At 38.6% G+C, this 125204-nt stretch overlaps 1 protein-coding gene and 1 pseudogene across 1 annotated transcript; one reads left to right on the forward strand and one right to left on the reverse strand.

Moving 5' to 3' along the window:
* Positions 1-65941: 65941 nt before the first annotated feature.
* Positions 65942-119294, forward strand: LOC149830463 (uncharacterized protein At2g24330-like). The gene is made up of 6 exons (XM_090016527.1): positions 65942-66029; positions 67979-68251; positions 69325-69469; positions 117164-117273; positions 117397-117814; positions 118535-119294. Exons 2-6 carry the CDS (start codon positions 67982-67984, stop codon positions 118864-118866), a joined length of 1275 nt encoding a protein of 424 aa, XP_089872653.1. The 5' UTR covers positions 65942-66029; positions 67979-67981; the 3' UTR covers positions 118867-119294.
* A 222-nt stretch (positions 119295-119516) lies between these two features.
* On the reverse strand, positions 119517-120984 carry LOC149830464 (pathogenesis-related thaumatin-like protein 3.5 pseudogene; annotated as a pseudogene).
* Positions 120985-125204: the final 4220 nt, after the last annotated feature.

The following is a 125204-nucleotide window of genomic DNA, read 5'->3' on the forward strand; positions in this document are numbered from 1 at the left end:
AGAATCAGAGATGGTGAGCTTCATATCATTCAGCTGAGACGCTATGTTTCTCATCTCCAAAATGTGCTGGCGAATGTTTTCCCCTTTAGTATATTTCATAGATATAAGTTTTGACATCAAGGTACTGGCTCTGGCCTTGTTTGAACTCACAAACTGTGCCTCAATGGCATTCATGAATTCCCTCACTGTTCTGCATTGTGGGATGGCACTACGAATATTCTTAGCCACTTTAGATTGCAAAAGCAATAGGCTAAGCCTATTCGAGTGCTCTCACTTCTCAAAAATAATCTTTTGATCAGCAATGCTCTGATCAGTGAGGGCAGTGGGTTCATCTATCCTTAGGGTCAGATCTAGATCCATATACCCTAATGCAAAAAGAACAGTTTTTTTTAATCACTAAAATTAGATCCATCTAGAAAATGTATAGAGATAGAGTCATCTAAAATCACAGAACTAGAAACTGCATACCAAAAGACACGTATCAGGAAGCATTCATACGAGACTAAAACTTTAGTGGAAAAAGCAAAATAATAAAGGCCCTTGATATGCTTCTTTCCAGGCAAGTGAAGGGGGTCATCAGAGTCTTACTTTGGTAAGAGCTCCGACATGCGAAACCACTTCGCCTACCGACTATATTCGATAAAACTAAGGTTCTTATGAAGATAGACCATCAACACAAGGTATCTTTGGATACACATGTGTGATGTATCTCGACACATTTACCTTATTCTACCCTACTTAAATTCCAAACACGATAAAACTACATTTGGATCGTCTATCGTTTCATGAATCTAAGTACAATGTTCTTATCGACTTACACTATATGATAGTATAAAATTCATCGATGACTTACGTGTATTCAGTCACTTTGGTTGTAACGACCCCAACTCATACCTTTGAAAAATGCAGATTTTTTTTTCTAAGAGTTGCGGAAAACTTCCCAGAGACCTGGGGTCCCTACAGTTCCAATTTCAGTTGGATAACCACACACCACAAACCAACTTACATTTATCATTCATAACCAACCAACTGAACTCTTTTATTAATGAATCAATAAGAGTCATATTCAATGTCAAAAGTGAAATAGCAAATTGCAGGAAATAAGAAGAACTAAAAGAAAACAAAAGTAGAGCCACTTTGTCCGTGAGTGAAGCCGTCTCAAGTAAACGTGACCCTCGTATCCTCTCAGAAGCGAGTCGATTTCACTGATCATTTGTGTCTAGGAAAAACCAATAAAATGAAAGGGTCAGAAATCCGAAGAATTCTGCGTATAGGTTACCCTAATGAATCAAATAAGAAAAAGAGCATAAATAAGATCCATGTAATATTTTGAAGGATATGGTTATAATCAATTCATAAGACAATTAACTATTCATGCAGAATTAAACATTGAATATGAGGGAACACGAAGTAAGTAACATTGATCACAACTTAATCAATAAGGCAATTAAATGCAAAAGCGATCAACATCATACAATGATCAACATAAACAACCAAGTGAACAGGTAAACATGCATGAACTAATGTATAGCAAGAATATGCATGATTTATGTGCAATGCATGAACCATTTATTATCTTTCATTTAAGCTTTCCTCTTTCCATATGCATGTCCTATTAAATGCACACAATCCATAAGTTCCTCTTTTTAATTTATCATTGCCCGCGGATACACCAAATGGGTACAGTCTCCGAGGTCAAGTTGGGTTCCCGAAGTAGCTTAACACACAATTTGTATTTTATTACCGGGTTCCATACTTAGCCCTCAACCGATATCAGGAAACAGCACCATCCATCGGAACCTTGGAAAACAACATCCAAAGTCGGGGACACCATGGAAAACAGCATCCACTGGCGCCACTTTATTGGTATACCAAACAACAGTAGCTGTGTCAAAACACACCACCCCCAGGAATAGTGACAGACTCTCCCTAAAACCGTGGTCAGGAGAAGAACCTCAATATCGGGTTCAAGGGCAACAACGCACACGGAGTTTTTGTATCCTCACGGTTTTCCCCAAATCGCAACATCCAAGATTCCCACGCCAAAAAAGGGACATCAAGGAGAAAGTGAATTACACTGTTCCTTATTTTCTTTTATCTGGTTATTAATTCATCTCTCTTACATTTGCAAATTTACATGCAGAATTAATAACATAAGCTTGCACATCAGCATGCTAAGCTTTTCAAGGGTCCACAGCCCGTGACAACATAGAACAGTGCGGTAAAACAATAATATCACATTTGATTTGTTGCAATGCATCAAAATAACTAAAACAGAGAACAACTGGTTCTCGAGGCTCACCCAGCCTCCTGATGATCCATTTGATTATCAATGCATTGACATACAAAAATCATGAATAACAGGCCATTATGAATTCTTTTCTATGCTTCTCAATGCATATTCATTTAGGATAATTTAAAGGTGTGCATGAAACAATAACATACATATACATGTGCATGAGATGAGTTCACAACTTTAATTTAAATTTCATGCTTTCATTCCATACACATGCTCATATCCCATGTATGATTTTATTTAGCTTATGCATTCATGTCAATGCATGCTTTAACATACATGTTCTTGTCACATACACACTTTGATGAAATTACACATCTTAATCAGCATGTGAACCTTCAAGTGGTGGTGCACATGTCAATACATCAAGTTAGTGTACGATATGCATAAGATGTAGCTTTCCAGCCAATACTTTGATTTTAGCTTAATGTGCGAAATGCAGGAAAACAAAACATATCATGCTCTTACACGCATAGGTCTGAATATCAAGTAAGCATAAATATGAAAATTTCAAGAAGAACTGAACCTTACACAAGCTAATTTAACTCAGCCTATAATATTTAGTTTAAGCCTTGAAAAACAGCCTGTACGATAACAACCGAAAACATTTACATGTTTAGCTAAATTATGATAACACCCATAACGTTTGTGTCATACAGATGGGTGTATGCCTAACAATCTTTGCACGTCCATATACCTCTTAATCACCTTGTAAATAGGTATGACAGGATGCATGACATTAATCAATTATGCTACTAAGAAATTTAACAATTATGAAGCAAATGACCACTTACACATGTGTATATAAAAAAACAATATAACCATGCAAAGCTGGACTAACACAGATATAATGTAGTCTTATTTGAGAAGCAATGACCCAGCCAACCCGATCAGCTGGGTTTGACACACAACCAACTCCACCCAGCCGACCCGGTCGGCTGGATCTGCTGATGCACACAGCTTAGCACACACCCATATTTTTGAACTAACATAACTTTTATTTTTTTATTTTTTTATTTTTTGTTGCTGAGAGCATACTAACAGAAATTCAAAAAATCCAGAACCACATGTATGCTCACATAACTCAAGTATACACATATTTGCAAAGTTCATAAACATGTCATGAAATACATATCAGTCATAAACATACGTTCAACCACGTTTTTGGCTTTATTTCCAGATTTACATGTCTTACTAATCCATAACATAGGTTCTTCAAAGAAAATTGACATCACCATGGGGCACACACATGACAATCCATATTTTTCATAGATAAAAATTATGTTTTACTATAAGAATGCATCCATACGTACGTTGTTTCAAATAACCTTAAAAAAAAGGACCATGAAACACATGGATTTCATCCATGGATTGTAGAGTAAATGCTTAAATTTACTCACCCACATGGTTTTACACTAAAATACTCCATGGAAATATGATCCATGTTCTTTTTCCTCACTTAAATCAAAAGAAAAACCCGTACCTTTTTTGAAGTTTTTCCGGCAGTCTTTCTGACGATCGGAGGCTGCAGTCGCGTGGGTAGGGTCGGCTGATGTTGCTCCACCCACTGCTGCCGTGACAGGATACCTATCGTGGCTGCGGGTGGCTGCGGCTTTCCGGCGACCTCCACCTCCCCACAGCACGCCCACACGAGAGAGAGAGAGAGAGAGAGAGAGAGAGAGAGAGAGACGAGGGAAGAGAGAAACAAGGGAGACGAGGGAAGAGGGTGAGACCCCCCTCTTCCACTTCCCTTTTATCGCCGACCCCCCCCCCCCTCTTGCCAAGAAGCGCGGGGTTTCGGTTACGCCTGCGTACCCCCCCCTGCCCCTTTCTTGTTTTGCTGCAGACCTAACGGGCAACCCTTATCGGGTTGCCCTTTTCTTTAAAAGGGCTTACACAGGGGCGCGGCTCGGGTCCGGACCCGAGGCCCGTAACCCGACCCCCAAACTATATGGATCCAACTATGGATCCTCGGATAAAAAAAAAAAATTTAATTTTATTTATTTCTTCTTCTTCTTATTATTATTATTAGTTTAATTATAGATATGGATATAACGACCACTTTATGGATCTTAGATCCACATGTTGGATCCATTTGGGTCCAAACACGGATCCAACCTTAAATACTTGGTTTTTTTATACTATTAATTATTTATTTAAATATTATAAGTATAGTTTTAATACCCCATTGTGTGTTATTTACGCATTCCTTTATGGATCCGGTAATGGATCCAAGGCCCAAATTTTGAAAAGTATCTGTATTTTCCAATAAATTTAAATAATTAGTTGTCAAAAATTGAGGTTATTACATCCCTACCCCCTTAAAAGAATTTCGTCCGCAAAATTAAAACGTACTAAATAGGTATCGGTAGTACCAAAATAAGATATCAGACGAGCCTAATGATTGACAACTAAGAGATACCTTAAACCAGATCAGTCTGATCGTCCTGTGTAGTAGTCGTAACGGCATAAACTCTCCCGTTGGTCTTTTGTTGGCCTTGTTGTTGTTGAGGTCTCTGTGGTTGTTGCTGTTGTAGCTGCTGCTGCTGATGTCCTCCCTGAGATGCTGGCGGGTTTGGACAGTAGGGAGCGATGTGCCCAGGCTGTTGGCACCGGTAGCAAACTCCCTTGAACATCGGACAAAAACCCTGAGGATGACTCTCATTACATCTGCGACACATTGATTGGGCTTTCCTTTGTTGCTGCCTCTGTTGCGGTTGTCCCTGATGCGCACCCTTCTGACATCCCTGCTTCTTGCCACCCTGAGCCTTTCCGCCTATCGGTGGGTCCTTCCTCTTTCCGCCTGAAGCATCCTCTCCATTCGTGCCTCCCTTTTGTGATACATTCCTAGACCTCTCCCAGTCCTTGGTCAGAACTGTGGCTAACTCGATCGCATCGGCCAAGGTAGGAGGTCAACCTGACAGTACGCGAGCTCGTAATCCATCCTTTAGTCCGTGCATGAACTTCGATGCTCTTGCCTTCTCATTCTTGAAGAGGTTCGGACAATACCTCTCGAGGTTCCAAAACTTGGTAGTGTAATCTACCAGACTCATGGTTCTCTGAGTCAAATTAAGGAACTCCCGTTGCATCTGTTCCTCAGCGTATGCGGAGAAATACGTGTCCAAAAACTCTTCCCTGAACGTCTCCCTGGGGATCTCGTCCCAATCGGCGAACTTCATCCTTCGCAGGGTGTCCCACCACTTCTTGGCATCGCCCTTCAGACGGTACGTGCCAAAAGATGTTTTTCTGTCCTCAGGAACAGATAGGACGTCGAACGCCCACTCTAACTACTCAACCCAGTTCTCCGTTGCCTCTGGGTTTGCCTCTTCTGAAAAAGTTGACGGATCCAACTTCAGGAACTTTTCGAAGGAAACGCCACTCGCGTTTGAAACAACATTGACAGGAGGGTCACGAGCTGCTGCTTGTGCGGCTGCCTGCGCAGCTGCCTGCGCAGCTGCCTGGGCAGCCTGTGCCGCTTGCGCAGCCTGAGCCGTCTGTATAACCTGAGCCGCTTGCACCGCCTGTGCTGTTTGGGCCGCCTGAGTTGTCATGGTCTCGGTCAGGGTATGAATGAATTTCATCATAAAGTCTCTTTGTTTCTGCCAGTTTGCGGGAGCAGCAGTAGAGGACGAAGCACCTCTACGGGTATAATGCAACATCTACAACGTACATCCCTTCTACAAATTAGACTCCTACTGATGCTACCCCCTAAGGGTTGATCACGAACAATAATCGTTCATGAAATCACACTAAGACTTTTAAAGTCACAACAAAGAATATTAAACTATAATTTCAATCAATCACACAAAATTCACATACTTTAAGTAAAAATATTAAATAGCCATACCAGTGAAGAAGACTGCTCTGGAGGACGAGTTACACTTGTCGACGCTTCAGGACAGGACTCATATACCAAAAATTAGAAATTTAACACAAGAAAGATGATAAAAGTGTAAGTCTTTGTGGTGGCTCTGATACCAAACCTGTAACGACCCCAACTCATACCTTTGAAAAATACGGAATTTTTTTTTTCTAAGAGTTGCGGAAAACTTCCCAGAGACCTGGGGTCCCTACAGTTCCAATTTCAGTTGGATAACCACACACCACAAACCAACTTACATTTATCATTCATAACCAACCAACTGAACTCTTTTATTAATGAATCAATAAGAGTCATATTCAATGTCAAAAGTGAAATAGCAAATTGCAGGAAATAAGAAGAACTAAAAGAAAACAAAAGTAGAGTCACTCTGTCCGTGAGTGAAGCCGTCTGAAGTAAACGTGACCCTCGTATCCCCTCAGAAGCGAGTCGATTTCACTGATCATTTGTGTCTGAGAAAAACCAATAAAATGAGAGGGTCAGAAATCCGAAGAATTCTGCGTATAGGTTCCCCTAATGAATCAAATAAGAAAAAAAGCATAAATAAGATCCATGTAACATTTTGAGGGATATGGTTATAATCAATTCATAAGACAATTAACTATTCATGCAGAATTAAATATTGAACATGAGGAAACACGAAGTAAGTAACATTGATCACAACTTAATCAATAAGGCAATTAAATGGAAAAGAGATCAACATCATACAATGATCAACATAAACAACCAAGTGAACAGGTAAACATGCATGAACTAATGTATAGCAAGAATATGCATGATTTATGTGCAATGCATGAACCATTTATTATCTTTCATTCAAGTTTTTCTCTTTCCATATGCATGTCCTATTAAATGCACACAATCCTTAAGTTCCTCTTTTTAATTTATCATTGCCCGCGGATACACCAAACAGGTACAGTCCCCAAGGTCAAGTAGGGTTCCCGGGGTAGCTTAACACACAATTTGTATTTTATTACTGGGTTCCACACTTAGCCCTCGACCGATATCAGGAAACAACATCATCCATCAGAACCTTGGAAAACAACATCCAAAGTCGGGGACACCATGAAAAACAGCATCCACTGGCGCCACTATATTGGTATACCAAACAACAACAGCTGTGTCAAAACACACCACCCCCAGAAATAGTGGCGGACTCTTCCTAAAACCGTGGCCAGGAGAAGAACCTCAATATCGAGTTCAGGGGCAACAACGCACACGAAGTTTTTGTATCCTCACGGTTTTCCCCAAACCGCAACATCCAAGATTCCCACGCCAAAGCAGGGACATCAAGGAGAAAGTGAATTACATTGTTCCTTATTTTCTTTTATCTGCTTATTAATTCATCTCTCTTACATTTGCAAATTTACATGCAGAATTAATAACATAAGCTTACACATCAGCATGCTAAGCTTTTCACGGGTCCACAGCCCGTGACAACATAGAACAGTGCGATAAAACAATAATATCACATTTAATTTGTTGCAATGCATCAAAATAACTAAAATAGAGAACAACTGGTTCTCGAGGCTCACCCAACCTCCTGATGATCCATTTGATTATCAATGCATTGACATGCGCAAAAATCATGAATAACAGGCCATTATGAATTCTTTTCTATGCTTCTCAATGCATATTCATTTAGGATAATTTAAAGGTGTGCATGAAACAATAACATACATATACATGTGCATGAGATGAGTTCACAACTTTAATTTAAATTTCATGCTTTCATTCCATACACATGCTCATATCCCATGTATGATTTTATTTAGCTTATGCATTCATGTCAATGCATGCTTTAACATACATGTTCTTGTCACATACACACTTTGATGAAATTACACATCTTAATCAGCATGTGAACCTTCAAGTGGTGGTGCATGTGTCAATACATCAAGTTAGTGTACGATATGCATAAGATGTAGCTTTGCAGCCGATACTTTGATTTTAGCTTAATGTGCGAAATGCAGGAAAACAAAACATATCATGCTCTTACACGCATAGGTCTGAATATCAGGTAAGCATAAATATGAAAATTTCAAGAAGAACTGAACCTTACACAAGCTAATTTAACTCAGCCTATAATATTTAGTTTAAGCCTTGAAAAACAGCCTGTACGATAACAACCGAAAACATTTACATGTTTAGCTAAATTATGATAACACCCATAACATTTGTGTCATACAGATGGGTGTATGCCTAACAATCTTTGCACGTCCATATGCCTCTTAATCACCTTGTAAATAAGTATGACAGGATGCATGACATTAATCAATTATGCTACTAAGAAATTTAACAATTATGAAGCAAATGACCACTTACACATGAGTATATAAAAAAACAATATAACCATGCAAAGCTGGACTAACACAAGTATAATGTAGTCTTATTTGAGAAGCAATGACCCAGCCAACCCGATCAGTTGGGTTTGACATACAACCAACCCCACCCAGCCGACCCGGTCGGCTGGATCTGCTGATGCACACAACTCAGCACACACCCATATTTTTGAACTAACATAACTTTTATTTATTTTTTTTGTTGCTGAGAGCTTACTAACAGAAATTCAAAAAATCCAGAACCACATGTATGCTCACATAACTCAAGTATACACATATTTACAAAGTTCATAACCATGTCATGAAATACATATCAGTCATAAACATACGTTCAACCACGTTTTTGGCTTTATTTCCAGATTTACATGTCTTACTAATCCATAACATGGGTTCTTTAAAGAAAATTTACATCACCATGGGGCACACACATGACAATCCATATTTTTCATAGATAAAAATTTTGTTTTACTATAAGAATGCATCCATACGTACGTTGTTTCAAATAACCTTAAAAAAAAAAAGGACCATGAAACACATGGATTTCATCCATGGATTGTAGAGTAAATGCTTAAATTTACTTACCCACATGGTTTTACACTAAAATACTCCATGGAAATATGATCCATGTTCTTGTTTCTCACTTAAATCAAAAGAAAAAACCGTACCTTTTTTGAAGTTTTTTCGGTGATCTTTCCAGCGATCGGTGGTTGCAGTCGCGTGGGTAGGGCCGGCTGATGTTGCTCCACCCACTACTGCCGTGACAGGGTACCTACCGTGGCTGCGGGTGGCTGCGGCTTTCCGACGACCTCCACCTCCCCACAGCACGCCCACACGAGAGAGAGAGAGAGAGAGAGAGAGAGAGAGAGAGAGAGAGAGAGAGAGACGAGGGTGAGACCCCCCTCTTCCACTTCTCTTTTATCGCCGACCCCCCCCCCCCCCCCCTCTTGCCGAGAGGCGCGGGGTTTCGGTTACGCCTGCGTAACCCCCCTTACCCCTTTCTTGTTTTGCTGCAGACCTAACGGGCAACCCTTATCGGGTTGCCCTTTTCTTTAAAAGGGCTTACACAGGGGCGCGGCTCGGGTCCGGACCCGAGGCTCGTAACCCGACCCCCAAACTATATGGATCCACCAGTTGGATCCGAATGGATCCAACTGTGGATCCTCGGATAAATAAAAAAAAATTTAAATTTTATTTATTTCTTCTTCTTCTTATTATTATTATTAGTTTTATTATAGATATGGATATAAAGACCACTTTATGGATCTTAGATCCACATGTTGGATCCATTTGGGTCCAAACACGGATCCAATCTTAAATACTTGGTTTTTTTTATACTATTAATTATTTATTTAAATATTATAAGTATAGTTTTAATACCCCATTGTGGGTTATTTACGCATTCCTTTATGGATCCGGTAATGGATCCAAGGCCCAAATTTAGAAAAGTACCAGTATTTTTCAATAAACTTAAATAATTAGTTGTCAAAAATTGAGGTTATTACATTTGTGACATGGAAACACTGAGTCATCTAACTATCCTTAATGCTAATATGCAAAATTATATCTTAAAATGGTCTGTAAACCGAATGAACCAGACATATGACCCTCGAAATGGTTCTAAAACTGAATGAACATGTCATATGTTTCACGAACCGGTCTTAAAACACTTTGAACCGGTCTGAAACGGCCTCGAACCGGACATCCAAGGGTCCAAACCGGTTCTGAACCTTATGAACCGGGTCAAATATGAGCAAAAGTTCATAAAAACCATATAACCATATGTTGAAATCCCTCTATTTTCTTATATTTAAGAAAACAGTGTCTTAGCATCTCGGAACCGGTGAGAAACGAGAAGGAACCAGCCAAAAGCGGTTCTGAACCGGTCCCGGAAGTGAGCCGAATCAGTGCATGATCCGGTTTAGGCCAAATAGTGCCTGGACCCTTCTGGATCCGGGTCAGACCCTACTGTAAACGAATCCGGGTCAGACCCGAAATTATCTGGATCCGGGCTGGACCCGTACAGGCCGGATCCGGGTCGGACCTGGTACTGGCCGGATCCGGGTCAGACCCGGTTAATACTTGGATCCGGGTCAGACCCGATACAAACCGGATCCGGGTCGGACCCGCTATTAACCAGATCCGGGTCGGACCCGGTATTAACCAGATCCGGTCGGACCCGGTATATACCTTATCCGGGTCGGACCCGGTACTTACCGGATCCGGGTCGGACCCGTGGTTCCTTTATCCGGGTCGGACTCGGTACATACCGGATCCAAAAAAATGGATCCCGTTAAAAACGTGAAATACGAAATAGGGTTTTCAAAACCTTATTTCGCAGTTTCACTCATCGCATTTGCAGAGGGCGATGGCCGCTGCCGCCTGCCGGCGACCAACGCTGCCGCCTGCCGGCGTCCAACGTCACCCGTCGGCGACCAACAACGTCCACCGACGATCCTCTATGCCTTCTGACGACCCTCACGAAGCCCAGACCCGGCGCAGTTGCTTTACCGGAAAACCCAAAGCGCCGCCGGCTGGATGCTTGCATCGCCGGACAGTGGCTAGCCAGAATGACGGCGACACTGCGCGGCAGTCTCCGGCGACGGCCAAAGAACCAGCAACCTAATGGCCTTAGGTAAGAGCCCTGAAACCCCTTAATATTTTTTTTTTGCTGTTTGTCACCCAACGGCGACAGTTGCCAGTGCCGGCGACAGGCGCTGATGGCAGCAGCAGCGTCACCCCACGGTGACCTGCTTTGCTGGTCGATTCAGAGCACACCCCGCAGCGGAAGCGGGGTGTGGGCCCATAACCCAATGTTGGATCGGTTGGGGGTTTTCCGGCGAAGCCACAATCGACATCGGGTTTTCCGGCGAAGCCACAATCGGCATCCCTGTGTGGCGGTGGCCCTGCATAAAACAAAACAGAAAAACAGAGCGTAACTGATCCGGCCATTGCTGAGCTGCGGTGGTTACCGGAAAAGGGAGGTCGCCAAAAAATTTCTCTGCTCAGCCGGACTGCTTCCCTCCACGAGCCCAGGCTTTCTGATGCAGTCGGTGAGTAGACCCGTATGTCCCTTTTCTCATTCACTTGACCTGGGTCGCTTATGATACCCAGTCTTTATAAAGCATACGGTGGGAACGGTTTGCGTAACCGTTCCCCCTTATCGTATGCACATTTATCGGATGGATCATCCCTGATGTGGGGATGTATCCTCATCGTGAATAACCACCACGTCAATCGTGGTGGTTAATCCAACATCAGCCTCTTCCATGATATGCTTCACGTAGGAGCCAAAGATCAGATCACGGTGGCGCTTGTGGAATGTGAGGATGTAGAACCGCTTCTCATCATGCGAGGGATACCAAGAAATGGTTTGAGAATGATTTAAGGCCTTGCGGAAAGTCCACCAAACGATTGTGCCGTAGAACTCGTCGGTGACCCCTTCGTTTCGTCCATGCTGAAGATGACTTTGCGAGAGTCTCTGTCAGCCTTGGCCTTCACTTTCCTCGCCCGCTTCAACGAGGTGGCAGTGAGGTACGTCTCTACCGCCTTGTAGGCATTGCTGTAGGAGAGCCACTCGCCGCTGCGCTCGTCGATCTGAATGTCGATGTATGGGTAGAAGAATTTTACCACCTTCTTCCATGGCTGCATCAGGTAGCTGTTTATGGTGTAGGGGAAGTAGTCCCTAGCGAGGGCCACTATGAAGGTCAAGGTGGCTAGCAGCGAACCCCAACTCGTCCATGCTTAAGTGTCCATGGTACTGTGCTGCTGTTTGAGTGAAGTTGGTGTGGATGAGGATGTTGGGTGTCCATGGTGATGTATTTATCTCGGGTGCAATAGGCCTGTCAACCGTTGGGAGTCCTTACAATTTTCAAGGCAATAACTCTTGGTGTCAAACTTTTCTGTCTGAACGCATCTAAATTAAAGCTGCTTGCTTTCTAAAGAATATCCATATTTACTTTGAATAGTGGTGTTATAAAAATATTGCACTACCGTGTGGGACAACTGATCACACTTCAGCAGACACGAAACTTCGCGGTGGCCGCAATACGAGCAGTAGCATGGTAGCCCACCCTAGAACAATTACACCTTGGGGGCCATTTGCATGTCATAGAAAAGAGAGTTTTTTCGCGAAAATGCATAGGTGTTTGTGTCATTTTCGCAGGCCTCGTATTGCAACACAAACATGGGAGCTGATTTTCCGCAGAAAGCAGCCTTCATTTTACACGCTGGACCCCCTTTCCACGGATTCAGTTCTGCAGGAGTCGGGGTCGGTAGCCTGCCGCGGCACCTTCTTCCGTGACAAGCAAACACCCAGGGTCAAACTTTTCTGTCTGAACTTCTGTAAATTAAAGCTGCTTGATTTGTAAAGAAGTGTTGTTATTATATAATAAGAGTAATGGGTCGGTGCTAAACCGCGTGCTAAATATGTTTTTTGGGCTTTTTTTCATTTTATTTTTAAATTCTGACCATACAGATGTGATCTATGTACTTTGATTTTATACCGATCAAGCGTTTGATGGGTGAGCTTTTATAAAGTTTGAAAAATCAACGGTCCAAAATCTTTGTAAATTTTTTAGGCTTCAAACATCATTTTTCATCGAAAACACATGATCCAGGTGTGAATTCTTAGTAAATCGATCATGCCCAACACATTTATATGGCTGAAACCACATAAAAAGCACCGGAGAAGCTGAAAACCCCGTTTAGCATGGGGTTTAGCACCAAATGAGCTTAAGCACGGACCAATTACTCTATATATATAACAACACTTAATATTGCACTAATAACAGTGTAAAGCAAGTGACCGTGTGGGACAATTGATCACACTTGAGGAGTCAGGAAAAGCCTAGAACGGCTCCAAAAGTGTGTCACATGGACACTTCAATTATGGCTATTAATTTTACCCCCATGTCTGATGACACGATACGATGGAATCAATGTTATCAAAACTGTTTTCGATCAAATTGGCCTCCCAACAAAACGAAAAAGGGTCTGGTCCGACTGTTTAGGAAAATCGACTGATTTTTGCTCGGGTCAATAGAATCGGCCCGGCTTGGGTGGAATCTACCCTGAATTGATTCACTTATGTGTTTTCCAAAAATATATTTGTAAAAAATAAATTAAATTCTTTGAAATGACCTGATTCAAAAACAATTTGATTGGTTTGATTCATACCGATTCTATTGTTTTTTTTAACCGAGTCATTTAGTGAATCATGTTAACAACATTGCTTGTAACCGGCCTGTACAAATAATATTTTCTTAATTTTAAATATTTTTAACAGTTTAAATAATATTTTCAATAATAAACATGCTTTTATATATTAAAATATCAACAAGTATTTTAAATCGATTAAATAATGAGAAAAATCCATGTCATTGTGTCTTTTTTTTAGAAAAATTTGCAAATTAGCTAGCATATATCGAGTCACTGTTCATGGCAGTGTCTTTGTGGCATAGCCTGAAAAGGGAATGCAGTGATCTTGAGTGGAGATTAGGATCTCCAATGCTCTCCCACAGTAAAGTGATTAGATTCAGCACCTGCATTAATTTTTAATATCCTATATATGTCACATAGGTATGGGTGTAGGGAGGGAAAATGGTTAAGAATTTTTAAAAATTATGGGTGCATCAACGGGTCGGTTTTGATTCTGACTCAAGTGGAACCAGACTCAGACCTGATTTGAGATGATGGTACCTAGTCCAAACTCGGTTTTTATCGGTTCCACCATAATGGATCGAATCTTGTACTTTTTGGCATAAAAACATGGGTCATTTTATAATATAGGCTCACCTTTTACCTGAAATTTCATGTTAGGTGTAATCTTTTCTAAAATTCTGGATATAGTCTTAGGTTTTAGTAGGGGTGGCAATTTCTGACACGACCCGCCAACCCTAACCGCCAACCCGCCTCTTAGGCGGGTTTGGGTTGGGCTTAAGCCAACCCGTTTAATAAACGGGTCGACCCGTGTAACCCGTTTATTAAACAGGTCGGGTTCGGGTTGGGGGTATGCCAACCCGCCAACCCGGCTGACCCGTTTAATAAACGGGTTAGGCGGGTGGGTCAACCCGCCAACCCGTCTGCCCGACCCGTCAATCCGCCAACCCGACCGTCAACCCATCAACCCGATCCGCCAACCTGCCTACCTGCCAACCCGATCCGCCAACCTGACCCGCGAACTTGAAAACCCGTTTACCCGACCCAACCCATTTATTAAATGGGTTGGCGGGTCGTGTCGGGTTACCCGTTTATTAAACGGGTCGGGTTCGTGTTTGCCACAGCTGACCCGTTTAATAAACGGGTCGGGTTCGGGTTGAGGTATGCTGACCCGCCAACCCGCCAACCCACCAACCCGATCCGATTGCCACCCCTAGGTTTTAGCGACGGGACAATAGTATTTACTAACCTCCTCCACAGACCAAGAGGTAAGCTCACGAAGTTTTACGCTGCCAGGACAATTATTGTAAATACAGCAGGCGGAGCCAGCATGGCTAGGTCTTTGATCCTAGAAGCGGTTTTTCTATGTAAATATGAAAAAACCTCTTCCTCGTGTTTTTAAATATTTTAAAATTAACATTTTGCCCTATTCACAACAATATGTGATTACCCTTCTTCACCCTCATGAACTTGCATTCACCCACCCATAAATGTTACAAACTTATAAATAGTCAAAACGGATCAGAGTTTTGACCTAGGTCCCAAATAGGGCTTACCCATATTTTTGGTTTAGTATAGCATACATCCAAAATTGTGGTAAGAACCAGGACAAATATATTTAAGTACTAATGCATTTAAAAATATTTAACTCAAGTTAACTACTTGAGCATGAATGAAGTAGAAGGATATTTATGACGTTTTAAAAAATTTAATTCAGTTTAACTTGGTGAGGATGTATGTTATATCTGGTTCTTATTTGACTAATGGTAAAAAAAGCTAGGTCAGTTTAAGGAATTTCAGAAAAAGTGGTACCTGACATGGAATTTCAGATAAAAGGTCGGCGTGCATTGGATGTGAGTCCCACACTATCTCAGCCCCTGATCAACCACATGAACCAACAATATGTATGAACAATACTTTGGTCATTTTAAAATGGAGGAGGTAAGGGATACCAAATTAAGTTGGTTGTAGTTAAACTTGTTGACATATCCCAAAGGGTCATCCTTGAGTCTATGAAGATGGAAGCAAATGAGGCGAAAAAAAGGTTCTTTGGTGATTATGACTTGCCCTAATTCAACCAAAACTTGCTTATGCTTATGGAGTAAAATTCAAGTTTTGATCAAGAGTTGGTCTCTGATTTTGGTGTTGAAGTTGGCTAGATTTCAATTTAGTAAAGTATAAAGGTGAAGGCTTAGGTGACATGGCCAGTCTTATTTTCACTGATTCCTTATTTTCGCGTTTGAATGGTTGAAAGTTGAAACTGATGTGAATATCGGATTCATACTGAAATCAATTTTCAAAAAGATTCAGAGAAACGGCACATTCAGGTTAAAAAATTCTAAATACAAAACATCATAAAACTGAAAAAAATATAAAAAGGACCGATTCAGTTAGAACCAGGCTGATTCAGCTCGGTTCTATCAATTCGTGGTTGAATTAGCTGATTGGGGCTGATTTAATTTGATTTTGATAACTGTGGTTGAAACTCAAAGTAATAGATTGGGTTACACGGCATGTGATGGGCCTTACCATAGAAAAAGTTTAGAATAAAATAAAACTATATATATATATATATATTGTTTGCATGAAACTCACATTTTGACCTAATCAATAAAGTAGAAGAAAAAGATACCACAACCTCGCTGGATTGCTAACAAAAAATGTTACAAGAATCGCCGTAAGGAGAAAAGAAAAATAATTGGGGTTTTTAAGAAAAAAGGGTTAGGATTCTAACTAGAAACAAACGAAAAAACAAAAAGATAGAATTGCAATGACTTTATATATGAATCAACAAGAATGCAAATGTATAGACATTTAGAGAAGAAATCTATGTAAGTTAGCAAACATTTGCGAAACTCTTTTCGCTGAAATAATTTCATCCAAGAATATTTGCAAGAACTCTACACAAATGTCATACATCATTTGCAAAGGTACGACACTGACATTAACAACAAGTATACCTGAATGTCACCGCACATTTGTGGACCTCCATAATAATCAGTTACTTAAATGAGATTTACATGGTATCTCATAAATGTCCTGCCATATATGTGAATGTTGTAGGTACTTGCGACATTAATAGGAGGTTCACATGGGGGTAATTGCGAAAAGGAGTAGATGCACACATTTAATGTGTGAGTATCTTTTGTTGGGTTGAAAACAACCCGGTTTGCAAATTTGGTTATGCAAAATTTGTGAGGTTTTTCTGATATCATCGTGCAAATTTACTTTTTTAGTGAACGGTTTTGAGATTTGGACAATGTACCAATATAACGCATGAACCTCAGGAGGTTCGCTTGTACGAAGGGTAAAAATATCTTAAAAAGTTAGTCATATGTGATTGCAGACCCTCGACAGATTTTTGCAAATTATGAGGCATTTCAAGAAACATCATTTTTTGACGACAATATGATCATTTTCGGGCGCGTGTACTTACTGTCACTGTTCCGGCAGCATAAAACTCTGTGGGTTTACTCCTTGCCCTCAGGGAATCGCTATGCATGGGGTTTGCAGAAGGGATGATGCCCCCAAAGGATTTGAACCTAGCGGTCTTAGCGGCCCAGGCCCCATCCCACTATGCCATGGTTGCTTTGAAAGTGTAAAAAACATACTTTTCTATGCGCTTCTCATGAAATTACATGAGAAGCTCGCTTCTTGTGAAATTAATGCAAAATTTACTTTTCTTGATATGGAACTGAAGGATTTTGGTGTTGAAAATACACTTTTCATGTTAAAAAATGTTTACTTTCGTTTGGAAATTATATTTTTATTATAAAATCTACGTTGGTGATGAACATTTTGTCTAAAAAAGAGTTTAAAAGATGTATTTAAATAAGATGGAAAAGCACAAGGTTTATACATGCTTTTATGTACTCTGGCTGGTTTTCATTGTTACTTCTTATTTCACTTTATGTTTCCTACATGCGTTACACTTGGCACGTAACAGTATATCTTCAACATTCACTTCATGCTTGTCCCATCACTTGTCATCAAGGCTGCAAACAAGGGAAAAGGAGACGAGAAACGTGTTGGAAAATGGAAATGAGAAACTATTCTTTTTAAAGTTAAAGTGAAAACGAAAACCATTATATATATATATATATATGTGTGTGAACTTAACATATTGGCCCCCATTTCTCGTTTTGCCCCATTCTTCCTCATAGGTTTTAAGTACTTTATGACAGATCTGAACCGTTAGATGTGTTTACCATGCTCTATTTAGTGAGAATCGACTCTTGGATCATGTTTTTTGATGTAAAAACATGTTTTTATGAGCTAGGAAAAAACTGGTACCTTCGTAGCCATCGATTTTGGATTACCGAAAAAAACTGTATACAAGTCAGATTCCGACGAACTAAAAGTCAGTTTCCACGAAAACCTACCTATCACATCTACTGTGTTAGACGTGAGAAAAAATACTTAAAACTGTGATTTTTGAAAGGGCCCAACGATACCTAACAAAAAAGAGGCCTAAAGAACAAATTATATATATAGTGCAACAAAAGTGTAAATGTTTATAATATAGACCAAGAATAGTATAAGTTTACATAAATTTTACCTTTACTAATATTTATTATGACAAATAGTAAGAATTAATAATTTTTTAGTAAAATATGCAATTATAATGATTACAAATAAAATAAGCAATTAATTTTTTGAATAATACATATATCTCATTTTCTCTTTAAAAAAAGAATTCCTATTTAATAAACCTTGCAAAAATGTATGGAAACTTGTTTCCCAAATAAAGAAGACAGGTTTCACAGGTTTCCCATGTTATATGAAACGGGTTTTCCCATGCGTGCTTTTTTAGAAGTTTTCCACAAGTTTCAGAAACACATGGTTTCTGGTTTCAAAAACAGCTTCTCAGGAAATGAGTTTTCCACAGGTGAGTGGAGTTTCTGGTAACCTTGTTTGTCATGCTCACTTCTTAATTACTCTGGTGGGTTGGGTCGTCACCCTGGATCCGGGTCCACTCATCCCTTGTCAACATACCATTTCTAGGATCTCATTAATGATACAAAATCTGATCCACATATGGATCCAACATTAGTTGATTTAATAGAATCAACCCTTGGGTTGTGTTTTTTGATGTCAAATATGATTTTTTAAATCACAAAATTTTGTGTTTTTTAGCAGTTGATTTTTGAATCACCAAAAAAGCCTGCACACAAGTCGGATTCTACTGATTGAAATGTTGTTCTTCACTAAATGGATTATGTAGATCACAAGTAGGGGGTCCCATTTTATCACAACTTGCATCAATAAGATCTCAGAAAGAAGTATGATGAAGGGATGACTAGAACTGAACTCGTCCAAGGTAGAGGGTTTGCAATATCATACAAAATTTACCCATGGACAAGTTCCAAAGTCTTTTATCAAGAGGCTTGCACGGTTTGAGTCCTTTTTTTTGTTCATGCAGATCTTGCTCATGTTTATTGAATCATGACAGTTGTATTTTGGCAAGTTTATTGAATCATGACAGTTTAATATAGCTCTATTAGAAAAGTTTTTAAATATAACTATAAAATCTTAGTGATTTATTGTTTCTCACCAAAAGTATTGAAAATGTTTAGTCTCATATCTAAGAGAGAGAAGTGTTTCAAGTGGTTTAAATAGAGTGTTTGTTCTTTATTCTTTACTTTGGCAATCCTTAAGTCTTTAGGTGGCTTGCGAACGTTGATGTGCATCGTACAGCAACAGACTCATCGTTCGCGCACACATGCACATATGCGCAATGAGACGCAATGTGGCATTTTAATGGCGTGCGCACTTTGCATTTTGCATGCTCGCAGCGGCGCGAGGTGCATATGAGGTGCAAATGTCCGTTTTGACTTTTTAGTTTTGAGATGTCTGGCCGTTTAAAAGGCTTTTAATTGCATTTATATAAAGTTTATGGTGCATTGTGGCTGTTGGACGGTTTTGAAGGCTTTTAATCAGCAATCAAAGGTGGGTGACCGTTCAGGAACCTTTTCATCCTAATTTCAAATTGTCAGATTTATGGTCATTAATCTCATTTATCGCAAAACATTTTAGCCTTTCTAAAAGTCTATAAATCTCTTCGTTTTTCATCTTTTGATGCATCCGAATTTTTGACTCTCTAGTTTTCTCTTTTCTTTCTTTTCGGTTTGGCTTGCAGAGTTCAAGTGTAGGAGAGGTCATATGTTCTTGCAAAGCAGTGACCCTCTTGAGGTTCAAGCCTAGTTGTATCCTAGAAACTCAGTCGTAACAAACCCCTTTTCGCATCTTCGAAATTCTCGGTGAGACAATTTAAGTTCTAAAAATAATGATCTTAAGAACGTGCCTCTAGGCTTGAGATCTTCATGTTTGCAGTAACAAGCTCAACGTGTTGAAAACCATATGCTAGATAATGTAATTTTGATATATGACAATGCAGGCACAATTCTGTCATTGAGACAATAGTTTCATGTAGTCCACCTTCGCTAAGACCAGATCGTCCTCCTAACTAGGGAATCAAATTTGAGGGTGGTGCCCTACCACACGTGCCGAGTTCAAAACCCCAGGAGTTGGTTCCTGTGCACAAGCCTAAGCAAGTATGGTCCTAGGGACGAGATAATGTCACAATATTTTTAGTAGATGAAGGAGTCGAATGCACAACCCAATGAGCCCATCAGTTTTAGGCCATCCACATCACACATTCAGATGCTAGAGAAAGGGATGTTGAAGACATCCTTTGAAGGCAGGCTGGTGCATATTGATCATGCGTCCATTAGGGAGAGAAATCAAATGTTGAATATATAAGGATTTTGAACACTCTTTGTGCTTGGGCTAGTATCATACTGGAATCATCTCCAAGGGATTTGGTGATTCATATTAATCAAAGTTTGGAAGGAAGACGAAGAGTGAATGGTTTCATGTAGCAGCTCACTCAATGTTTATATTGTTTTTATAGGGTTGTAGTTCGGTTTGTTCCCAAGGTGCGCATAATAGAGAAGCAAAATCTCTTGCTATCATGGCTACCACTAATGATGCTGGTCTCATTTGAATCCAGCATGGATTCTTCCATTGTAAGTATGTAATTCCTGTTATCATTTCAATAAACAGATAGATGTCTGCCTAACCCCAGCTTTTTATTTAGAAATAAAATTTTTTGTATGCACAGCCCATCAGTTTTAGGCCATCCACATCACTCATTCAATAATTTTTATGCACATTAGTATTGTTCCGGACCGCCATGTTTTTCACCTTTTTGCTTTAATGTATACACCTCTTTGGCACTCTAGAGTGCCCCACAAGGCCTTACGGCCTAAGCACCCCGTGTATTCGGACCCTCTCTTCCCCTTTTGATGTACTTTGCTTTTAAGTATCTATAAAGAAGCTTTTTGCATATCTCTCTCTTTGTGCTTGTGCATACGCGTACTCTTGCTTCCGCTCATGCGCGTGTGTTGTGCGTTGCTTGTGCGCTTAAAAGGCCTGCCTTCGATGTGTGTGATTGCCCGAAGCTACGTCACGGGGGCCTTCGCTTCCCAGCCCGTGACAAGTTGGTACCAGAGCCTTGTCGACATTGGGAGTGACAATGACGCCGAAGAAGATTGCCATGACTCCTTCAAGCAGTATGGTTCCTGCTGAAGAAGACTTCATGGCTGATGATCGGGTGCCAGCCATCTCGCGCGATGTGGCGGAGCTGACTGGGTCAGTGACCAACATGGAGAAGTTGGTTAATGGAACTTGTGTTGCTTTCAGAGATCTCAATGCAGAGATCAAGACAGCAGTAGAGGGAGTGGAAGACTCGGTGGAAAGTCTTGCCACTAAACTTAACTACTCGGTGGAGGACTTTTCCACCAGATTTGATGATTTGTTGGGTCGGTTCAACATCATGGCTGTTGAATTGGATGTTGTTCGACGAAAGAATGAACAGTTAGAGCGGCAGTTGAGAACTGCTCCGGCTGGCGGTGTTGCGACATATGTGGAGAGACCACGTTACAGGCTACCTGAGCCCGCCAAGTACAAAGACACGCAGGACTCAAAGGATCTCGAGAATTTTATCTACGAGATGGACCAATTTCTAGAAGCTGCGAGGATAGAAGAGGACGCAGATAGGCTGCGCACCGCAACAATGTACTTTGCGAATGAAGCGACCCTTTGGTGGAGACGTCGCTTAGGTGATGTTCGACGGGGATTGGTTGCTATAGTCTCGTGGGAAGACCTCCAGAAGGAAATGCGAGACTACTTTCTACCTAAAAATCAGGAAAAGATGACCCGTAAAAGGTTATTGGCATTGAAACAGACAGGGTCAGTACATGACTATGTCAAGGCATTCTCTTCGATAATGTTGGAAGTAGAGAGAATAGATGATGAGGATCGGTTGTTTTACTTTAGCAATGGGTTGCAAGGATGGGCAAACCAAGAACTTATCCGGCATGACCCCGCAATATTAGCTGAGGTGCTTGCGGTGGCAGAGAAACTTGCGGAACTGGATAGGAATGACCCTGCATTTCAAGGCAGACAACAGGAAAATGATCGCAACAACCGAAGGGACAATCGAAGAAACGACCAAGGTCAAAATGCTGGTCGGGGAAACCAGCAGAATCATGGCCGTCAAGATGGCCAAAACAATAATCAGAATTGGAATAACTTTCAAGGTGGTAATTATCGTCGCCGTGACTGCCGCATCTGCTATGGGGATCATTGGCAGAATACATGTCCCAATAGAAACCGCGGTCAAGGGAATGGAGATAACCGCGCACTCCGAGTTGCGAATGTTGTTCAGGGTAAGGAAGAGGATCAACTTGCAGAGGCGCCAACAGTTGGCGCAATGCATATGATGAATGCAGTAAAGGTCACAACCAGTGTGGAATCGACAATATGCAAAGAACTGATGTATTTGGAACTTTTGCTCAACGGAAGACTCACCAAGGCATTGGTAGACACAGGTGCCACACATAACTTCATCTCGCATGAAGAAGCAGAACGGTTGGGATTACAGTGGGTGAAAAAAGAGAGCCGCATGAAAGCGGTTAATTCAGAAGCTAGAGCCATCTATGGTGTCACTCGGGATGTACCAGTGCGGATCCACAACTGGTCAGGAAAGATCGCGCTATCAGTCGCACCCATGGATGATTTTAAAGTCATCCTCGGCATGGAATTCTTGAGAAGCAACAAAGCAGTGCCGATGCCCCACCTCAATGTTGTTAGCTTTGAGAGTGAGAGTCAGCCCTGCATGGTTACTGCGATGACAGGGAAGCCTTGTGAGCGTTTGGTGTCTGCGCTCCAGTTGAAGAGAGGCATGAAAAGTGGTGACGAGACTTTTCTTGTCATAATCCGTGCTACAGATGAGGTAGAAAAAGTTGCGGATGTCCCAGAGGCCTTAGCGTCAGTATTAAAGAAGTTCAGTGATGTTATGCCCGCCGAGATGCCGAAGAAGCTACATCTGAGACGTGAGGTAGATCATCAGATTGAATTAATACCGGGTGCACAGCCACCCGCAATGGCTCCTTATCGCATGGCAATTCTTGAGCTGCAGGAATTACACAGACAATTGGATGGTATGCTCGAAGCAGGAATCATCCAACCATCCAAAGCTCCTTTTGGAGCGCCCGTGCTCTTTCAAGCAAAGCACGATGGGTCGAAGCGGTTGTGCGTCGACTATAGGGCACTGAACAAAATGACGGTGAAGAACAAGTACCCGCTTCCTTTAATCGCAGACTTGTTTGATCAACTTGGAAAGGCGAAGGTCTTCTCTAAGTTGAATTTGAGATCGGGCTACTGGAAAATGAGAGTTGCAGAAGGGGATGAGGCAAAGACTACTTGTGTAACGCGATATGGGGCGTTCGAATTCCTTGTCATGCCCTTTGGCTTGACGAACGCGCCTGCTACCTTTTCGACTATAATAAATAAGATCTTCTATCCTCACCTCGACAAGTTTGTTGTCGTCTATTTGGATGACATAGTGGTGTATAGCGACTCGATGGAGCAGCATGTTCAGCACCTTCAGATTGTGTTTCAGACTTTGAAGGACCACGAATTGTATGTCAAGCGAGAGAAGTGCCTATTCGGCCAGAAGGAAGTCCATTTTCTGGGGCATATTGTTGGAGGAGGCATTCTCAAAATGGACCACAAGAAGATTGAAATTATTCAAGCATGGGACCCGCCCTCTAAGGTTCCTGAGTTGCGCTCTTTCTTGGGGCTTGCAAATTATTACCGACGCTTCATCAAAGGATACTCGCAGATTGCGGCTGCGCTCACAGATCTGTTGAAGAAAGACAAACCATGGCTTTGGTCTGATGCCTGCCAGAGGGCTTTTGATGGGTTAAAACAGGCCTTGACAGAGGAGCCAGTGCTGAAGTTGCCTGACTATCGGCAACCCTTTGAAGTGCAGACCGATGCGTCTGACTTTGCTATTGGTGGGGTGTTGCTCCAAGAAGGACATCCCATCGCATTTGAAAGCAGGAAGTTAAACGATGCAGAACGTCGATACACGGTGCACGAGCGTGAGATGTTGGCGGTCGTGCATTGTCTCCGCACATGGAGACACTATCTCTTGGGATCACAATTTGTTGTGCGCACTGACAATGTTGCGACAAGCTACTTCCAAACTCAGAAGAAGCTGAGTCCAAGGCAAGCACGTTGGCAGGATTTCTTGGCAAAATTCGATATGGTCCTCGAGTATAAGCCAGACAGGACCAATGTTGTGGTTGACGCCTTGAGTCGAAAGGCGGAACTTGCAGCTTTGCTCGCTGGGGAGGGCAGTGTGAGCCAACCGACGAGCGATCTTTTTGAACAAGTGCGAGAAGCTTCGAAAAGTGACCCAATGGCTCAACAACTGATTGCATTGGTGAAAGAAGGAAAGACACGGAGATTCTGGCTAGAGGACGGTTTGCTCCGCACTGCGGGCGATCGTCTATATATTCCGCGACAAGATACCTTGAAGAGGCGCTTGATGCACGAGTGCCATGATACTACTTGGGCGGGTCACCCAGGACAACAGAGGACCTTGGCATTATTAGAACGTGCATTCTACTGGCCGCAGATGCGCGATGACGTAGATGCCTATGTGCGGACTTGCTTGATTTGCCAACAAGACAAGTCCATCAATCAGAGACCCGGTGGACTACTGGAGCCCCTACCTGTGCCTAGTCGCCCGTGGGAGTGCATAACCATGGACTTCATTGTAAGTTTGCCGAAAGCACAAGATTGCAGTTCGATTTATGTGGTTGTGGATAGGTTCTCGAAGTATGCTATCTTCATGCCTGCCCCTGCCACCTGCTCAGCTGCTGATACTGCAAAGTTATTTGTGCGAAACGTAATTAAGCATTGAGGAATTCCAGAGAGCATCGTCAGTGATCGTGATGCACGCTTCACTGGCAAGTTTTGGCGAGAAGTGTTTCGCTTAATGGGGACGAACTTGCATTTCAGCACAAGTTTCCACCCCCAAACCGACGGACAGATAGAGAGAATAAACGGCATGCTGGAGGAATACCTGCGGCACTTTGTTAGTGCCAACCAAAGGGATTGGGTTGATTTACTTGATGCGGCTCAATTCTGCTACAACCTTCAAAAGAGCGAGTCATCCGGCCATAGTCCATTTGAAGTTGCAACGGGACAACAGCCGCAGACTCCGCACTCCCTTGCTGCACGAGGACGTGGAAAAACACCTTATGCATACCAGTTTGTCAGAAACTGGCAAGATCAGACAGAGTTGGCGAAGGCATATCTAAACAAGGCAACCAAGCGCATGAAGAAATGGGCAGATGAGAAGCGTCGCCCAGCAGAATTTCGAGTTGGAGACAAAGTGTTGGCCAAGCTCTTTCCTGACCGCACAGCTATCTTTCGAGGCCACCACCGAGGCCTTATTCGCAAGTATGATGGCCCCTTCACCATTATCAAACGTGTGGGAAACTTGGCGTACCGGTTGGACTTGCCAGCAAACTTTCAAGTGCATCCGGTATTCCATATATGTAACCTGAAGCCATTCCACGAAGATGAAGGAGATCCTCAACGGAGCATGCCTCAACGTGCTCCGATCCCGCAGCGAGCTCCTTCAACAGTTAGTGTGTCAGACAGAGATTCAGATATCATCCTCAACCATTCCAACAACTATCTAGGGGAAGTCAAAAAGTATTTAGTGCAGTGGAAAGGATTGCCAGAATGTGAAGCCACCTGGGAGAAAGCCAGCAGCATGTTTCAGCATCGACAGCTTGTAGAAGGCTACCATGAACAATTGGCGTCGAGGACGGCGCCAACTTAGGCGGGGGAGCATGTTCCGGACCGCCATGTTTTTCACCTTTTTGCTTTGATGTATACACCTCTTTGGCACTCTAGAGTGCCCCACAAGGCCTTACGACCTAAGCACCCCGTGTATTCGGACCCTCTCTTCCCCTCTTGATGTACTTTGCTTTCAAGTATCTATAAAGAAGCTTTTTGCATCTCTCTATCTTTGTGCTTGTGCATACGCGTACTCTTGCTTCCGCTCATGCGCGTGTTCTGTGTGTTGCTTGTGCGCTTAAAAGGCCTGCCTTCGGTGTGTGTGATTGCCCGAAGCTACGTCACGGGGGCCTTCGCTTCCCAGCCCGTGACAAGTATGAACATGTGCCATATTGCAAAATTACCAACGGGAGTTCCGCTTGTCTGGTAGGAGCAGCTAGTGCATGTCACCTTGTGTTGGGACGTTGCAGGTTCAACGGTATAGGTACTGCTTAACCCCAGCTTGCCTTTCAAAAAAAAAACAATTTAAAATTTCAAAAAAAAAAACAATTTAAAAGAAAAATATTACAATATTTATGAAATATCAGCAGAACTTTCACAAATTAATGCTTTTTAAGTATGATTTTTTGAATTCTTTATTCTTTACTTCTTTATATTTTAAAGCAGTTTTAAATGTTCTACTTTTTTTGGCAAAATATTGTTACTTTTTTTGGATAAGCAAGCTTGGATCAGGCAGACTCCTACCAGTATATCAAGACAAGCATTAGTGTGACCTGAGAACCAGAAAAACATTTCACTTTTTTTTCTATTATTTTATATTTAAAAAATATGCAAGTTTTCTTTTGTTTTTTCAAGTTAAGAAAACCTCTAATATCTTGTGAAATTGTCAGGTCCGGATTGCAGGTACTGATGACTTTGATCTATATCATAAATTTTGGTGTTATTATACCAATAAAACTGCAATATTTTAAAATGTTGTTTTATTTCTTTAAAAGTATGAGGTTTTGGCTTAGCCCAAAAATCAAAGTCGGAGGTTTTCAAAATACCACTTATTTTAAAGATATTGTATTTTTATCTCGATATTAACATGATAAAAACCCTTTATAATAATTTATAGATTTGCAAATTTTATATTGACTGATATGATCATGTTTGATGAAACATAAGAGATTGTTTGACTGGTAATGTTGAATGGTGAATGTTCTCTCTCTCGCGCGCGCGCACTCGCTCGCTCCAAAGTGATAATTGTTTTTAAACTAATGTGCAAAGAAATTATCTTGCAGTAGATGAACGAGATATGAAGGAATTGTCCATCTTTACTGGTCGACCTTCCTTGAGTTTATGTCAACCACTAATGGACAAGATGTTGCAGAGTTTTAAATCTTTGGAGTGGAAGACTTTTGTCACTTGCAGGTCAACCTGTACTCATCAAATCGGTTTTATGCTCATTTCCTGTTTACTGGACGATGAGTTTCAAAATTCCTAAAAAGGTGATCAACATCATGAAACATATATATGATTTGTAACTTTCTCTGGAATATAGTCTGTAATTTCTTTCATCTTTTAACATGAGAGAATGTTTGCTTGCCTCTGCAAGAGGAGGGCTTGGCCATTAAACACCCGGAGCACTGAATTTTCATGGTTAAGGTGTGGTTAGTAGCATTAAGTTAATTCAAACAGGTTTCAAATGGCGGATTAGTGATGTTCATCTAAATATTATTTTGGTATGATCCTTGGGTTGATTTTGGTCGTCTTATTCGACATGTTGGTACTCCTTGGGATACTGTGATATTAAAGAATATTCAGGGTGTATCAGTTGCGACGATGATTGATCCTTCTAGAAGGGATGGTTTTAATTTTTATCTGGCTAGCTAGTAGGTGTGCTTATGTGGTAAGGAAAGTGAATCGATTGATCACATTTTCATTTCATGTAAAATTACTATTTCTCTTTGAAAAGGTGTTGTCTTCTATCTTAGACATTGGCAAATTCCCACAGATGATCGGGTAACCTTGGATTTAAAGTTAAATGTCTCCACCAGCCTTGGCTTTTCAAGTTGTTGTCAGGAAGATATGGGAAATCAAATGCCCAGTCCGGATCCGGTGCAATCACATGGCACAAAATTGGTGCATTAAGCAACTGATCGCCCTCCATCAAGCCTTGGGCCTCAGACAGACAGTTCCCAAGATAGACGGTGATCAGGTGCTTAATGCACAAATATTTGTGCAATCATATATTGCACCCGATCTTTTCACTCAGATGCCCACATCATTTTCAGCTCTCTTAATGAAGTTCATTGGCACCTTCTTATCATTGTTACCAGAGCCCAACATTAAATTTCTCAACATTGATTGTATGCTTTCACATTGCGTTCCTCCGGCGCTAGGGTGACTTAAAGCCAGTATATATTCTTTGTGGTAGCCTAGCTGGATGGTCAGTTTAACCATCCGTAATCCAAAGGGGTCAAAAGATCAGGTGCAATATGATTGCATAAATATTTGTGCATTAAACCCTTGATCACCCTTCATTTTGGAGACAGGGCCTGTCACTTGTGGGGCCTAAGGCCCGATGAAGGGCAATCAAGTGCTTAATGCACAAATATTTGTGCATATATTGAACTCGGACACAACTAAATATTAGGTTACCAACTCTAGAAGTAGAGATGGCAGTGGACCCGGTGAAAATGGGGCTTCACCCTGCCCCGCCCCGCTCCGCCTCACTCGGTTTGGACAGAGGATGGAGGACATGAAACGGGGATAGAGGCGGAGATGGAGGTTAAAATCAAAACCCGTGCGGGGATAAAGGCAGGAATGGACTTATGCTTTCCCCCTTCCTGCCCTGTCCTCGATCTCAGTCTTGCTCCGCCGTGCCCCATTCCCGATCCTTCTTTAGAGATGGTAGTGGAGCGAAGGAAAACGGGGCCCTATCCAGCCTTGCCTTGTTTGGACTAGGGATGAAGGACTTGAAACCGGGATGAAGGCGAGAATGAAGGTTAAAATCAAAACCCGTACGAGAATTGAGGGTAGGACTCCACACCCCCCCCCCCCCCCCAGTCCACTGTCATCCCTATCCAGGAGCTTCAGTCCGAATTGATTGCATGAAAATATATTTCGAGCCTCATTCCCACTTCGGTTGTCTAATACTCAAGGTGGGATATTGTTTCTTAGGCTAACTGGGTGGTCTTAGAGGGTCGAAATCCTTTGATGTCTGCTCATGGTGTGGTATATGCCTTCTTGAACTTTGTAAGTTGTAACGTGTTTGTTGTCTTCGGGTGGCAGCGGAGAAGAACTATGTGCCCAGGTGTGTAGCTCGACTGGAACTTTATCAGGAGAATAAAATCTGGAAGAATAATTCTCGTAATTCAATTCTCTTGATTAATTGATGTATTGTTGTACGTTCTAAATTCCGTGTAACCGGTAGCGGTCTGCCTAACCCCAGTTTGCCAATAAAAAAAAAAGTCATAATTATTAATAGCCATATATTATATTATATAGATAAAAAATTTAATTAATAGAAGAAGCATAGAAAAACCAAATCGTTGAGGTTTTGGGCTGATCGACCTTAATTATGTGTTTCATAATATAAGAGACTAATGCAGAGGTCGAAAGTGAAAGCATTGTCCTCCATCGTTTCACGGGCAACCGTGCACCCCACAAAGGTGTGGATGACGTTAGTTCTGGGGTCCTACCAAGTGGATGGTGAGTAGGGCAGTCAACGGGTTGGGTTTTGTTCGGACTTAAGTGGTATAAGACTTGGACTCGGTTTTTGGGTATGGTATTGGGTTCGAACTCGGGTATAATTATAAGAAAAATCATACCCAAACTCAATAAGAACTACATGAACCAGACCCAGACCATACCCAGTAAAATCATATTTTTTATTATTTTATTTTGAAAATTTGTGGGTCTTAATTGAAACTTGGGTCAGGTTTGGGTTTGGTATAAAATTTCACAAACTATACTCAAGTTCATATATTAATGGGTTTTTCGAGTCCGGACTCAGGTCTTAATCGGGTCTTATTATTTATCACCATACCTGAATCCTATAGAGCTTGGTTCTAATCGAGTCCGGGTAAACCAGGCCTGTTGACACTCCTGGTGAGGTTACCATTCCACCTGAAGGAAACCCCAGGTGTTGCGCAATCCTCACGTCTTATTCACTAATAGACAAATGAGAGTCCAAGTGCCCAAAGTTCCCATCTCTCACATCAACCTTGTTGGATCTTCAAAACTCAAACGGTATTTTAGTTTGATGTGCTCCTAAGCAAGCAGTTTAAAGCTTTGACTTTATATATATATATATATATATATATAGAGAGAGAGAGAGAGAGAGAGAGAGAGAGATATTTTATATCAGTGTGCGGCCATCAGACTACTGATATAAACTGGGGAACTTGTAAGAAAGAGGAAACCACCAATATTTTATAGATCACCATGCGGAACCTTCTCTCTGCAATCCTCTCCTCCTCCATTGTTCTTCTTCTGCTGCTTCTTGTTCATCATCACTATCAAAAGTATGGCTTTCCTGGTTCTGTTTCTGCTCTTCTTCTCCCACCTCAATCCCTCTCACTCTCTTGATCTTAAAGGACTGTAAGGACCATGCTTTTTTTCTCTCTCTTCCCTTCTCTCATCTTTTGTTTTTCTTCGTACCTATCTTTTTGGTGTTGCAGGTACCGTTCTCTTCTTAGAATTGAAGAAGATAATGATCCTTCCTTTGGCTTTGATCCCACCAAGGTCACCCAAGTCTCTTGGCGTCCAAGGTATGAATTCCTTCTCTCCATTGGAAAATCAAGGAGAAAACCACATGTTTTTTTTTCGCCGGCAAGTGCTATCGTTAACGGAGTCCTGTGTCGTGCGACTTTGGAGTGACCATCTGGGGGCACTACCCAAATTACTTCTTAGTGGTCATTGTTGTTGATGTCCCCTTCGTCTAGGTTCGACTCCTACTGGCTGGGTGGGTTCCGTTTGAATCCCCATCCGTAGGGCGCAGCGACCGCAGCCCCACTTGTATCGGCACGCCCACGCAAACACAGGATGTACGGACGCTGATTTGGTGCATCTGACAGATGCGGAAACAGTGTCCACAGCTGTTGTTACGTGCCCAGCCCACGAAACAGTGGCAGACGAACAGGAATGGACAATAAAAAAAGTTTAAAATAAAAAGAAATCAAGGTGCGTGAAAGTGACAGAACAGCGCATAAACATCCGTGAACAGTACAGGACATGAAAGCAACAACTACTTCTTCATCCGAAAACAATTGCCAAAAAAGAAAATCTTTCTGGGTCCTCCACATGAATCTTTCTCCTCCAATCATTTCTATCTAATGTCATGTCCTCCTGAGGTTCAAAGCATTTCTATCAATTCTTATTCTCTCCATCCAAGTCTTCTTAGGCCTATATCGACCTCTTTTAACTAATATATTTTTCCATTTGTCCATCCTTCTAAATCATTAAACCTTCGCCGAATATGTCCAAACCACCGTAAACAATTTTCTCTTATCGTATTTTCAATGGATGCAACGCCTACCTTCTTACGTATCTCCTCGTTTCGAATCTTATCTTTTATTGTATTTCCACACATCCATCGAAGCATACGCATCTCAGCTACACTCATTTTTTTAATATGATGTATCTTGGCAGCCCAGCATTCTGTATCATATAATAAAGTGGGCCTAATTGTCGTCCTATAAAACTTTTTCTTCAACCGCAATGACATTCTACGATCGCACAACACTCCAGTTGCACTTTTTCATTTCATCCACCCAACCTTTATCCTATGGTTTACATCTCCATCAATTTCTCCATCATTTCGAATGATAGATCCCAAATATTTAAAACAGTCATCCATCAATATTTTTTGCTCGCCAAGCTTCACTATACTCTCATCACTACTGTGTTGCTTACTAAACCGACATTTCATATATTATGTCTTACTCTTACTCAACGTAAAACCTCTTGCTTCCAATGTCTGTCTCCATAATTCTAACTTAGCATTAACCCCAACTCTAGACTCATCAATCAAAATAATATCATCAGCAAACAACATACACCACGACATATTTTCTTGAATTGATTTTGTAAGATCATCCATCATTATAGAAAATAGGAAAGGGCTTAATGTAGATTCTTGATGTAACCCAACTGTTATAAAAAAATTGTTTGTCACCCCTCCACAAGTGCGGACATTGGTTACCACTCATTCGCACATATCTTTAATTATACTAATGTACTTGAGAGAAACACCTTTCTTCATCATTGTCCATCAGAGAACATCCCTAGGTACTCTATTGTATGCATTCTCTAAATCAATAAAAACTATATGCAAATCTTTGTTCCTCTCTCTATATCTCTCAATAATTTGTCTAAGAAGATGTATAACTTTCATAGTTGATCTTCCAGGCATAAAACCAAATTGATTCTTCGATATCATGACAATCTATGCTCAATCACCCTCTCTCAAAGTTTCATAGTATGACTCATGAGTTTTATACCATGATAGTTTGTTCAATCTTGTATATCACCCTTATTCTTATATAGAGGCACCAAAGTACTCTTTCTTCACTCCTTAGGCATCTTATTTGTCCACCAAATCTTGTTAAAAAGATTTGTCAACCATTCTAAACCATTCTCACCAAAGCATTTCCAAGTCTCGATAGGTATACCATCTAGTCCAACTGACTTTCTTGATTTTATTTTCTTTAAAGCCTCTGCAATTTCTTTCTTTTGAATCTTGGGCATCAAGTCGTGGTTCTTCTCATGAGAAGGAATAGAGAAATCTCCAAGATCTTGAGCATGACTTCCATTAAAAAACTTATCAAAATAATCTTTTCATATCTCCTTAATCTTCTTATCTTTGATTAAAATCCTTTGAGTTTCATCTTTGATGCATCTAACTATACCCTGATCCCTCGATTTCTTATCTCTCATCTTTGCAAGCCTATAAATATCTTTCTCTCCCTCTTTGGTATCCAACTTGTCATAAACCTCCTTATATACCTTATCCCTCGCGTTTCAAACTACTTTCTTAGCTTCCTTCTTTGCTATCATATACTTTTCCAAATTCTCATTATCATGACTTTTACTTGGATTTCTATAACGCTCTCTTTTAACCTTAATAACTAATTTGACATCCTCGTTCCACCATGATGTATCCTTACCTAGCAGTGCACCGCCTTTAGACTCACCCAATACCTCCTTAGCTACCTTTCTCATGCAACCTGCTATCTTATTCCATATTGATTCTGAATCCTCCTCGAGACACCAATCAACTTCTTTGACTACCTACTCTACAAACGTTCCTTGTTTAGCTTCTTTCAGTCCCCACCACTTAATTCTAGGATCTATCTTATGTTGATCCCTTGTGCGGCATTTTCTAATTCTAAGATCTAAAATTAAGACTATATGTTGTGTAGCTACACTTTCTCCTAGTATAACCTTACAATCAATGCAACAACTCTTATCTCTCTTTTTAAGTAGGAAAAAATCTATCTGACTCGTATTAACCCCACTTTTAAATGTTACTAGGTGAGACTCCCTTTTCCTAAACCAAGTGTTGGCTAAGATCATATCATAGGACAAACCAAAATCTAAAATCATTTCTCTACTTTCGTTTCTTTCTTCTATACCATAGCCCCCATGGATACTCTCAAATCCATCCCTACTAATGCCTACATGTCCATTAAGGCCACCGCCGATAAAATTTTTATCTCCATGAGATATCCCTTGTACTACTCCGTCTAAATCTTCCCAAAATTGACGCTTAATGGAATCATCTAAACCTACTTGAGGTGCATAAACACTAATAATATTAATGATATATGTACATAATATTAATTTAATAAGTAAAATCCTATCATCCTTCCTATGGACCTCAACTATATTATCTATAAACTCACAACTAATAACAATCCCTACTCCATTCCTATTCCTATTTATTCCTGTATACCAAATCTTATATCCCCAAGGGTCTATCACTTTTGCCTTCTCACCTACCCATTTGGTCTCTTGTAAACATAAAATATCAATCTTTCTCCTACATATAACATCTACTAACTCTACCAACTTACCAGTTAAAGACCCTATGTTCTAAGTGGCTAACCTAATTTTATGGTCTTGAACTATCGTCTTTACCTTCACCCGTCCAAAAAAGTGAGGGAACCCTTGCCTATTTGACACCACACTTGGGCATCAGTGTGATCCGGTGCTCCTGGGTGATGACCTAGCAACCCTTGCCCATTTATCACTGCCTCCCGGCCTATAGAGTAGAGCACGTCGCTCAGTAGGGAACGCCCTAACGAAATTCTCATATTAGTTCATATTCAAAGGGTGTGACTAAGTTTTTATGCTGGCTATCACTGGCCTATCGCAACCCTCCTCCTATATTAGGGCTTGGGATCGAACAGAAAGAGAAAAAAGGATTTACACAAAAAAAAACCTTGATGATGAATCATAACCAAAACAGAAATGCAGCACAATGATCAAATCAGATAAATCCTATTTGTGTGAGGAAAGCATACCTGGAGGCCTCAACAATGCCTGAAAACTAAAGATCGTGTAGGGTTCTTCGACGAACAGTGGTCGGTGTTTCCTGAAAAAAAAACAAAACAACATAGAAAGAAACCACCGTGCAGGAAAATGCCCCAATCGTGAGGGGAAGAGGCCGGAAACCACCGTGCAGGAAAAGCCCCAATCTTGAGGGAAGGACATGACAACGCTTCTCGAAATGTTCATAAACAGTACAGGACATGAGGCGTTGTCCTATCCAGCACTGTCCACGATTCAAACACACCCTAAGGTTTTTGGTGTCAGTAACCCCACGCTGGGTTTACCTCGCAGGGCGGGCATGCCCATTAAAAAGGAGGTCGTAAAAGGACACCTAACGTGTTCCTGTATTTCAGGGTATTGGGGAAATGCAAACTGGAGATAGTCCTAACCTTTTGCAAGAAGCGGCAACACCAATACTTCACATGATATCTCACTGGCAGACTCATCACATTATTATCAGTAACCAAAGTCAGATCTGTTTAATAATAGGATCCGAGCATGGTATCAAGTTTTGCACCCCAATCTAACTAAAATCCAAATCTAAATACATGTAAATATTGTTGGCAAAAAAATAAAGGGAGAGTGCCACTTACTGAAAGCTATTATTATCGATCTGAAGCAAGCTTTGGTGGATGTGGTTTGTCGGCATTCTACTCAATCAATTGATGCCATTGATGAGCCGAGGCCTTGAAGTTGAGAAGAAAATAAGACCCGTGAACCCCAAAGAAAGAGAAACCAATATCGCACCCTATAATCAAACATTTGTGGTCTCTAAATAGTGGGAAATGTGGAAGGTTACCATAACTATCATGCAATTCAAAATGGTAATTGATCCCACTATAATAGAAATTCTACGTTTCCCTTGATAGATCAGTGTCAAATTGGGTCACATAAGGTTGAACCCGATCCATAGTTCAACATTCTCCCACTTGACCCATTGACACTGAACAACACTTTATCAAGGTTTTATTATTATCTCGATTCAATTTTTATGTGGGTTCACATGCTATACTGAATTACAAGAATAAATCATACAAGTCATGAAGATGAACATTTCTTTATGAGATGTCACATTTTCATGTACTATAATATCATTTATTTTAAGTATTTAGTATGTTGATAATATATTTATTAATAGGTTGGTCTCTAACACATTTTATTGGTCTTTTTAATATTGTTAGTCTGCTATTCTTTTTTCAAAATGAGAGACTTTACACAAAATCAATAATATATAAAATCATAGAGAATCAATTTAGTTTCATAAATGTGATCACATATAATCATAATGTATTATCATACATCATAAGAAATCAAATAAACTCATAATCATTACATGTTGAAAATATAATCTCAATGCTAGCCCTTTAATAAGAGTATCTACAGTCATTTTCTTCGTAGCGATTCTATCAATACATACTAAATGATTCTCAGTCCTTTATTTAACAATAAAGTAAAGAACAAAATTTTATAAAGTAGCCTCTAAATAGAGTCCAAAATATCAAGACCCAATATATTGCCTAAGATAAATCTCCTTTAAATCTATAAGTTCTACCTTAATGACTTTCAAAAATTCTTTCATTGTCCAGTAGTGAGAGATGATGCATCAAATATTCTTAACCACTCATAATTGCAAAAGCAACAATCTAATACTATTTGAGCACTCTCATTTCTCATAGACAACCTTTTAAGCGCTCCCACTTCTTATAGACAGTCTTCTGAGCGCTTTCACTTCTCATAGACTCTTTATTATTCATATTTTTTAAGGCAAATATAATAAAGTCATTATCGTTTCACTTTAGTGAAAATAATAATACTCAAAGTTACTTCACCTTTCAATTATTAAGGAATTGACTTCAATTGGTGAAACTAGTAGATCATGTAACCAGAGATAATTCAACACTATACATTTGGGTATGAACATGCTTTATGGGCTAGTGTACACACCTACTATTACACCCTGTATGAATTTGGAACACAATGACCTACATTTGGGTAGAACCATTGTTTCATAAAATCACACTCAATCATAATATCAAATATCAATCTCAACACAATCCAAGTCAACACAATTCATATCACTTTGGTGATTCCAAGAGTAAGTTGATCGAGATCTTTTACCGTAAATTATATGTAAAACATGTCACAATACAAAAAATAATGCAAACATTCATAATCTCATGCTTAAATAATCATGGATAACTCAAACACAACATGAATCATACTTTATATCATGCTAAAGTCACAAAAAAATATAAAAGTTATGAGAAAGACGTGCATTTACAAGTAATATCCAAGATTGGGCCTGAAAATGGCCTCGAATCGAGCCTTTAAATACCCTGAACCAGTTAATAAAAGGCTGAAATCAGTCCAGAAAACATCCAAACTGGTCCTAAAAACCCCTGAACCGGTCTCAGGAACCTCTTAACCCAAACTAGTCATAGAAACCTGAATTGGTCCTGAAAACCCCTGAACCAGTCTCAGAATGTATGAACTGGTCTTAGAAAAGACATAACAGATCCCTAAAACCACAGAACGGGTTTCCAAGATGCCTGAATTGGTTCTAGAATGGATGAACCGATTCAAAAATCCCCAGAACTGGTTTTCAGAACCCCAGAATCGATCCCAAACAGACTGAATCAGTTTTGTTCTAATCAATAGGGTTTGGATCTAGACTTGAATTGACCCAAGGAACCTGACCCGATGTAGAAAGCCCCAAACCGGTCCAAACAAGACTTGGTTCAGCTGAAAACGGATCCCATCGGGTCATGCACAGACCCAGTCCACCTAGAAACCATCTGGGTCCTGGATTGGGTGTCCAACATGTTAGGGTCATACCTGATCCACCCAGAACCCCTAACAGGTCTGGGTCGAGGACCAGATCCGATCGGGTCAGGCTTAGACCCGGTCCACCCAAAACCCCCTAACGAGTTTGGGACCGATCGGTTCGACCGTAGACCTGATCCACCTGGAACCCCATTACAGGTTCGAGTTTGGATCGAGTCCTCCAGACCGGGTACAGACCTTATCCACCCAAAAACCCCACTGGCGGTCGACCATCGTCGCCGTCAATGACGACCACACTCCGACGAAGGCTGGTGATGGAAGGGGGTTAATCCTCAAATAGAAACCATCTGGTTTCTTAGGGTACCGCCTCCCTCCCTTTCCCATTCGACCACCTCCATCAGTAGCTGACAAGGGTGGCGGTCGGCCTCAGGCAACCAACCATCGCTCGACATAGCTTGACCCGGCCTCCTGGTGGTTGCGGTGACGGGCTATTGGTGGCGGGGGCTCCAAAACCCCAGCTAAAAGTCAAAATCTGGCATCCTTGCTCACCGACGGCGACCACCTCCAAACTCCACGGGGGTGGGGCAGCAGTTGCTGCTGAGCCACAGGTGATGGGTCACTTATCAACACTTCCCTCGTCGTCGTCTGACTTCTCAAAACCAAACAAGAGTCCGATGAGTGAGAAGTTTGCCGATAAATAATATATATATATATATATATATATATATATATATATATATATATATGACGAGCATTGCATGGACGTCGGCATACCCACATCCCGAATATGTGCAACAGATGTGCAATGTGTGTCCATAACCCAATGTAGGCAAAAAACATAAAGGGAGAATGCCACTTATTGGAAGCTGCCATTATTGATCCAAAAGAAGCTTCGGTGGATGTGGGTTATCGGTGTTCTCCTCAGCTAATTGACATCCTCAATGAGCCCAAGCCTTGAAGTCGAGAGGAGAGCAGGACCCTTGAACCAGAGAGAGAGAAACCAATATTGCATGTTCTCATCAAAAGTTTGTGGTCTCTAAGTATTGAAAAATGTGGGAGATTACCATAACTACCATGCAATTCAAAATGGTAACCGACCCCACCACAATGAAATCTCTACATTTTTTTGATAGACCTGTGTCAAACCGGGTCACATCAGGTTGGACTGGATCCAAAGTCCAACAATCAAATATTGGATGCTAAGCAAGTTGGTTTCGGATTTGGTTTTAGTTGATTCCCATCCAACTCTGAGTCTGAATACGGTTCTGATTATGCTAGATCCAATCAGGTTGGACTTGATAATTCTTAGATCCAACAGGAGTCTGATTCGTTCAAATCCCTACACCAAGAAATGAACCTCTGTGGTCATTGTTGTTGATCTTGAAATTAATAGTTTGTAGACGCTGTTCTTTTCTTTTTTTATGGATTTCATTGAATTACAACAATTTTCATGTTACTTTTTGCATTAATTAGGGCTTTCTATTACAAAGGGTTTCTGTCTGACGAGGAGTGTCACCACATTATCAATTTGGTAATTTGGATCTCTTGTATCCGATGGTTTTAGACTCACCCATGTATCCAAATTCATGTATATGTCTGAATCTGTTTGGGTTATCACAGGCAAAGAGCAGGCTTAAGAAATCTATGGTGGTGGATCATAAAACTGGGGATGGCTATTTGAGCAATGTCCGTACGAGCTCAGGTGTTTTCCTGAGTAGGGAACAGGTGAATGACCTTGTGTGTGTGTGTGTGTGTGTGTGTGTGTGTGTGTGTGTGTGTGTCCTGCACTGCACATGTTGTCCGTGCGTATCAAATGTGGGACACAGTCAGGCAGGGACCAATCAGTCTCCACCCACCCAGGTGCGTCCAGTCGTAACAAACACGCCCTAAAACTCAAAAAACTATTTGGTGCTAGAGGTCACTATTGTTCAAATTTTAGAAAATAAAACTCAAGAAACTATTTGGTGCTAGAGGCTACCATTATTCAAAGTATAGTCAATACTTTAAAAAAAAAAGATAGTTTAAAAATGTCATATATGGTTTGTTTTTTAGTTGTCTATACTCTATACATCACACATAAAGGGGGTTTTGAGTGCACGGGCCAAACTGTGTGGAACAAGCCAGTCTGGGCCCAGAGATGTCCTGGACAAGTTGAGTTCGTGTTTCAGGTGTTCTCCTTTTTTGTTTAAATTTTTGTGGTTCTTGTCCCAAGTATCCTGGGCACCACTGCTCCAGGAGGACGTGTGGGACACCATGTTTCAAGCATCCCACACCTGCGATGTTTGTGGGGCATGGGCAGTAGCGACCCACGGACACTGCTGTCTGCACAATCAAACGCTATCTAATACTTGGGACATGGTGTTCACCATGTCCAATAGTGTTGAACACTTTATAGTTCAAAAGTAGTCATTTTTCAGCTCAGGTCAAGATATGTTGGTGTCGTTATCATTATTGAACATGACTGGACACAGACAAGCTGAAGTTTGAACCTCTAAGAGTGCCTAGGTAAAATAGGTGCAGGTTTGGACATTTATACACTTTTCATTTTTTTATCAAATCAATTGCCTTGCTTTTTCTTAGTTTATCAAGCCAATGTTATCATGAGCAAAATAGATAAACCCTTTATTTGTTTTGAAACCAACTCATCTTTCTGATCAGTTGTTCCCTTTCTTTATCTTGAATATTGATATGAAGGATAAAACAGTTAGTAAAATAGAGAACAGAATTGCTACTTGGACATTCCTACCAAAAGGTAATGTATGGTCTCTCCTCTATATTGTTGCTTAAATTTCCTTCAGAAAAAAAGCCATTGTTTTGCAAACAGAAGCTCAATGGGTACTTGAAAATTTTGTTATGATCAGAAAATGCTGAAGGAATCCAAGTGCTGCGCTATCAATATGGCGAAAAGTATGAGCCCCACTTTGATTATTTCACAGATGAGAAGAACCTTGCTCGCGGCGGCCATCGGATGGCAACAGTTCTCATGTATTTATCCGATGTTGCAAAAGGAGGGGAAACAGTTTTTCCCAATGCTGAGGCAAGTCATCCTAATATTTAGGACTTTATTTCTTGATTTTATATTTCTTGAAATGTAAAATGTGGTTTGCAGGGTATAACTCAAGTGAAGGATGATACTTACTCAGAATGTGCAAGAAAGGGTTTGGCAGGTGCACAACCCAAACTGTATTTTTTTTTCTGTATATATATATATATATATATATATATATATATATATATATATATATATATATATATATATATATATATATATGATTAATCTAACATTAAAATAATTGTGTTTAAATTAGATGGATTCAGTTTTATTAAAATGACTATAATACTTTTTAAAGAAATATACTTTTTAAAATGCATGATTACTTTTATGGGCATTATAGGTTTTTTGAACTTCTAAGAATTCAAAAGTCAAATACCTTTTTCAAAAAAATAATTTTATGAATATATTAAAGTTACTTTTTTTACCTCAAAAAATAATACCTTGCATGTTAAAAAATGCCATTATTATAAGAGTGTTTTTGTCATTTTCGTATGATTGAATACATCCAATGTTGAACCCGTTACCCAACTATTTTAATGTTAGATTAACCATACATATAGAGAAAGAGATATTGGTTCCTCGTCCTGTCCACACACATTGTGGATGGTCTTAATTTTTCATTTTTCACATTTTTCGGGTTCTGTTTTTTTTGCAGTCTAATCTTACTAATGTGATAGCTTGTTTTGTAAGAATCAGCTCTTGGATCATCCTATTAGGAACCAGTCATTCTCATAAACCCCATTAGAAAGGGTTTGGCAGGTTACAAATTTCAAGGCTCATAAAATCATACATTTTCATCAAAAAACAACAATGTAAAAACCGATTCCTAGCAAATGGATTATGTCAAAATAATCATTTGCTTGGAACATTGAAAATCAGCACACACACACACACACACACACATATATATATACTTTTCAAAATTATATCACCATGCATCTTCTTTCGGACCTCTTTACCTTCTAAAACCAGGTATTATGTTGCATACTTGCTTTTTATGCAAATATTGACTGTTTTTATATAAATCATTTGTCTTGCTATTCAGTCAATGCTTATTCTCTCTCTACATTGTTTCCAGTGAAACCTAAGAAAGGGGATGCAGTACTCTTCTTTAGCCTTAAGCCAGATGGAACAACTGACCCAGCTAGTTTGCATGGGAGTTGTCCTGTGATCGAGGGAGAAAAGTGGTCTGCACCATGTTGGATTCATGTTAGAGACTTCAGTTTTGTGGTAGATGCAAAGAAGGCCATCAAGGAAAAGATTGAATTTGTGGTAAGCGAGAAACCCAGCATTGGAGAGAGTATGACAGATGGAAAATGGAAATTCGGAAATCAGCATCATGTTTGCACACCACAAAGTGCAGAAAATAAGTGCAAAAAGGCAAACGTTTATGATATGGCTGCTTTATGCAAGGATGTTTGCAACATGTGTATGGAATATGGGTTTCATTGATCTTATGTATTTTCATAGGAAAGAACTTTTGATTGTGGTATGAAATAAAAAAATGTTTCTCTTTTTTGTTATTGAATGACATGAATCTTATTATTGTCAACAGCTTATATTATTCATCTTGTAATCATGATGATTATAAATATCGAATGGAAGCAAATTTTTCTTTCTTGAAATAGCCTGATAGTATTGAGAGGTTAATTTGTTTTTATTTGAGTGGATTAAGGCGCAATTTGGTGTGTTGAAAAGTTAACATCCTCAACTTTAATTCATCTTTTAAATACAAAATCAATATTTATTAACTTAAGAGTTAAATTTACACTCAAAGCAAATTTTACAAGAAAAAATTAGTTTTTGGTCAAACAAGTCATCTTATTTTGTCTATAACTTTGTGCTCCAATGTCAAAATAACCTGATTTTTTTAACAGTGAAAAGTTAAAATTCTTTAGTTTAATTTTTATTCAAAAAAAATTTTAAAGATGTCATTTGAAAAACTAAAATGCAGTAATGTGAATGACATTTAACTTTTCAGGGCAGATGATAAAGCTAGGTATAAGTTGTTGGACTTTGTAATTTATTCTTGAGATGAGTGTGACGATGGATGTGATATTTTTATATTAATTTTAAAAGTTAAAAATGCAAAAATATTGTATGCATGAAAGCAAATGAAATGAAAGATACAATGAATTTTGATTCTGTTTGTGCAACCAAACAATCGATTAGTGGTAATAGCGATGACATAGACACTGAAGATGACCAAGACACTGATATCGATGATGATGACTATATCATGCATATTGATTCAAATTCCTAGACAATAGAAGAGTACCAATATGTTGATGACATTGGACAAATAATGTTGTACAAATGGCAATTGAGAAGTCAAACCCTTGGTATATTGTATAAGTTATATGAGTATTTGTTGGGCAATATAATTATTTTATGTTTTTATACTAATGAGACGTGGTTAAACAAGTTCTCGTTCAATGAATTTTCATACAATAAAGAGTAATTGAAAATAAGTGAAACAAAGGTATCTCGGTTGTATAACGAGTTGTGTAACAAAAAACTTAATGATTGTGAACATTTTCAGTGATTAACAATTGGCTCAAATGATCGAGAAATTACTTTCGACAAAAGGTTTAATGCTCTTCAGTATGGTAGCGAGATTTTAAAAGATCATGTAATAAAAAAAACTATAAAATAAAATTTATAAAGAGCTACAATAACAGAGTAATTGCCGTATGCACGAAAAAGAACTCATAGACTGTAGTTGATTACCCCTGAAAGATCCATTGCACAAAGGTGCACGAAACAACGTTCTTTTAAGTGAAGAAGTATGAAAGCGAGCATACATGCAATGGATCATTGAACAACCTTATAGTGAAAAATGTGTCTTCTAAGTGGATTTTAGGTGTTATTTACGAATACATACACGATAACCCGAATATGACTCTAAGAGAAAACATAAATGGCATCAGTCACGAAGAAGGTGTAAAGGTTATTTATAAACAAGCATGACGTGGATAGAAATGGATGGGGGTAGCATTATATGGTTTATTCGAAGAGTCTTTTTGAATGCTTTCTGTCTATTTAGATCATTTGATGAAAGTTAATCGATAATTGCTAGGGTACATACAAACCGATAAAAAAAGATCGATTTAAGTACATGTTCTTATCCTTTCATTCATGCATCGATGAGCTTTTAAAAGGATGTCATCAAATTCTTATAGTAGATGGAACATTCTTAAAAAGAAGATACATTAGTATATTGTTTTGGTCCATAGGATTGATCTTTGTGGCGAGATATTACTGGTAGCATTTGTAGTTATGGATAAAAAGTTGAAGGATTCATGGGCATGATTTTGAAGCATGTGACAGAAGAGTTCACTATCTTCAATGAATATAAAAAGAGATTAAAGTTTATAGTTATCTCAGATAGAAATGAATGTCTAAAGTATGATATCTCATACACATGACCTACACGTTATGTTTGATACTATATAGAACACTTGACAAAAACTTTTCTAAGAAATTTGGTTCACCACTCAGTGCACTTTGGTGGAGTATAGCTTAAGCAACCACAAGACAACAATGCACTTGTTTTTTTAAAAAAATCTGAGAGTAAAACTTAGCCACATACAATTATATTGCCACTAACATAAAACCAAAACATTGAACTAACAATCATTTTCTAACAAAAAGATATGGGTGTTTAACGTCTAATATAGCAGAGAGCTTCAATTCGTGAATTCTCATCATACATGATAAGCCCCTAATTTCTCTTATTGAAAGGCTTTGTCTCATACTGATGAAACTTTTTAAGAAAAAAAAAGAATATCATGAAGAAAATATTAGGTGTTGTAATACCTAGAGTCAAAGAAAAGGTAGATGCGCTTAAGAGAAAGGCACAACATCTACGTGTGCATATCGTGCATTGTTGTCGACGTCAATATGAAGCACGAGACTGATCTCACGGTTACAATGTTGATCTTGAAAAGTAGTTATGCTCTTGTGAAGAGTGACATGTTAGCAGAATTTCATGCGAATATATGATCACATGCATTTTGTACGAGGGAAAGCTACTAGATGATTACTGTAATAAGTTCTTCACAATTGAATCATATCAAGTTGTATAATATATATATATATATATATATATATATATATATATATATGTATGTATATGCATTCCTTTTGATTAATGATATTGTCCTACACATCGCTCCATCAACTCTTATTCTTATCTATCCATCCATCAAAAGTGATTCATAAAACAAGATGACCTAAGATGAAGAAATAGAAAATAAAACACAAAGATGTTGTATTATACAAGTGCAGTGTATGTGGTGCGGTTGACTACAACAGGTAAAAGCATGAATAACAGTATGTATGAGTACCTATGTTTTGCAAAACATGCATTTGTTACGAATTATTTAATGAATTACTTCTTTGTATTTATTTATTATTTATTAATGAACTGTTCCAATGTCTTTTTTAATCTATTTGTTAAGAGTTGTTTAATTAATTGCTTTTTTATATTTATCTATTATTTGTTAATGAATTGCTCTAATGTCTTATATAATATATTTGTTAAGAGTTGTTTAATGAATTACTTCTTTGTATTTATCTATTATTTTTTAATTAATTATTTCAATGTCTTATATCTTTTATTTGTTAAGAGTTGTTTAATGAATTGTTTCTTTGTATTTATCTATCATTTTTTAATAAACTGCTATAATGTCTTATGTCTTCTATTTGTTAAGAGTTTAATGAATTGCTTCTTTGTATTTATCTATTTTTTTTTAATAAATTATTTTAGTATCTTGTCTTTTATTTGTTAAGAGTTGTTTAATGAATTACCTTTTTTGTATTTATCTATTATATTTTAATGAATTGATCTAATGTCTTAATTCTTATATTTATATCTTAGGTATTTCATGATGAATACTTGTACACATAAAGGAAAACTTGACATCAAAAAGAGAATCAAACCCCTACCTTCACCCCTAAGCGAGGACCCAATTGTGGTGCCTGGGGTATAATGAATGCCTCGAGTCATGTATGTAGGCAACCAGTGTAGTGACATATGTATGTTTATATTTAATTTCAATTAGTGATGTGAACATGTTAGTGAAAAAGAAAGAGGTGCAAAAGCCAAAAGAGCCGAAAGAACATGGATTTTATAAAGAAACTATATTGGCAAGTGATGTAAGTGTTAGATTTGCTTGTTAGCTAGTTTGTTCATTTGTTATGTTAGTACGTAGACTCATTTGAATCTATCATGAATTATCACATATTTAATGTCTTATATAGACTCTAGCAAAATTTATAAAAAGACTCCAAATGTCCCACAACCAGGACATGGCAATATGAGCGAAACTTTCCAAGACCATTTATCTTACTATGTATTTCTCCATGAGTCTTAAAAGTGATGTTTCTATTATTTTTCTATCAACTAATAAAAACTAACTGGTAAACATTAATTATTCACTCAAAACTAAAGAGATGTTAGATGGGGCTTGTAGATGCTTAGAGACCGGCCAATTAATGTATCCATTCTTTAAATTTGACAAGGTGTCTATTGGACAACTTTGCATACTTATAAAATATAAATTTTCATGTGCATAACAACCATAAACTCGATTATGTTGTAAATCTTAATTTCTGCCAATTGTGACAACCAACACTGGGTTCTTTGAGAAATAAATATGAAAGCAATGAAGTTCAGGTTGTGCAATTCGAGAAGGTCTACAACTAATGCATATAAGAACATCAACGTACTAGTATAATGACATTACTTATTCAAAAATATGCTTACTACTCTCTTGTACTCAATAGGTTGAATGTTGTGTTGCATGTTCATTTTTTACAGGGTGGTTTGGCTTCGCCTGTTACACTCATTGGATGGTCTAGATCATGGAGGGTATTCCTCAACAAAAAAATAGGTAATTACTTTGCATATGTTTGTTAACTCAATTCATACATGTACATGTTCGTGACTTAGTATATGATTGTTACATGTTTGATTGTAGTATATTTATACTAATGTACATGCAGTACTTGAACATAAACATATAATTGAACTTCAAGCAAATACGCGTTTATATATCATATTTTGTTGTATTTTGCAGATATAAGTTATAGTTAGTTGTTTGCTAAAAAACCTTTTTCAGAATGATGCAACAGACTACAGAAAGTATATGATCAAATTCTATAAACGCATAAGAGAGAAGACAACTTTGGAGGGTGTCTAACAGAAGGTAAAGGATGAGACAAATAGCAAAAAAAGACCACAATAAAACACAAAAAGGTCCAAACGCCAAACAAAAGGCAGACGATGAAAAGACATCGAACAATGAGGTGCTAGATGGCAAGATATCGGTGGTTAAGCTGTGGACAATTCTAGAAAGTATAAGTTGATTACTATTATAAAACATTGGATGTAAATTTTACAGAATTATAAAAGATTGTATATAAATTTGATAAAATTATTCTGTAAATGTACTTTAAATATTCTATGTTATGTAAAATATGTTTTATAAGTTCTAGGTGTTCTTTAAACAGGAGAAAGTTCTGCATATTTTACATGTTTAATTTCATTATCGGAAAGTTCTATAAAATTTTTTATGTTTAATTTCATTATCCGTTTAATATTTTGTAACAATTGTAAGAGGGAAATTTCTTTGGGAAGAACTTTGCATATATTTAAGAGAAATTCATGTGATTTATTAGAAAATCACATAATTATGAAAAAAATGCATAATTAGGAGAAAACTCATAATTTCAAGAAGGAACTTGCATATTGTGGATGCAATCACATATTTACAAAAAAATTTGCATATTGTGAACGAAATCACATATTTAGGAGACAATTTACATAGTATAGATGAAATCACATATTTAGGAGGAAATTCACATATTGTGGATGAAATCACATATTTAAAAGGAACGTCACATATTTAGGAGGAACGTCACATATTTATGGTGAAGCGCATATTTAGGAGAAAGCTCACATATTTAGGAGAAAAAGCACATATTTACGAAATATCATATTTAAGAGAAAAATTGCATATTCAAGACATTCACATATTTTGGATGAAATCACATATTTAGGAAGAACATCACATATTTTTTGTTGCAAAAGTCCTTACGTTCCACACATATTGGTCATTGTTTGCAATATTGTTTGGTGGACTTCTCCATCCTTATAAATCTTGTCCATTGCTCGCATACCATATGTGAAGTTGATTAACTTTAGCCATGATGTACAAATTTATATGTCACATTCAAATTTACAATTCAACAGATACACAATTCACCTATAACATTCAACTTTACATAGAGTAACATTCAAATTTATAGGTATATAAACAATTCACTTGTAACATTCAAATTCATTGTAATAACAGAAAATTTACAGTAAATACATAATTCACCTATAATGTTCAAATTCAACTATGATAACTGAAAATTTATAACAGATACACAATTTACGTATAACATTCAAATTCACCTGTAATATTAAATTTTACAATAGATACACATTTCACCTATAACATTAAAATTCACTTGTATATTTTAAATTTGCATAAGGTAACATTCAAATTTGTAGGTATATACACAATTCACCTGTAACACAATTCACAAAACTATATACATTAATTCACAATTCAAAGTTAATCTGTTACATTCAAACTAGTTAAATTGTTAACCTTGGTTTACATTTAAACTAGTTAAATTGTTAAATAAAAAGTCAATTACAACTACATTTATAATTATTTACAAAACATTGCTTACTTAATTACAATGATTTACAAAACAATTAAAAACAGAAGTCGCTAACGTAGATGAGTTAATGCGCTTGTAGCTCCTCGATGGGCTTATTATTGTTAGCGATAAGGTCAACTTAAGTTTGTATAATAGACTCATTTGCTTCAAGCTACTCCTTCAGCATGCAAATTACAACCAATGCAAGAGCCAATTCACTTTTCGCTCTACTTGCAGTCCGTTTATGCTTCAGACTCCTCACTCCAACTTCTCTATCCTTCTCAATGCCCTTCTTTGTGGAGGGACTGCTTGCAAACTGTAGGTTGTCAACAACTACATCCTCGTCATTGTAGGTACATACCATGGATGACAAGCCGATGTCTTCATCGTTGTCACACCAATTTTCAAGTTCAGAAAAGAACATCATGGGGTAATCATTCGTTCAATCCTTCATTGTCATCGACACAGTTCTACTAATTGCATGAGGGCAACAAGTTGGTTGATAAAAAAACTCAAATTGTTGGACCACTCACCTGGCCATTTGGTGATCAACTTCATTTATGTTGTGCAACCAAATATCCCTCATCATGATGTCCTTCGTTTGCACAACCACATCTTGATTATCTTCCTCTGTGTTTTTGTAGGGGCACCACTTTACCTACAAAATAAAGTTTCATTCATGGTTAGTCCTATATCGCATTATTTATAAAAACATTAAAAAAATTTCAAGAATACTTGCATGTACCCTCGTCAGTCTCCACAATGATGCAGTGTAATGGGCACTTCCTATGTGAGGACTCAACACTTTTCAATCATTCTCCTCCTCTTTCTTGCATGACTGACTCCACATTGAAAAACGTGAAAAATCATAGAGATAGTCACGTCTCAGAGGCCTTCAAATGGATATTCTCATATGCAAACCTGCAAGGATTAACATGGATTAATACACAGTATAATAAATCAACATTGTTAAATAACTCAAAAGTTTAGGTACAATAAAGAAATAAATATCTCTAACACAACCAATATGCCAGAGATATTTTTTCTTTCATGTATCATCTCACTCAAATTTGCCTATAGGTGTGTAATTGAGGTTGATCCCCATGTGTAGTCATCGACGTGATCCAGGTCTTGAAATAGTTCAATGTATGATTCATGGATCGATTTTTCATCAGTGTCGATGAATAAGCATGTGTCAAAGAAGTACAACAAGAATGTTGTGAGCTCCTTCTCTACTCTATGACCAGCATTCCCTCCAATATATGGTAGCTTTCCTTTCATTCTCCTCATCTTATTAAGAGTCTATCACCTTTAAATGCATCATCATCTTGTAGATAAACACCTAAAGCATGCTTGAAATCTCATCACCGATGTACACTTACTGACTCTCCACAACACTTAAATCTGGTGATTTGTGCCATGTCCTTTAATGTGATGGTCATCTCAATATCTCTGAACTGGAATATATTGGTTGTCAAATTTCAAAACTGCATAATGACCTCTAAGAGACTGTGGTTGATGTTTCATGGTGTGATCTCCAATAATTTTTTAAAATACATCAGATCCAATATGTCCTTTGTTTTCTCATATAGTTTAGGTTTAGGAACCACTCGTATGCTTGGAACCAGTAGAATTTGTGCATGCATCTTGTTGGATCCTATGAATCTTGTTGTTATGGATCTTGCAATCATAATTCATTTTGTTCGAATCAGTCAAATTAATCATTGAATTACATACACAAATATAATCAATCAATTGTAATATTCAAACTAGTTATCCTAAAAACATGTTTCACGCACACACATATATATGACAAATTAATGAATGTATATATTTAAATTAGTTATCCAATAAATATGTTACAAACATATACCTCAAATTAATCAAAGAATTAAAATACTGGATGTAGGTATCTTACAAACATACTTCATACACACACACACAAATATATATATATATATATATATATATTCAAACTCTTGTGCAAAGTACCTGTCCACGAGGACTGGACCTTGTTCCCCGCTGCGACCTTTTCCTTGGAGCATGTACTTTCTTCTCTAATCCCTCCAAATGATCCTTCTTAGAACCCTTACCTCCACTTCTTGAAGATCCTCTACATTAAACTTAACCTTAGGGTTCATATTCTCCTCTTGTTGGGGTACCTCCTCCGACCTTGTACATGATCCTTCTCCTATATTCTCCATACTCTCTATCTTCAGCTCGTCACTATCATTACAGGTGGTCACGGCTCCAACTTCCTTTATCCAGACATTGAGGTTAACAAAAACCTCATAGTGAGCCAATGGGTTAAACTTCTTTACCACTGTATCCTCCTTAGATGATTTTGGGATGGGAGACATAAATGTGGCCACAAACTCAGCAACCTTTTTGTAGATTTTGCCTCAAAATTGAGTTAAGATAAAATTATTAGTTGTTATTTGGCCAACATTGAAGGTGTTAGCTGTTGTGTCTTGTTTAAGTACAAATTTCTGGGTTTGTGACTAGTGACACTACATTTTCTTTAGAAAATGTTGAACACCCAAACTTTTGGCAATGGAGCACGCTCCCTCTCTATCCATGTGTTAACCATACTTCGTACTTCATAGTAGGATGCATCACCCAAGTCATAAATTTTCATCTTTAACATTTTATGTTGTATTCCAACACTAGCAAATGATGTAGATGTGGACCCATATAAGACAATCTTCTCAATCACGATATTATAACAAACAAATTCAGAATTTCTTACAATAACAAAATGAAGAATATAGGTAAACAAGCAGGCAATAGAGACAAGACATAAGCTATTGAAAAAACATTGCAAAAAATAAACACAATGGCCTATTCAAAATAGAAAAACTCGAATCATTAAGAAAACAATAATAAAAAAAATAAATAGAGTTCCTTAATCATGTTTATAATAGAAGATACACAATATATAAACAACCAAACTGAAAGATAGAGGTATACAAATTGTTAAGAAACTAGTTAGACAAACGAACATGCACACAAATGATTTAATCAACGAAAAACATAATAGGCTATTGATCATGCAAAGACAACTTGAAAATCATGCAATTCTTGCACAAAATAACTAACTCATGCCAATGTTTCAAAAAAATCACCGATTCAAGCCGTTGTTTTAAAAAAAAAAATCTGCTTCAACTATTACAAATGTGCTTGCTGGGAAAACTCGTCATTCCAACCGCTGATTCTGAAAAGCTCGATGATGAATTGTCATCGATAACTTGTTGAAAAAGTCATCAAAATTAGTGGTCAGAATTTGTTGTTGGGAGGAGAACGTTGGGGACCACAAAAAAACCTAGTTTTTGCAAAAATAACCACGGTTGTGGATAACCAGTTTTTTTTAAAATCGAAGGGTCTCATTTAATGTTCGTATAGAAATCCACAAATAGGTAGAAAATTCACATTCTTTTGAAACATTGGCATGACCTTATTTGCGATGTTTAAAAAAATCTTCATATTTATTAGAAAATCCACATATAAAGTGCATATTCACAATTACCTTATTTGCAAAGTTAGTACCTTATTTACGATAGTCATTTCAGAGTATGAACTTCATAAAAAAATTGCAATATATTATATGCGCAAATCACCATATATTTGTGGATTTCCTTGAAGATTAGTTACTAAAAGAGGTTTGTATGGTATCTCCCAAATTTTGTACTATATATGTGAATTTAGTACAATATTTGTGAAGTAATGCAGGTTTCAATGAGATTTGCAAATTTGATTATGCAAACTTTGCAACATATTATATGAGCAAATTAGCATATATTTGTGAATCTCCTTGTCGCACGATATATCCCGAATGTCACACTATATATGTGAATTTAATACAGTGTTTGCGGACAAGTTTCAGTTGTAGAAGGTTTATAAATTTGGTTATGCGAATTTTGTGAGGTCCATAAAAAAATTTGTCAATCTACTTTTTAGTGAGAGTCTGTGATACTAAGAGAGCGTACTGATATATCATGCAAAACTCAGAAAATTCGCTCGCGAGAAGAGTAAACATGTCCAAAAGAAGTCAGACATTTGTGAATTTGGGCATAATGCAAATTAAAAAAATTATAGGGCATTTAAAAAAACATGTCATTTTGTCATACGATACTATCATTTTTCGTTGTTTAATTTGGAATCTAATTTTTTAAGATCTGGTTTAGAAAAATCCAATTTGGTATCACAATTCTCAAACATTGGTGAACATCCAATTTCTTAAGAACCTAAGGGTTCCTCGAAAAGGTTTATCATGGAGAGTAAGTCAACACTAAGATCAAGATAAAAGACATAATTGAGCTCAAGTACTACCTGAGGCCCAGACCATAAGGAATATAGCCATAAGATAACCGTTGGAATGAGATTCCAATGGTTGTGTGCTCTCATGTTATTGGCCAACAAGCATGTAATAGTTAACTACGAAAATAAAAATAAGTAAAATACAGATAAACAATACACATTGAAAGTACACAGTTACAGAGTCTGTTCAAGGGGTGCAACCCTTGGGTTGAAGGGAGATTTCTCCATTGAACAAGGCCCTAATCCAACCTCCTTTCATTGTGATAAAAGTGACCTTTGAGGACGGATTTAGATATAGAGAATTAAAAAAAGAATTTTGAACTTACATAAATCTTAAAGGTTGAGAGGTTGTGATTTAAAGCCTACTGTCTGTGGCAATTTACTGCATTAGTGCGTACGACCAAAACCTCGAGTTTGCATCTCTTAATCGCTTCTGCGCATCTAGCATCTGATTTTACAATGGTATTAGAGCCACTACAAATCCATCCCTGTCAGTGATTTGAGCGCCCAACCAGAGTCTCATTCATCACTGAAAAATCAAAATCCAAAAGCAAAACAAAACAGAAAAACAGGATTAAGCAAACACAGGTCAATGATAAACTATTTCTGTTTTTTGGCAAATAGTGAACTAGGGATTCCTGTTTGCGAAAACCCGATTTGGCTTAGGGGTACGGAAAGAAAAGAGAAAAAGAAAATCTACGTACCTGAGTTCTTTTGGTGATCGTCGTTCACTTGAAACTATCACCAAAAACCATTGTAGTCGTGTCCAGAAAATCCGCCATGTCTGATTTTTATGAAACAAAAACAAACAAACATGCAAATAGAAATCAAGACAAAGGGTCGAGATTAACAAAATCAGAGGTTTCACACGTTTAGGTCACCCAAAAACTTTTTCAGAACCCTGTAATAGGGTTTACATAACTGGACTCCACCAAATCGGAGGTGTACCCATTCTTAGAAAAGAGAAGACAAGGCAGATGAGGGTATATGCGTTGAACACCGCCAGCGAACGTGCCACTGTCATCATTATGTTGAGGGTGATCAAATCCTGATGCAGTGAGGGCACGATGTTGTCACGATAACGTTGCTGACATTGCTGCTTCTCGACACAACGACAGAAAATTACAACCACATAACCGACTAGATGTTGACGCTAATGGCTCTGTGCGATGCACAGTCGTGCAACATAAATAACGTAGAAATATGTGAAAGCAATGAAAAGAGAAGCTTGGAACAAGGAATAAAACTCAATGTATTTAAATGAAGAATCAACTATTGATGCCCACAGATTGATTCTACTAACATGGAATAAAAAAAACAATGACTAACAGAACAATAATAAAGTATTCAGACTGATAGAAGAAATCAAACACAAAATGACAAAGAAAACAGTAAAGGATGTGCGGCTAAAAAAATAACAGAGAGAGTTTTGTGATTTTCCAATAGGTTTTTTTCACGCAACCCTAGGTTGGGCTATTTAAAAGGCTTCAGCTGGATCCGGGTCTCGGGTCCGGTCCCGAACCCAAGACGAACTTTGCTTGTTGTTGGATCTAGGGCATCCCAGTTGTGCCCATTGTTCTCGCCTGGAGTAGCTATGAAGGGACCTCTTCTCTGCACCTCGGTACAGTAATCTGGATCAGATCCACCACTTGGATCCGATCATCCATCCCATGGTGCAAATTCGGTCCAATGCTTGCGTCAGGCTGTATAGGTCTGGGTCCATCCTGCTTTGTATCATTCTCCTCTGGTTGGGAAGAGGTCGGCTCTGACGACTTGTTGTCTCCACAGTAAGCATTTAGATCAGACACATTAAATATAGGCAAAAAGGTGCCAATTTTTGGGCAGTTCAAGGAGGTAGCCACTCGGACCCAATCGCCTAAGAATCTTAAAAGGACCATACTTCTTAGGACTCGATTTGCCATAGGTACCCACTGAAAAATGTTCGGGATGCAAGTAAACCCACACTAATTGACAGACTTGAAGCTGGACATCACGACAACCTTGGTCTATGAAAGCTTTGTAGGCTACGTGATTCTCAATAAGTTTCGTGCAAGCTTATCTATGTATATCGCGCATGTACTCGACAACATCAAACGAGGAAGATCATTAAAATAGGCCCGCGAGCCGAAGATACCCGGTTTTTTTGGTGGAAAGAAGAACTATCTTATGACCCTTAAAGATAAATGAGTATGTGTTCCTACGGCCATCATGGATGGTCTTACGGTCAAACTGACAGGAACGTCCCAAAAGGATGTGACACGCACTCATAGGGGCCACATCACACCACACTTCATCGTGGTAATGCTCCCCCATGGAAAACTGAACTAGACAACGCAGGGTGATAGAGACCTCGTTTCCTTTCTTGAACCATGTCATCTTATAAAGTTGGGACAATTTTTTCGTTTTTAGGTTCAAGGTGGACACAACAATCTCTAACACCATATTCTCACACGCCCCAGTATCAATGATAACATCACACGCGCGCCCCTCATAGTTGCACCGGGTTCTAAAAATATTATTCTGCAACTATTTTGTTGGGGCTGACTCTCGGTATGTGGTCAAAACATGATGAATGGTTGACAAATTTTTGATGCTACTGTCGAACTCTACGACTTTCATCTCGTCATCTCCCTCAACAAGCGACTCACCCTTGCTCTCACTATTGAACACTCACTCAACAATGCCCTCTGTGAGATGGGTGTTCTTGCTCACCGTGGGGCACTTGGACGCAACATGACCCAACTCTTGATACCTAAAACAATGAAGGGTAGACTCACTGGGATTAGCTTTGGATCTAGTGTGGTACGCGGGTCCAGACTGGTCGGGTTTGCTAGGGTCGACTCTAGGGGTGGACTTTGAGTCTTCTTTCCTAGGGGAGCTCGCTCCCCTAGTTGGGAAACTCGACTTAGATTGACTGGACTGATCACTACGGGATGTCCTATGTTCTTGCCTCCTTTTCAATTTTTCCTCCACATTCATGGCATAACTGCTTGCCTGATCTAATGACTCAACTGTGACACAACTGAAGTCATCAGAAATAGTAAGATGAAGACCAGGAATATACCTTGTGACCTGCTGATGAGCGGTCTCCTCGATCTTCACTCGTAGGAAAAGATGATGGAACTCAACAGTGTACTCTTCCACTATATTGGTGCCTTGACGCAAGGTCAGGTACTCCTTGTAGGCTCTCTCGGCGTAATCTGACGGCACAAACTTAGACTGCATCAACCGCTGCATCTCCTCCCAAGTTTGTATACGCTCTAGTCCCTGCCGCTCCCTCGACCTCTGCAGCTTAACCCACCATGTCTGCGTTAGGCCTCTCAACCGAGTAGAGGCTAGGGAGACACGAGGGTGCTCAGCAACATCATGGTAGTTGAAGAAGAACTGGATGACATAAGACCAATCGAAGAACTGCTCTACATCGAACCAACCTGTGAACTCTGGAAGCTCCAGCTTCACCCTGTATGTGGAGGGGTGCCCTGGTGCTGTCTACTGACGAGCCTCCACCATGTCTGTGGGGTACTCATTCCAGAAGGCGTCATCATCCATCACGATCTCATCTCCTTCACCACGATACTGCTCTCCTGATAACTGATGCTAACGAACTCCGACGACTTGTGGTCGGTGCTCTGGTCGCGCCAGTCCCTGCTAAATTTGCATAGGAATCTGTCTCTGTCTGGCTCGCCCGTGAGTGGGAACCATCTGTGGCCGGCGTTGTGGCACCGGTATGATAAGTGGTCCTGCTAATGGTGGAAGTCCTAGTCGGCTCTCACTGTCTCAGGCTCTAGGTGGACCGAAATGAGATAATATGGGTTTGAGTTATGGGTCGGACTAGGATAGGGGTGTTGGGTTGGATATGGTATTGGGTTTTGGATCAGGGATGGGTTAATGGGTTGGTTCTAGTATGAGTATTGTGTCTGGTTGGTATAGTATTGGGATGATTTGTTCGATTGGATATGGATCAGGTCCAGTCCTAAGCTACTCGTCAGACCTAGAATGGGGTAGGTAGGATCATGGATCGAGTTAGGGTGTGAGAAGGCCTGGGTTGAACTTGATCCTTGATCCATAACAGGACAGGTCTGGTGTTGACCCGACTCAAGTTTAAACTCGAGCTCCGTTCAGGTCTGATATGGGCTTGGGTTGACTGGGGACCTGAATTGGAGATCAAAATTAATAGATTGGTTATGGTTCGGGGCGACCCGCGAACCAGACCCAACTGAGTAGGTTGGGTAAATGAGTTTAAGGTCCAGACCCGCTCTCTAAGACCCAAAGGATGGTCCCTGAGACCTGGGTTGGGAGCCCAATATCACAAGCTTGGGTCTGGACCCTATCGGGTCCGGATCCTCCCACCCACTGGGTACCACCACTCCCTGCACGCGGATGGCTTGCAACAGCGCCCCCACGCGCAGGCCTGGGACAGTGGACCAGGTCGGTCCCTGCTCGGGCTAACGTGGCTAGGCCAGCAACCTGGCCCAACGTCACGCTGGGACTTGGCGAGCCAAACCCAGGTTGCGACACTGGTGTTGGGGCACAAGGCTAGGCCTGCGCACCCCAGCTAACAATGGGAGGCGCGGCCAGAGCCTCGTGCTTAGTCTAGTAGGCATCGAGAGGTTGGTTAGTAGCCGTGATCGAGTCCATTGTTAGGAAAAGTACTAGGTTCAGAGCGGTGGTGCGACCATGAGGAATCAACTGGCCGGCTTCGGCTGCGGTGGCAATTGCTTGATTTTCTGCACCATCACCCACTCTCGCTCCCATTTTTAGCATGGAGGCCGCGTGCACTTCTTCGAATGACTCGATGGCTCTGAGTCGTTCTTCGATTCCATCCACGCGTCTCAACAAGCCAGCGACCTCTTTGCTGATGCACTGTAGATTTTCCTGAATCGTAGTCACCACTTCAAGCACCCGCAACACCGGATCTTCAACACCGGGTTCCTTACGTTCCTTGCCACGTGCCGGATCGATCCTCGCTTCATGAGATATCACGTTGTCGAAGGAGGAGCCATATGCTCTGATACCACTTTGATGCAGTGAGGGCACAGTGTTGTCACGATACTGGTGCTGATGTTGTTGCTTCTCGACACAATGGCAGAAAATGACAACCACGTAATCGGCCGGACGCTGACGCTAATGGCTTCGTGCGATGCACAGTCGTGCAACGTAAATAACGTAGAAATATGTGAAAGCAATGAAAAGAGAAGCTTGGAACAAGGAATCAAACTCAATGTATTTAAACGAAGAATCAACTAATGATGCCCACAGATTGATTCTACTAACAGGGAATAAAAAAAACAATACTGATAGAACAATAATAAAGTATTCAGACTGATAGAAGAAATCAAACACAAAATGACAAAGAAAATAGTAAAGAACGTGTGGCTAAAAAAATAACAGAGAGAGTTGTGTGATTTTCCAATAGGTTTTTTTTTTTCATGCAACCCTAGATTGGGCTATTTAAAAGGCTTCAGCTGGATCCAGATCTCGTGTCCAGTCTCGGACCCGAGACGAACTCTGCTTGCTATTGGATCTGGGGCGTCCCGGTTGTGCCCTCTATTCTCGCCTGGAGTAGGTACGAAGGGACCGCTTCTCTGCACCTCGGTACAGTGATCTGGATTGGATCCAATCATCCATCCCATGGTGCAAATCCGGTCCAATGCTTGGGTCAGGCTGTATAGGTCTGGGTCCATCCTGCTCTGCATCAAACCCCCTTGACCACACCCATTGTTTGGCCCAAAATCTGGAGGGTAAGCTTTGGTGTTTTTCTTGGAGGAGGAAAACCCAAATCATCCTGCAAAATGATGTCGCAAGTATAAGGGCATCCTTGCTTCTAAGTTGTGTGCCAGAAGGTCACTCCGACGATGAAGATCGGTTGCCAGAAAGGGGTGATCAATTGAGGAGAAGAGAGAGAGAGGTGAATGAGAAATAGAGGGCTTGGGACAGAAAGCGGTGGTCGGACGACACCTCGCTGGTTTATCAAAGGTGTTCGAACCACCGTAAAAGGTGGCAACCCACTGAAAGCATCACCTTAGTGTTGATTCATCAGAGATCTCCTGCAACTCCAGCTACTCTTCTCTCTCTCCTTTATTTTCCTAGAAAAATGAAAGAGGAAACCCTAATCGGGTTCTCCTTTTTTGTTTTTCCTTTTTTTTATAAGCATTTATATAAAAGGAAATTGTTTTTGAGGTTTGGTCCTTATAAATTTGTTATTTTCATTGAGGACCATTGTAAATTCAAAACCAAGGTTGTGTTTTTGGAATTTCCAAAAACATACCTGTCTGTTAGAAAAAATTTGTGATAGGGTCTCTTCTTGTCATTTTTTCAAAATCAGTCTCTACTTTTTTTTAAAGAATAGAAAGAGGTTGGAACTTTCACAGATTTACAGAATAAGGATTCTGATATATAGTTTCTAGAAAAGGGAGGTTATTGTTTTCTGAAATTATAAAAAGGTGACTTAATCTTTCTGTTTAACTCAAAAAATTACAGAAACACGGTTTTGTGTTTCAGTTTTATTTTTATTATGCAAAACCATTTTTTTGCTTTTTGTAAATTATAGAAATGGATCTTTAACCTACAAAATACCCCCTAAAGCCTTTTATTGATTGTGTTTATATTATTTGTTGAACTTATTGAATGTCTAAACTAAAATAAGAAACTTTATTGAATAATTATAGAATTTCTAGTTGAAAAATCTATTAATCCTAATACTTCTAAAATTGTTTAGGCATATGGCAAATCACATCATCATGGTGGAACTTTTCAAAATTGAGAAACTAAATAGAACTAATTTTGGAATATGGAGGAGAAAAATAGAATACCTACTGATGTATGATAATACATTATGCGTGTTGAACAAAACCAAACCTTCACTAACTGAAACATCCAGTAAAGAAAAAAAGGTGTGTAATAGGTTTGTAGAAGGTGATCAGCTTGCTCGAACCACTCTCCTCACATTCATGCAAGATGACCTCATTCAGGTATTCAAAGACTTTGACACCGCCAAGAAAATGATATAGGCGATTAAAGAGAAGTATGACATGACTTCTGAAATATATATACATCTCCAAAAGCAGTATAATTCATGCAAAATGAAAGAGTTTGAGAGTGTTGTTGACCATGTGAATCGTATGTTGGTGATGACTAAGCATTTAGCCATAGCTAAAAATATTATTCCAGAATGGATATAGATCTCCACCATACTGAACAACCTCCTTCCATCATGGAAAATGGTGTCGATAGCCATGAGGTTAAACCAGAAAAGTCTCACCCTAACTGAGCACCTTTTGCAATTGGCTTTTGAACAAAAGCACATGAATAAGGATAAGAAGTATGAATGCACAACAATCATTCCCCAGAACCTTCACGGGGACTTAAGCCCAAGGGTCCAACATTTAAACAATTTATGAAGAGCTTTAAGGGTCGGCCTGTGTAAAACAAAAATCTACGAGCAATTACTAAAGGTTCCTGCTTCTCTTGTGGAAAACATGGATACTTCAAGAGGGACAACCCAAACAAATCCAAGAAGGAAAAATCTAGGAAAGCAAGCAACAAATAAGTGTGAAGTGGTTTGTAATATTTGAGTCACTAATCACATATGGTGACCTCCTAGGTTGGTGGATTGACTAAGGGGCAATGCAACATATTTTCAAGACTAAGGAAGGACTTGTGAAACTAAAGGAATTGAAGTCAAGAGACCATAAGGTATATATGGAAAATAATACCTAGAGTGATGTGGTTAGAATAAGATCATATAGGCTTCAATTAGAAGGGACTAGTCTACTTTTGACCAATATATTATATGTACCTTTCATGAGAAGGAACATCTTATCTATAACAGACTTTGTCAAGAAGGGCTTTGAAGTATGTTACATTTGGAAAATGTGAAAAAGTAAAGCTCAGGGGTCACTATGATGTGGATCATGGTCTTTTTCACCTTAATATAACTCCTTTAAAGATTAATATAATGAATGTTTTTGGTATACTGATTGTGCAATGGTCATGGATGCATATTTATGGCTTTTAAGGATATGGCATGTGAACATAAATAAAATGAAAATAATATTAAGCATAGGGTTATTACCTTCACTTGAGAATATAGATTTTGAAAAATATAAACCATGCATATCCGAGAAAATATCTAAGAAACCATTTTCTAAGGGTAGTAGAGCATGTGAATTGCTAGCTATAATGCATCCAGATATATGTGATCCCTTAATAGTAGAAACAGATGAAAGAGAATCATATTTTGACACATTCATAGATGACTATTTGAGGTATAAATATATCTATCTAATTTCTAAGAAGTCAGAAAGTCTAGAAAGGTTTAAGGCATATAAATAGAACAAAACAGTGTAGCAAAAAGAAGGAATGATGTAGCTTTATACACCACAACAAAATGATGTAGCAAAAAAAAATAGAACTTTAATGAATATGATAAGATCCATGTTGTCACATGCAAGCCTTCTCAAGAAATTTTAGGAAGAAGCTATAAGCACTGCCATGCATATTTTAATAGAGTTTCTTCTAAAGTTGTAAATTTTATACCCTATGAATTGTGGACTAGCAGAAAGCCAAATTTAAGGCATTTGTGAAAATGGGGGTCGCATGTACATGTGTTAATTCTTAGTTAATTAAGGGATAAGTTGGATAGTAAGACTATCGAGTGTATCTTTATGGGGTACCCAAAGAGATCAAAATGTTATAGACTATATAATCCTGAAAAAGAATTGATAGAAAATAGGGAAGTGGAATTCATTGAAAATAAAAAATATGGTTTTGATCCTGAGGATGATGAAATCCATCTTGATATAATAAATGATTCAGGGGTACCAAATCAAGAGTTTGAGCATATGGATCCATTTGTGAATGACCAACAATCTTCACAACCTATGATCGGGCAGAAAATATCAAGAGCTCCTCCCTCTTATCTTAATGATTATTAGCTTTTCTTGAGTGAAAAACTATGTTATTTCATGAATTTGGATAAAACTCTTGATAACCTAAGTTTTAAAGATACAATTGCCTCTAATGAATTTAAACTTTGAGTAGAGGCAATGAGAGATGAGTTGGACTCCATAGAAAAGAATAAAGTTTTAGAACTGACTACTTTGCCTAAGAATTTTGAGGCAATTGGTAGTAAGTGGGTTCTCAAAAAGAAACTCAAGGCTGATGAAAATATTTATAAGTTCAAGGCAAGATTAGTTGTGAAAGACTATTCTCAATGTGAGGGTATAAATTATGATAAAACTTATTCTCTTATAGAAAAATTGACTTCTATTCGTATGATTTTGGCACTGGTAATTTATTTTGATCTTGACCTATATCAAATGGATATGAAAACAACTTTCTTGAATGGTGAATTAAAGAAAACCATATTTATACAACAAGCTGAAGACTTTAAAATTGAAAGTCAAGAGGATAAATTATACAAGTTGAATAAATCCTTGTATAGGCTTAAGCAATGGTACTTGACATTTTATAAGGCCATATCTAAGTTGGGTTATGCGGCAAACAATTTGGATCACTGAGTATATGCCAAAAAAAGTGGGAGTAAGTTTACTGTTTTGTCTCTCTATGTTGATAATATATTAATAACAGAAAATGACATAGACATGATAAATGAGATTAAGTCTTGGTTAAGTTCTCGATTTGAAATGAAGAATATGGGTGAAGCCTCATATATTCTTAGAATAAAAATTCAAAGAGATAAAAAATTAAGATTGTTATATTTAGTCAAGAAAAATATCTTAATCATATTCTAAAGAGATTTAGAATGAAAAGTACTAAGGCAAAGGGTACTCCTGTGATTAAAGGTTTAAGATTAAGTAAGAATGATTGTCCAAAAGATGAACAAGAGAAATTAGATGTTCTTTATGCTCAAGAAATTTGAAGCCTGATGTATACTATGCTTTGCACTAGACCTGATATAAGCTTTGTTGTGAGTCTAGTAAGTAGATACTAGAGCAATCCTAGGCTCCTTCATTAGGAGGTAGTGAAAGAATTTTTTTGTTATCTAAAGGAAATTAAAGAACTCAAGCTATGCTATCACGCAGATAGGCTAATGCTTATGGGTTATTCTGATACAGATTTTGCTAGTGATATAAATAAAGAAAAATTCATCCCTAGTTGTGTATTTATTTTAGGAGGTGAGGCAGTTGCATGGTCATGCAAGAAACAAGGGTGTGTAGCACAACATATCCAAGAAACTGAATATATGGCCTGTAATATGGTGGTCACTTTTAGTGTTTGAATAAATCATTTCCTAATTGATTTGAAATTGGATATTCCAAAAGATCCGGTTCAAATTTATTATGATAATAAAGCTGCTATACATTTGTTTCATATATGAGCAAATAGCTCTAAGAGTAAGCATATTGAAGTCAAATATTAATATGTACATGATTTGCTTATGAAAAATGAGATAACAGTTGATTATGTTTCTTCAGGTGTTATGGTGGCAAATCCATTAACCAAGGCGGAAATTGAGAAGGTTTTTACAAGTCCATTGAAAACGTGTAAACAAAGTACTACTCAAGAATGTTTGCCAACACATAAGTCATTTAGGGAATAAAGCTTGGCAATATAGGTTGTCCCTTATGACCAAGTGAGAGATGTAAGGTAATATGGCCATAAGACAACCATTGGAATATGATTCCAACGGTTGTGTGCTCTCATGTTACAGGCCAACAAGCCTGAAACAATTAACTACAAAAATAAAAATAAGAAGTAAAATACAGATAAGCAATATACATTGAAAGTACATAATTACAAAGACTGGTTAAGGGGAACCCTTGGGGTGAAGGGACATTTCTCCATTGGACATGACCCTAATCCAACCCCCTTTCACTGTGATAAAAGTGGCCTTAGAGGCCAGATTCAGATATAGAGAATTATAGAAAGAATTATAAAACTTACAAAAATAAAAAATGTTGAGAGGGTGTGATTTAAAGCCAACTGTGTGTGGCGATTTACTGCATCAGTGTATGCCCAAAACCCCGAGTTTGCATCTCTACATCGCTTCCGCGCATCTAGCATCGGATCCTACATGAAGGAGGCAAGATTAGCTGAAATATAGTTATTAGTTCAATGATGCAAGGTGACCTTGCTTTTTAGGGTAAGAAGAGGTAGAGTAACTGTCTCAAGCCAATATCTTAATATAAGGAGCAATGATGCTGAAGTAACCCATCCATCGAGACTTGATCTACATCCAACACATTTACGATCACATACCACAATTGTCCAACTTTCACAACTTCAGCACCAACTTTCCTTTTTCTTTTTTTCCAAAAAACATGAAGGTAAAGCGGCAAATCTATGCACAAATTCCAAAGGGTGTGTGGAAACATGCAAATGGAATAGGCCATCTCTACCATTTTGGACTCTTGAATTTCCAAATTCTTGGACTCCAAATCCCCATCCAATCTTGGCGCACCCAAACAGAGCCTTAAAAGTAACTAGCTAATAAAGAAGACAATTGAGACTTGGAAGAAAAGCTGCTAAGGGAGATATCTATATCTATATTACTTATAAAGGAGCGATTAAGGGGAATTAGTGAACAAAAAATTAGTTGTGCTATAATGTTTTCAAAATGACAAAGGTGAGTTGGTGTGCAGAATGTCTTTAATAAACCCTCATCACACAACTTTTATAAAATGACAAAAAATTGCCTTGGTAGTTTTTAGTGTCATTTTTGTTAAATTATTTGTGGTTAGAATGTACTTTAGTTAACCTAGAGAGAGATTAGAAAAGCTATTTCTATGGGGTTTCTGCTGAGAGTTACAGAGGGAGAAGTTAGTAAAGCTATTTATATGGGATCCTGAGAGAGAGAGACGGGCGTCCTACCCACATATCCTACCATAAAAAACGATTCTAAATTGGATGCATGCTTGTCAACATTTACTATTTCTTTTGAGAAAACATTTAAAAATTCACCCATTTAAGTAGTTACACCACAACCTAATTGCCCAACTAAAATATATTATGTTAACCAAGGCAATGGTGATGTTGATGGCGCTTATGCATGTCTAGCAGTACTTGATTTGTTCATGTTTGGACTGTGTGTGCCCTGCATGTGGCTCATTTGTAAGGACAGGTCATTTTCTAGTAAAATATTTTATTTCTCTGGCGACAAGGAACCCTCACCAAAGCGAGGAAAAACCTCGGGCGACGCGCCACGCTCACCCTGCCTTACTGGCCCACCTTTGAAAGCTACAGACACACCCCTGTGCCAGCGGAGTTTAATCTGTTTCTAGTAAAATATAATGGAGTGAATGCAGCTAAGTAAGATTCATAAAGTGGATCTTAGGTAGTTTGATTAAAGCCTGACGATGATGATAAAGATGACTTACTTGTAGAGTGTTGAGAAAATGAGAGAGGTTTTAATAGTGTGTGTGTGTGTGTGTGTGTGTGTGTGTGTGAAACAGGGCAATTCTGAGATGGACCATGGTTGTCTGGGATCAGGTCTAGCCCTTCCTGCTGTGGACCATAGTCCTGCTCCAAAAGATCACATTCAGATTCAGAAATAGGGATCTGATGCAGGTTGGATCTGGGGATCACAATAGTATCATGGGGTGAGATGGATAGAAACAATGCATCATCTTTTGTAGTAAAACTGAAATGGGTTGGACCTGATTCAGATCCAGATTCTATTCAAATGATTGTCATTGGGAGTGGATCTCCATGAGATCTGACCAAACAAAACCCGTTTCAGTGTTTGGGTCTAAAACAAATATGGATCTAAAGATGAGAACTCGGATCAAGGTTGGATCTTGGCCTAGTGAATAATGGACCCTGTAAAAGTGGGTCTATAAACAAGATTTTGCATAGGAAGTCGACGCGGGCTCGGCCCTGAAATTCTGAACCCGAACATGGATTCAGTAAGACCAGGCCACAGTCAAGTTATATAAATAATAACAATTTTTTGTTTTTGATATTTATATGAAGAAACCACCCCCAAAGATCAAAGACCTAGCTCCGCTGGATCTGCCTGCCGTACTTAAGGTCACGTAAAACTCCGTAGGTTTACCCCTTGACCCCAGAGAGTCGCCACTCTCATAGTAACAAAAGTTGAAAATGAAAAATATGACGGACAAAATTCTTGTCAGAAATTGGATTTTTTTTGTTCTGTCAGATTTTTGTCATAAAAAGACATAAACAAAATAAATAAATTAGAAACAAAAATATGTAAAAGGGAATAATAAATTTAAGAGCACATAAAAATACAACCCATTTTTCCTAAGAAATAGCTGCTAAAAACAAAAATATCATGATAAATTTGTTATTTTTTGTTAAAACAATAATATTGTGATAATTTAAAAATATAATACTTCCGTGGGTGACTAAATAACATAATTATTGCAAAATTGTAACAATATCACTAATATTATGTCACTATTTGAAAACTAGGACACTTCGACCTGAACATGCAAATCATATTCACAAATATGAGACATTTTTTTAAAACTTTCATGATCTTGTCGCCACGTTTTCAAAAAATGATATAATCTCTAAAAATATAATATATTCTATGATATTATCATGTTATTATCTTGATATTTATATTTTTTTATACATTTATTTATTGTTAAATTTTTTCTTATAAATTATATGTTTTCTTATATATTTTTAATTTGAACCGATCCTTTCCGTGTCCGTCCCTACAAAGGAGGTGCAAAGCGGGCAACCAAAGTCCATTTTGCTTACCCTGTGCTCTCTCTCTCTCTCTGTGTGTGTGCCGCGGAAGCAGAAGAAGAAGGGCGAGGAGGAAGGCAAGAATAGAAGGTCTCTCTCTCTCTCTCAATTGAGCGATACCCCAAATGTATTATTTTCTTTCTTTCTCTTTTCTTTGGTCTCCGTTTCTGCCGAGTCCATCGACGAACCAACAGGAATTCCCCAAGATCAGAGCCAATTTTGGGGCATCTGTTCTCTCAGAGGCGCAGATGGTGCTGAAGGGTAGAGAGTTTTGCACTTGTTTTTTGGGGTTTCTTTTTTTCTTTGTTTGAACTTATTTAATTATGCTTGCCGAATTGTTTCTTGTAAGTTGCTACCCTTCACTGCATATATCGGGTTATATATTCTGCTGCCAGCGTCTATTTGGTCGATAGCGATGCGATTCTTCATGACCAACATTAACCGCAATCGAGTTACATCGTTGAAACTGTAAAACTTGGATGGGATCACTCCGTTTCACTCAATCTGACTCAGGGCGTCAACTACATTGATTTTGATTGGTGTCCATAAATCTGAATAACTTAAATCTCTTCAATTCGTGGAAAATTCTCACTGATGTTTGCGTTTCCTGGTATACCCTGTGAGTACCAACTTAGTTTTGAAGTTCATTACTTAATAGAAAAGTTATATCATGACTTGTTTATTCATTGACGGGAAGAGTAGTGGAATTCTAACTAAATAATGGTTAATGCATGGGTACTTTTCGGAATGGGATCTTACAAAAGAGTTGCAATTTCAACAGAATTAGGATCATTCTTGGGCATGTGGATGGTATGGCGCTCTAGCGCCATTGAGGACTCTTGAGATTTTTTTTGTTATATGGCCTAAATGGGCATTTTTTTGCTGTCTTTTCGAGAAATGGATGCTTTAGTGTTTTGACCTAAAATGAAGAATTGAAGTTTCCTTCTACAACTGCATCTATGTTCAGCGGCTTTTGGATGACATGATATGCAATGAACATGATTACGAGTGTTAGCACTAATGACAAGCTATTGACATGCATTTTTTCACCCATCTCATGCCTATGTCACATAGATATGGATACAAGAGCGGGATATGATGCAGATACGCTTTGGACAATTCGATCATTTTAAAAAATTAGGACATGAGGACATGGCCGTAGATAGGGATGGCAGTGGGGCGGGGTGGGGGACAAGGTCTCCACCCCCACCCCGCCTCAAGATTAGAACCTCCATCCCCGCCTCCATCCCCGGCAGGGATGGATTTTAACCTCCACCCCCGCCTTCATCCCCATTTCATGTCCTCCATCCCCGGTTCAAACGGGGATGAGGCGGGGCGGGGCGGGGCGGGGCGGGGATATTGTGGGGAAAAGTGATGGGGACGGGTTGGGGCGGGGACGAGGCGGGGATCATGGCGGGGACGGGGTGGGGTGGGGAAAAGTGTACGTCCATCCCCGCCTCCATCCCCGAACGGGGATGGATTTTAACCTTCGTCCCCACCTCCATCCCCGTTTCATACCCTTCATCCCCGGTCCAAACGGGGCGAGGCGGGGCGGGGCCCCGCTTTCCCCTAGTCCACTGCCATCCCTAGCTGTAGACACATATAAATGTATGTGTGTGTGCATGTGTAAAATAACAATTCTAAATCACTATAATTAGGAACATCAAATAATGAAGCTAAGTTGAAATTGAAATGTAATGTAATTGATGACAAATTTTTAAAGAAAAAGAACTCAAGTGAATATGAAATAAGTAAAAAGATCATAAAAAGAATAGATAAAGTTAATGACACAATGTTGACTGTGCATAAAACTTGTTTGACTGTGTCCATGAAGCGTCATATCGTATCTATGAAGTGTCCGAGTGTCATGTCATATCGACACGGGATACACATGCTAAATGTCCATGTGACATAGTCTCATGCCTTACAATCGATGTACACATATACTTTGTTTGTCTTTGAGAGATACTTGCTACGTATTTGTACAGAAAGGGATTTCAACTGCTCAACAGCTTCAATGTTTTCATTGTTTGGTGTAGGAAATGGCTGATGATGCCGGTGATAAGCAGCCTGCTGTCGAACATTTAACTGCTTCTAATAGTAAAAAGAATGATCAAGCTACAACTCAACCAAGGAAAGGAATCCTGTCTCGCATTTGGCATGGAATTTTCAATAGGGGTGGAGATGACTTTGAGAAGAAGTTGCAATATTTGTCCAAAGAAGAAGCTTCTGTTCATTCAAGGATGAAGAGGAGGGCTCAAAGTTGGCGATCTGCGGCCAGGAATATTATTATTTACTCAGTGCTTTTGGAGGTAGCAACCGATCCCTATCAATCTGACGGCACTATGTCTTGAACATCTGTGATGCACATTTTTATTGGAAAATGCATGTATTATGTTAACTAACAATTTTATGAATTTTGACATACACACAGATGCACAAGTACAGACACACGCACACATGATGATTCTGTATGCTCGAGTGTGCAACACACATAGGTAATTATTCTGCAAGCATGCATGACTGCCTGCATGCTCTACCTGCTTCAGTGATGGTGGTGATGGGAGACATCATTTCATTTACAGCACACCCATTTATTTGGATACCGTTGGTATCAATAAATAGTTGATTTGAGACTCAGTTCGACTAAGTAAAATTCATTCCTTTGACCGAATATGGCTGCTGCCATCCACCAGTTTGGGCTAATCCAATTATTGAAAGTACCATAAAATGTTAGTGTACCACGGACGTGATATGGCCAATTATGCACACACACATATGCATGCTCTCTCTCTCTCTCATTTTTGCTAATGTCCTTGGTACCAATAGATGGATTGGTGTTAGACTCCTTTTTTTACCAAACAAAACCCATTCCTTTGATAGGCACAAGGTTGGTGCCACTCCATCAGTTTTTGGTCAAACTAACACTAGATACTGCTGAAAAATGCTAGTATATTGCTATCATATCACCGACATGGTGCACTCAATTAGACACAGCATTTTCATTTTCTCTTGTGTGTGTGTGCATAAAATCATGCTACTTGTGAAGGACAGTTTCTCATATCTGGAGTTCCTTACTTTTTGCCAATGGTTTTAAACTCGTAAAATCTTAATATCAAATACAATATATTCATGTATCCCTTTCATGTGATTGTTTTTTTCAGTCATGCGACCTGTGAAAATTCAACTTTTTTGTAACGCTTCAATTTTTATTATGATCAGCTTTTCCTTGTTCATTTTTACCTGCAAGAGCATTAGTATTTCATTTTCTGAGTAGTTTGGAGAGTGCTACTATCTCATGTTTTTCTAGTGCATATAGAACTACATTTGTATGTAAATAACTTAAATCCAAGACAGATTGCTTATTTCAATTAATGCTTCTTAGGCTGCTGCTCTGGTTTATGCAATCATGACAACACGATCATTGGATCTAAACTGGAAGATGAGAGCGCTAAGGGTGTTGCCTGTATTTGCTGTTCCTGGTTTGGCAGCTGCTATTTACTCAACACTTTCCAGCTGTACAAGGATGTGTAAGGCAGAAATCTACTTTTCAGAGATTTGTCTTAGGATTTTCTTTTCTTCTCAAGTAGTCTTGAATTACCATTTTTACCATTTTCTGCATGTAGAAGGAAAAGAAGACCAGCAGCTTAACTAAATGGTTTATCATTTCCATGTTTGGTTTTAGATTTTCATTTCTTTTGTTCTTGCAATGTTTTATAGAATGTTATATGAATCCAATGTTTTTTCAAAAGACGCTTTTATCTCTTTATTCATTTTTTTCCTTTTATCAACATGTGGAGATCGAGAAACCACATAGGTTTGGTAAATATATTCTTTGAGATGGACTGTTTCCCTTGTTGGCACATCAATGTGATCAAGACAGAATGTAAAGAAAAAACAGCTTGGGAAAAGAAAAGTGAAAATCCATATGTACCATGAGTCATTGACATAGTCATGACAAACAAACCATCACAATCCTTATGCCATGAGCATAGGTGCAGGAATTTGAATCTAAGGCTTCTCATGGATGATGGATTGATGGTTATAAAGAGTACAGTGGGAAATGGTCAAGCTCAAGATCAATGCTTGGACTGTTTTGGTATGTTCGTTCTTCCTGTGATGGCCACTTATTACAACTGACCTTATATTTTGATCGTTCATGATAACTTTTGGAGTTATCATCTGGCACAAGAATATGCCTTGTATCCTTTTGGGGATTTGCAAAAGACAATGCCAAATTTATGAGAAAAAATAAAGATGGAGTATTTGGTGTTTCAATTACCATTTTTTCTAATCCTTTTTCATCTGAGACGAGAAGACACTTGGACAGATACAAATAGGGACGGACCCAGAAACTTTTATTTGTGTGGAGGGTGGGGGGGCAAACATAAACAAGAAATATACAATATCAAGATAAGAGAGCCAAAGCATGAATAAAAAATATACAAAATTGAAGATTAAATTAATATATAAAAAGTACAATCAATATTCGGTCTATGTTAACAAAATATAAACAAAAGAAAAGGCAAAAAATAATTGTTTCTTAATATTTTACATTTTAACTCAATCAGCTAACAAAATGGAACCCGACGTTTTTTAATATCTTGAAAATCTTCTATAATTGAATATGTACTAAATTTAGATGCAATTTCTCTTTCAATGTATAACATCAAAGCATCCCTCAGAAACTCATTTTCAATTTTGTTTTAAAGCCTAGTTTTGATAATATTCATAGTTGAAAATGCCCGTTCTGTTGTTGCAGTAGAAATAGGAAGAGTAAGCACAAGTACAACCACCCGAAAAACAAGTTGATAGATTCTTGATTTGTTGGTGCTAACCAACCATTGTCACAAATCAGAAATATTTGATAATCTTTGAAATTCTGAATCTTGAACTACATTACTTTGATAATGGTGAAGTTCTGGTTCCTATCATTATTTTTCAAAATTCGCACAATCTTGCAGATAAAACTCTTTTACCAACTGACAAGTATCATTGGTTCTAAAAGAGTTTTATCTGCATTATATTTGTCAGCTGGTAAAAGAGTTTTATCCGCGAGATTTTGCAGATTTTGAAAAGGAACGATTAGAATTATAACTTCACCATTATCAGAGTAATGTAGTTCAAGATTCAGAATTTCAGAGATTGTCAAATATTTCTGATTTGTGCCAATGGTTGGTTAGCACCAATAAATCAAGAATCTATCAACTTGTTTTTCGGGTGGTTGTACTTGTGCTTACTCTTCCTATTTCTACTGCAACTACAGAACAAACATTTTCAGCTATGAATATTATCAAAACTAAGCTTCGAAACAAAATTGAAAACGAGTTTCTAACGGATGCTTTGATGTTATACATTGAAAGAGAAACTGCATCTAAATTTAGTACAAATTCAATTATAGAAGATTTTTAGGATATTAAAGAATGGCGGGTTCCATTTTGTTAGTTAATTGAGTTGAAAAGTGAAATATTGCGAAATAATTATTTTTTGCCTTTTCTTTTGTTTATATTTTGTTAACATGGAACGGATATTGATTGTACTTTTTATATATTAATTTAATCTTCAATTTTGCGTATTTCTTATTCATGCTTTGGCTCCCCTATCTTGATACTATACATTTTTTGTTTATGTTTGGCCAACCCCCCAATAAAAGTTTCTGGGTCCGTCTCTGGATGCCGCGATGAGACATCCTAAGTGGTGAGAAGCTAGGACCTAAGAGATGAATGCACTAGAAAAAAATCAAACATGGGAAGTGGTACCATTACCAGAAAGAAGCCCAAGTGGGTGCAAATGAGTGTACATGCTCAAGTATAAGGCAAATGGATCCACTGAAAGGTACATGGCACATTTGGTGGCTGAAGGGTATAGTCAACTCTATGGAGTAGATTATCAAGAAAATTTTGCTCCAGTGGCTAAATTGATATCAATAAGAGTCACTACACCCGCTTGATGTAAAAAAGCAAGTTCATTTGAATGAGGAAATATATATGACCTTTCCTACATGGTTCAATGTATCCAATGGGAAGAATGAAGTTTGTAGATTGAAGAAATCTGTTTATGGTTTGAAGCAATCACCAAGATTTTGGTTTGAGGGATTCAACATGACCATTATCCAATTTGGTTATAAGAAAGGCACTAGTGATCATACCCTCTTTACGAAAGGTGAGAAGAAATTGTGAATTCTTATTATTTATGTTGATGATATTATGATAGCTGGAGATAAAATAGAAGAAATTTAGAAACTGAAAAATCATCTTTATAAGGAATTTGATGTCAAGGATCTTGGCCCTCTACATTATTTTTGGGGGATTGAAGTGTTGAGATAAGAAAGGTATAATGTTGTCCTAAAGAAAGTATGTGCTTAATTTGTTGGAGGAAGCAGGAATACTTGGATTCAAAACAGTAGATACACCAATAGATCCAAATCACAAGTTGAGATTGTACGAAGATGACAAAAATTGAAGATGTGGCAAAATATCAAAGAATAGTGGTTAAACTTATCTTACTATCACTCAACCTGATATTTCTTATGCAATGGTTGTGGTGAGTAGATTTATACATGGGCCTTCAAAACCTAATACAAATACAATATATTGCATCATGAGATACCTAAAGCAAAATCCAAGAAGAGGAATTTTATATGCTAACCATGGTCACTTCAATAATCATATATATGTGGATGCAGACTGGGCAGGAGCTGTTGAATATTGAAGATATGCTTCGGGCCACTGTTCTTTGGTTGGTGGGAGCCTAGTTTCATGGAAAAGTAAGAAACAAACTGTTGTGGTTACGTCAAGTGCAGAAGTCGAGTATCGAGCTATGGCTCATGGTATCGTGAAGATTTATGGTTGAGATCTCTCCTTTCAGAGTTAAAGATTAGGCTTGATTCACCTATCCCTTTATTTTGTGATAATAAAATCACCATTCAAATTGCATCTGATCCAGTTTATCATGAAAAAACTAACCACATTGAAACGGATTGCCATTTTATAATAAAGTTTAAACCAAGTTCTCCCTTTGTCAGGTTCGTACTCAATATCAATTGGCAAATATCTTAACCAAGGGTGTAAAAACCTATGTTACATGGACACTTCTACTAGGTGTTGGTGTTGGACATGGCTCGACACCGACACCGACATCAGCAGGCCTAGACGCGGCCCCGACACACCATTTTTAAAGGTTGAAGTGTCCAAAAAATTGGACATAGTGTGTCGAGCGTTTGACACTTTGAAGCATATTGGACATGCTGTGTCCATAGCGTATCAGAGAGAGAGAGAGAGAGAGAGAGAGAGAGATTCATAACCCCCTTCCTTTTTCCTTTTTTTTTATTAATGAGGTACAACCTCTCATTAATGAGGGGAGATTTCCTGTGGAAAAGAAGAAGAATAATAAGAAGAGAGAGAGGGTTTCATAAACTCCTCTCCTTTTTGCTTTTCTATTAATGAGGTAATCTCATTGATGAGGTGCAGCCCTCTCATTAATGAGGGAAGATTCCCTCTTTTTCATCCCTCAACTTTTAAAAAAGAGAGGAAAGAAAGGTTGCCTAGAAAATTCCCATTTCTTTTTCATTAATGAGAAGTACATCCCTCATTAATGAGGATGAAGAGAAAAGCCCCTTCATTTTTTTAAACATGAGGGAAGAAAAGAGACTGCTTTATGCCACCTCCTTCCTTTTCCTCTCTCATTAACGACGAGAGAATAGAAGCAGCCTCTCCTTCCTCTCTCTTGTTTTTATAGAAAAGAGAAATTGAAATTTATTTTGTTTTATAAAAAAATAAAGCAAGACCTGCCGTGTCCAATACCGACACCCATGTCAGTGTCCAAGTAACATAGGTGTAAACAGATCAAGGTTACAAGATATTAGTAGCAAGTTGGGGATGTTTGATATATTTTCCTAACTTGAGGGGGTCTGTTGAAGGTGTTATAGTATTTATTAAGGGCATATTTGTCCTTTAGTTCTTATTCAAAAGTGTTATTACTTTTTTTGTTTTCAAGGCCATTTTGGTCACAACACCTGTGTAAATGAGATGTATTATGAGTAGAGAAATGAGAATACAAAATATCTTTTTGCCTTGACTATTTCTCTCATCTATCCTCATCTCCGTCATCTATTCTTATATTCCTTTCATCTTTGCTTAATACAAGAGCATCACCTATAACCATGGTAACGTGAACAGTTGGTGCATTTCTTTAACATAATTAAAAAGTTGTGTGCTTTTCTGAAAGCACTTTCGGAGGGGCAAATGGTAATTTCAGCACACATTCACTAGCAACTTTGAGAGAAGGAAACTCTGGACCTTTTTAATTAAATCTACACATTTTGGAACGGGGATGCTGCTATTTTGTAAGTGCCTATACCTATTTCGATGTGTAAACCAGTAATCGTTCATTTTAGGGCAAGTTTTGATGTTTAATTTTCGAATTCATGATTTTACTATGTTAAGTGTAAGTTTTTAATAAACTATAGCAAAAATGAATAGATTTTGGTATCTTGTTGTAGTTTCAGAGTTGCTGCAAAGAAGAGAAAGAGGAGAATAGAGGAATAGGCAGGTTCAGAATTCACATTTCCCCAATGTGGGAAAGTGTGGTATACTTGCTATTATATATCAAACAATAACAATAAATTACAACATTAACCCCATATGAAATACAGAACTTACATAACTGATGGGTAATAACAGAATACAGAAAACTAATAAAAGAACATCACCACACGTGAGAATCATGACAGCATATGGATCTGGTCAGGTCTGATCTACATTAAATAGAGTGGATTCAGATCCAAGAGAAGCCCCTGATCATGTCTCAATAGCCTCCTTTAAGTTGTACATGGTTTTTACCATGGACAACTTGTTCTTCAAATACCAAAACTTTTGCACAGTCAACCCTTTCGTGAACAAATCTGCTATCTGATTCTTTGTTCTCACATTTCACCTTCAACTCCCCATCTTCAATTTTGTGTCTAATGAAATGTTGATCAATCTCAATGTACTTTGTCCTGTCATGCTGAATGAGATTTAGTGATATCCTTATGGCACTTTGGTTATCACAAAATAATATCGATCTTGACACTTTTTCTTCCAACTCAGTCAAAAGAAACCTTATTCAGGTCAATTCTGAAGTAGCCGCTTCCATGGTCCTGTAATCCACTTTCGCGCTTGACCTGAAAACTGCTCTTTGCTTTCGACTACTCAACACCACTAAGTTTCTGCCAATATATACACATTAGCCGAAAATAGACCTCCTCTCATCTGGATCTTCTTCCCAATCCGCATCATAAAATGCCATTAGCATTAATATGTCCTTGCCCTGCGATCTCCTTTTATATACCAATCCTTAATTGTCAAAAGCTCTAGTCGAAGCCTAGGAGGAAGACCCCTAAAGGGACTAATCGGTGTAGACGGGACCAAAAAAATGAAACATCAAGAAAAACAAAAATATTAAAATAAATAGTTAAATTTAGTAACACACATATGATTGTAATTATGAATAAAGTGTGTAATTCAATGTAACATATTGCAAAATTCATAAAATTGCATAACATTGAACATAAAAAATTATATGTATAGAGGGATAGCATTTGCTACCCTCGTCGGTAAGTAACCCCCTAGTTACCACTCATAGGGGGAAGTTGTTTTGACCAAATCCGACCTCCTTAATGTGTTCAACATTGTCAAAATAGTAGAAATTGACCCTTGGATCATAGTTTTTTATTGTAAAAATATGTTTTTTTGAGGTTTGAAAATTTGATGCATCATAGGACAATGATTTTTCCGCCCTCATAAAATCTGACATATGGAACAAAAAAACATGATCTAAAGGTCAGTTTCTACTAAATATATGGATCACAACTGAAGGGTCAGATGTGAAAAAAAAGAGGAAAATAAAATATTAGATTTTTCACTAGGGGTTCCTTACCCACTAAGGTAGCAAACATTAAATTTTCTCACTAGGGGTGTCAGCCCAAGCCCAAGGGCATAGCGAAGAAGAGATGATGTGTAACGCCCTGAAATCTTAACCCAAATTCTTGAGGATTTTTTTTTTCAATACAGCGGAAACCAGTCATATCATAGGGCTAAGCATTCCAGAACATTATAGATGGAGCAAGACCAAAACATTCTTTTCATTTCAATATCAATGAAAATTTAGATCAGAGTCCTCACACTATCCTTGGCACAGTAAATCCAAAATCCCGATCGAAGCCTCATCCTGCAGCCGCTCCTAACTCCAATTCTTCACCTGAAATTTATAGGATTTAACTACAACTGTCTAAGTAGGAAATCTGTAACTTTTAATGCGGTATATCATGAACCCAGCATGTGATATGGGTGTCAAGTATGATGTTCAATATATTCCAAAAATAAACAAATGGTTATGCTGCGATAGTCAACAATTTATCAGAAGTTAACTGGCAGGTAACATCAATAGCAACATTTATATATATATATATATATATATATATATATATATATATATATATATATATATCCCACAACCACAATATGAATCCACACAATTATTCAGAGAAATGCAATTATGACAATTCATAATTCAGGTACGCATTCATACCACAAGGTACATCCATTATGCATAAAGAGACATTAAACCATACCATGATGCACAATTTTAGTACAACAAAACATTAAATATACATTGAAAGTTAAACATCACGCATCCACCAAACATATAACAATTAAGGAAACATATACCATATGCATGTTCTAATGCATAGCAGGAAAATGCATGACTTATGTGTAATGCATGAATCCTCTTATTATCTTTCCTTAAGTTTCTCTTCCATATGCATGCCCTATTAAATGCATACAATTTAAGTTCCTCTTTTTAATTACCGTTGCCCGCGGATACACCAAACGGGTATAAACTCCGAGGTCAAGTAAGTTCACAGGGTAGCTTAACACACAATTTGTATTTTATTACTGGGTTCTAACTTAGCCTTCGACCGATATCAGGAAACTGCACCATCCATCAGAACATTAGACCTTCACATCTAATGTCGGAGACACAAGGGACACACCACGCCCACATGTGCCACTTCCTTGGTACCATGAACAACAATTATGTCAAACACACCACTCCCGGGTAAAGTGATGAACTTTCCCTAAAACCGTGGCTAGGAGAAAGAACTTCAATATCGGGTTCAGAGGACAAAATTACAGCACACGGAGTTTTTTGTATCCTCACAGTCTCCCCAAGATCGGATCTCTAAGATTTCCATACTCCAGATGAGATATCCCAGAACATATATTACACTGTTCTTATTCATTATCTTTTTTATTAAGAGCCAATTATTGAGTTTTGCAGTTCCACATACAAAAACAAGGCAAAAGCTCGCATCAACCCTTGCGAGAACCATCACGAGACTCCAGCCCGTGGAAACACATCGAACAATGCAATATAGAACAATAATATAAAGTATGATTTTTGCGATGCATTTAACCAATTAAAAAAAAAGCAAACCCAAGCTTTCCAAATGCACATTCATTCATACCATTTTAACAATGTGCATGAACTTCCACAGTCATATGCATGTGTGACCTGTTAAAATATGTTGATCCTTAAATGTACATATATATATATTTATATATATATATATAAAGATACGTATACATATATATATATATATACATATCTCTATTTATATATATATATATAAATATATATATTTTATCTTCCTAAAATACCCTCAAGGGTATTCTTGTAAATTAGCATTTTACGCATATTCCAATTGGAATATGCATTGTAATTTTTGTTTTATTTTTATTTTTTGTTTTTTATATTTTTGGATTTCGTACCACATTGGGGGCCTCCCAAAAGTGACGTTGGGAGCCCCCAACGGTCTCAAATGTGACCGTTGGGGGTTCTCCAACGTCCCCTTTGGGAGCCCCCAAGGTGGTCCCTTTTCATGCTTATAAATAGGGGATTTCCCCTTGGTATTTGGTATTCTTGGGGGAGCTTATGCTCCATTGTAATGGGGTTTTTACCCCTTCTCCATTATTCTTCAATGATATGCAACTTATGACTTTATGTCATATTTTTCCCTTTTTATGGGTTTTATGTGTTAGCACATTATGTGCTTATGTTGTTTCCCTTTAATGGGTATATTTGCACTCCACGTGCATAAGTATGGGTTCATTATTGAACCCAATGTATTCCAAGTCACTTTCTAACATGGTATCAGAGCAAGGTCACGATGGGGTTGTCCTTTGGTGCAACGGAAAGCGTGTCGCTCAAGAAATGGTGAAGTATTCATTGCTCTTCCTTTTTGCTTTGAAGTTATTCGGTATGTATCCCTTTTCTTAAAGTATTATGCATTTGAAAATATGTTTCTTGCATATAGTTTGTTCGTTTAATGATTATGATAGTTGAATTATGTCTTTTCACATTTCGTGTGCTCGTATATTTTAAAATTATCTCCCTCAAATTTGGTGAACTCGTTTGTTGTTCAAATATATAATTTATGTTTATCGAACTACTCATCACATATAATAGCAATTTATGTTTTTTTTTTTAAAATTACCTTCAATTATGTGAGATTTATAATTCTTACATAACTATCTCATGATTGACCTATAAGTTAATTTTTAAAATTATATATATGATTTCTTGCTAAAGTAATGATCTTTGCTTAAAATTTCTTAACTCTCATATGAACCCTAAGTTGATTTGAGTTCCCTCTTTTTTATGATATACATGCCTTAGTGCATGTTTGTTTACACCTTGGAGTGTATTTGTTCAAGTATTGTATGAATGCTTTCGTGCACATCTTTTATAAAGCCTTGTGTGCTTACATGTGTATTGTCTCTTCGTAGACATTTTTGCATTATGGAGCCTTTATGCACATTTCTTATTGTGAAAAACATAATGAATTTAGATATTGAGTCCTTTTTAAATCATTGTAAGTGCTTATAGCACTTTGTACGTTTCCGCATATCTCATCTCAATCAAAGAATATTTAAAACTTGTTGTATGGGATTTAATCCCAAATCTATAAATTTTCAAGTACTTTTTCCTTGAGTATTGTGTTAAAGCCTTCTTTGTGAACCATTACGGTTCTTATGATTTCTTTGATTAAAAGCTTGATTGTCTTGATGAATTCTTTATGTTGTGGTCTTTTTGATACAAGACTTCTTTTAAAGATTAGGCATAATTCGTGTTTATGCAAAATTGTTTTTGATGGATTATATTGGACCTTTGATTCAATTTGTTAATCGGTCCTCTTTGTAAAAACTTTTTGGAAAATGATTCCTTATGTGTTTATTGCCCTTTTGTGGCATTTATATTTGTCCATCACATGTTATTTAATGCATAATTTATTTGGCCTTATTATTGTCATATTAGAGATATTTGTCGAGGTGAGTTATGGGCACCTCGTGTTGTATCATTTTAGATTGTCCACCTTCCATATTATAGATGGTTGTTGAGGTGAGTTATGGGCACCTTGGGACTCTAAAATGAGTTGTTATTTGATCTCTAATTATGAGTGTGTCACTCATTTTTTCTCTTGTGGCCATTGATATTATGGATGCTTCTATGTAAATGTGATGGACATATGGTGTTTGAAACCTTAAATGCTTTAAGGTATATTTAAAATCAAGGTGTTTTGGGATTATAGCCCAACCTTTTATTTATGAATCTTATGAGTGCATTTGCACATTTGTGATTCCGAATGTTGTGCTTATTGTGCACATGTGTTCTTGTGTTTTTTCACAAGTGTTCTTGGTGTGTGTGTGTTCACACATTTGCTCTAAAGAATATTATTTTATCATCTTGTTGAAGATACTTTTACATGCATTTATTCCAAAATGTTATTGTTATGAGTATTCATGTTTTAAAAGGAATATTGTTTTATTCGAGGTTTATTTTCATTACAAGTTTATTGTCTCAAAAGTCTTTTCCTTTTATGCCCATTATCTAAGTGTCATCATATGTAGACAAGAATTTTATTACACCTTCGTGTGTTTTTAGCCCTTTGTTGGCTTTTGCTCTCTTGGTCTAATAGCTGAACAACTTGTCTTGAGTGTTTTTATATGTAGACAAGGCACGTTGATTCACACCATGGTGTGTGATTTTTAGCCTATGTTGGCTTTTGTGTCATTGTTCTAGTCGCTTAAGATGTATGCCCATGGTTGGCTTATTTCACTCATTTCAAGTGCTATCATATGTAGACAAGAGATGTATTATGTTTTAGCCCATGGTTGATTTATTACTCTTGTTCTAGTAGCTGAACATACTTGGTTTTAAGTGTATTTTTTACGTAGACAAGAGATACTTTTTAGTCCATGTTGGCATGTATTCTCTTGTTCTTGTCGTAGATGCACTTATTTCAAGTATTATTATATGTAGACAAGAGGTTTTTTTACACACCTTTGTGTGTGTCTTTGGCCTTTAATGGCTTTATATTCTTGATCTAGTAGATTATACACTTGATTTATGGGTTTTGGAGGACTAATGAGGAAGATGTTTGTAATGGATAAACTATTGTTGAAATTTGCAAAATTTCATTCATGACTTGTGTTTTTCAAGCAAATCATATTTTTGATATGCATATCAAGTTGATTTCTTAACATTTAATCTATATATTAAGTGCTTATAGTTTTTGCCACCCTTATATGCAAAATGAGTATTATGTATGTCTTTCATAAATGATTTTAAAACCTTGTGAACTCTTGGGTTTATTTTGCCTAAAGTATGCTTGGAGACTTTGTTTCTCTTGTTTGTCACTTCATTACATGTTTGAAGCATGTTCATTAATGAGTTCTTGGAGTATTAATTCATTTCATGATAAGTATATGCATATGCTCTTTATGGCCTTTTTGGGTCCTCATTCAATAATGTTTATGTATATCATGCCTCTTCGTAGGCTTATTGTGGTGTCCCTTAGTGGACCATTTTGTTATTCCCCATTATGGGGTTATATTTGTCCAACGATGGACCTTATGAATGCATTATGCATTCTTGCAATTTATTTCTGCATAATTTGCTTCCGCTCATTTTGTTTTAAACATGATATATGATTTTGAAACTTTGGTGTCATTTTTGCATAATGTGCATCTCTTCTAACCTGTGCTAGTTAGAAATGTTCCATTTGAATAAAAGTACAAAGATTTGTTTTACTTGTTTCTTTGTTGTTATTTCACAGGATCTTGGAGATAGGACAAAGAGAAGTACCCTGGATAGTTCGGGAAATTTGAAGACAATAAGAGGAAGGCCTTTTCAAGTTCCATTGCATCCTTGCCGGAGCCTCTTGGAGTCTTGCCCTTTGTTCAATCTTGTCGTTTCCCCGCAAAGATTGAGGGGGGGTGTTAAAATATGTTGATCCTTAAATGTACATATATATATTTATATATATATATAAAGATACGTATACATATATATATATATATATGTATACATATCTCTATTTATATATATATAAATATATATATTTTATCTTCCTAAAATACCCTCAAGGGTATTCTTGTAAATTAGCATTTTACGCATATTCCAATTGGAATATGCATTGTAATTTTTGTTTTATTTTTATTTTTTGTTTTTTATATTTTTGGATTTCGTACCACATTGGGGGCCTCCCAAAAGTGACGTTGGGAGCCCCCAACGGTCACAAATGTGACCGTTGGGGGCTCTCCAACGTCCCCTTTGGGAGCCCCCAAGGTGGTCCCTTTTCATGCTTATAAATAGGGGATTTCCCCTTGGTATTTGGTATTCTTGGGGGAGCTTATGCTCCATTGTAATGGGGTTTCTACCCCTTCTCCATTATTCTTCAATGATATGCAACTTATGACTTTATGTCATATTTTTCCCTTTTTATGGGTTTTATGTGTTAGCACATTATGTGCTTATGTTGTTTCCCTTTAATGGGTATATTTGCACTCCACGTGCATAAGTATGGGTTCATTATTGAACCCAATGTATTCCAAGTCACTTTCTAACATGACCATCCATGTGTAAGTGCTTTCATGTAATCACTTAACACACATGCATTCATCCATAAGCACATAAGGACATTTATACCTGATTTTACATGCTAACCATACATCGATTTCGTGTATGCACATGTACTCAAAACAAATCCATAAATGCACGATAAATAAACATGTCCCATCAATATAGGCACATGAAACCTTTTCATGTGTTAACATCCACACACATGAACATAACCCAGATTCAGCAATTGAAACTTCATGGCTGCACACATTCATATCATGTATGCGCCTATATCAAAACAACTTGGTCATGACATATTATTAGACATCAAATACCTCACATGTTACAACTATAAAGCATGCTAACATGTGCCAAATGCATGTGCACTCATGCAATTACAAACCCAATCATAAGCATGCCATTTCCCAGTCATGTGCATCCTCACTATGTGTGTTACCTACATCACATATGTGTATTAACCAATGCATATCTCCTTTGAGTGTATGAGTGTGCACATAAATTACACACACTCATCAAAAATATCACTAACCGAGCTATGACCTCATTCATAAATGCACAACCAGTATAATGAAATGCTAAGATAACATTTCACTTATTCGCCGGGCAAAAGTGTAAGCTTTAGCACATGCTAGGGACGATGATCAGGCTTACCAATCCCGGTCCCGCTATCCTCCTAGCTAAACATCCAACTAAGTTCCAAAGGTCTGGGATTCTTGACACATACATAGGCATATGTAGGTTCGTAACAGTCAACAGGTCATACACACAATCTGTTCAATCTACGTAACATGAAACTCAGTAAGGACTGGTCAACTTTACATAATTCTTGAACTTAGCAAATCTGACCAGATTGCAAACCCATTTAAAATAGCAAATCTGGACCAGATTCGTCAATCCAATTCCTAATAGAATTGTCATCACACCCTGTGTAAACTTCATCGCACTCCATGTAATGAGCAGAAACATTAATGGTATGTAAGAGTTATGAGCTGCACAACAAATGCTAACATCTTGACTCTGTTCTTCCACTATTATTCATAAAAGCATCTACCACTACACAACCAAATCACTTTCAGATACAAGTATCCCCGTTATGTACAGATAACTACTTAGCTCTCATGCATCTGGTGGGTCAGTTTAGCAAGAGAGCATGCATACACAAGAATGAAACATACATCATTCATCGGTGAGTTCATCACCGTTCCCAAATCAACTATTCAGGAAAAACCCCGATTCAAGGATCTGTCGAACACCCTAAGGGTTCAAACTTTTACCCATTTGAATAATCTCCAGTAAATCTTGAAGTATACATGCTTCACTGATATACCAATATGCAAGATGTTAAATGAACACATGGAATCCCATTTAAGAATATGATACCCAAATGGAAACAGCAACACAAATCAAATCGATACTCATGTGTTCGATTTCAAGAATACGATACTCATATTGGGAAACAACAAGAATCGAAAATCAGAATGTATCTCAAAAAGGAACTATTCACAGAAATTTAAAACAAGAAACCAAATCAAGATTTTAACTCACTTTAACGTGAAGATCTGAAACATAAAGATTTCTATAACAACTGAATTCCCAACCATACCATCTATGAACCGACATCTCTCAGTAGATCACACCTCCCGAATAGTTATATGATCATTCTGGTTCACAAGGCTGATTGATCTATACAGCCCTTAACTCAGTTCAAGATGTGGCAGTCCCCACGAAGACTCCCTCATCTTAAGCCAAGAATAACAGTAGCTAAAAGAGGGATTCCGACTTGATTCTTAAAAACCATCATGGAACTCATAATATTCATGACATAAACACAAGCAATGGAGAGAGAAATCCAACCAAAACCATTCGGTCGATACTTCATAATACCATCTAAATAGTGAATGACATCAAGAAAAATAGGCTAAACTGAAACTAAGCAACCAAATAACCCTTTATAACAATTACCCGTATGAAACTTCAAGAAAGGCCATCTAAAATAACAAGAGATGTCCATGACATAAAACCCATAAAGAAATGAAGGGAACCCCCAAATCGTCATCACCACTACTGGGAAACCCTATCTCACCGGTCTGGGTTTTTCCGCCGACCAAGAATCACATTGAAAACACTCTAAATCATGAAAAAGAATTGGGGTTCCCCCTTGACCGACCCAAACACAATGGATTCAGTCCACAACCAACAAGAAAAGGCCAGAATCCTACCTTTTTCGGTGACTGGAGGGGGTGGTTGCCGCGGTTGAGAGGTCGCCGACATCGATTGCTCTTGTTGTCGCGCGCGGAATCAAGAAGGAGACGGCGCTGTCGTCGACCGACGTCGCACGCGGAGAGAGAGAAATGAGGGGCAGAGACGAGGAGGAGAGGAGTGGGAGGAAGATGGGAGAGAAGGGGTTCAGGGTTCCCATTTGTAGAGGGGTACCCGAAAAGGGAGGAGTCTCCTCCTGACGGCTGCACATACCCCACTCTACCGATCTCGCAGAGCGTTAGGGTTTTGAACTCTAACGCCTCCCCCATCTTTCCACTATCGGGTTCAGCCCTGTAATGGCTGAACCCTATAACATAACGTGTTTTATAAAACAAGGCCCGGGTCGAAACCGCGATGCCGGATCCGCTATTATAGTGAATCTGGGTCGGCAGTGCGTGGCGGATCCACATGGATCCGGGTCGTCCGTGAGTGACAGAATGGATCCATTTTTTGGAGCTGATTGGCTCCAATATGGGTCCAAACCCAATTCACCCACTATTATTATATGGATCCTGGTAATGGATCCTAGGCCCAAAACGCATAAATTCTACTTAATTGCATAAAAATTTGCATAAAATTTTCGGTTATTACATGATGGATGTCTACTTCCTTATCCACGAGTGTAGCAAACATTACCCTATATATATATATTTGTGAAATACACAAGCACACATGTAAAGATCAAAAATAGAAAAGAAGGAAAAAATAAAAAAAGAGAAAAAAGAAGAAGAGGAAGAAAAAAATAAGAGTGGAGGGGCGAGGAGCAAGAAGAAAAAAAATAAGGAAAAAAAGAAAAAAAATAAGGAAAAAAAGAAAAAGGGAAAAGGGAAAGGAAGAAAAAGCAGAAGAGAAGGTAGAGGGTGAGAGGAGGAAGAATAAAAGAAGAAAATAAGGTGTAAAAGGAAAGGAAAAATGAAGAGATAAAAAAAGAAAGCATTTGGAGTGAGAGGAAAAAGAAAAAGAAAAAGAAAAAGAAAAAGAAAAAGAAAAAGAAAAAGAAAGAAAGAGACAAAATAAAGAAAAAAAATGTCAACCATGTCCCTAAAGCTTAGGCAGGAAAATAGGGCCCTACCACTTAGACCCATAAGCCTAGGCAGTGGCCCTGTGCCTAGCCCGCCTATGTACAACTAAGCACCAATTTATCTCCTATTGTACCCTTCAAGTACAATCTTTCATACCTATTTTTGCAAGAAGATCCATGTTGTATTTATGCTGAGTCAAGATGAGACTCCCATCTTTGGTTCTGTCTATCTCAACACCCAAAAAATATTTTAACTTTCCGAGGTCTTTCATTTGAAACTTCATACTGAGAAGTTTGATTTCTTTAATATGCTCTTCTTAATTTCCTGTCACTATAATGTCATCAACATAAATGAGCAAGAATGTCATATTTCTTTATTTCTTGTAAATAAAGTGATCAAGGGGAAATCGTTGTAAACCATGCATCTGGATCTCTAGAGAAAAAATTTCAAACCAGGATTTAGAAGCTTGCTTTAAGCCATATATCGTTGTCTTCAACTTGCATACATACAACCTCATATCTTCAACACTATACCTTGGGGGCTACTCCATGTGCACTTCTTCTTTTAGGTTACCATGCAAGAATGCATTCTTTACATCTAGCTGATTTAGAGGTCATCCATATTCAAATGTCAGAGATAAGATCAGTTTGGTGGTACATATTTTTACAAGGCTAAATGTCATCATAATCTAGGCCATACTCTTGAGCAAGTGATGCAGCGTGGGGGAATCATGTCACATGTGATGCAACGAAGATCACTTGTAATGAGGCACTTCGGTGCTGAGGAAACGAGAATCACGACTGTTCCAGTTGTGCGATACGCTAAGGGTGCTGATGACGACCACCGTAGAATGAATGGTGGATGCTTTATTTTTCAATAACAATCCGATCGAACAATGAAATGGAATGAAATAATAAATAGGAAACGAAAAACAATAAACAAAGGGCTAATGAGAGGCTGCTGCCGACTGTGCGTCAAAAGGGAAACTCAGAGTAAGAATAAAAATCAATCTTCTATTTTCATGCAACCCTAAAACAGGGCATTAATAGGCGTGACTGGATCTGGGTCTCTGGTCCAGTCCTTGGACCTATGACAACTCGTCGCTGCTGATGGATCTGGGTGCTGCCGATCTGCGATGCTGCTTCCAGCCTTTGCTCGCCTTGCGTAAGTGCGCAGGAGCACCACGTCCTTGCATCGTGGCACCACACTCAAGATCGGATCCATTGTCTGGGTCCGATCATCCATCCCATTAGTGCAGAGATTCAGTGACACGCCCGGGTCACTCTGTGTAGACTAGACCTGATCCTGCTCTGCATCACTCTCCCCTGGTTGGGAAGAAGTCGGCTCTGACGACTTGTTGTCACCACAGTAAGCATATAGATCAGACACATTGAAGATAGGCGAAATGTTCCAATCTTCGGGCAGTTCAAGGAGGTAGGCATTCAGACCCAATCGCCGAAGGACCTTGAATGGGCTATATTTCTTAGGATTCAATTTTCCATAAGTACCCACTGGGAAACGCTCAGGAAGCAGGAAAACCCAAATTAACTGACCAACTTGAAACTGAACATCTCGACGACCTTGGTCTACGAAAGCTTTGTAAGCTTTGTAAGCTTTGTAACTCTCAACAAGTTTGGCTCAGACTTGCCTATGTATAACACACATGTATTTAATGGCATCAAACATGTCTGGGGCTGGGGTTGGGTCTGGGAGACTGGGCACTGGTGCTAGATCTACTACATGGGTGGGTGACCGACCATAAACCACTTGAAACGGAGACTTGCCCGTGGACCGGTTGATGGAACTGTTATATGTGAACTCGGCTTACGACAAGACTAGGTCCCATGTTTTGACATTTTCCCCAACTAGACTCCTTAGCAAGTTCCCTAGGGTGTGATTCACGACTTCGGTTTGGCCATCGGTTTGCGGGTGGTAAGCACTGTTGAACTGGAGCTTGGTTTTCAATAAGGCCCATAACGATTTTCAAAAATGGCTCATGAAGCGCGTGTCACGATCTGAGGTGATCGTGTGGGGCAACCCATGAAAGCGGGCCACGTCCTTGAAGTAATATGAGGCTACTAACGAGGCGTCGGTGGTTCGCTTACACGGAACAAAAATAGCAATCTTGGAAAATCGGTCAACCACAATTAGGATGAAATCAAAACGACGCGAAGTTTTGGGAAGACCCATAATAAAATCCATGGAAACATATTCCCAAGGCCTCTCAGGGATGGGCAACGGAGTATACAAACCACTATTCTGACGTCGACCCTTAGACACTTGACACACTTGACAACTTTGAACACACTTGACAACATCTGTGCGCATTTTGGGCCAAAAGTATCGTTCATCTAATAATGCGAACGTCTTTCATGTTCAAAATGTCCAGCTAGTCCCCCTTCATGTAACTCGGAAATCAACTGAAGTCTAAGAGAGAAAGCAGACACACATAACTTGTTAGCTCGAAAAAGGTAACCGTTATGTATACTAAACCGTGGGTCAGCTGTGCTATCAGGGGAGAGGCACTCTTCCCAGACTTGCTGGAAATCAGGGTCCGTAGGGTACTGCTCCTTGCACTGCTCAAACCCAATGACCTGCATTGACATAGTCATCAAAAGGCTATTCTTCCTGCTAAGTGCGTTGGCTACCTTGTTTAGAGTACCTGATTGATGGCGAATAGTGAAGGTGTACTCTTGCAAGAAACTGACCCACTTGGCATGTCGAGCACTCAACTTCTTTTGACTGTTTAAATACTTTAACGCCTCATGATCCGTGTACAAGACAAACTCCTTATAAATAAGATAATGCCTCCAATAACGAAGGGCTTGTATCACAGCATGAAACTCGACGTCATAAGTGGAGTACTGGCACCTAGCTTGAGTCAGCTTTTCACTAAAGAACGCAATGGGTCTGCGGTTCTGACTCAAGACTGCACCAATTCCCACTTTAGAGGCATCACACTCAACCTCAAAGACTGTGCTAAAATCAAGAAGGGCTAAGACCACTAGTCATTTTCTCTTTGATGAGCGTGAAGGCCTTTCCCGCGGCAGACGTCCAATGGAAACTAGTCCTCTTTAGGCACTCTGTGATAGGGGCCACGAGGGTGATGAAGTTTCTCACAAAACGACGGTAAAAAGTGGCTAACCCGTGGAAACTCCAGATCTCTCCTATAGTCTTTGGGGTAGGCTAATCTACAATCGCATGGACTTTAGCGGGATCCGCCTTAACTCCATCAGACGACACAATAAAACCCAAAAATACAATACTTGACGTCATAAACTCACACTTCTTGGCATTGACATATAACTTCTCCTTCTGTAAAATCTCTAAGACCTGACACAAATGACTCAAATGATCAGACAAAGACAAACTATAAATCAGAATATCATCAAAATAAACAACGACAAACTTTCCTATACAATGACGCAATACTTGGGTCATCATGTTCATGAATGTACTCGGGGCATTTGATAGCCCAAATGGCATGACTAACCACTCATACAATCCATCACATGTCTTGAATGTCGTTTTCCACTCATCCCTCTCTCGGATACGGATTTGGTGGTACCCACTTTTTAAATCAATTTTGGAGAAAATAGAGGCACCGACCAAAATATCAAACATATCATCCAAACGAGGAATGGGAAAATGGTATTTGATCGTAATGCGATTTATCGCTCTACTGTCAACACACATGCGCATGAACCCATCTTTCTTAGGAGTGAGCAGGGCGGGTATGATGCAAGGGCTCACACTCTCACGAATAAAACCCTCTTGCAATAACTCCTAAACCTGCCTCAACAACTCGACATACTCGGATGGGTTTATGTAATACGCGGGGAGGTTAGGGAGACTCGATTCCGAGATAAAATCAATAGCGTGCTGCACCACCCTCATCGAAGGTAGACCATCAGGAAGGTCGTCTAGCATGATGCCACGAAATTCCTCGACAAGGGGCGCGATGTTCGCGGTAACGGGCAACGACATACTCATCATCGACTTAGCCAACAGGGCAAAACAATAACCATCCTCCGGACAATGGCTCAAGAAAGACCGGTAAGATAGGCCTGCGAGCCGGTGAACTCGCTCAGGCTTATCCACAGTGGGAAAATCGGTCTCCTTGATAGAGAAGAACTATTTTATGACCCTTAAAAATAAATGAGTACATGTTCCTGCGGCCATCGTGAATGGTCTTGCGATCAAACTGCCAAGGACGTCCCAAAATAATGTGACACACACTTATAGGGGCTACATCACACCACACCTCATCGTGATAATGCTCCCCCATGGAGAATCGAACTAAACAACGCTGGGTAATAAGAACCTCGTTTCCTCTTTTGAACCATGCCATCTTGTATGGTTGAGACAAATTTCTCCGTTTTCAGGTTCAGGGTGGACACGACACTCTCGGACACCATATTCTCACACGTGCCAATATCAATAATAACATCACATGCATGCCCCTCACAGTTGCACCAGGTTCTAAAAATGTTGTTCCGCAACCATTTTGCAGGGGTCGACTCTCGGGGTGCGGTCAAAACATGACGGATGAACACTAAATTTTTTACGTTGCCGTCGAACTCTACGACTTCTCTCTCACCCTCTCCCTCAACCAATGACTCACCCTCACTCTCACTATCGAATGCTGACTCAACAATACCCTCGACGAGATGGGCGTTCTTGTTCACGGTTGGGCACTTTGACGCGACATGTCCTAACTCCTGACACCTAAAACAATGGATGGTGGACTCACTAGGTTTGGCTTTGGATATGGTATTGTATGCGGTTCCGGACTGGTCAGGTTTGCTAGGGTCTGTTTTAGGGTTGAACTTTGAGTCTTCCTTCCTAGGGGAGCTTAGATGGATGTGTGAAAATACAATAAAAGATAAGATTCGAAACGAGGAGATACGTAAGAAGGTATGTGTTGCATCCATTGAAAATAAGATGAGAGAGAATCGTTTACGATGGTTTGGACATATTCGGCGAAGGCCTAATGATGCTCCAGTTAGAAGGATGGAGAAATGAGAAAATATATTAGTTAAAAGAGGTCGGGGTAGGCCTAAGAAGACTTGGATGAAGATGATAGGAAAGGATATGAATGCTTTGAACCTCACCGAGGACATGACATTGGATAGAAATGATTGGAGGAGAAGGATTCATGTGGAAGACCCAGAATGATTTTCTTTTTTGGTTCATATCGTCGACCCCAATTGTTTTCGGATGAAGGCGTAGTTGTTGTTGTTGTTGTTGTTGTTCTTAGGGGAGCTTGCTCCTCTGGTTGGGAAACTCGACTTGGGTCGACTGGACTGGTCACTACGAGAGGTCCTATATTCCTGCCTCCTTTTCAATTTTCCCTCCACATTCATGGCATAACTGCTTGCCTGATCTAATGACTCGACTGTGACACAACTGAAATTATCAGAAATAGCAGGACGAAGATCAGAAATATACCTTGTGACCTATGTTACACGGACTCGGCTCCAAGGTCGCCGCACCCGCGTCGACACGCACCGACACGGGTGCGGCTCGGACTCGGTCAACCCGACCCTGGGTGCGGTCAACGCACCCAGGGTCATTTTGGTCCATTTTTTGGAAATTTTTTTTTTTGAATTTTTTTTTTAAAATTTTCTGGGCTACAGCTGTAAGGAAAAAACCCATCACAACTAAAAAACCTGTACACTTTCAAGTTTTAAGTACAGAATGGGCACAACTCAAGTTTTTGTGGTTTTTTCCTGTATGAAGAAAGTGAATTATTACAGTGTATGAAGAAAGTGCCCAAAAGTGAATTATTCCTGTATGAAGAAAGTGTACAGAATGCCTTCACAACTCATCACCTGTCCCCTAATGGGCACAACTTTGACCGAGTCTTATATATATATATTTTATATTTTTTTTAATATATATATAGCCGAGTCCCCGTGTCCAAAATTTTTGAAATTGCGCCGCACCCGTGTCGCACCCGCACACGCACCCGCACACGCACCCGCACCCGCACCCATGTGACATAGCTTGTGACCTGTTGGCGGGCGGTCTTCTCAATCTGCACTCGCAGGGATAGACAATAGAACTCAGCAATGTACTCTGCCACAGTACGGGTGCCCTGACGCAGGCTCAGGTACTCCTTGTAGGCTCTCAGCGTGGTCTGAAGGCACGAACTTTGACTGCATCAACCTCTGCATCTCCTCCCATGTCTGTATGCGCTCTAGTCCCTGCCGCTCCCTCGACCTCTACAACTCCATGTAATGAAATATGCGGAAAAAAATGTATGTCCTATAATGGACATTCACACATAGAAATCAAAGAACAAGTCCAAAAGAGGACATACACAAAAGCCAATAATGGCTAGAAAGCATAAAATCTTATAAATGCACTAAAGGGCTTGAAGAAGCCACACATTACAAAGGGGGAGACCCCACTTATTTATAGGCAAGAGAGGAGTGAGAGAGGGTTTAGAGAAGAGAGAGGGAAAGGCACCATTGGGAGACCCAACAAGGTGTCGTTGGGCTCCCAACGGTCACAATTGTGACCGTTGGGGGCCCAACGACTCTTTGTTGGGCCCCCCAATAAAAGTGCATTTAATGCACAAAAAAGAAAAAAAAATAAGAAAAAGAGAAAAAGGAAAAAGAAAAGAAAAAGTAAAAAATTAAAGGAAAAAGACTATACTGCCCCTATTGGGCGATTTTACAGAAATACCCCTTATCGGGTATGGGTGAATATACTTATATATATATATATTTATATATATATATATAAATATATTGATTACATGTGTATTTTAACACCCCCCCTCAAGCTTTACGGGGATACAACCGAAAGCTTGTTGAGAAGAAACATAAAACGAGGAGCAGCAAGAGCTTTAGTGAAGAAATCCGCCAACTGGTACTCGGATGTGACGTAGGGCAGTGCGATGGTTCCTTTTAAGTATTCATCTCGAACATAGTGCAGTCCATCTCTATGTGTTTAGTTCGCTCATGGAAGGTGTGATTGCTTGCAATGTAAATGGTGCTTTTGTTATCACAACACATCTTCGAAGGATTAGAGATGATTACGCCCATATCCTTGAGGAGACTTCTAAGCCACACAAGCTCCATGGTTGTAGTGACCATTGCACGATATTCCGCTTCAGTTGAGGATAATGACACCTTTTGCTGCTTCTTGCATCTCCAAGAGATCATAGAGTCACCTAAGAAAACACAAAAACCTGTAGTTGAGACTCTATCATTAGGATTTCCTCCCCAATCAGCATCAGTATAAGCAATTAAATCAAGAGATGATGAAGAGGAAAGAAAAACTCCCTTAGTTATGGTGTTTTTAATGTATCTGACTATTCTTAAGACTGCACTCATGTGCACAGATGTAGGTGCATGTTGAAACTGACTGACTGAGTGAACTGCATGAGCTATGTCTGGCCGAGTGATGGATAAGTATGTCAGAGCCCCAACAAGTTGACGGTAGGGAGTAGGATTCTCGAGAAGTGTTCCATCTTCCAACCTTAACTTTGCATTGATGACCTCAGGGGTGTCTGCCTTCTTATTATCGGAAATTCCAGATTTGGAACAAATGTCAGCAGCAAGTTTCATCTGAGAGAGAATATACCCTCGGGGAGAGTAGGCTACTTCAATACCTAAAAAATATCTTAAGAAACCAAGGTCAGACATATCAAAATTTTCTTTTAAAACTTTCTTAATATCATGGATTCCTTGTTCATTACTTCCAGTGATGATCATATCATCAACATATAGTAGTAAAATCACTACTGAAGATCCTGTACTTTTCACAAACAACGCAGTGTCAGTATAACATGAACGAAAATTCAAACTAGTCATTACACTGCTAAATCTGTCATGCCAAGCTTTCGGAGCTTGTTTTAACCCATATAGTGCCTTGTTTAGTTTAAGAATTTTGTTTTCACCAATAGATACTCCTGGTGGAGGATCCATATAGACCTCTTCACTTAATTCGCCATTAAGAAATGCATTCTTAACATCCAATTGATAGATAGGCCATTTTTTAACGGATGCAACCGCAATAAGAGTCCTAACACTAGTCATTCTAGCTACGGGAGCGAAGGTTTCTTCATAGTCTATTCCGTACTCTTGAGCATACCCTTTGGCTACCAACCTAGCTTTATAACGTTCTAATGACCCATCACTTTTAGTTTTAATTTTGAAGACCCATCTACATCCAATAGACTTCTTTCCAGTGGGTAATGAAGTTATTTCCCAAGTTTTAACCTTTTCAAGGGCACTAAGTTCTAGTTTCATGGCTTCAACCCATTGAGGAATGTTTTTGGCTTCATTATAGTGTGATGGTTCATGATAAGAGTGTAATGCAATTAGGCATGCCCTATATTTAAGTGTTAGGGACTCATAGGAAACAAACCTATTTGGTGGATTGGAGATCCGGTTAGATCTCCTTAAAGAGGTTTCCTCTATGTTGGAACTTTGAGAATATTTTTCTAACGCACTAATGGGAGTTTCTTGACCTCGCCTAGCATAGGTTTGAATTGACCTATTTTCAACATCATTACTTCCATTTTCAACATTACTAAGAGGAATATCCTCTAAATCATTAGAAACCTCCTCTACGTGAGGAGTCACATCTTCTTGAGAGAGAAGATCAAATAAGAAAGCATATTCGCTTTCATCAATGTCTTTATTTTTTTCAAAACCGTTCTCATTTTCTAAAAAGGTAACATCTTTGGATACATATAGTTTGTTGCTTTTGGGATCGAAGCACCTAAAACCCTTTTGATTTTCTCCGTATCCTAAGAACACACATTCGATAGCTTTGGGGGATAACTTATCTCTTTTATGTGTAAGGACAAAACACTTACACCCAAAAATTCTTAATCTATTAAAATCAGGTGTTCTTTCAAAAAGTTTTTCATATGGAGATATATTTTGTAGAGATGAGGATATCATTCTATTTATCAAGTAAGTGGAGGTTAAGGCGGCTTCGGCCCAATAGCATTTTGGAATTTCTTTGGAAATGAGAAGAGTCCTAGTGGTTTCCAAGATGTGTCTATGCTTTTTTTCGGCTAGACCGTTTTGTTGGGGAGTCCTAGAACATGACCTTTGATGACAAATTCCATTGGTTTCCAAATATTCTTGAAATTCATTTGATAGATATTCTCCACCGGAATCGGATCGAAGAATGGAGATAATAGTTGAAAATTGATTTTTGACAATCATATGAAATTTTTTAAAGAAGTTAAAAACTTCGGATTTTAGATTAAGAAAATAGATCCACACATATCGAGTGAAATCATCAATGAAAGTAACATAATATGAGTATCCTCCTTTTGATATGACCGGAGAAGGACCCCAAACATCCGAATGAACTAGTTCAAAAGGTCTTTTTGACACAAATGTTCTCTTTGGAAAGGGGGTGGATTTCATTTTTCCAAAAATACAACTCTTACAAACAAAATGTTTCTCATTACAAAATTTCTTTCCAAAAGGAAAGGAGTACATTTTTTAGAAGCTTGGATGTCCAAGTCTTTGATGCCAAGTTTCTATATTTTTATCCTGGACATGATTACAAAATGAGTTAGTAGGAAGTTTCAAATTGGTCATGTAGTAGAGATCTCCCCTCCTATGGCCTTGCCCAATCCCTTCCCGGACTGGAGATCCTGTATAGAGCAATCTTTGGTTGAGAAGGAGATTTCACATCCATGATCACATATTTGAGAGACAGATAAAAGATTTAAATTAAGTTGAGGTATTACTCTTACATTTGGCACAAAAAAATCTTTTGAAAAATCTAAGGTTCCAAAACTTTTAACTTGTAAAGAGGTACCATCGGCGGTGGAAACAAAAGAATTTTTGGAGTTGCTACATACATTGGATAGTCCATTTTCATTTGGGGTCATATGAAAAGATGCTCCAGAGTCAAGAATCCAAGAAGGCGTACCTGGAGGAGAAGAAGAGGCAATGGCGGCTCCCGAAGTTGATGGTGACTTGAGTAGAATTTGAAGTGCTTCGGATAGTTGAGCAAGGGAGAAGGACTCTTTCCCTTTCATTGGCTCCTCCTTCTTTTGCGGGATTTCTTCAATAATAGCAACTTTACCTTTTGGAGGTTCATTTATCTTTGGACAATTAGGTCTTATATGACCCGGTTCTTGACAATGATGGCAAATGGCTTTCCTATAATTGCCATTATAGTTATTTTGCCTCCCAAAGTGTGGAGGCTTGTAGGCTTTCATATGATTGCCGGGTTTAGACACGGCAAGAACTTCATCTCCTCCTTTAATCATGCCAAGACGTGTTTCTTCTTGGCATATTTCGGCTATGGCATCTTCCAAAGGAAGTGGTTTGGATCTATGAAGGAGGGAGGACCTCACTTGTTCATATTCGGGCCTAAGCCCATGTAAAAATTGGAAAAAGTGTTCTTTCTCCATTTGTTCTCTTCGCATTTCCACATCTTCACTTGATACCCATTTGGGTTCAAGAAGGGATAGCTCATCCCACAAAGGGCCAAGAGTGCTATAGTAATCTCTTACACTCATTTCACCTTGCTTAATGGTACGGATTTTCTCTTGGATAAAGAATTGACGAGCAAGGTCTTTTTGGGTATACATACCTTTCATAAAGAACCATGCTTCATTTGCTAGGCGGAATTTAGCAATGTTGGCGCAAATCTTTAGCTCCACGTTGTTCATGAATCATGCAAGAATTTTTGCATGCTTACTTTCCCAATCTTCTACCTTGGATTGGTGATCTTCAATAGCCTTCATGCGAGCATTTCCTTCTAGAGCTTTTTCTTGATCACCATCTATTTTTGTAAGTTGAAGTTGAGGTTCCCTAATGGTGCCCATAACGTATCCCCAAAGCTTTTTACCTTTGAGGTTGTTCTCCATGGCGGCGGCCCACATCATGTAGTTAGTACCATTGAGCTTGAAGGAGAGATCAATCTTTTGTTCTCCTTCCATTATATAATCAACAATGGAGGACAAGCAAAGAGAGATAGAACAAGACAACTAGCAATATGAATCAAGAGCACAACCAAGGCTCTGATACCATGTAATGAAATATGCGGAAAAGAAATGTATGTCCTATAATGGACATTCACACATAGAAATCAAAGAACAAGTCCAAAAGAGGACATACACAAAAGCCAATAATGGCTAGAAAGCATAAAATCTTATAAATGCACTAAAGGGCTTGAAGAAGCCACACATTACAAAGGGGGAGACCCCACTTATTTATAGGCAAGAGAGGAGTGAGAGAGGGTTTAGAGAAGAGAGAGGGAAAGGCACCATTGGGAGACCCAACAAGGTGTCGTTGGGCTCCCAACGGTCACAATTGTGACCGTTGGGGGCCCAACGACTCTTTGTTGGGCCCCCCAATGAAAGTGCATTTAATGCACAAAAAAGAAAAAAAAAATAAGAAAAAGAGAAAAAGGAAAAAGAAAAGAAAAAGTAAAAAAATAAAGGAAAAAGACTATACTGCCCCTATTGGGCGATTTTACAGAAATATCCCTTATCGGGTATGGGTGAATATACTTATATATATATATTTATATATATATAAATATATTGATTACATGTGTATTTTAACACTCCACCCATCATGTTTGCGCTAGGCCCCTCAACCGGGTGGACGCTAGAGAGACACGACATGGTTCAACTATAATGTAGTAGTCGAAGAAAAATGTACGACATAGGCTCAGTCGAAGAACTGCTCCGCATCTAATCGTCCTGCGAACTCTGGAAGGTCTAGCTTTATCCCGTAGGTGGAGGGGTGCTCTAGTGCTCTCTGTTGACGAGTCTCTACCATTCCTGCAGGGTACTCGTTTCAGAAAGCATCACCATCCAACACTGCTTCATCACTCCCTTCACGGTACTGCTCGCCTGGAGGCTGGTGCTGACGAACTCCCATGATATGTGGTCGGCGCTCATGTCGCGCCGGTCCCTACTGAATCTGCATGGCGGCTGCTCGAAACTGCCTTGGTCTGGCTCGCCCATGAGTGAGAACCATCTGCGGCCGGCGTTGAGGCACTGATATGACAGGTGGTCCGGCTCAAGGTGGAAGGGTTGGTCGGGTCTCGGGCTCTAGGTAGGTAGGATTGGGATAGTATGGGTTTGGGTTATGGGTTGGGCTAGGGTAGGGGTAGTGAGTCAGGTATGGTACTGGATTCTGGATCGGGGATGGGTTAATAGATTGGGTCTGGTACGGGTATTGGGTTTGGTTTGTGTAATATTGGGATGACTCACCCGATTGGATCTCGATCGGGTCAAGTCCTAAACTATTCGTCAGACCCAGAATGAGGTAGGTGGGATCATGAATCGAGTTGTGGTGTGAGAAGGTCCGGTTTGAACTCGATCCTTGATCCACAACAAGATGGGTCTGGTTTTGACCTGGCTCAAATTCAAACTGGAGCTCCGTCCGGGTCCGATATGGGTTTGGGTCGGCATTGGATCCATTTTGGGGATAAAAAATAATAGGTTGGATCTGGTTCTGGGGGACCCGCGAACCCGACCCAACTGGGTAGGTCGGGTAGTAGGGTTTGAGGCCCGGACCCGTTCCTTGGGACCCAAAGGATGGTCCCCGGAATTTGGGTCTGGGTCTCGCTGTCACATAGTCCGGTCTGGACCCTCGCAGGTTCGGACCCATCCACGGGGACCCGGTACCCCCTGCACGCTGGTGGGCTGCAGCAGCGCCCCCACGCGCGGGCACGAGTAAGCGGGTTGGGTCAGCCTCGGCCCTGGCTGACGCTGCTGTGCCAGCAGCCTGGCCCAGCGTCACGCTAGGACCTTGCGAACCAGGCCCAGGCTGCGGCCCATGCCCAACAACACGAGGCCAGGCCTGCACTCCTAGGCCGGTGTTGGTGTTAGAAAATAACATATATATGTATATACTTGAATATATATATATATATATATATTTATATATATATACATACTTTTCGTAATACAAGAGTATGTATATGTATATATATATATATAACTATATATTTAAAGTATATACTTATATTCTTGTAATACTTTTTTATTTATTTATTTTTGTAATTTTATTTCTTTCTTACTTTTTTGTTTTTTTGTCAAACAATCATAATTGACTAGAGCTGTTGGGCTGTCAAAACAGCCAACAGCCTTTTTGTCAGGTTATGTCAAACAGTCAAAATGTTGACTGTTTGAATAGAGCTGTTGGGCTACTCCCAACGGCTCTAATTAGAGTTGTTGGGAGTAGCCCAACAGCTATCCCAACAGCTATTTTAATAGCTCCTCTTATGTAATCTCTCTATAAATAAGGGCATGCTGCCCATTGTAATTTCAATATAAAGGTAGAGGGTTTTACCTCTTACATATACAGATTCAAGTGCATTTATGCACTATTTTTATGTTTGTGCTGTGGAGCATTTTGTATGCTATTTTGGTTTACCATATTGGGTGAATGTATGTTTTGTCAAGTTGTTTGTAGACTTGATTGTGTGTAAGACTCTTTACATGGTATCAGAGCTTGGTGTATGATCAACCGGTGAGCTGCCTCGTAAAGCATGCCTTCTCTCTTTCGTGATTGGTGGTTCTTTTTTTCTTTGAATTCATCATGGGTGAATTTTTTCCGCACAATACAAGCAACTCCAACTTCATTCCGCCATTCAAACTTGAAGGAAGCAACTATAAAATTTGGGCGGGACACTTGGAGACATTCATCAAGGGTCAAGGTTTGTGGGGATTTGTAAGAGGTACTATTCTTGAACCCACTCCCAAAATTACATTAGGTGAAAATGACGTTGAGACTAGTCTTGAAGAAAAAAACAAAGCCATGGAAGAATACTACAAAAAATTAGATGAATGGGAAATGAAAAATGCCAAAATTCTTTCATGGATGCTTAGTGGAGTTGAGACAAAAATTGCCTCAAACCTTTTGTGTTACAAAAAGGCAAATGAAGCATGAGAATATCTTAAAGGTATGTTTACCGAAAAAGATATGGCTCACAAGTATTATCTCCAAGAAAAAGTTAGAAACATTAAGCAAGGAGATAAGAATATAAGAGATTATTTTATGGAGTTATCTTCCATTTGGACCCAACTTGCCCAATTTGAACCCAAATGGGAAGGAAAGTGTATAGAAATGCGGAGAGTTCAAGTTGAAGAAGAGAGACTTTTCGCTTTTCTCTATGGTTTGAGACCCGAGTTTGAACAAACAAGGGCCTCCTTGCTATCATCTTCATCACCTCTTCCTATTAATGAGATTCTCACTAAACTTAGTGGAGAAGAGACTAGGCTAAACATGAGTAAAAATGTTAGTGTGCTTGCTACTTCTAGCAATGGTCAAGAAGAGTATTGCGCACTTGCCGCATCAAAACCAGGACACTATATCAAGCCATATAAACCTCCTCATTTTAATAAGAATCGAGAAGAATAAAAAATCATTTGCCATAATTGTAATGAGCCCGGTCATATTAGGCCTCAATGTCCTAGATACAAATATAGGCCTCAAGAAAAGCGTGTTGCGGCTGCACCATCAAAACAAGATGAAGATACTTTGAATCTCAAAGACCTCACCAAATCATTATCTCAATTGACGGAGGCATTGCAACCATTGCTTAAAGGATCTACCTCAGGAGCGGCCATTGCAACCTCTTCTACTCCTTGTATGTGCTCTTGGCTTCTTGATTCAGGAGCTTCTTTTCATATGACCCCACATAGATCTATACTATCCGAATGTCAACCTAATTCAAATGCATCATTTGTTTCCACTGCCGATGGTACTGCCTTGGAAATAGAGGGTGTTGAAATTTTTAAAAATGATTTGTCAAAACATAACAACTTTTATATTCCGAAAATAAAACTTATACCAAAACTTCATCTTAATCTACTTTCTGTTTCTCAAATCTCGGATCATGGATGTGATGTCATTTTCTCATCAAGTAAATGTTGGGTGCAGGATCGCCAGTCCGGGAAATTGATTGGGGAAGGTTCTAGGCAAGGAGATCTCTATTATATGGATTTCCTTTGTATTCCAAAGGAATCATTTTGCAACACTACCCAAACAAAAGACATACGGACTTGGCATCATAGACTTGGGCATCCAAATATAAGAAAATTAAATTTTGTACCTATTACCAATAATCTTTGTAAAGATAATTTTGAATGCAAAGAATGTTTACTTGGTAAAATGACAGTCTTGCCTTATGGTCAAAGAACTTTTTACTCCTCAATGCCTTTTGAATTAGTTCATTCGGATGTATGGGGTCCTGCTCCTGTAGCCTCTAAAGGCGGATTCTCCTACTATGTTGTGTTTATTGATGACTTCACTATATATTGTTGGATTTACTTTCTTAAGTATAAATCAGATGTATTTGCAACCTTCAAAATATTCCATAACATGATTAAAAATCAATTTGAAATTAAACTCAAAATTCTCAGAACTGACTCTGGAGGAGAATACTTGTCAAGTGAGTTTAAACAATTTTTAGAAAATGAAGGAATTTTACATCAAAGATCATGTCCTAGAACCCCGCAACAAAATGAAATTTCAGAAAGGAAACACAGACATATTATGGAAACTAGAAGAACTCTTCTTATTGCTAAAAATGTTCCAAAAAATCTTTGGGCTGAAGCTGCATTAACCTCAGTATATCTTATAAATAGGATGCCTTCCAAAACTTTATCTAATGGAATTCCTTTTGAAAAATTATTCAAATATCAACCTGACTATCAAAGACCGAGAATCTTTGGTTGCAAATGTTATGTTTTGAATGATAAAGGAGATAAACTATCTTCTAAAGCTATTTCCTGTGCGTTCATTGGTTATTCAGAAACACAAAAAGGATTTAAATGTTATGATACAAAAAATGATAAACTTCTCATTTCAAGGAATGTTATTTTGTTGAAAATGAAAGTGGATTTGAAGAAAACCTGTCGGAAGGCATAAACTCTGATTATTCTTTCTTGTTCAAACTATTGTCTAATGATGAAAATATTTATGTAGAACCTCTTATTGAAAATAGAACAACAGTTGAACCAATAGTATACACTAGAAGAAATCAAAATGCATTCAATGAAGGTGTAAATCAAAGTAATCATGAAGCATTAGAAATTCCTTCAGAACAAACCACTATTCGTAGATCAGAACGAACCTCAAGAATCCCAAATAAATTTGTGTCTTATGATTCATTCTCTCCTAAACATAGAGCATGTCTTATAGCTATCCACTCATATTTTGAACCCTCATGTTACAATGAAGCAAAAATTTTACCTGAATGGATAAAAGCTGTGCACATAGAATTAGAAGCTGTTAAAGATGCTAATACATGGGAAATTTTGGATTTACCTATAGGAAAGAAGACAATAGGTTGTAGATGGGTTTTTAAAGTAAAAACCAAAAGTGATGGATCCTTGAAAAGGCATAAAGCCAGGCTAGTTGCCAAAGGATATTCTCAAGAATACGGAGTAGATTACGAAGAAACTTTTGCTCCTGTTGCTAGGATGACCACTGTTCGAATGCTTGTAGCTATTTCAACTATTAAAAATTAGAATATATTTCAAATGGATGTTAAAAATGCATTTTTAAATGAGAATCTCAATGAGGAAGTATATATGGATATTCCACCTGGATTAATAATTCCTTCAGGTAAAGTGCTTAAATTAAAAAAGGCATTATATGGCCTCAAACAAGCACCTAAAGTTTGGTTTGATACTTTTAACAATGTTATTACAAGGTATGGTTTTAAACAATGCTATACTGATACAGCTTTGTTTATCAAGAACTCTTCTGCTGATATTATAATTTTACTTTTATATGTTGATGATATGTTAATTACAGGTAGTGACAAGGAGGGAATCAAGAAAGTAAAACAGTTTTTGAAAATTTCTTTTGAAATGACAGATCTTGGGTTTCTAACATACTTTCTTGGTATAGAAGTTTCATACTCTAACCGAGGATACATATTGTCACAAACAAAGTTTGCTTCAGATATTATTGACATGTCAAGACTTTCAGATGATAAAGTTGTTGATACTCCAGAGATTGTCGGAATGAAAATGCGAGCCGATGATGGAGTTCCTTTGGACAATCCAACTCCCTTCAGACAGCTAGTGGGATCTCTTATGTATTTAAGTATTACAAGACCGACATAGCCCATGCTGTACATATAACCAGTCAATTTCAACATGCTCCAACATCAGCTCATATGAGTGCAGTCATGAGAATTATTAAATACATCAGAGGCACTATAAATAAGGGAGTCTTTCTGTCATCTTCTTCCTCCTTAGATCTTATTGCATATTCTGATGCTGATTTGGGAGGAGATCCAAATAACAGGCGCTCAACAACTGGTTTTTGTATATTTCTAGGTGAATCTTTGATTTCATGGAGGTGCAAGAAACAACAAAAGGTGTCATTTTCATCTACAGAAGCTGAATATAGAGCATTGACAACTATTACTATGGAAGTCGTGTGGCTCAAACAACTGATTTTAGATATGGGGATTCACCTTCAGAATCCTACAAGATTGTGCTGTGACAATAAGAGTTCGATATACATTGCTCGAAATCATACGTTTCATGAAAGAACTAAGCATATAGAGATGGATTGCTATTTTGTTCGTGAAGAATATTTGAAGAAGACTATTGATCTTCCCTATGTGACATCAGAATATCAACTTGCTGACTTCTTCACCAAGGCACTATGCTCACCAAGATTCAACTTTTTACTTGACAAACTTTCAGTGATTTCACCGTAAGTTTGAGGGAGACTGTTAGAAAATAACATATATATGTATATACTTGAATATATATATATGTATATATATTTATATATATATATATACATACTTTTCGTAATACAAGAGTATGTATATGTATATATATGTATATAACTATATATTTAAAGTATATACTTATATTCTTATAATACTTTTTTATTTATTTATTTTTGCAATTTTATTTCTTTCTTACTTTTTTGTCTTTTTGTCAAACAGTCATAATTGACTAGAGTTGTTGGGCTGTCAAAACAGCCAACAACCTTTTTGTCAGGTTCTGTCAAACAGTCAAAATGTTGACTGTTTGAATAGAGCTTTGGGCTACTCCCAACGGCTCTAATTAGAGCTGTTGGGAGTAGCCCAACAACTATCCCAACAGCTATTTTAATAGCTCCTCTCATGTAATCTCTCTATAAATAAGGGCATGCTGCCCATTGTAATTTCAATTTATGCACTATTTTTATGTTTGTGCTGTGGAGCATTTTGTATGCTATTTTGGTTTACCATATTGGGTGAATGTATGTTTTGTCAAGTTGTTTGTAGACTTGATTGTGTGTAAGACTCTTTACAGTTGGGAGGCCCTTCAATGGCCCCTTGGGTTGACCGGAGGGCTTCGACCACCCGAGTGGCAGTCGCACCAAGGTTCAGGAACGGTACCCCCTGCTGGAACGTCATACGACCGACATCTCTGCGCAGGCTTGCCTCAGAGCCATCCGGTTGCACAAGTTGGCGGGGGTTCGGGTGGACCTGTTCGAGCGCCATCGCAGCCGCGGGGTCTGCAGTCTCGTCGCCCAACCCAACACTCGCTTTCATCATGGTCGTTGCGGGCGTTTCCACCGGCGATTCGAGAACTACAAGCCGATCTTCGATTATATAAATACGTTTCGACATACCGGCTACATCCTTGCTTACGCGCAATAGGTTTTCCTGGATCTTTGTCATCATGTCGAGCATCCGCATCATCAAATCTTCTGTGCCGGTTTCCTCCCGTTGTTTTCTACTTGTAGGATCGTTCCATGCCTCTTGAGCCATGCCGCTGACAAAGGAGGAAGGTTGAGCTCTGATACCACTTTGATGCAGCGTGGGGGAATCGTGTCACACGTGACGCAGTGATGATCACTTGTAACGAGGTACTTCGGTGCTGAAGAAACGAGAATCACGATTGTTCCAGTCGTGCGATACGCTGAGGGTGCTGATGACGACCACCGTGGAATGAACGGTGGATGCTTTATTTTTCAATAACAATTCAATCGAACAATGAAATGGAATGAAATAATAAATAGGAAACGAAAGACAATAAACAAAGGGTTAATGAGAGGCTGCTGCCGATTGTGCGTCAAAAGGAAAACTCAGAGTAAGAATAAAAATCAATCTTCTATTTTCACGCAACCCTAAAACAGGGTATTAATAGGGCGTGACTGGATCTGGGTCTCGGGTCCAGTCCTTGGATCCGAGACAACTCGTCGCTGCTGATGGATCTGGGTGTTGCCGATGTGCGATGTTGCTTCCAGCCTTTGCTCGCCTTGCGTAAGTGCGCAGGGGCACCACGTCCTGTATCGTGGCACCATACTCGCGATCAGATCCATTGTCTGGGTCCGATTGTCCATCCCATTTGTGTCGTGATCCAGTGACATACTCGGGTCACTCTATGTAGACCGGACCCGGTCCTGCTCTGCATCAACAAGGTTGTAAGTGGTGTATCGTTACTCATATCGGTCGACCCAATAGTAACATTGTATTGTATTGTATCGTATCGTAAATGTATTATAAAATTTTAATAAAAAAATTAAAAAAACCAAAAAAACTAAGAAAAAACGGTAAAAATTCTAAAAAAATATGACATGAAATAATGATGAATGACACAAACTACATACGCAAAATCACATTATGAAGCATTTATGTCTCTATTACATTCCACATGTCATACTTTCATATTACATAAACGAAAATATCTCACAATAACATGTTTTTTAATAAAACATGAATACATGATACATCAATAATCATAAGCATCTTCGTTATCTTCTTATTCTTCTCCTTCTTCGACATCCACATCGTCCCCAAGATATGTGGGGTTTTCATCATTTACCTCTTGTGCTCTATGTCACAAGGACTCGGCCAACTGGGTGCCGCACCCGCGTCAACGCAACGTGACGCGGGTGCGTGTGTGGGTGCGGCACCCGGTGCGGTCAACCTGACCCTGGGTGCGTTGACCGCACCCCCGCACCCAAGTTTTTTGAAAGTGCCGCACCCCCGCACCCGCACCCGCACCCACACCCACACCCACACCCACACCCACACCCATGTGACATAGTTTGTGCTCCTTCCATGTTAATCCATTCAATGTCATCTTCATTCAAAAGAGCTTATGTTTCTTCTTCAACCGATGCATCAAATTCATCAAAATGTTCAAACTGATGGGATCAAATTGCTCTTTGTGTCTCCTTGCTGATAACTTTTTGATTTGCCTAAAAAGATGACATGAAAAATTAAAATCAGTTGAGTTTTGAATGAAAATGACAAATAAACTTTACAATTTTATATACCTCTGCCTCAGTCGTAAGTTGTAGCGAATGTAGACAAGGTCATTGAGACTTTTGTGCTCCAATTTGTTTTTTCTTTTGGTATGAATTTGCTCGAAGACACTCCAGTTTCTTTCACATTCACTTGTACTACATGTTTGGCTTAGAATGTAAATGACAAAAGCTATCAGATTTGGAACATCACTTTCAAACCTGGCCCACTACAAGTCTGAAAAAATAAAAAGAATAAAAAATCAATTATAAGACAATAAAAGATATGCAATCATATAAAACATCATAACTAAATAATAATTTGAAATTAAAATTGAAATAGACAAAATAAATTACCTAGAAGCATTGTGACACGATTTTACACTACTGCATGTCTTCCCATATCATACAATGCATTATCATAAGTTTTCATTTCCTTATGAATTTGATCTTGAATGCTATAATCAGGTTCAACCTTTTGCTGCAATCCAAAAGTCCTTTGTTGACTTTCTTGCCCATTTTAAAAGTAGGGAAATATCTAAATGCAAGATTTAAATAGTATGCTGCAACATAAAGAGGTTGATGAAGTTGATTAGTCCACATCAATGATGTTTCATATAAGTATGCATAATTTTTTCTTTGTCTTCAAATTATCTCTAATGGCCTCTTTTGTCTTATCCATGGCCTCATAGAGATAACCCGTAGTTGGTCTGTCTTCACTGTCAACCAATCAAAGCACCTTCACCAAAGGTATAGTTATTCTCAATAACTTCATGCATGAATCCCAAAATTCACTTTTGAATACAATATCTACAATTTCTGTGGGCTTTCTTTTGTGTGCACGGGGATATGCATTCCACTCGTTTGATGAAAACATTTTTTTAGTGCAACTTTATTCTTTACTAAACTTTTTACTGTAAAAAAATTTGCAACAAATCTAGTAACTGCACTACGAATCAACTCAGCACCACTAGTGTACTTTCTCATTAGGTTCAAAACCCATGCATGATTATAAATAAATTTAGTAATTTCTTGGCAGCATTTAATTGTCTGATGTGCCTCATTCATGCTGTCAATGTCCTCAAGCATGTGGTCTATGCAATGGGTAGCACACAAGGTCCAAAAGAATGTCCCAATTTTTTTTTCCAATTCTTAATTTGCTGCATTATCAGTAATAAATTGCATAATATTTTGAAGTTCAACCTCTACAACAATCTGAAAAAAAACTCTAAGCAATACATCTGATGTCTTGGCGTATCAAACAAAATAATTGATTTAAAAAACATGGTTCTTTTGGGACAATAGACCAAAGTTACCGAAAGTTCCCTTGGGAGTGGGGAAGCGTGCTTCCCCGAAGCGTGTTTCGGAAGCGCGAAACGTCGCGCTTTTGAAACGTGTTGTGAAGCGCAAGAAAAAAAATAGGAAGCACGCTTCTCCCTTTTTTTGTATTTTTATTTTAATTTTTATTTATTTTTCTCTTTTTTGCTTCCCCCTCACTTTTTAAGTCGCTTTCGGTTCGCTTCCGAGACGATTCCTGGTTTGCTTCTAAGTCGTCCCATGCTTCCCGCTTCCTAAAATTTTGAAAGTGCCTCGCTTCTCGCTTCTGCTTCCTGCTCCTGCTTCCTGAATCGCTTCTCGCTCCCGCTTCCTCAACTGACAATTCTGCAATAGATAAGAAAATTTATCAAGGTCCTCGACTTTCTACCTGTCCACCCATTTGCCATGATGCTATACCCATTCTCTCTCCATGACTGTCTCATCTCATCACAATATGCCTTCACTTCTTTCACATTAGCATCTAAAATATTTTCTCTTAAAGAATGATATGAAGTCATCTTGTATTCACACCCGATATTGGTTATGAAATCTGCCATGACCTGAAAATAAAAGGAATTTGCCACATTCAAAGGAATGCAGGCATCATAGAACCATCTCCCAACCGTGACATCCGCTTGCTCGACTAAATGTTGAGGAGTCATAGCAATACAAATGTCGGGCTGCACCCCAGGGGCAGTCCTAAGAGGAAAAAAGCTTCTAACAGAGCCTCTAGCTTTACCTCCTGGTCCTCCTCTTGAATAACTCCCTCTTGCTCCTCTTTTTTCTCCTCCTCTTCTTTTTGTGCCCGCAAAGGTTGCCGCAACGCTACTACTGACACCAACCACACTTTTTGCCTTCGCTGCAGAACTTTCTACTTCTAATCCTATGCTATGGGTTGTAGGATCAGAAGTAGGGAGCTCATCTTCGTAATACACATCTTCCCAAGGCTCCCCATACACCATTTTTGCCTCATTCATCTCTATTTCATGTATTTTTCCTCTCAAATCATCAAATAATTGTTGTCATTGTCATTTTACGGCATTCGACAATTTGCTTGACGTGCATGCTTGCACATTATAATGTGTCCCGTCTAAATGATGCTTCAACTAAGAGATACCACCCAAAAAACTATTTTTTGCAATAGTTGCATTTGATTCTCAATCGGTTTCCACTCGTTATTTGAGTGCACTATTGCCATGCCAGATCTTTCGATGCCATCTTTCCCCAAAAATACTCAATAACAAGCAAAAAATAGATTTTTTTTACCTTAACCCACTTCCTTGGGTAGAAAAATGGGTGGAAATGCACTCTTGAGAAAATTACAAAAAACCTCTTCCTTGCACACAAATCGACTCCCAAATCGATCTCATGGAACCTAGGGTGCGTGGGTTCCTTTCCAACAACCTCTACTCATGTGTAGAAGTTAGCCCTTAAGAGGGCTTTTAAACTCAAAATGAAAAAGACTAAGTTTTTGGTCTTTTTTAGTGCACCAAACCCGTATCGTACGATACGCTACAATACGGGTTGATACATGGGTATATCGTATGATATTGTTATATCTAGGTATTAGAATACAGATCGGATATGGATCCAATAGAGGATCCATATAGATCACGTGTATGTTATATTGTAATGTAATATACATTACTAACTAAGGGTAGTCTTGTCATTGTAAAAGATTTGTAAAACCTATTTCACCTTAATGAAGTTTAGTGCAGCTACAGGAAATCTGTGTGGCTGCCGATTCCAAGAAAAAAACGTGCTCTCTCCTCTCTCCTCCCTTCTACCACTTCTCGGTTTTCAAGACAAAGTCTGCCAACCCAAGGCAATTTTAACATGGTATCAAAGCGGTGCAGGTTTTGGGCGTGAAGAAAAGTTGTCAAGCCTGTGCTCTATCAGTGTGAAAGGTCAACAGGTCACGTTTCTTTCGTTTGTCTTCTTCTTTTGCTTCTTTCTCCCTTCTGCTGAAATATTTCTTTCCTTTCAACGACATCATCCTTTGTTTCTTCTATTTTCTTTCGCTGAGTTTCTCTGTCGCAGATTTGAAACATAGATCTGTTATCGTCTCTCCTTAAGCTGAGTTTCTTTTCGATCTTATAAAGTCGAGTTCTGTTTTCTCTATTTTCATCTGCTGAGTTTCTCTGTCGCAGATCTGAAGCAGTTTCAGATCTGTTATTGTTCCTTCTTAGAGTCGAGTTCCCTTCCAGTTTGATTCTCATATCACGTAAATTGATTTGCAGTTTCATTCCTATATCACGCAAATTGTTTTTTTTTTTCTCACCCTGCTGCTGTTTTCTAATTTTCTTCTCTATCGGTTCTGAACATCACGTTACTGTTGGTCTGAAAACTACCTTGTCACATATGCTCTATTCTCATTTATTTTAACCTTTTATCTTACACTCTTTTGTCAGTCTTTCATCTTACTTTCAGTCACTAGTGTCTTTCCGTTGTCAACAAGCTACTAATGGATACTTCAGGCAATTCGGGTCTTTCTTCCAACTTCCTAAGACAGCTAGTTTCGGAAAAGTTAACTACCAACAACTATTTGACTTGGAAAAGGCAAATTGCTCCTTTTATTCGAAGTCAAGACCTTCAGGCCACTTGGATGGCTCCACTCCAATGCCTCCAGAATTTATCACAACCGAAGCCAAAGAGGATGGAGGATTGCCGAATATTATTCGCAATCCTGCATTTATTTCTTGGATGAAGCGCGATCAGGCTCTTGTCGCGTACATCACTTCCACATTATCACAAAAAGTATTGATTTTCATTCCTGATGATTGCACATCCAAAGTTTTGTGGGAGGATTTAGCTCAGACATATTCTCAGATATCAGAGGCTAAAGTGTTGTTTCTCAAACGCGAATTTTAGATGTTAAAAAAGGGGGTAATGAGCATTATTGAATTCTTAAATCAAGTCAAAAGTATCACAGATCAGTTAGCCATGGTTGGATATCCAGTGTCAGATAAAGAAAAGGTGCAGCAGACACTGAATGCCTTAGGATCAGAATATCATGTTCTTGTGATCTCTTTATTGTGCTTGCCTACGTTACTCAGTTTTGAGGAATTACGTGCCAAACTTTTTCAGTACAAGATGACTCTGAAGAGCATGTCTGATACTTCAGCTGGACAATCATCTACGCATGAGGTTATTGCCACAGGGATGATAGTTGATCGTGCACGAGGAAGACGTGGCAGAGGCAGGGGAAGTCCCATCCAGGGTGGATGTGGGTTACTACCTACACCAAATTCCACAGTCAGTTTTTCAAAGAATGTTCCCACATGCTATCAGTGTAATAAACAAAGTCACATCAAAGTCAACTGTTGGTTCAACCCACAAAATTGAAATAGAGCGCAAAATAATAGAAATGTTGCTATATCAGGAATTGCAGGTACATTTCAGGTCAGTGATGATGCTAAGGATCTTCTCTTATCTGCGATGGCCAACTTGAACCTGAAATAGAATGATGATGGAATATGGTATGTTGACTCTGGGGCAACGGCTCATGTCACTGGCAATGTAGGTAAATTCTCTACTTTGGTTCCCTATTTTGGTAAATCTAATATTGTAACTGGAGATGGGGCTCACCACCCTATTTCAAACATAGGCAACGTCCTTATTCCTTTGTCTGAATCATCTATTTCTTTATCTGATGTTGTTCATGCACCAAATATAAAGAAAAATATTGTCTCTGTATCTAAACATGTTGACTCTACCAATTCATCTGTGGAATTTACTCCTTCTGTCTTTGTCAAGGATCTTCAAACGAAGGAGATGTTCGCTAAAGGAGAGCGACGTGGAAACATGCATGTCTTCAATGAAGATCCAGCCTCTAGTGTCTTGAAGCCCAAGTCTGATCATGTCTCTAAAAACGTCCTAAGTATATCCAAATGTAATAAGCCAGATCTCTGACATTCTCGTCTTGGTTATTGTAATCAAGTCTTTATTGAAAAGTTAGTGTTTAATGGTTTTCTTTCAGAGTCTGTTTCACCTTCATTGAAGGATAAAATGTGTCCCAGTTTTCAAGTTTGCAAGAGTCATGTACTTCCTTTTCATCAAATAAATAAAAGAGCTTCTATTCCTTTTGAGATAATATGTTCTGATGTTTGGGTCCAGCTCCCAATTTTTCCTCTTCTGGAAGTAAATATTATGTATCTTTTATTGACAGTTTCTCTCGTTTTACCTTGATATTATTCATGAAACACAAATCAGAGGTCTTTCTTATTTTCCGTCACTTTCATGCCTATGTTAAAAATCAATTCTCCCAAAATATTCAAATTCTTCAATGTGATGGAGGTGGTGAGTATTCCTCCAAAGAATTTTTAGATTTCCTCCAAGATAATGGGATACATCGTAGAGTTTCTTGCCCGTATACTCCACAACAAAATGGAATTGCTGAACGTAAACACAAACATATTATGGAAAGTGCAATGAGTATGATGCATGGTTGTAACTTGCCCATCAGTCTTTGGACAGAAGCCTTTCACACTGCCACTCATGTGATAAATCGCCTTCCTATGCCTATCCTTGAAAATCAGTCTTCCTATTATGTTTTCTTTGGTATACATCCTGATTATGATGAGTTACCAGTTTTTGGATGCACATGTTATGTACATATTGACAAATCCATGAGAACTAAATTTCAAGACAAAGCCTCTATATGCCAATTTGTAGGTTATGCAGATGAACACAAGGGTTACAGGTGCTATGACCCTACCAATAAGAAGATAAGAATTTTCAGAAATGTTGTTTTTGATGAAAATAGCTTTCTGAAAAATAAATCCAACTATGATCGTGAACATGGCGATATAGCTGATAATTGATATGATCCATGGCTCAGTGCTGAACTTATTTCACATGCTGCTGAACGTACCACTTTGGCTCCTGAAAGCATACATGATGAGACGGCTTCAGATAAGGTATCAGAAACAGAATGTCTGAGATGCAAAGGGAATGTCTACACCAGAAGACCCAGAGAGCAAACAGATGCACCTGTTGGAGAACACATGGCATTACCCAGTAACAGAGAGGCACCAAAAAGATCAAGCAGGATAAGGCATCTTATTGAAAAATGGGTAAGTTATGATAACTTTTTATGGATTTTCAGATCTTTCTATACAAGATTGAAAAACATGAGGAACCACTTGGGTTTTGTCAAGCTATTCAATCTAACAAATGGATTGAGGCGATAAATGAGGAGATAGAGGCACTTCATGAGTGTCGAACATGGGAGATAGTTGGTCGTCCCCCAGATAAAAATGTTGTTGGCTGAAAATGGGTGTATAAGATTAAGTATAAACCGGATGGGAGCATTGAACGATACAAGGCACGTCTTGTTGCCAAAGGTTTCACCCAAGAATATGGTCAAGATTATGATGAGACCTTCAGTCCAGTGGTGAAAATGGGAACTATTCATATTATCCTTGGCCTGGCTATTGAACATGGGTGGAGCCTTAGTCAACTTGATGTTAAAAATGCATTTCTTCATGAGAATTTAAAAGAAGAGGTCTTCATGGTGCAGCCTCAAGGTTATGTAGAGGGAGATCCAAAAGAATATGTATGTAAATTAACCAGAGCATTGTATGGTTTAAAGCAAACCTCCAGGTCATGGTTTGAAAGCTTCTCCTTAGAGATTCAGAACCACGGTTTTATTCGTTCCCAACTAGATCATTCTTTATTCATATACAGGGATGAAACCGTTATGGTTTTCTTACTTATATATGTTGACGATATAGTGATCACTGGTAATGCTCAAAAGCATATTCAATAAATTAAAGTTTTACTAAGTATGCGATTCAAGATGAAAGATCTTGGAGAACTAAGATATTTTCTTGGTGTAGAGGTGGACAGACAGGATAGAAAAATGTCATTAACTCAACACAAATACACTCTTGATCTTCTGGCCAAAGCAGGAATGACAGATTGCAAACCTGTGCCTACACCTAGTGTTGTCAATCAAAAACTCAACATTTGTGATGGCGAGTTGTATCCTGATGCAAGCAAGTATCGCAGTTTAGTGGGCATGTTACAATATCTTATTTTTACTAGACCAGACATTGTATATTCTGTAAATCAAGTATCTCAGTTCATGCATGAACCAAAGACTGGTCACATGAATGCCGTCAAACGTATTCTCCGCTATCTAAAAGGCATGGTGGGTGATGGACTCATATATGCTCAATCTTCATGGGTAACACCGAAACATGACATATTGGCCTATACAGATGCAGACTGGACAGGGGACCCAGATGAAAGGAGGTCTGTTTCAGGATACTGTGTTTTCATTGGAAGCAATCTTATCTCATGGAGTAGCAGAAAACAGAAAGCTGTGGCAAGATCTAGCAAGGAGGCAGAATATAGATCTATGGCAGCTACTACAACAGAAGTAACGTGGATTAGGCATCTCCTTACAGAGATGGGAGAGAGTATCTCAAGTTCAACCCTCATGTGTGATAATAGAAGTGCTATACAAATTGCGTTCAATCCTTTTCATCACAGTCAGACCAAACATATTGAGATTGACCAACATTTCATCAGACAAAAAGTAGCAGACAAAGAGATTGAACCGGTTTATGTGTCTTCAGAAGACCAAGCTGCTGATATGTTTACAAAAGGTCTCACAAGTAACCGCTTTTGGTATCTGAAGAACAAGTTGCACATGATTCAATCCCATGCACAACTTGAGGGAGGGTATTAGAATACAGATTGGATATGCATCCAGTAGAGGATCCATATAGATCACGTGTATGTTATATTGTAATGTAATATACATTACTAACTAAGGGTAGTCTTGTCCTTGTAAAAGATTTGTAAAACCTATTTCACCTTAATGAAGTTTAGTGCAGCTACAGGAAATCTGTGTGGCTGCCGATTCCAAGAAAAAAACGTGCTCTCTCCTCCCTTCTACCACTTCTTCTCTGTTTTCACCAACCTAAGGCAGTTTTAACACTAGGCACCTACCAGATTTTTATCAATCTGACCCGTTTCATTGGTACAAGTGATGATTAGGTAGGAACGACAAGCGATGGCACGATGATGTGATGATATTAAGATGAGACTCATTTCCTGACGTTTCGTTCTTAAAGATATTTTTGTAATTTGGTATAAAGGTTTCTTTGAAATTTCACTTTTCGTATAAACTTTAAAACCTCATTTTGAATCTATTTGGTTTCAATGAATGTACGGAGTTACAAATCTGTTGCGTAAAGGAAAGTTCGCCTGTAATGCGCCTAAGGTCCGTTGACTTGTCATTTCAAACACTATTTTCCACTGAACTGCTAATTTAAACTCTGAAAAAGGATTGATTACAATGCTTTCAAAAATTTTCTAAAAAGTTAAAGTCCGAGATTTTTGGGGGCATTACATATGTACATGTTCTAATTCATGTAGAATAGCATTCCTACGTTCATTTAAAAATTCAGATTTGCATGTAAGCATATTTAAATATGCAAAAAGAATTCAGATTTGGGAAAACCTCCAAATCCTACACATGTACATATTCAAATTTATGTAGAATAGCATTCCTACATAAATTTAAAATTCAGATTTTCATGTAAGCATGTTTAAACATGCATATACAATCTAGACTTTGGAAAACCCCCAAATCTTATACATACACATGTTCTAATTCATATAGAATATCATTCCTACATTCAATTAAAATTCAGATTTGTATGTAATTGCATTAAATCATACATATAAAATTCAGATTTAGGAAAACCCCCAAATCTTACACATGTAGAAATTCTAAAATACATGAATTATCATTCTAACATAGAATTAAAATTCAGATTTACATATAATTCTAATTTTAACATGTAATTAACCTAGATTAGCATGTTTTGGAGCTCTACAACCATGTAAGGTTAGAGTATTCACCTACATCTTGTTGAATTCTCACAAAAACCATGAGAGAATTCTCTAAATCGTGCAAGAGAGAGTCTAAATTTGTGAGTGAGACTTCTCCAAAAGCCAAAATTGAAGGGAGAGCTCCTCCAAAAACCGTGTGAGTGAGAAGGAGGACTCCTCCAAACCGCGTGCGCGCGAGAGAGAGAGGTGTCTTCTCCAAAATCGAGTTAAGGAGAGGGAGTGATGGTCTTCTTGGGAACACCTCCTTCAAAACCGGTAGATGGAGCCTCCTTCACAATTGACAATGGTAGAACCTCCTCCAATAATCGAAAATGGTAGAGTCTCTCTCAAAACTTGAATATGGAACACTCTTGGGAGTGTGAACGCTTGGAGAGTGAGCGGCAAAGCTTCACCTCCAAAATCGTGAATGGGAGGGCACAAGGGGTGAGATAGAGATGAGGGATGAGAGAAAGGTGTGGGGCTAGAAATAGAGGAGAGTTAGGCTAGGGTTTCACAAAAGAGAGAGAAAGAGGGGGTGTTGACCCTTGGGAGGAGAGAGGAAAGGTAAGAGGAAGCTTCTCTCAGCTTCTCTCCTATGTCACACGGACTCTTCTAACAGGGCACCACACACGCGTCACACCCGCACGACACTTGGACACAACTTTCTTTATGTTAGGTGAAGTCAACCACACTGTGGTCCATTTCTATCCAAAAGTGGATTCAATTAACCCTAATCAAGTCTATTTTTATCTATATTATATATATAAATCAGAGTTACCGGAAGCGCCTAGCTAAAAGGGGAAGCGCGCTTCGGAAGCGCGGAACGTCGCGCTTCCGAAGCGTGGGGGGAAGCGTCCCCCTTTTTTGGGAAGCGCGTCCCCCTTTTTTGGGAAGCGCGCTTCCCTTTAATGGGGGACGCGTTTCCCTTTAATGGGGGACGCGCTTCCCTTTAATGGGAAGCGCGCTTCCCCCTCGCTTCCCCCACGCTTCCCCTGTTTTTTTCAATTTTTTTGTATTTTTTATTTTTATTTTTTTCGCTTCCCCCTCGCTTCTGAGACGCTTCCTATGTCGCTTCCGAGACGCTTCCAAGACACTTCCCGAATCGCTCCTAAGTGGTCCCCCACTTCCCCGCTTCCTAAAATTTTGAAAGTGCCTCGCTTCCCGCTTCCCGCTCCCGCTTCCCGTATCGCTTCCCGTATCACTTCCCGCTCCCGCTTCCTCAACTGGCAACCATGATATAAATACATAAATGCACACAAATACACATAGTGTTAACTTAAAACTGTTAAAAATTATATATATATATATATATATACTCCCCGCACCCCCGCACCCAAGTTTTTTAAAGTGCCTCATCGCCGCATCCGCACCCGCAACTATGAGACATAGCTTCTCTCCTTTCCACATGGGATAACCCCATTAGCTATCCACTCCACTAGCTTGCCCACTTGCTTGCCTACTTGGCCCACTTGCTTGCCACTTGGGCCACTTGGCCCAATAGGCATGTGCACCCCTCCCACTTGGATCCTTTTCAAGTGGATCAAGATCCATGACCCAATGGGTCGACCCACCCTAGGGTCCTCACTAGGTCCAACTCTCATGTGAATTTAATTAAGTCCACAAAATTAAAATTTTGATATATTTACAACAAGAAAAATCAAATGTTATTTAAAACCTAATTAAAATCAAATGCCAAGTTAAATACACCTATAATTAATTGCCAATTTATCAATAATTAAAGTAAATTGCTGGTTTAAATATGACTGAAATTAAATGCTAATTCAAATAAAATTAGCAATTAAATGCCAATTTAATTAAAATCAACAATTGAATGCTACATAACAATCTAAATGCAATTTAAATATAAATTAAAATTGCAAACCCTATTTGGGCAAAAATTTCACTTTTATTTATTAATAATCATGGAAATTCATAGAAAATTCTCGAATTTTACAATAACAAATTTGTACAATCAAGCAAATATGGTAAATTCATTTGGCCTTGAATTCTTGTCCATGCATAACTTTTTAATCATGATCATCATATGTTGATGCAGTTATATATATATGGTTAATCTACCATTAGACCAGATAGGTTTAACATTAGATGGATTTAACCTTATGAGAATGACTAAAACACCCTTAAAATAATGGCATTTTTAAAAATGCAAGGTTACTTTTTGGGGCATTATAGGTCTTTTGAACTTGGAGGGAATTAAAAAGTCAAACACCTTTTCCAAAACAGTAACATTACGAAGCTATCAAAGTTACCTTTTTTACCTCAAAAGTAACTTGCATTCTCAAAAATGTTATTTTTTAGTGTGTTTTAGTCATTTTCATAAGGTTGAATCCATCTAATGTTAAACCTAACTCGTTCAATGATAGATTAACCTATATATATATATATATATATATATATATATATATATATATATATATATATATATATATATGCCTGTACTGATTTTGCAACTTGGGTACTTATTTTGAAGATTTACAGTGTTGTGCCTTTTAGAATTTTAAACTTTTTTTAAGCTTAGTTAGTTGTGGTGATTTTAAAAATGTAAATTCTTTCATAAAATTGACAGGTGATCGCAGTGATCAGAAAACACTTGAAAGATTACGTGCCGAAAGACGAGCAAAAATTGATGAGCTTAAAGAGAGGACAAACTATTATATTACCCAGCAGCTAATACAGGTAATAAAGAAGAGGTGATATGGTTTGGAGTATGTATCTCTAACAAATTTTTCTTAATGCAACGGGTGAATCCTTTGTACATATCTGTGGATCTCAATTCCTGTTAATTATATAAAAATGCAGAGATATGATACAGATCCTGCAGCAAAGGCTGCTGCTGCTAGTGTTTTAGCTTCAAAACTCGGGGCAGATTCAGGCCTGAAAGTATTTGTTGGGGATGAACCAAAGCTTGACGTGCCATCTGGTAAAAGCAATGATGCTGAGGTGGTGTCATCAACTGGGCTCCGCAATAGGAAGTCATCTCATACAAGTAACAATGTGGGAAGCATTGTAACTCAGGAAATTATCGAGGAAATACCGGACACTTCTGGTATTGCTGAACATCTGTTTGTTTCTCACAACCAAACAGTTGCTGTGAGTCATCATCAAAGATCCACAGCTAATGATGGTGGATGGATTGCACATCTTGCAGCCATGCTTGTTGGGGAAGATCCTACGCAGTGCTATGCCCTCATATGTGGCAACTGCCATATGCACAATGGTAAGTGGGCATAAAGGGACATAACTTATAGACTGCAATAACATTCAAATGGTTCTTTCAATTGTCATAGGCATAAATTCAAGGCTTTGTGTTTAACCATATCCCTCAACCAAAATCGTTTGCATAAATGACACCCTAATTTTTCTAAAGATGGTTTCTATTCCTGATAACACTGAAACTGGCTTCTGTTCAGTGGAACATCATTAGCTATTTTTTCAAAGTCAGGTAGTACACCTTAAAAGTGAAATGCAATTTTTTTTATCGATTCTTAAAATGTTCTTTTTTCTAATATTATACTATATTATATATAAGTATGTATGTATGTATGGAGAGAGAGAGAGATGGAAAATCCTGCTGAGTATAACCCTTCCAGCTAAACTTAAGTACACAATTTCTCTGGTGCCAAGATTTTTTCAGATGAAATTAAAGCCTTTGTGAGGTTTGCATTTCTTCAAGAAGTTTCATGTTTTTAGCATAAAAAGCAATATTGAGTAGTGGGTTTCAGGATCTGCCCTCATGATGATTTCAGTTTGCAATTTTCCCTATGTTAAAAGTTACCTGGGGTGTCTTTGTATCATCAGCGTAATGATTCTTTCCATCGGTGAACATGTTTCCACTTACTATACAGTTTAAAATTGGTTTGGAATTTGCAAAAGAAGCCCTTTTTTGAAGAAAATCAAAGAAATTTTATATTACTGATCTTCTGCTCCAATCCTGCAGGGTTGGCAAGAAAGGAAGATTTTCCCTACATAACTTACTATTGCCCCCATTGCCATGCTCTCAATGGCCCCAATCAACAGGATGCACTGCCGTCTGATCCCAGTTCTAAAAAAATCAGTCCCCCACCTTCTGATGATGACCAGAATAGTAACACCGGTTCTGTGTTGGAGGGTGATGTCACCAGTTCTAAAAAGATCAGTCCCCCACCTTCTGATGATGTCCAGAATAGTAACACTGGTTCTGTGTTGGAGGGTGATGTCATTCTTAAATCAGGTTCACCGGAAATTGCACAAGTTAGTGAAGTGAAAGAATCTGATGCGCCAGCATCTTGATGAATGAATTATGTACCAATAGAGAAGCTTGGGGTGTGTATCAGTAGAAATTGCATTTTGGGTTTTCTGGGTTTTTTTCATCATATATTTTGTGATAACAGAAAGAAGGGGGTTGGTTTGTGGAGTTAATGGAACCATCATGTTAATGTCAAAGTTATGTTTGATCATTGTGAGTTTTTTGTTCTTGATTGAGGCTGTAACAGAGGAGCTTCCTATCCTGATTCCGTTCAGCAGTCTGCATTAACAGGGCGCTCCAGTCTTTTACTTTATGGGAAAATCAGTCCATCACTATCTGATGATGCTGATGTTTGTGTTATGCTGGTTCTATGTTGGAGAGAATGTTTGCAGTTCTACATGTTTTCCAGAAACTGCAGAGTGAAGCCTGGTGAGCTATTTGAGTGATCTGTATCAATCGAGTTTATTTTTTCTCTCTTGCTTTTAGTGTGTGTGTGTGTGTGTGTGTGTGTGTGTGTGTGCATGCGCTCTTTGTGTGAATGAGAGAGAGAGAGAGGTGTCAAGCCCCAATAAGATGTTTATTAGCTATTTAAAGCACAATTACGTGCATAAAATAACAGAAATGGGTTGATAACTCCAAGAAGCGCCTTAGAACTGTTTTTGCTTGCTGTGATGGTGAAACTGAAACATGCCTTTCATATCACATATGCATCACTTGCCCACTTTGAAGGACAAAAAGTAACGACATACTCATTGGACCAACAGCTGTGCAGAGGCATTGGAGTATCAAACGCATAGCTGAAGTAAGAAGGGCATGCATCCTTGAATACTTTGGAATACATGCTGGGCTTGCACTTGTCTGGAGTTCCATACTCATTCCTGCAGCAGAACACATCCAGATTGAAGGCCAGGCATGCACTTTTGCAAGCCACCACCACACCCTCTTTGTTCGCTACTTGCAGCTCCTGTGGGCAAACAGAGCCATTATTCAAGCTCTTGGAGCAACCCTCAATGGTGCAGTTTGATACTTGCCCTCCACCCCTCAGTGGGGACACAGCAATTGGGAGGTTGTAGCCATCAACCAGGCTTATGTCATAGAAACTTGGCTTGGCTCTATCTGGTTCCAGTGAGAACTGCACCAGTGTGGCTGGGGGAAGGCCAATGCTGCCATTGCAAGCAAGCTTGCTGTTGCAGTCTCCAGTCTCGCAAGCTGGTGATGTTGTCTTGGTGAAGTTGCAAGATGTCCGAGCCCAGATCCTGCCCTTCCATGAGGACTCTGCTTGCACCTTCTTGGTCTGCCCGGGTGCAAGGAAGAAGCCTCCATCAGCAACCAAGGGATGGCCTGTGTTTGATGCTGTTCCAGGCCATACTGGGAATTTGCACTTGTTGGTCAGGTAAAATGTGACAGATTGTCCCAGAATTGGACCATTGATCCCTGCAAGAAACCACACCTATCAAATCAGAGCACGGTTGGCAAACTTGCCGAGTTGACTCAGCAACTCCATGACTCGGTTTGAATGATCCCAAATAGGTCAGCAAGTCAGGAAAACTCGTATTGGGCCTAAACATGACCCAAAACCAGAGAGATTCCATGACTTGGAACAGTTTTCGACTGACTTGGTTCACTTATGTAAAGCATTCATTACACACACTATGGCTGATTGAAAACGCATAGGTGCAAGTTGCATCTACTCAATCTGACCTCATAGATATGTTTCAGCATGGTTTCTTTGCTATATATGGCACCTTGTGTCATATTTTTCTGACGCATAAATATGGTTTTTTTTTTTGTTAGTCATAAATGTTTGGTACATTGAGGGTCATTGATTTTTGAAGTCTTGGAAAACCTGCTTATGTGCTGCAATCACATTTGCAAGGTTAGATCAATAATTTTTTTTGAAAAACAATGTTAAAAAGTTGGCGTTTTCTATAAGATGGTATGTACAATTCAACTAGCAAATATATGTCCATACATACGAGCCAACTGAGTTAACTCGCCAATCCACAAGGATGAAGCGGTTTTGAATCTTTGATGGAAGTTACTCAGGTTGGTCTACTATGAAAGAAGAGTTAAGCATTTGAGGGGTGAGATTGATTACCTGAAAGGAGCACATACCACAGTAGGAAAGAGATGGAGGCAGTTGGTGGTTTCTTCTGCCACATTTTGGCCCTTTGTTTTTGGATTATAGCTCGAGATGTGGCGAAGGCCTTTATATATTGTGGAAATGATTAGGCACGGTTGTTGCATTCTTGCATTGGACTACAAGGCTTTACCCAGCTTATCTGTTTAACTCACCAAGTTTGATGCACTTTGGGTGCACGTAAATTGGACGTTAACATCTTTAAGCTCTCTCTCTCTCTCTCTCTCTCTCTCTCTCTCTCTCTAACACCATAGATGTGATGCGCTGGTCCTGCCACTTTTCTCGTTCTGCTTCGTTAGGCCCCTTTAAAAATCATATTTGTATACGATTTTTCTCACATCTAACACCATAGATGTGATCTATAGGTTTGTTTAGCAGGAACTGGCTTTTGGATCACCGGATTTTTTTGGTGATCCAAAATCAATGGCTATTAACACATCAGTTTTTCCCAGCTCATAAAATCACATTTTCATTAAAAAACATGATCCAAAAGTCGATTTCCACTAAATCGAGCATGATAAACACATCCAACGGTTCAGATCTATCATAAAACACTTTAAACTATGGGGCCAAATGGAGAAAAATGAGAAAAGTGGGCCTAATATGTTTAGTTCTTATATATATATTTATCTCTCTCTCTCTCTCTCTCTCTCTCTCTCTCTCTATATATATATATATATATATATATATATATATATATATATATATAGAGAGAGAGAGAGAGAGAGAGAGAGAGTAATGTGTTCCACATCTAACGGTTCAGATCTATCATAAAACACTTAAAACCTATAGGGTAGAATGGGGGCAGAACGAGAAATGGGGCCTAATATGTCCAGTTCTCTATATGAGTAATGTGTTCCTTAGACCCCCTTTTTTGTTAGGTCCCGTTAGGCCCCTTAAAAAATCATAGTTTTAAATATTTTTTCTTACATCTAACACAGTATATGTGATCTATATGTTTTGTTTAGTGGGAACCGACTTATGGATTGTTAGAATCTGACCTGTATACAGGTTTTTTTCATCGAAAAACATGATCCAAGAATCGATTCACACTAAATTGAGCATGTTGTTTGTAGGCCTAGGAAAGTGCAAGCAAAGGTGTTTGAGATGTTTAGAGGATAATTTGCCCCAGAAGTTGTTTGTGGGTCCATCTTTTGCTTTGCCGGTTTTGCAAGCCTTCCTAGCATTACATCATACCACGTGTGAGCAATTGCTGGCGTCACCCCATACTATAAGCCTAACGGGTGTCAATGGGTCGGGTTTGGTTTGAACTCAGGTAAAACCAGACCCGGATCTGATTTAAGATGCTGGTACCGGGTCTGGATACAGGTTTAATTGGACCCACCATAAGAAAAATCATACCTAGATTCTATAAGGATTACATGACCCAGACCACACCTGGTAAAATAATATCTTTATCCCTTTTTACATTAGAAATTGCAGATCTTGGTCGAAACATGGGTCAGACCCAAGTCTGGTATGAAATTTCATAAACCATACCCTGCTCCATATATTAATCAGATCCTTCAGATTCAACCCGGATTCTAATCAGACCTTATTTATCACCAAACCTTGACCCTATAGGGTTTGGTACAGGTCGGGTCCAGGTCAAACCTGACCCATTAACACCCCTACCTACGACCAAAAGTTGGATCCACAATTGGATGTACCCGGATGTGGATCTTGGCAATGAACCTTGTGCCTACATTTACAAGTGGATATGTCACCATCTTGGAAATGGATTGATATACAAAATTTGTATCCAAACGTGAAGCACAAGGTCACTCTGAAATCATAATTGATACATCTGTATTTCATGTATAAAAAAACATGCAATTTTTTACACGAGCCAGTTCATGTTCAGCCTTAGGGACCAGCTCGCCTAGAGCCCTTGGCTAAATATAAGCTTGAGATCAGTCCATTGGTAAATGAGTTGGGCCTGAACTTTGTTCGATTCGGTCGGTTTGTTTACCAGTTCTAGCTAGGGGTGTCAATGGGTTGGGTTTGGTTGGGACTCAAGTGGTACCAGACTTGGATCAGATTTTTGGGTATGGTATCGGTCCAAACTTTGGTATAATCGGGTCTACTATAAAAAAACCATACCCGGATCCGATAAGAACTACCTGAACCAGATGGGAACCATACCCAGTAAAATAATATTTTTTTATCATTTTTACATTGAAAAATTGTGGGTCTTAATCGGAACTCGGGATGGGTCTGGGTCTGGGTCTGGTATAAAATTTCACAAACCATACTCAGGTCCATGTATTAATCGGATCTTATAGTTCAGACACGAGTCTTAATCGGGTCTTCTTATTTGTCATCATACCCGGACCCTATAGGGTTTGGTCCGGGTAAACCCAACCCGTTGACACCCCTATAGGTAAAGGAAGCAATGAAGAGCTAGCTTTAACCACTTGGAGGTGGGCCATAAAGCAAAGCATCGAGCCCTAAACCAGGGTTTGTGCAGGATAAATATCAAAAAGTAAAATAAATGAAAGTTTTATATCATAGTGGGGAATTTCTTGGCAAGGGAAAGTCTCGCAACATCCTTAAATTTTTTGTTTTTTTTTCAGAAAAATATTGATAAATAATCAGTGCATTCAAAAACATAAAAAAATTTATATATTAAACATACAAAATAAATGAAACAATTTAGAAAAAATAACACGTTAATATCATGTTAAAAAAGTGATATTTCAAGTTATATTAATTTTTTTTAGCATTTTTTCCAGCAGGTTTAGCACACCTGACCAGCAGGGAGTGCATGAGGATGCTCAAAATGAAAGTCAGATTGAGCCTCACCATTACCAGGAGTGAAAAGATCAGGTGCAATATGATGGCACAAAAATTTGTGCCTTACGCACCTGATTACCCTTCATCTTGGGGATAGGGCCTGTCAGTTGTGGGGCCCAAGACCTGATGGAGGGCGATCAAAAAAATGTACTACATTTTTAACTGTAAAATAAGCGACTCTTTGGGGCAAGGGGTAAGCCCACGAAGTTTTACGCTGTCAGGACAACGACTGAGCCAAAGCCAACGCAGCTAGTTATCTGATCTTGAGAGTGATTTCTCTGTGTAAATATTTAAAAAATAATAATTGTCATTAAAAGTTTCATGTCAAAATAACGTTATTTTCAAAATATCGGCAACATTTAACACTTTGATCCTAATGTCCAATACCAAATAGTTTGGCCGGCATACTGCTATTTAACACCATTCATCTATGGTCAACTCACCTAACTAGGGATGTAACCGGTTCAGATTCAGATCGGATGTGCAACTAATTGGATGTTGGCTAAACAGATTCATAATTGAATTCAGATTTAGACCAGATCCCCCTTTTTTTTACATGTAAACAGATTCGGATATCCATCAAATCTGAATATTTTTCAGATTTGATAGCAAAAAACCAAAACCATATTCGCATCCAATTATAAGCTGATATTGTTTCGACTTACCAAATGCAACTAAAGGGAATCCAATTCGGTAGGATATCGGATAAAATCCAGTTCATTGATGTTAAAGAATTGCCGAGTTCATGCTAGACCCCTTTTCCAAGTGCAATTCATGTCTTGATCATGACATACTTTCAATTATGAAAAGGATAGCCAGCCTGACCTGTCTTTATAAGCATGTGATCCTTTAATTTTGGCAAATCTAGCTTGCCCCAATAATATGACGTGGGCCTCAATCTCATTGACTCTCCACAAGAACAAAGTAAACTCCCATTAGAGAAATAAACCTTGAGATAAAGCGAAAAATAACAGCAGTCAAATTCTTGTGAGAAATTGAAATTTTTTGTTTTTCTTTCATTTTTATCTGCAAAATATATAGCGATAAAAATAAATAGGAACACAATATTAAAAAACAAAATAACATATACAAAATAACCAATTTTTCTTTGTATAGCTTACATAAATGTGATTATATTGATACTTTTATGCAAAGTTGCCAGACTAGGAAGCGGAAAACGATATGGGAAGCGAGAAGTGATGAATAAAAAAAATAATATAAGAATTGAATGGGAATCAAAATGGAGCACAACTAAAAACTAAAATAAAAATAACTATTCTTAAATTTTATGATTTTTTTAATGCAAAAATGTAATTTTTAACAAAATCTAAAAGTGATGATTGCCAATTTAGAAAAAGCACATGGAAATGAATGAGAAGCGTGAGAGGAAACACATGAAAAATAAAGTGAGAAAACATATAAAATGAACTAATGAAGTGTGTGGAA

Source organism: Nuphar pumila, chromosome 8 (genome assembly GCF_984573655.1).
Source record: "Nuphar pumila chromosome 8, dmNupPumi1.hap1.1, whole genome shotgun sequence".
In the NCBI taxonomy this organism is placed as follows: domain Eukaryota; kingdom Viridiplantae; phylum Streptophyta; class Magnoliopsida; order Nymphaeales; family Nymphaeaceae; genus Nuphar; species Nuphar pumila.

Coding starts and splice junctions, on each gene's coding strand:
- LOC149830463 (XM_090016527.1), top strand. CDS start 67,982: ATGGCTGATGATGCCGGTGATAAGCAGCCTGCTGTCGAACATTTAACT. Junction 69,470..117,163: donor TTCCAGCTGTACAAGGATGT/GTAAGGCAGAAA, acceptor TAAAATTGACAG/GTGATCGCAGTGATCAGAAA. Junction 117,274..117,396: donor TTACCCAGCAGCTAATACAG/GTAATAAAGAAG, acceptor ATAAAAATGCAG/AGATATGATACAGATCCTGC.